The 144179-nt window shown below is 41.1% G+C and overlaps 1 protein-coding gene across 4 annotated transcripts; it reads right to left on the bottom strand.

The window, feature by feature from the left end:
• Positions 1-5199: 5199 nt before the first annotated feature.
• MYH10 (myosin heavy chain 10) lies at positions 5200-83971 on the bottom strand. 4 transcript variants are annotated; one of them, XM_048491232.1, is made up of 44 exons: positions 83821-83971; positions 79565-79937; positions 69138-69294; positions 63779-63806; positions 59216-59318; positions 55316-55345; positions 52987-53004; positions 50350-50442; positions 47621-47684; positions 45288-45386; positions 44322-44465; positions 43617-43712; positions 40705-40823; positions 40363-40515; positions 39832-40005; positions 39036-39209; positions 37696-37810; positions 36084-36146; positions 32618-32811; positions 32253-32374; positions 31979-32048; positions 31730-31890; positions 31308-31416; positions 31090-31221; positions 30028-30234; positions 29755-29892; positions 27921-28044; positions 24308-24479; positions 22420-22632; positions 21717-21861; positions 21222-21428; positions 20193-20297; positions 15800-15952; positions 15223-15471; positions 14557-14769; positions 13378-13590; positions 10476-10637; positions 10110-10238; positions 9422-9510; positions 9175-9298; positions 8872-9080; positions 8300-8408; positions 7427-7599; positions 5200-6779 (listed from the first exon to the last, which is right to left on the bottom strand). In XM_048491232.1, the coding sequence occupies exons 2-44, from the start codon at positions 79910-79912 to the stop codon at positions 6635-6637; spliced, it is 6045 nt and encodes a 2014-aa protein (XP_048347189.1). In that variant the 5' UTR covers positions 79913-79937; positions 83821-83971; the 3' UTR covers positions 5200-6634. The 4 variants fall into 4 exon arrangements, with proteins under 4 accessions (XP_048347189.1, XP_048347185.1, XP_048347187.1 ...); XM_048491228.1 differs by lacking the exon at positions 36084-36146 and having other exon boundaries at positions 83821-83951; XM_048491230.1 differs by lacking the exons at positions 36084-36146; positions 52987-53004 and having other exon boundaries at positions 83821-83951.
• Between the last annotated feature and the right edge of the window lie 60208 nt (positions 83972-144179).

Below are 144179 nucleotides of genomic sequence, written 5' to 3' on the forward strand. Positions count from 1 at the left end.
GCCAGCTGGATCAGACCAAAAGTCCATCTTAGTCCAGCTCTCTCTGCTACTGCGCCAGTGGCCCACAGGTGCTCTTTGGGAGCCTCAAGCATGTAGGATGTGGAGCGCAGAATGGCCTTCTAGGCTAAGTTGCTCGATCACCCTGGTCTGTTAAAAGGCATTTGCAATCTCAGATCAAGGTTGGAGGATCAAGATTGGTAGCCATAGAATTGACTTCTCCCTCCATAAATCTGTCCAAGCCCCTTTTAAAAGCTACATATCCAGGTTAGTGGCCATCACCACCTCCTGTGGCAGCATATTCAAACACCATTCACACGTTTAGCATTGAAGAAGTGTTTCCTTTTGTTGAATCCTAATTCTTCCCCAGCATTTTCTGCAATGAATGCCCCTGGTTCTGTGGTGTTGGCCGAGAAAGAGAGAAAAATTTCTCTCTGTCAACATTTCTACCCCATGCATAATTTTGTAGACTTCAATCATATCCCCCCCTCAGCGCCTCCTCTCTGAACTAAAAGAGTCCCAAACGCTGCAGCCTCTCCTCATAGGGGAAGGTGCTCCAGTCCCTCAATCATCCTTTTGTTGCCCTTCTCTGCACTTTTTCTATCTCCCTCAATATCCTTTTGAGATGCGGCAACCAGAACTGGACACAGTACTCCAAGTGCGGTCGCACCACTGCTTTATATAAGGGCATGACAATCTTTGCAGTTTTATTCTCAATTCCTTTCCTAATTATCCCCAGCATAGAGTTTGCCTTTTTTACAGCTGCCATGCATTGAGTTGACATTCCCATGGAACTATCAACTAAGACGCCTAAATCCCTCTCCTGGTCTGTGACTGATAGCACTGACCCCTGTTTTAACAGTTAAGTCCAATGCGTCATTCTCCAACAGTGGGGCTCCGTCATCCAGGCCGGTTACATACCACAGCCTCCAGCTTAGGCTGGGTTACAGTTGAGGCCTCTAGCTCTGATTATGTGAACTAGAAAACACAAAATGGTTAGGTCCTACCTCATAAACCAGAATGCACAACCTACTGCCATAGTGTCCAAACTTTGCCTTTGCTGATTCATGCTGGTAGTGTCTGAAGAAAGCACAAAAGGCGGACCATGTAGCTGTTCTGTGTACCTCCCCTATGGGAGCCTTGGTGGAGAAAGCTGTAGAAGTGGCTGCTGATCTGGTCAAATGAGCCATGATGCCCAAAGCACTGTCCCCTGACCTTCCTCGTAAGCTGTCCATATACAGCATTTCAGCCAAATGGCTACAGTCATCTTAGAGGCCCTTCTTTCTATATGATTACATCCTTACTGCACAAACATTGAGTCTCTGTGTTGAAAGGCTTGTGTTGTGTCAACGTACACTCGTAAGGTTCTTCTGACATCTAACTTGTGCCAGTTCTTTTTCTCTTTTATGGGCAAAAGGTAGGTAATGTCCTTCCACATATAAAATTCAGACCTCACTTGAGTGCTTTGTGGTTTCCGGGCTGTATGGCCGTGTTCTAGCAGCATTCTCTCCTGACGTTTCGCCTGCATCTGTGGCTGGCATCTTCAGAGGATCCCTCTGAAATTATGATCCTCTGAAGATGCCAGCCACAGATGCAGGCGAAACGTCAGGAGAGAATGCTGCTAGAACACGGCCATATAGCCAGGAAACCACACAGCACTCAAGTGATTCCGGCCGTGAAAGCCTTCGACAATACATTCAGACCTCACGTTTGGTACAAATGATGGATCTAAGCGCAGAGTGACAAAATTTCCCTGATACAATGTTCCTTCCTAATAGCGAGTGCTCCCAATTCCAATACTCTCTTGGCTGAGGTAACGGCTACTAAAAAACCCACCTTCCATGTGAGGAACCTCATGTTGATCAACCCTAGAGGCTCAAAGGGTTTTTTGGTGAGTTGCTTTAAGAACTCTACCCAGGCTCCATGTATGGAATCTGACTGGTAGAGCTAATTGCATGATCCCTTTCAAGAAATGTTTAATATGACTATTTAAGGATAGATGTCCCAATTTAAGGATAGACCCCTATGTCCCAATGTGGTCGCTAATGCTGCTACTTGTTGTCACAAGCTGTTAGGACGCAGTCCCAATTTCCAACCCTCAAACAGGAAAAGGACTACATCCTTTGGTGAAGGCTTCAGTGGGTTTACATTATGTCTCACTGCCCAGTAGGTGAAGGTTTTCCAAGTATGAGCATAAATGCATCTAGTAGACCCTCTATGGCTTTGGATCATCACACCTATGACCTCGCAGAGGAATCCTAGCTTTTAAAAATCTGCATGTTCCAATGGCCAGAGCATCAGTTGCAGTGAACTGGGGTCTGAGTGGAATACTGGGCTCTGGCTGAGAAGATCTGGACACACTGGCAGCTGCCAATGCCTTCACCTGGTTAGCTTGATTAGGTCTAAAAACCATGGCCGCCTCAGTCAGTGGGGCGCTACCAGAAGAACCTTTGCCTTTTCTTCCCTGATCTTTCACACTACCTTCCCCAGAATGGCATTGGGGGGAAAGGCAAAGAGCAGGCCTTATCTGTCCTCTCTGCTTAGTGTCCTGAAAACAAGAGAGAAAACACTCAACCTTATGTTTGTGCTTGGTGGCAAAAAAAGGTCCAATTCAGAGGTCCCATATCTACTTATTACACTCTGGAACACAGCCGGGTGATGAGCCCACAGTGGTGGGATTCAAATAATTTAACAACTGGTTGTTTACAAGCACCATTTTAACAACTGGTTCTGCAAAAGTGATGTGAACCTGCAGAATCCCACCACTGCCACTACCCTTGATTTATAGCCATCTGGCTAAGCCAGTCTGCAATCGCATTTCGGACACCACTCAGATGTTGTGCCCTGATGGACAGGAGATTGTTCTCCACCCAGTTCAAAAGCCATTTACCTGTATGAAAGACACCCCCTTGTTAGATGAGAAGGACTAGCCCATCATCTCAACAATGCACAAAGGCAGGGTGACAGAGCCACAATCTGCTTTTTCTTTCATGCTATGTCCTTCTGAAAGGGAAGCAGAGCATTGCAGAGACCTGGCATGCAACCTGCCCAAGTCACCATGTCTACTGTTGACATTAGCAGTCCCAGCACTGCTGCCAGCTCCATCAGCTAATCAGAGTGTTTGTGGCACAACTTGGACGTCAGCCTCATGATCTGCCTGTTGGGGGAGGAGCAAATCCTGGCTCCCAGGTGAATTAGCTCCTGACAAACTAGGGAGCTCTGTTCCCAATTTACAAGAAAGCCATATTCACTCGGTATCTGAACTGTCTGCTGTGGGTAGCAAGCAAGAATTTCATGCAGCACTGTTCTGCTTAATAAATCATTCAGGTATGGAGAAACATGGTTTCCCCATAAACACAAATGAGCCACTGCCCCCACCAGTACCTTGGTGAAGACCAGGGGTACTGGTCTATACAGAACAGGAGGTATCTGCAGGAGGACGGATGGTTGGAGATATGAAGGTAAGTTTTCATCAGAGTTTGCCTCGTGTGCCTTTTTAAAGGCTGCTTCATTTTTGTGGTCTGATTGATCTTAGAACATTTTCTTTCGGTCTTTTGGAACCATCCTTTGACAGGATAGCTCCAGAATGTAGATCAACCACTGGGGCATCTCTACAAGAGGTATTTTCAAATCCTCAAGGACACTTTTGGTTACAGAATACAGCTTTTTAATGGGTAAGCCAGAAGAAGGGGTAGGTGGGTAACCAGGTGTAGCCCACTCAGGCATGATGATTTTTTCAAATTGATCTGGCATGGGGTATTCTGAGGCAGGACAGGAAGATGTTTTAAAGGCTTTAGTCTCCAAATTGCAAGTTGAATTAGAGTCCTCACTGCTTGGGCCAGGTTCCCTTTATATCTCAGAGTGCTATTTACCCTTTTCAGAAGACGTGAAAAATGCTTGGGATGGAACAAATGGATCAAGTCATCTCTGGAGTACTTATCCTCTCTGGCCCAATCAGTCTCTTTCTCAGAGACACCTGACTCAATGACTTCTGAGTCAGGGCCAGAACAGAGATCAAGCGCTGTCTGTTGCTCTCTACCTAAAGTGCACCTGGGCAGAGATGCCTGTGGAGAGCACATTTCCCCTTCCTCCTCTCCGCCAGTCAACAGGAACAGGGAGATTAGTCTTGGTGCACTTTTATCGGAGGTGGGCCAAACACAATGTCTCCTCATTGGAGTCATCACCATATTGAGGAGATTCTGCCGAGGCTTTCTGCCGAGGGACTTCCAAACCAGTTCCCAGATTGTGGCTGTTGTATGGGCTGAGCAAGTAGCCCCCAGGGAAAACCCCCATACTGGCTCTGGCCATTGGGTTGTGGGAGGCTGTGGTATCATGCCCAAATTAGGTGCGCTTACAGCTTGTTGCGAGGTTCCTGGCAATGGCCCAGTCCAAGGGGCGGTAGACATGACTGGAGTCTGCCTGCTAAGGATTGAGACTGTCCCACCTTGCTGGTCCCTCGTTCTAGTGACACCTGCCAAACCAGCACCTGGAGAATTATCTCGCTGATCCAGGTCATCTGGATGAGATTTCTCTGTGCCAGAGTTTTTGTTTCCAGATGTCCCAGGATTTGAGGACTTCTTTTCTGCTTTGTTGGATCCATGGTAAAGGTAAGTAGTCACTCTAGGCCTAAACTACAGCTAACTAGAGGAGTTAGGGAGCTAACTAACTGTCCTAACAGCATGGCTATTCAGACTGGAAGGGAAAGGCCCCCTACAGCTCAGAAGAGCTTGCAAGAATTTTGCATAGCCCTGCCTGAACAGTTGGGAGTCGTGACCCAACCAGTCTGGATGACTGTACCCCCCAACTGTTGGAGAACTCTTCTTTTTCTTCTTCTAAAAGTACAAATGTCACTGGTGAGGTGACTTCTGCTGCCCACTGGCAGATTCACGATGCACTGGCTGTCTGCTTCTGTGATTGTTTCCTAATTGTAGTCAGCACCTTAGCAACCACAAAGAGCACACACACTTTTCTTGAATGCCATTCAAGACACCTAATTCAGAAAGCAACAAAATGAAATAGTAAGCTAGGTTTTCATTGGAGAAATTCAGTCTCAAATCTTGCTGCAGCTTCTCAGCCTGATTTCAGAGAAAGTCTGAATTCTTCAAAATAACAAACAGGCATAATTCTGAAACTTTTGATTGTTGATTGCTAGCTGAGTTTAGGCAAGACACACAATTTTAAGAACAATGGCGCAAAAGTTAATGAGTCTCTAGAATGAATAAATTTATTGTCTTAAAAAATCATTGTCTAGAAATATGGGAATACAAAGAAACAAGGTATTTGCAGTCAGATGCCTGGTGGTCAACAGCCAGTAATGATTAAGAAATACCCAAATGCTCAAAACAAAAAGCTTAGCAACAGGTTAAAGCTTTTAACCAAAGAAAAATATTCTTTCAAGCATGTTGTAAGAGATCAAGATTTCTTAGTTAACACTGATTCCTTATCACTGAATATTAATAATACCACTTGGACTAGAAGATGTGTAACATGATATGAGGAGCAAAAAAATTAATACATTAAATCGTTATAGGCAAATTATATATGTAACATTGTCTTAGTACTGTAGTGTCTAAGGCACTTTCTGTAAATGTCAATCCTCAACTACAAAACAAAAAGAGGATACTAGCTAGGCGTAGTTAACACTGTCCAAATGAAAGCTGAAAAGGGAGAGGGTTGTTCCACTGGCATGTTCATTGACAGGCAGTGTCCAAATGCTAGCCTCTGGCAGATTCACTGGGTGGCACAAAAACAGCTTGAAAAGTCATCAACTTTAGTCCAGTGACACTCCTGTCCCCAGCAGGAAAGTCTGGCAGCTAAGCAGTTGCCGGAGGAGACAGGGCAATCTATTTTCCATGCTAAGGCATTCAATTTTGCATAAAGCACTCTGAATAAATAGGTAGCAGTTTACCTGGCCCCTCTCGGCTAGGATGCAGCACTGACCAAGATGGGGGGACAGAAAGACACAGTATTGCCCACAGGGGGCAAGTGTGCATTACATAGCATATTCTATGATTATGCTAATCTCAGCTCCATGTTTCCCATGAAGCCCCATCAGCCTTTTCACAGTTGATGTATTGGTTCTAAGTCTGTCAAATAAACGTGGAGTGATCAGCTCCTTCAGATGAACAGGACTGAGAAACCGAAAGAAAGAAAGAAAGAAAGAAAGAAAGAAAGAAAGAAAGAAAGAAAGAAAGAAAGAAAGAAAGAGAGAGAGAGAGAGAGAGAGAGAGAGAGAAGGGTGTTACTGTACAACAAATTGAGCATGGATACAAGGAGCCAGCTGCCAGAAACTCCTGCTCAGGAATGGCATACATGGATAGAGGAAACACCCTATCACCTGGTGCTTTAGAAAATGGCTTTACAATGGATACCTGGAAACAAGAGCACTGAACAGAGACATTTAAATACATATAAAAAGCAGTGGTACCTATATCCAAAGCAGGTTACATCATGGCAAAGCCAGGCAGCAATATGATATGGGTGACCTGCAATGTGTGACCTAGTAGTGTGACAGTTCTGCCTAAGGCAAGTCTGGGGCCACAAGGCAATTTGGTGGCCAATGAGGTCCTTCTCTCCCAGTCGCATGGAAGGAAAGTCACACTGGTAAGGGTGCTTGCTGTCCAACAGGTAGGGCTTTCTACTCTGTTGGGGCAGCCTGCGGCTCGTTGATATCACTGCCCTTGCTTTCCACATCATCATCTGAAAGCTCCAGGGAAGCTCCTTCAATGTGCAGTTGGCGCCGCCCAGATCGGCTGGAGGAAAAGGTGATCGGTCCACCCCTCCTGTAAGAGAATGCAAGCAGTGACTATTGAAGCACATAACCCTTTACTCAACAGAATTAAACTATCAAGGGAGGCTGATAACATCCAGCTAACCATAAGCCCCATACTGTCAGCACAAGTAAGTGCTCTCTGATAACTGAAGTGATGCCACAACATGGCTGAGCTATGATTGGGGCAGAGCCAGTTATTAATCATGAACATAAATCTACAACACTGCCTAGGCCCTAGCCCAGGGGTAGGGAACCTGCGGCTCTCCAGATGTTCAGGAATTACAATTCCCATCAGCCCCAACCAGCATGGCCAATTGGCCATGCTGACAGAGGCTGATGGGAATTGCAGTTCCTGAACATCTGGAGAGCCGCAGGTTCCCTACCCCTGCCCTAGCCTATACATGGAGATGGCTCAGGGCGCTTATGGGCATCTACATGGAATGAACTGACAGTCCACTTTCAGGAAGCAACCACAACACCACGAGCTTAGGAACATGTGGTTATGCTATTGTTTACTTAACAGTATAACTAAGAATAGAGGGGAAAGAGAGAAGAGAACTAGATATGATAGGCTGGGCACATTTTAGTAACTGGTGGGTCCTGAGGCACTAGGAATGCATGCTCACATTACACTCTCTTTCTTTGGATGATACTCACCTTAGTCTATTTTTCAGAGTGCTGACTTCCCTGCTAAGCCCCTCATTGGCTTCAGTGGCGTCATCTAGTTCACGCTGGAGCTTACGGCGTGAGGCATTTGCACGGGTAGCTTCCTCCTCTGCCTCTTCCAGTTGGCGTTTAAGCTGTTTCATCCTAGCATTGGCCTTCTCCATCTATGGAGATGCAGCAAAGAGACACCAGACGAGATTTCAGTTTTTTCCCCTCACTCTCACGGATTTAAACAGATAATGGACATAATTCTTCATGTGACCCAACAATGTTTTGGCCTGCATGACATGTCCATAGAACTATTTGTTGGTTTGTTCACTTTCTTGTCTACCCTGGATGCCTGAACAAGAATTCCTACTCATTCCTATCTGAGGGAAAGAGACCAGGTCTGGTGGGGCAAGATGGAGGGGAACAGCAGTTCTTGATTAAATGTCTCGTGTTATGCTTTCATCTTCATTTCATTAGACTGCAAATCAGTCTCAATAATCAGTGAGACACTAGATGGAAAACATTCATTTTGTCCAGAGCCTAGAAGTGGCCAGGATGAACTACACATAGCGTAGTTGACATTCTTCAGACAATATATTTAAACTGCATTCCTTGGACAGCCAAACAGCTCTATATTGTGCACTTTGTTGGAGCAGAGGAACTGCAGCTTAGGCAGGAGAGAGATGGTTGTCACAGGCTCCCATGGCTAAAAGAATGTGGTTCACAACAACACAACAGCTGCATGGCAAGAACAAGACTGACTGAGATAGAATTTTCTGGTAGATTAAGTTAGAACAAGTTATTAGGAGAGTTGGAGTGGAGATGCACCAAGTTGTCTGGACTAGCTACAACTGTGCCTGACTGCATAGCACTCACCTGTTCCTTGTACTGATCTGCATGCCGGCGCTCATCCTCAACCTGCATAAACACCTCTTTCAGTTTCTTCTCTGTACGACGTACTAGCTTGTTGGCAGCTGCCCTCTCTCTGTGGAAAGATGGAATATCTCATATACGAGGGCACCTGAGTCAAATATGTACCAATTCTAGCTAAGTAAGGATGCAGAGGTATAAGTTACGGAGACAAAATAGTTTACGCATTCTGCTGTGAGAAAAACAGTCTCATTATGAGACTGAAGTATGTGCTAACCCAAAAGGTAGCATTCAGGATAATTCAATGATTGGGAGCCCTTAGGTGTCTACAGGAAAAAATCATACACCAAACTCCAGTGCAGCACAGGAATATCAACGAAATAATGTCACAATCAGAAATCTCCAATGAATCACCACCATGCCTTGTATTCAAAGCTCCTTGTTGGAGGATCATCTAATCTTGTCAACAGCCATCAGAGGAAATGATTCTAGGTAATCTGTGCCAATCCCCAGTGGTTAGGAGGCTGCTTTTCCAACACAGCCTCTTGAATACAACTCTTTGTCTGAGTCTTGCTTACTTTGCCTCCTGCTCTAGCTGTTCCTCCAGCTGCCCAATCTTGGCTTCCAATGCTGAAATGGTTACTTTGAACTTGGACTTTACAGAACCCTCCAGCTCCTGAAGCTTGGCCTTCAAGTCTTTGTTGTGCCGTTCCAACTGTTGACGTGCATTCTCACTCTTCTGGGCAGAACTCCGTTCTCCAGCCAACTCAGAGTTTAGTGTATCAACCTTTGGGAAATATAATATATGTATTATATATGTCTCCTAGCCTGCAGGGGATGAGAAGAAAATGCCAATAATGCTTTTTCTGGCAGCGCGTTACCTGAAGTGTAGTTTTGCGGAAACGATCATTGAGAAGCTCCATGTTGCTCTGCTCCTCCTCTAGTTCTTCCTCCAGCTGTGCAATTCGGGCTTCCAGGCGGCGCTTCTCATCAAGCAGGGCAGATCTACAGAGAGTCACGCATTCAAGGTCAGCTAAACACTTAAACAAGAAACCTTTCAATAATCAGATCTTCCATAACGTGCAAATGTGTGCATTTACAGCACAGACACCTGAGCATGCAACTTACTTTCCAGAGGCACTGTTGGCAATTTCATCAGCCAGTTCATCCCTCTCCTGCTCTGCATGACGTCTAGCCCTCTCAGAAGCAGCAAGCTCCTAAAAAGACATTCATTTGCACAAGCAAGACCACTTTCAGATGCTTGACAGAGCAATGACATCATGCCAGACATTTGGTAAAAATATTGTTATCCTGCCTGCCCCCCTCCCAAAAAAGTCCAAGGCTGCTCACACAATAAAAATTCATTACATAATGCAAATTATATCAGATGCACAAATAACACCATACAAAAACATAAATAGAAGAAAATTAATCAGCCAAATTTCACAGCAGCAGGTTTTAAAAACAACGAGAATTAGAAAAAAAGGCAACTAAGACAAGGGATAAAAACAAGAATACCAGTAACTTAACTAAAAGCTAACAAAAATGTTTTTGCCTGGCATCTTAAAGTAAAGTCTATGAAGGCAAGCTTCTCAAGGGGTCATCCCAAAATCATGGAATCACCATTAAAAAGGCCCTTTTTCACAGCCACCTAAATTGAGGGCACCTGGAGCAAGACCTCAGAAAATGACCTCAAGCCACTATGTGGGTTTGAAAATCATCATAGTCTCTGGATTCTCTTCCTTGGTACAGATACAACACACATCTGCATAACCCTTAGCTTGAAACCACCACCACCCCAATCCTAAAACCAGACCTCTTGTAGTTGAAGAATTTCTGCTTCCAGACTCTTGAGTTTTTTCTCATTCTCTTTCGACTGAGCAAAGATTTCATCTCTGGATGCCCGCGCCTCTTCTAGTTCACGCTGATAGTCTTTCATCTGAGCCTAGAATTAGAAGTAATGTTTAGGCTGATTAATGGGATTTAAGAACTCTGCAAACTTATCACACAGAGTCTACTCTGTACATCCCAAACAGTTTCCATGAGAATCTATTTCCACATCACAAAACATTCACACCTTAGGTCTGTTTACTTTGCTTCCTCCCTTTTGCTTCAGATGGGCCAATATAAATGAAATGTCCATTCGAATAAGCATGTTGATTTGGACAGCAGTTCTACAAACCTGGAGTTTACGGAGCTGCTTGATCGCTTCATCACGAGCTTTATTTGCAGCCTCTATCTGAACTTCTAGGTCTTTCAGATCTGCCTCCATTTTCTTCTTGGATGCCATAGCCAGAGCCCGCTGCTTTCTCTCATCTTCAAGTTCTGCTTCAAGCTCCCGGACCTAAGGAGTTAAAAGCAGAAAACGTAGTCAGCAAAGGACCTAAAAATGAACACGATAGTTGAAGCTGCCTATTACATAGGACGCGTTCTGGGGGATATTTGGGTTATTATTAAACTGAATAGTAACAATTATATGTTCCATTTTCATCAGAAGAAAAACACTGTGGCAATAATCATTAGTTCTTTGGGGGATAAAATTCTCTTTGATGAGAAGCCAAACAGGAGACCAATGACTTCAAGGAAGGAGGAACTCACTTTTATGAGCTAAAATCAGCTATGCTTTCAATTGTTCAGTGATTTTATGTGCAGTTTTTCAACCTTCATCCATAGCTTCTATGAGTAAACGCACACTGCACCTTATTAAGCAGTTCATGGCCAAAAAAGCAATCATAATGGCTACCCTGAAACTGTTGCTCCTGATCTTCTGTTCCCAGAATTAAGACAATAAGGCCTTGTCTCATCTCCATTAATTCTTCAAAGCAAAATGAAAAGCAATTTATGATCAACTAGGCAAGAAACCAAGAAAAGAGTTGGTATTATTAACTTAATAATGTGTATTGCTACAGGACCAAATTAAAAGTGGATCCCAGGAATGTGGAACGTATCATCAGCACTTGTGCACTGAAGCAGAGATCCCGCATATTCACATGGGTGGTATTTTGCAGCTCTATTTTTTAATTTATGCTGTTTATAGTCTACCTTTCTTGCTAAGACTCAAGGTGGATTATGTAATTTAATTACTTTAATCAATTGGAAAAGGAGATATAAAAATAAAATAAATAAGCTAATAGTACTAGGATTGCAGTAATGTGAAACAAGGAATCAGTATTAAACATGACACGTTAAACAATGTAAAAAACAGTACTGTGTAAGTAGAAATACAATGCAGCCCTGTTTCCTTCCTAAATATGGCCTCCTGAACAGATTAGTTAAATGCAGTTTGCAGAAAGCCAAGAGTGTGGGAGCTCGGTTTCAGCTGGCCATTCAACAGGATCAGAGCTGCTACAGAGAATATGCATGTCTGAGCAGCTGTTGATCTTGCCCATTTTAGGATGGCACCTCTAGAAGGTCATGTTCATATGAACAAAGGTGTCTTGGTGGGCCATAAGAGAACAGGTGGTGCTGCAAATATGAAGGTACAAATATGTGAAGGGCTTTGTATATGCTGGCCAATACCTTGAACTGAATCTAGAAACTAATGATCGACCAATGGAGTGACTGTGGAATGAGTGAAACATGCATATACTGCCAAATTCCTTATAATAACTGAACTGAGGCATTCTGCACTAACCAAAGTTTGAGTTGATTTCAAGGAGAGACCTATATGGAGTATATTGCAGCAGTCTAGTCTTAGTCTTTCCTGTAGTATGGATAGAGATTGAATACTATGGGGGTTAACATTGTGCCCTATGGCACCTCACAGGAAAATCTCACAGTGATCTCCAATGGGAATTCTTTGAGTTTAGTCTGTAAGCAACAATTTAAACCAACCCAAGGCACATCCCCAGATATCTACCTTTGCCTCCAAATGATTCAACAAGATAGTGTGGCCTACTGTATCAAAGGCAGAAGATAAATCTAACGAGATGAAAAAAGAGGAATGGCTTTGTCGGCACTCAGATGCACATCATCGGTTAAAGCTACCAACGCCATCTCTGAAGTCAGACTGAAAGAAGGCCTGAAATTCTTCTGCCCAATGCTCTCTCAATAAGTTTGCCCAGAAAAGACAGATTAGGCAAAGAATAAAAACTGACGTCTGTGTCTACTGTTTCATTACCTTGGCGTGAGTACGTCTCTTCGCCTTGCACTGCTACATCTTGATTGGAAACACCTGCCCCTAACATCCGAGGCTACATGTATGGATTTGATGAAAGACCTTTGAGAAATTGACATTATATGACTTCTCTTATTTTGAACTCTTACCCATGTAGGTTGAAATACTGATTGGTAGTTTGCAGTGTATGTTTATTGTAAGAATTCTCTATTTGCTGTGGCACTTGAGCTACTTTAAAATAAGTTGCAGATAATTCTTTGTTCCTTGCCATTTGTGTTAGTGTCTTTCAGCCTTGGCTGGGCTTTCCTGCTGTTTGCAAAGAATGAAAACTGGCCACATCACTTTTCTGTAAGAGTCTTTTTCAAATAGCAGAAGCAGTTTACAAGACCACCTCATGGGGATGTGTCCTGGGTCAGTGATTAATTTATTACAGAAATCAATTACTCACAGCAAGGATGGACAAGGATCCAGAGACACAAGCAGTAGTCTTCACAGATCCTAGGATTCTGTCAACTTCTGTTAAGTCCACAATCCCTCCTTCACTGTTTCTAGCAGCTTGTAGATAGCTAGGCACTACTGTATAATTCCACTACTGGAAGGGAAACAGTCTCTCCAAATATCCATGTCCTACTTCTACTGTGTTCTCCAAGTTTTAAATATTTTAAAATTGTTCAGCATACACTCCATTTGCAAATAATTGCTCTACCCATGCCAAAAAAAATTTTGTGTGAAGAACAGGATATAAATGAACTACAATGAAATCTGGAGGCTGTCCCTTTGAAAGAATAGTCAAGCGGAATGTATTTATTGAAAGTTAAAATCCATTTAATGTCACTGCAGTTTTATTTTGGCTGCTGGGGGAAGAGGAATCTTGTGATTTCAGGCCAATATTACAGTTTTCGGTAACTTATAAATGTAGCTGCAAGACTTTCACCTTGAACAGCTAGAATAGTTGTTCACTCTTTACCTGTTTTACCAACAACCTCTTTTTCTCCTCATTCTGCTCATCTCTGGCCTGGAGGTCTCTCTCAAACTGTGCTTTCATAGCTTGCATATTCACTTCCAAACGTAGCTTTGCATCTTCAGTGGCCTGCAATTCATCCTCCAGTTCTTCCAGCTGTGTTCTCATCTCTTCTACTTGCTGTTCCAAAGTGCGCTTGGATTTTTCTAGCTCATGAACCTACAAGTAAAGGAGGCATACAACCCTTTCAACTCTTTCTAGCTCATGAACCTACAAGTAAAGGAGGCATACAACCATTTTCAGCTTTCCCTGACAATGGCAACAGAAAGGGTGCAAAACATAGTGCAACTAAATTAAAGTGCCCTGTCACATTTATAGAGTTATGCTATGTGCCAGTCCATTTCTAGGACAAATTTGCATTTTAGCAGCCTGTTCTCATCCTCTGTGAATAGGCCAGTACACACAGATATAATAAATGTTAACAGAGTATTATTTTAAAAGATTACACTTTTTTAAAAAAAACAGTAACCACGTTGTGTCTATGTCAGCTTTCAGAGTTCCTCTCTCCTGAAAAATGCAATAGCAAATGAGTGGTATTTATCTTTCTAGTTCAGGGATCTGCAACCTGCGGCTCTCCAGATGTTCATGGACTACAATTCCCATCATCCCCTGCCAGCATGGCCAATTGGCCATGCTGGAAGCAGCTGATGGGATTTGTAGTCCATGAACATCTGGAGAGTCACAGGTTGCAGACCCCTGATCTAGTTCAATTTTTATCTTGGCCTTCCTCCAGTGAGAGAACTTGATCTCCCTTCCCTATTTTTTCTTCATAACCTCATTGGTCACCTAGTGAATAGCATGGCAGGTGTGGATTTGAACTCGGGTTACTTGGATCCGACTATGCTACATGGGCTCTAATGAAGCTGTATATAAATCTCCAGAATATGAAGGTACGCTTAAAACCACAGTGAACAACTTATGCAGATTATCTCTAGCACTACAAACATAAACTGCATTCCAAAGAGTTTAGAAAACATAACAGACTCACAGGAATCAGTTCCTGGCATTAGACGGCTGTTAACCATCCAAAGTTCAGTACTATATGTTTTTTAAAAATGATATGAACATTAAACCACTTGTCTAACTCTACTACATTAACAATTAATTGTCCAGTACTGAACTCACATTTTTGCCCACATCATCTTTGGAACTCATTAAGTCCTCCATGTCTGCTCGGAGTTGCTTGTTCTGCCTCTCAAACTCCTCCTTGGCTTCCAAAGCTTCTTCAAGGGCTCGTGCCAGAGACAGCGCCTTGGTCTCTTTTTCTCGTGCATCAGCCTCTGCACGGTCTCTTTCCTCTGCATAACGAGCAGATACGTTTTTCTCTTCCGCTAACATCTGAGAATTATAATATGTGGATAGTTGGAAAAACTTAAATACTGAAATTTTAAACATCTAAATTTTTAGCATCTAAACTCTTCATTTATGAATCAACCACACAGATTCTATGATGGGAGTCACATCTCAGGCATGAAGTACATCACACACACACACCCCCCCCCCCCCACACACACACACAATATCTTACTTTTGGTCCTTACTATCACAAAGAAGTATTAAGATCCACCTACCATACCCTCCACCCAAGACTTTGGTTGAACGGCTACAGAAGTTCTTGTTTCAAATTTTAGTCACCATATTTCAAAAGCTCAATAGCAGTACCAATACAGCAGGTTATGTGGCTTACACAAGTTTATTTTTTAAACTATCAGCCCATACAAAAGACAGTGTGACAAGATTAACCTACCATGGAGATATCTAACTGCATAAGTTCAGGGAAAAAAATAATACCTGATCAAATTTCTTCTGTTTTTTCTCCAAGTTGGAAACTATCTGGCGCTGATGATCAAGATCAACCATCAAGTCATCAAGTTCCTGCTGAAGACGGTTCTTGGTTTTCTCCAACTTATCATAAGCCATGGCTTTCTCTTCTAGACGCTGGCTCAGAATTTCCATATCCTTAAGCAGTTTTTTCTTACTTTCTTCCAATCCTTCAATGGTCCCTAAGTCATCATCCACCTTTTTCTTGGTATCAGTTAACTGATTGCAAGTACAGAAGATAAAACAGTTCAACATTTACCACCCCAATGAGAACTAGGCTCACGTTAACTTCAGACACTATCCTGGTGGGGAAATTCCCCAGAACAAGGGAGCTTCTTCAATGGCTAAGTAAATAAAAATGGTGTAGCCTAATATGATTCACCTTGAAACCCCCTAAGTTCATAGCTGCTTACCATGTTGTAGAATGAGGGGAGTAAGAGTAGGAGAAAAAACCACATTATTACTCGGGGGAAACCTAGCCAGGGATGAAGCACTTCTGGACAGAGGGCTCCCAGTGAATGTGCATGTGCAGTTCCTGGCTTCTCACCTGAGATTGGAGAACTATTACTTGCTTCTCCAAATTTTTCCGGGCTTCTTCCTCTTCTTCCTGCTGTTCCTGCAGATTGTTCTTCTCCTCTTCCAGCTGCCTAATTCTGCTGCTCAGGTTCAGTTTCTGCCGGGTCTCCTCTTGCAATAGCTCCTGTTGCAGGAACAAAACGTACTCATATTTATTGCTGTCCTGACAGTTTCAACTTAGCCTCATATGGCCGTTTTTGATCTAAAAAGCATTAATTCGTCACAGTGTAATTTGATGAGATGCAACATTCCAGATTGTAAAACAGTTCATCAAAAAGCTGGTACCAAAACTGGAAAGGTCACCTGCTAAATGATGAAATACCCAACCAATTTATTATGACCAAGCAGGATGAGATTCATGTTGTCCTTCTAATGGCAGCAATCACCCAAAAGATAAAAGGGCAGCTGAACATTTGCCAGAGCTCGCCATGCTTTGTTGGCACATGACAGGAGAAGCTAGGTACTGCTAGCCATCGCTATATCAGAAGGCACAATTTCTGTAAATTTTAAATGCCCCACAGAACAGCGTAGAGGTGCCAGCCACCAGAAGATGGGAAAGCTTTTTGCAAAGTCTGAGCAAACCACTGCCAAGGAAGATATGAATGCATCATTTAGGACGGAGGCACACAATTAAAAGCCTTATCCTCTCCATCGTCATACCAACTCTATGAGGTAAGTTACCTTTGTTCCTTTCTTGAGTAACAAAGATGGTGAAAAGCAGTTGCTGCATGGAGTCTTCTCAGGAACACTCGTAGCACTAGTTACACATGGTGGCTCAGAGCCAAACTACATGTTACAGCAACCATGGGTCCAACCCATGGCTGCTGATGCCACTTGTGCTGTCGCAGTTCCAGGTAATCTTTCACTCCCATGCCTTCTCAAGTGCCAAAACAGGCGGCGGAGGAGGATGCTGTTTCAGCACCTGAAAATACATGGGTAGGAGGGAAAAAGATTACCTGGTGCTACCACAGCTCAAACAGCTAATTTTTTCTCTAAAATGGTATCAGCAGCCTCTGTTTGGAAATATGAAAATTATAACATGTAGCTTGGTTGGCAGGCATGCCCTTGAATTGCTTGGTACTTTCAGACATTTAAAGCATCAAAAGTGTAACTGTGATTTGTTTGGCACTAAATGAGTCAAAATAGTTGGCTTGAACCTGATAAAGAATGTTCTTCAAAGAAAAGTGGAATCTGCATGTAAAGTAAGGGGGAACATTAATAGAACAAGTCTAGTAGGGATATGCAGTTTTACTGTACAGAACCTAGAAGCCATGCAGAGATTTGGAAGAGGCCTTAAAGGCCATCAAGGACCAACACGCTGCTCAGTGCAGGAAATTCAAAGCTGTAACAGTCAGTAAGAGACTAAGCAGCCTCGAAGACCTTTGGTGAGTCAGAAATCCCCTGCTCACTGATAGTTGGTTCCATTACTCCACTGCTCCTACCGTTAGAAAGTTTCTATTAATGTTCAACTTAAATCAACCCTTGTTAATCTAAGCCTATTAGATCCAGTCCTGCCTTCTAGAGTAGCAGAGAACATCTGTCTGAAAACAATAAATCCCCCGGAACAGATGGGTTCACAGCGGAATATTATAAAGAAATGGCGGAAATTTTAGTTCCAGAACTTCAACACTTGTTTAACATGATAATAGCAGGCCAGAAGGCCCCAGACACATGGAGGGAGACGGAGATAGTGACAATCCTGAAGCAAGGGAAAAATGCAACTCTAGTAGAATCTTATAGGCCAATAAGTTTATTAAATCAAGACTATAAGATATTTGCAAAAATATTATCAAATAGAATTAGAAATATACTTCCAAAAATAATAGAACAAGACCAATATGGATTTGTAAAAGGAAGAGATATACGTCATCCAATAAGAAACGTATTAAATGTGTTAGAGCATGGTAAGAAACATAAATATGCTATGATAAAATTAGACGTATATAAAGCATTTGATACAGTAAGTCATGAGTTTCTTTTCCAAACATTACATAATTATGGATTTGGAGAAAGATTCATAGAAGTATTAAAAGAAGTATATAGAAACGCTAAGGCTAAGATAAGAGTAAATGAAGGACTATCAGGAATAGTAAATATTAGAAGAGGAGTAAAACAGGGCTGCCCGCTGTCTCCGTCCCTGTTTGTAATGGCAATGGAGTTCCTAGCTAATAGAATTAGAAACAATGGTAGAATAAAAGAATATAAAATAAATAAGGAAGAAATCAGAATAAACATGTTTGCAGATGATGTATTATTGATAACAACTAATCCTGAGGATACAATGAAAGAATTAAAAATAATTTTGGTTTAAGAAATATTCAGGGTTAACAGTAAACATGGATAAAACAGAAATACTAGGAATGAACATAGAAAAGAAACAGTTTAATAAAGAGATATTAAAGAAGAAAATTAAATATCTAGGAATTATAATTTCTACTAGAAAAGACAGGATGTATAAATATAATTATGAAAATAGATGGAAAAAAATACAAAATCAGATAAAAAGTTGGGAAGTTAAAAACCTATCTATAACGGGGAAAGTAAAAGTAGTAAAGATGTGTTTGCTACCCAAAATCTCTTATTTATTTAGAACATTACCAATGGAAATTAACAAAAAACAATTTGAGGAGTGGGATAGAAAAATAAAAGCATGGATATTTAATAAAAAAAATGCTAGAGTGATGAATAAAATAGTGTATATGCCAAATGGCCTTCTAGGATGGGGAATACCGAAAACTCAGGAATATTTCGAGGCATTCCAGATAAAGAGTTTATTAGATATTAATGAAGATAATACCTCAAAATGGTTAAAGTTTGAAAACGAAGTAAATGAAGGAGTAGGCAATTATGGAATTTATACTAATGATTATAAAAACATGAAACATAGAATACTAGGCCCAAGGAAAGTGAATATGGATATATGGGAAAAATGGAGAAGTAAATGGATGCCTGGCATTCTGGATAGATCCCCAGTGGCAAGCGTGACTGGAATAGAAGGCTGGAAAATCATAAAGAATTTAAAAGAAAAAGGAATACATAAAGTATCGGATTTAGTTAGTGAAGGAGAAATTATACCATTACAAAACTTAATAGAACTGGGAGGGAGAGAAAATTGGCTGGCGATAAGAGGCTTATGGGAAAAATTAAGGAAATTTAGAATAAAAGATGATTGTATAATAACTCAATGGTTAAAACTCCACGAAATATCACAAGGGAAAATAATAGGAGCAGTATACAAGCATATGGTAGAGGATAAAGAATTTATGGTAAGAACTTTAAATCAAAAATGGGAGAAAGAAAATATCTTAGATGCTGAAAAAATAGAAAGAATCATGGAGAGTATGAAGAAGTTAAAGATAGAAAAATATGTGGAACTAGAAAGAAAGATTTTACTTAAATGGTACAGAACCCCAATACAACTAGCCTATATGATAAAAGGTTTAAGCCCAAATTGTTGGCATTGTGGAGAAAAAGGAGCATATTATACTCATATGTGGATAGAATGTAAAATGGTGAAAAAGTTTTGGGAAAATATAATGAAATATGTAGAACAGTTAGTAAAAGTAAAAATCGACATAAATAATGAATTATTAATTGTGGGGATAATGGAGGATAAAAGAGTGAATAGAAGTGTGGAACCAATGTATAAAATAATGATTAGAGCAGCACACGCAGTGTTGGTGTTGGGCTGGAAAGATAATAAAAAATGGACAGTGTCAAAATGGATGGAATACATATGGGAACAAATACAGTTAGAGATCTTTGAGAGACTGACAAAAAATAAACTATGGGAAGAAAAGATGGAAGACATTATGAAATTATGGACAGTGTATGAAACATGGATGGAAGAAGCCGGATTTAACAAAGAACTATGGAATAAGAGAATAAGAAGAATGAATCTCCTGCTGCTTGCATAAAAAAATCAATAGAAAAGGGGGGGAGGGGGGGAAATGAAAAAATGTATAGATGAAATGAAGATATTGAATGTAACAAATGTATAAATATTCTATACAATAAAAATCTATATTAAAAAAGAGAACATCTGTCTGCTTCCATGTGATAGTCCTTCAGAAAAGGTGACAGTGTAACAATGGTTACTTTTAATGGCTACTGTTATGATGTAAGCCACTCTGAGTTGGGAAAGATGGGGTAGACATTTAAATGAATGAATGCCTACCATGTTTTCTCTTTTCCAGTTAAAAATACCCAGTTCCTTCAAACTTTCCTCAAAGGAATTGTCTTCCAGACCCTATTGCCACTGCTCTCTACTGAACTGGTTCCAGTTTAGCCACAACAGCGGTTCTATACAGAAAAGAAACAAGCAGTACTAAAAACTCACATGCGTTCTAAAATTGCAGCCATACCTGAGTATCCTGCAGTTGAGACTCCAAACTAGCAGCATCTTTGGCAAACTTGATGCCTTTTTTTTCTGCTTCTTCCAGGAGACTTGTGACATTGTCCAGCTCATTCTGCAAAGCAAGGAGTATAGATGTAATACAGCAGCAGCTTACTTGCTGGGAAGTAAAAAGGCTATTTAGAGTCATGTACACAATAACATTCATTTAGTAAAACATTTGAGCGACTGTGCACCTTCAACACGGTGAAGTCTCATGGTAATGTCTGTAGTCAGCATTTATATGAGGGTTTCAGAATGACAGAGTTTGAGAAATCACACTGGAATGAAGGATCCTATCATTTTCTACTACAATTCTAGGTTAATTAGATAGGTTAGTGAATTAATTAATTACATGGGACCACTGCTTCCTTTTGATCTTCATCTGGGCCCACTGGCCAGTGTTTGTTTGAGCCACTACAAGGTGTCCCTCTTACAGTTCTTTTTTATTCCATTGGAACCACTCCTCTTAGGTACGCTTACTTCAAAAGTCCTTTAAAGGTACTTCTCTCGTTAACACCTGCAGTTTTTCTTGAATTATCTCCCTCTTCCTCTTGTCAGAATTTATCATCCAGATATAGATTTTATCCCAGAACATGTCACAGTCAGAACCCATGCTCTTCAGTGACATTTTACAATTAGAAGTGATGCAATGCCTTGCAACAATGCCTTGTGGCAACATGGTACTGTCTATATTGCCTGGCACTTTCTCCATACCTATCCTGAAAGGGACAGGACAAACAGAGAAAATGGGTATTATGGTGATGGACAGGAAAGGCCATACTGGGGATGCGTAGATAGCCACCTGGTCATAAGAAAAAAAAACTTTCAAGGAAGTTTGCCAGCTTGATACAAGTACTATGGGCATGCATCCGGGATCCTTACAAACAGATGTATATAACTGTTTCTGCATTAATCAAACAGGAGGCTGTATCATATTCCCTCAAGCTCTAGCCAGTTCATCAGATTATGCCATAGAATGGAAACTCCAAATCCTTACCTGCAGCTTGTTTCCTTTTTCAGCCAGCTCTGCCCTCAGCCTCTCCCCTTCTGTTACTTTGGTCTGCAGCTCCTGTACCAGGCCATCCAGCTTCTTCCTCTTGTGTTCAGACTCTGATCTAACCTGCTGCAACACCTTTACCTCACAGGCCAGCTCTTTGTTATCCGTCTCCAAACACTGCTTGTTCTTTTCAAGGTTTGCTTTAAACTACAAGAAACAGAAGAAAGCATGGCAATTCACAGTTCATCTTCAACCTGGTGTTAGATTCAAGAAGAAACCCACCAGTTTCCCATTAGTACATATTGGTTCATTTCCTGGTTTTAATTCATTAAAAAATGTATTCAAATTGAATTCATTTTTCCATATAGAGGCCAAACCTCAGGCTGTCTCTATATCATGTATTAATGGTATTTAATCTATATGAACTGCAGGACAATGATGAGATTAGGAAATCCCTCACAACGAAGCATGTTCAAAATGTGGGTTTCCACTCACCCTTTTGGCTTGTTCAAGCTGTTCTGAGAGTTCTTCCAAGGCAGTTGCATGCCTCTGTCTAATATCCTGAATTTGCACTTCATGATTCTTGGTTTCTTCCTCAAGCGCTTTCTTCAGTTCAGCAACTTCCTGTTCACGTTTCGTCCTGACAAACAATCAGCAAGCCAGAATATTTGAATAGGTTCAGCTTTCAATGTAGTACTTAATCGTATCTGCCATTATTTTTGCATGTACACATCTCCGATAATTTCTAAACCTGAAGTAGCAGAATCCAAATATATGTTGGTTTGTGTGCATCACTTGTTTCTCTTTATGTCCACATTCCCTTCTTGAGATTTCTAAAGTAACAGAAATGCCTACTGCTATCACACAAATGGCACATACACACACTTTTTCTAAACTGACTATTCATCTGTGATGGAAAAAAGTAACGTATGAAATACCCTACATTTACAACAGTACAGAAAATACTGCAATACATTTTGAAACATCTCTCACATACCAGAGTTTTGCCAGAGAAATGTGCAGTATTAATAATATATTTCATTAGGCAAGAATTTAAATACTGTTTGTTCTCACTGCATCTCCTAGGGAGTTACAGTCACAATTACAAGGTAGCCAAGCTATAGCTTTTACTTTTTTAAAAGGTAAATTATGGCATCGTAAACTGTTTTTCTTGTTATATGCTTAGGGCTCCACTAACCTTAACTCTTGCTGAGCTGCAGTGGTATCCAGGGTATCTTCCAATTCTGTTTTCAGTGCCTCCAGTTCCTCGCTGAGATCTCTCTTCTGCTTATCCGCTTTGTTTCGAGAAGCCTTCTCCGATTCAAGGTCCTCTTGTAGCTCTGCAATCTGAGCTTGCAATTCTCTTATTAACTTCAATGCATTGTTCTTTTGCACAGCTTCTTCATCCCCTCTGGAAACAGAACATATGAAAGAAGGATGTCTGAATCTGTGCTTTCCTGCAAAAATACATTCTTCATAGTCAGAAGACAAGACTTCCTTTAAAAAAGGTTTCTTGGCAACACAGCAAATGAAGAAGGGTTTGGATTTATACCCAACTTTTCTCAGCTGTTAGGAGTTTCAAAGTAGCTTACAAACTTCTTCCTTTCATCTCCCCACAACAGACACCTTGTGAGGTAAGTGGGGCTGAGAGAGTTCTGAAGAACTGTGAGTAGCCCAAGATCACCCAGCAGGCTTCACGATAGGAACAGGGAAACAAAGTCACTTCCCCAGGTAAGAGTTCATTGCTCAGATGGAGGAGTGGGGAATACAACCTGGTTCTCCGATAAGAGATCAGAATCTTAACCACTACACCACACTGCCTCAGTAGCAGGATACAAAAAGGAGAGGGAAGCCACCAGGACTCAGGTCAAAATCAATAGACTGGAAAAAGATCACAGCAAATACCTACCCATCAAGTCACGTATGGGGGCTCTATGTCAACTAGAAGTCAAGGGTTGTAAGGTAATAACAAGAGAGGATTTAAAAGACTTGGAGGGGAAATCTAATTCAGTTCCTGCTGGCTCATTTTGTTCTCATTCATCAGCCTCCTACCCCTTTTTGGCCCCGTCCTCTTTTCTCTACCTCCCCCAGTCTCTACTGACGCCTTTTCTCCCCTTTTTCTGATTCCACACCCACTTCTCCAGACCCCCCCCCCCCCCGGCTCTTTCCTTCCTTCTCTGAGCCAGAATACCAGCTGTGAGCTTGCAACGTTTCAAGAGGTCTTGATCAATATTCGGGGGGAGGGGGGGGGATTTTCCACTCCTATTGCTTTTTTTACTTTTTGAATTTTGCACAAACCTGGAACTTGCCCCGGGTTTGCAGAAAACTAACCAGCACATGGCTTTAAAACTGGATATAATGACAGTGACTAAACAATTTTTATCTTTTGAACCTCAGAAGGTAGTTTTTTCTAAAGCACAGAAACGCACAGAACCTGACAATCCTGAGGGCACTTGAGATTTCAAAATGAAAAGGCCATCTAAGACGTTATATGCACAATCCCTGTCATGACACTCAGCTGATTTCCATTCAATATTTGTAATAAACCATAATGATAATAATTCAATATTTATAATAATATTTGTAATAATCAAAGAGGGAGTCTTGGAAAAACTCACCGGGGAGGGGGGAATTCCATCCTCCCTGCTGGCCTTCCATTTCCTCCTCTGGCTCCATCTTTGCTCACCCCACCTGGCCTCCTCTCACTATTCTCCCCAGGTTTTCCTTCATTTATACCTAACCACTTTTTCTGTGATGTCCTGCTCCTTTCCTTGCACTTCCTCTAAACTGCAAACAGACAGAGTTGAAGCAGCAATGCGAGCAAACAAAAAGGCAGATGTTGGGCAATGGGGCCCCTTCTCACTCTTCTGCTGGCTAAGTTTCCACTGAAGTGAGACTGTTACAGGCAAGAGTGAAGAGAAATGATAATTCCAGACATCTTATGGCATAGCTGGGGGAATGGAGAGGTTGGCGAAATCCAAGACCTGTCATTCCACTCACAATTTATAGGATCCAAAGCCCAAAATCTGGTATCTCAACATCCCAAACAATCAACATTACTTATGAATTGGAGTTCAGTGTCCTACCTGGCAAGAGCAGCCTGCAATTCTTCTTCTTTCTTGGCAAGCTGGATCTTTAGCTCCTCAATCTGAGCTTGAAGCTCTGCAATTTGGTCCTGTAGATCAGTGGTTTCACCATCAAGTTTCCGTTTGGCTTTTTCCAATTCTTGACGAGTCTTTTCTTCTTTTTTCAATCGTTCTTTAGAGAAAGAGATGCAATCAGGGAGTGCCTTGTTTTACTGAATACTATTTCCATACCAGTTATGGAGTAGCCAACTTGCCAGTTCAGGGACCAAAAATTAAAAGGCTGCATCAAGTGAGAAAGTTGGCAGTTACCTCATATATCTGAAAAAGAAACTTTAGGTTGACTGACACTAGCTAGCCACTTAGCTTGTTTTCATGGAGTTCACAGTGAAAAAATTGGTGAACTTCTGACCTCCTCAGCTGCATAACAGTCTCTGCCAAAAAGGCAGCTAACAGACACAGCAAAGTTCTACCATTAAATATTGAGTTTATTACTTACACTATTTTATTTTTGAGTAGGTGTGCAATTATTTGGATTTTCAAGACCAAGATGTCTCTTGAGTCCTCTCTACTGGGATACTTTGGGAGAAGGACCCTTCCGCGGAAGATGTTAAATTTCCAAAACTACAAGCGTCACAACTTTGTGATGACGCAGAGATTTCAGATAAGCAAAATAATAAAGTCTCTTACAGCACCGTAATGACTGACAAATTGTGGCATCTGTGACTAACATATGCATGAGGTGCTGCGGTCAGTTGGTGAAGATATATATAAAGCTGCAAGCAACAGAAGAGCTGACAGGGAGAGTTATTGCAAAAACAGAGTTATTCAAAGGGAATGCCCAACCACCCTGTTTATGGGCACTGCTTCGTCCTTTGTTTATATCAGCCAAATGTGTGATCCACTTAATGCATCTGATGGAACAGTCTCAATCTAATGAAAGCACAAGACTCAGTAAATGTGTTAATCTTTAAGGTTCCACAAGACCTTCTGGAATTCCAGACTTCTTTTAAAAATTAGATTTTAAAATCTAAGTTAGATTTTACACCCCCAAGGGAACCTAGAGCATCATCTTTCTCCTCTTTGCCATTTTATCAATGCAGCAGCAAATCTGTGAGGTAGGTTAAGCTGAAAGCAAGTGGCTGACCCAAATCCTAGTCCAGCATTAGTGACAGTCTATTGCAGGTTAAGGATGAGCATGGATAAAACAACAAAAAGGATACAACAACTGCCCAGTCTACTACTTCTAACAAGAAGTAGATTCACCACATAAGAAACAGAACTTCCAGCACTCATTTATACAGGGTATTCTCCCTTTATAGTTTTTTTTAAAAAAATACTCCTTATACATACCATACCCCTCATCGATAGAGTTCAGGGATATGTGTGTGTGAGAGAAAATAATGCAGATCACAGGAAACTATTCACCACCTTTTTTGGCAGTAAATATTGCTGATAAAGACAGAAAACAAGGATAAACATGGAGTAATGCTGCTGCGGAAAAGGGGGCAAAATTACATCCTCTTCCAGCAGAGGAACTCAGTTCATGAGAGAAAGGAGGGAATGGTTTTGCCTTCTTTCTCCCCAGTCTGCATGGCTATCACTCCATACAGATCCCAGGTCCAAAGACTGGCAAATACCATTGTAGGGAGGGGAAAGCTGGGAGGACTGGTGGCCAGCTGTGCCTTCTGCTAACTGATCACAGGATTCAGCCCATCACCCTCTCATCCGTTAACTCGCCAGCTGCTTCTAAGGGGAAAAGTGACACTTAGAAAAGAATGGTATCAATTCATATGTTAAATTGCTAATGAAGTCTTCTGCCAGACAGGCATATGGTAACTTTTATGCTTTCCATGATCTAGTTACCAAATGTAAAGCTTGTTAAGTTGAACTGACGCTAAGTTCAACTTTCACCAGAAACTTTAATATGGCTCATACCAGTTGTTAACACTAATTATTCAATTTCAGTCCATCTGGCAGGAACTCAAATCCACAATTCTTCCATAAGAATGTCAGTTGGCCATGGTATTCTAAGCAAGAAACTATTTCCAAATTAGGATACAAAGATTGGTAAACGTGTAAAATTAGGAATCTAACAGCAAAGCCAGAATTCTACAATACATCATGTGTTTTACAGCCAAAAATGACTATATCTAAATCTAAGAAGGGGGTTACATATACAACTGATATGGCAAGTATAACACTGCAAACATTTCACGGTATTTATTCTCAAAACATAATCCATCAGTGGTCATGCCAAGACCAGACAGAAATTGCAAGAAACGTAACATGGGGAATAAGTCAGACAACTAAGTTCAGGAATGAGTTAGCACTTGTTGGCTATCCAAACGGAATATTCTTAGACTAATATGTACAGGGAAAGTCTGATCTCATCAGATCTCAGAAGCTAAACAGGGTCAGTCCTAGTTAGTACTTAGATGGGAGGCTACCAAGGAATACCAGGGTCACTATGCAGAAGAAGGCAATGGCAAACTATCTCTGAATGTCTCTTGCCTTGAAAACCCCACCAGGGGGCACCATAAGTCAGGTATGACTTACGGCAAAAAGAAAAGAAAAGAAAAGTACCATGCTCAGGGATGCAATTAAAAAAACAACAACTTAAAAGCCAGTGAAATTTTTTAGGTGCCAAAATGGAAAAAGAAAAAAAAATGAGACAGAGCCCTGGCTGACTTATGCTACAGACTAAAGTAACAGGATTCAGAGGTGACAAAAATGGACTGCATTTTTTTTCAGAAGCAGGTGGGAAGAGTCATATTTGTAATGTTTTCCCCATTTAAAAATCTCTGTGAACAAACAGCAAAAAAATCCTTACTGGGGAGAAAGGCTTTACTCCAGCCCTCTCCTTACAGCGATTATTAATGAGAGAGTACCCAAAAATGATATTAAAAACTCTCTGCTGCACTCTGAAGTGGTATAGCCCATACTGTCACCTTATTATGCTGAAGGTACAAACCAGGCCACAGACCATCGAGGTGGATAACATTCTGGTTTTCTGGTAAGAATAAGACAGTGGCAATCAAGTCTTACAAATAACAGTGCACAAGGAAGGAGGAATGACACGCTTTCTGCCTTCAATAGAAATCTTAGTGCTAGGCCCACTTACTCCCCAAGGCTGCTGGGCATCAGGATTTTTTAAACCCTATCACGTATAAAGTTCTAGTCTTCTACAAAAGTTGATAGTGAAAGTTTACCAACAGTAGTTGATGCAGTAAAATAAATTATCCCAGCTTCTCATTCACTGGGGCCAATACAAAAACTGTCCAAAGATTACAAAGGACAGAACAATCTAGACTTTAATATGAGGTTCCTTTCTGAGTAACCACTATTTTGTAAACAGAAACAGAATGAAACAGATGTACTCTTTAGAAAACAAAGTTTAAACACAGCATCTGTTCACAAAAGATAAACATTCAAACATTTATTTTGCCAAACCTGTATTTGCCCAAGTAGACTTACCACAACTAACTGTTCTTGTCGCCAGAAAATAGTATATAAGATGGTCAACGCATGCATATTCTGAACAACAGAACACAAGAGTACTTTGGACTTTTACTGACCATTCCTGCCATACTACAATTTTTTTGAAATGGCTAACCTTCTAGATCTGTGATCATCATTTCCTGCTTATTCTTGAGCTTAGCTAAGTTTTTGGCCTTTTCTTCTTCTTCAGCCAGCTGTGATGTACACTCTGCAATTCTATCCTCCATTAATTTCTTCTCCTAATAGAGGAAGAGAAATTAGTTGTAAATTATTATACAGCATTTTCCATTGTTTCACAGAGTCAGGCTACCCCATCCAAGGGGCTAGGAGCCCAGTTGCAGCTGTGCCAGGCCACCACTCCCATGGAGGCTTCATGGTGGCATGAGGAGACCTGCAATGGGGAAAAGCCTCCCTGCCGCTGGGAAGCCCCCACTGGGCTTAATGGACTTGCTCCACCATTTTTGCAGCAAAAATCCCAAGCTTTGACTGTTGACATAATGGCAGCAATTGTTGGAAGGAAGTTGACTAATGCTGGCTTCTCCCCTGGCCACGCCCCTGGACTGCCTTTGCTACGCCACTCTAACGCCACAGGAGCACAGGGACTCTGGCGTAGCATCCAGCTGTCAGGGAGGGCTACAGAGGACACATGCTACCCTGTTTCCCCGAATATAAGACATCCCCAAAAAATAAGACGTAGTAGAGGTTTTGCTGAAGTGCGAAATATAAGGCATCCCCCGAAAGTAAGACGTAGCAAAGTTTTTGTTTGGAAGCATGCCCGACGAACAGAACACAGAAAAATAAGACATCCCCTGAAAATAAGACATAGCGCATCTTTGGGAGCAAAAATTAATATAAGACACTGTCTTATTTTCGGGGAAACACAGTAGCGGGTTCGCCCTTTTGCCAGGGCAAGTGCTCTGGGGAGGGCAAACCTGCTGGTGCAGTTGCACGCTGCTCCCACTGGCGAATTCACACACACACCTCTTTGGATGGGGCTGTTAGTCATGGTTTCCACATTTTGTGGAGCAAGTTTAAGGGTAAGATGCCATACAGTTAGTAGGTGGCAAGTACTTACAGCTAGTTAAAATGTGTTCAGCTACAGCCAATACTTAAACCAAAGAGAACAGGAAAGGCCACGGTACATAAAATTACCCTACAGAATTTTACAAGACACTCTAACTTCCTACAGAAGTTTTATTTACTATATTACTGGAGCTACGAAACAATTTTAGCAGTACATTACAATATGAAGCTCTCCAAATCAAGCAACCAAGAACATACCTTGAGGCATTTCAAATAAGACCACATTTCTGAGAGCATAAACTCACTTAATGTTAAAACTGAATTATTTGAGGTACAGGTGAGTGAATCCTTTACTAGAGATAGGTCATATCTGTCATAAACCCTTGCTGCCATCACTGAGCTGCAAGAATACCCTCTCTGAACGATTTATGACATCTCTGTGTGACAGCATCATGGAACTTGAAAAGGGATTGGCATGACAGGTTTGAATCCGCAAACTAAGAGATAGCAGGTGCTGTTAACTCATTAAGGTCCAGACAAATACAGGAAAAGCAGGTGAGCTAAAGCGACTATGTAATACAATATATCATGCCTTCGCTTAAAATGAGTGTCTATTTAAATTTTAATATGTAAGCTGTGAAATGACTAGATGGACTGATATGTTATTTATTTTTAATAAAATCATATCATATGTACTGAAATGTACATATGCTTGTCTGCCCATGAACAAGTCATCACAACCCAAGCAAACATTATGGAATTTCATATAAGAGGGGCTGAAGCAGTAGGACACAACAGCACCATCATTCTCTGCCAGTCAAAAAATATCTTGGAAGCATGACCCCCATGGAAGTCAGAGTTCACACTTTGTACCACTTCATCCTACTAACCAGCATTAGAAAGGAATGCTCAGTTTGGGCTCTCACCTTAAGAAATTTAGAATTTTGGTCCTCTAAGAGTAGAATTTCTTCTTCCATCTTCTTTATCTTGGCTTCAGCTGTTACTTTTTCAAGCTGCAACTTCTGCCGAGCACCTTCTTCCTCATCAAGTTGCTCCTCTAGATCCTGAGAGAGGGGGAAAACCTCAGCTATATTGTCACTTACAGATTTTGTCTCTAAAAATCTGACTAAAAAGAGGACACCACTCCAATATTTAGGCATATTATCCAATTATCCTACTGTCAGTTATAAAAAAAATACCTGTATGTGAGCCTGCATTTTCTTCTTTTCATTCTGTAGCACTTGATTCCTTTCCTCCTCCTCCTCCACCCTGGATTCTAAATCATGCAAAATTTCTTCTAACTCTTGCTTCTTGGCAGCTAAGCGGGCTCTCATCTCCTCAGCCTCAGCAAACAGTTCTGTCTCTGCTTGTAACTGCTCCGCAAGAATATTTTTTTCTTCCAACAACTGAAAATATGACATAGAAGCCGGTCAAAATTTTACAGTAAGACTTCACAAGACAACAAGCTAATTTTGGGGAAATTAGTCTGACAGATACAGGAAAGTTTTATATAGCTTATCTCCACCTCAAAATGATGCTAAGGAATTGTGAATGTGAACAATCTTCATGCTCAAAGACCCTGACCAAGATTGCTGGACGAAAGTTTCTGTTACAGCTCTGTGTTTCATGTTTTTCTTCATGCTATCTCTGAGGTGAGAAAAAGAGGTAGCAATTTTGGAGAAGCGGGAACAGACACTGGGATTAACCCAACCATCATCTATTCCAGTTTTCTACTCCAGTCCACTTTCATTACCCCATCCTCCAACAGTTCCTGCAGTCAAAAGTTACATACAAAAGGGGAAGGTAATTGTACTCCTATGTACAAAGAAGACAAGTGCTTCTATATATATTTTAGAAAGAACAGAAGATGCATTTTTACAGCAATCTCTTAGTTTCCCATCACTAAAGTCCAGTTCCTTTGTTGTAACAAGGAAAATCACTCTTAGGCTGTTCCCAAAGCAAGGGACAGCAAAATAAGCTTCCCTCAACCCAGGTCTTTCTTGCATGCTGTCACACTCACTCTCCCTTCACAAAGTATAATCCCAGACCCTTCTATAGTAAGTTATGTGTCTACAATTATTTAGATATAACAGAATGCCACATAGTCAGGAGTGTTCAATTCTTTTTTTTTGCCAGAGCTAAAAAATCAATAAATCACCACCTTTGCACCACCTTACATTTATTGGGAGAGAGGAAAAGTAAAAGTTTAATAAATACAAAGGTCAGTAAATTGTCTGCATAATCAGACCCTATATACAAACCTGCTGATGTTTCCTTTCCATCTCTTCAAGCTCTGCTTCAACCTTTATCTGTTTCTCTTTCACCTTCACCAGCTCCTCATCCTTAGCCTGAAGTTCTTCTTCCTGGCGAGTAACTTGAAGCAGAGGCTTCACCTGCAAAGTATGGGACAGAAAAGTGAGGACAACCAGGAAAACACTTCTTTTGCTGTTCAGAACCACATTAGAAAAAAGCTACCTACCTTTGTGAACACCCTCCACCACTGCCAGTGCCTTAATTTCAGATAAGCAGCACAATTTCTCTGCAGGACTTTCAGTGCACTCAACTGCTGCTGTTTTTTAGCAAAGGCCCTGAAAACAAACAGCCAAACGTACTTTGTCAGGTAACAGAATATTTGAACACAAATTTTATAAAACTATTACATTTAAGTAACAAGGAACATTAACAATTTTTTACTTTTTATTATGGAAATAGAAACAATTAAAAATTACAAAAGTCACCAACGCTTCATATTAATTAAGGAGTCAACAAATCTGAGGGATCATATGCATCTCACCGCAAATGCAGTTCTTTCAATTAAGCTAAATTTTTAACAAGTTTCCAATGAATCTTGCTTTTAAGGATTACATGGAATTGTTTATTAACATTATCATATTTACTTACTTTCTGGCAATATATCCCCTGCATACTGCCTGGAAGAAGATAATGATGTCTGTGATCTTTAAGTCCCTTTCTTCCTCTAGATGTGCCAGGACACCAGCTCGGAAAAAAATCTTGCTCTGTCCAATTCTGTACAAGTTGGGGTCCAGCTCCAATGCTCTGATCTGTGAGAGTATCAAATCCATTTGGTTTACACATAGAATATGAAGAAAGCAGTTTTTAGGAACATTAGGAAGTTACTGAAGGGCCTACCATTCGCTCACATGCCTGCTTCCCATCCATAAAACCTTTTGGGATTGCATTAGGAGTCAGGATCTCATATCTACAAGTCAATCAGAAGGCCAACAGTTAAGTCATCAGCAAAGAAAAGAGACTCTAGTTTTAATTTTATATATTGCAAACAAATGAAGTTTGAGCTATCTGACCGAAGTATAAGCAAACTAAGATGAAAAGGAAAAGTGGGTACAAACCAAATGAAAAGGCAGTTTTCTCAATAGATACTTGCAAATAAACCCAGATCCAGTACCTCTGTCTAAATTCTTGGAACACTATTCTGTTTGGAAATCCCTGCCGACAAATCCTTATTCCTTCCAGGACCCCATTGCAGCGAAGCTGATCTAGAACTAAGTGGGGATCCAGTTTTCCAGCCTAAAAAGAGAGCAAAAGCTTTGTTAATGATAATTCTGGCAGTTAGTTTTATCAGCTTTTTGCTTTTACCCCTTACTTGATTTTAAAAAATAAGTTAACTTATCGCAAGGATCAAATTACTACTAAATTCTGTTATACCACCAAATACATGAATATCAGTTTTCTTTAGCTGAGTGAATAACAGAAATTAAATGCATCTTCTATCCTACAAATAAAAAATGCAATTCTTACAATAACACTTACCCTCTTCTCATGGTTTGGAATGATGCAACGAACAAAATTTGGGTTCGTATTTCTAAGTGTAGCCATAAGCTTAGTGAGGGACTCTTTGTATAGCTGGCCCACTGTACGGAACATGCCTTTCTTGGTCTTGTAAGCTGAGCCAAAGGCAGTCTCTGTCATTCCAGTGACTTGATCTAGACCCACAATACGGTCAACTATGGATGACGAGAACACAAAATTAATATTCTTTAAAAACAGGCCATTCAAAAGAGGTGCAAAAAAACATTTTGAGACAAATGGTGGAAGAGCCATCTGTGGGCAAAGCAGTTGGCATGTATGGAAGCAGCAGAATTAATGCAACGCATCGGGCAGAACATCATAGCTTTGACAATTATGTACCAGGAAGCAGAGAAGTCACCATTTCATTGTTTTACTGCACCAGAGCCATTCCATTTTCATTTTTTAAAATCTGACCAAGAAGCTACAAAGTTGAATGGGAACAACAATTGCAAAAAAAAAAAAAAAAGAATAGCCATGGGAGTATCTAACAAGAAGAATTCAAATTACTAGGGCTGCAATCCTATGAACACTTACAAGGGACTGTCTATTGAATATAGTAGAATTTACTTCCCAGAAAACGGGCACAGGAATGCACTGTAAATGTATTAAAGTCTACACTAAAAACAATCCACCACAATTAAAATTATCCTTCAACTGCTGTGTATGAAACTTTCATGCAAAACTAAAAGAGTACAAAGGATGAAATATTTAGATTTTTTACTTGACAGAACATTAAAATGAAATGCATTTTCTATATTACAAACAAGACACTGGACCCCTGATACAGCACCAAGTGCAAGTCGGTGATTTTGTCATAGATATTAAATGTAATGAAAACTTCTCAAATAAATGTGATATTTATTAAACCAACTTCTTTTTCACAAACCAGTTGGGGGGGGGGGGAAGGAGGGGAGCCTATCTTACCATCCTATGACATTCTCCGGGGGAGAAAACAGGCTGTAGCCCTCTTCAGCCATGAGAAAAGATTCTGCCAACACCTGCAGGTCACACTCTGGCCACTAAGTGGGACAGGAATGCCAACAAGCAAGCAAACCTGGGCAGAGAGTCAAGGCTGGCTATTCAAAAGAGCCAAAAACATTAGAAAGCAACAACGCTGAAGACTTCAATCTTAGCCACTAAACTAAAGGTTTTCCCCAAACAAAAGGCAGTGCCGGTATTTGAGAATCTTAAAAGTGGGCACTGTATGTTTACCTTGTCTGCTTCATTCTAGAGAGAAGTACCTTTGTCTTAATCAGTAAGTGATTTGAGACACTATAAAAAAAATGAGGCAAAAGACTGACTATAATCTTATAAATAGCAGATACAGTTGACCTGGTATTTTATTTGCTCCAGTTACAGCTAAAAACCGATGCTAAATTCATGATATAAAACCAAAAAACAATCTACCAATAAGAAAAATATTACATAAACTCCAGTAGGAAGTTTATATTTCAGGATTGAGGGTTCTTGTATTTCCATCATTTTATAAGTTCAAGTTTACCAGTTAAATCAAGAACTGGACTATTACGTCATTATCTAAAAGCATCACCAGCAAAAGGTGAACCAAGCTTTAAATACACCACCCCTCACAAAGTGAATATTTGGCATTCAGTGGAGGGTCAAACATTTAAAATTTATACAATCACATCATTACTATCTTCACAAAATACAGAAATACAAGCAAAAATTCTCTAGCAGTTTTCACATAAACTGTAGGTAGCAGTGTGGGTTCATGAACAAAAATTAGCAGTAGTGCAATGCTTTTTATTAGGACCAGCTGAAATGTCTCAAATTAGTGAGCAAGCCCCTATTTCCTCAAAATAGTTCTGGCCAAATATTACAGAAAACAACGGAGAACAAAACACATTCCTGAGAATGACAGAGAAGTCCCTCCATGTTCAGATGCAGCTCAAGCTCAATGCAGGTACATTTCAGATTGTATGAGACTTCTGGAACACAGATGACATAATCTCCCTTTTATAATATAAAAGCCAGAAACTCTAATGCAAATAATTTTCTCAGATCACTAAAGCTAGAGTTTAAGTTGTATCTTAAATAGAAAATAGAACTAGATTGGATAGTGACTGAAGGACATGCAACTTCCATAAACAAATATACATTCCTACTTAGCAAAAGACTTGCCTCAGTTGTAGGACCCTTCTCTTCAATAGTTAACTTGATATATTCCAGTACTGACAAAAATACAGTAGCCATAGCAGGCTGTTAGAAAAACTGAGACAGAAGTAACCACTGACATTTATGCTTATTTGGTCAAAGGGAGAACAGACAATAGTTCTTTATCTTGATCAACTTTGATTTTAACACCCAGCATGGCTTAACTTCCTGTGCTCTATCTAAAAACCGTTGCAGTCTCCAGACAAAAAGGCTTTCCTCATCATGCCCAATAGCATTCTCTACCCCCACCTTTGTTTAGTCTGATGAACAAATCTGTAGAACAGATCTGCAGAAGATCGCTCACTAATCTGTGATGTTTTAACTGGCCCCAATAGAAAGGATTATGCTATTGGATCAGGTTCATATAAAGCAGAGCAGACAAGCAGCTTTGGAGAAAGCAACAAGGGGATATTGCTTTATTTTGGATTGACACCAGCAAATTTAACTAAGATGAATCCAGTTCCATATATAAATTTTCTGTAAAATGTCAGCACCCAACCATAAAAAATACCAAGCGGTAAGAGTTTTGAAAAACTTGTACAATGCCAAAGCTTACACAGTGGAAAAATGAAATAAAGGATTAACTGTTGAACCAACCAGTCAGCGTCAGACAAGTTAAGATTTCTCTGCATGACAGAAACTTGAAGAATTCAGAATATTAACAGAATTAATTCAAGGTTAGAAGTACTCTATAGCAAAAATGGCATGAGTGTATAAGCTTGGCATGATTTATCTGTCAGAGCCAAGGATTGGAGTACTGTTCCCACAAGTCATCTTTCAACATATAGGCATTTAATAGCAATGAGACTAGTACTAAGCAGTTTCAGAATAAAAACATTCAGCATGCTATTTGACATCAATTCTAAAGATGCAAAAACAAAACTCTGTAATAGCCATTAACTTTGTCTGTATCTCTTTTTGAGTTGTATACAGACAACATAAACATGTGCAACTTATAACAGAGCTCTGAGAATTCCAACTTCAAACATCCAAAGCCAGAATATATTGGATAAGCCAGCCTCTTTTTTTCCCCCAAAATGCAGCTACTCATTTGTGAAGCTGCTAAAAGTGAGGCAAATAAGATGAGATGCTATATGTATGCGGTAGCAACTGAATAGGTATGCACTAAGAACACTTGACTTGTGAAGGCTAAGGTTAGGATGAAATGAAACAATCATGCTGGTCTACAAGCAAGAATGGTTTTCCTACAGGTTCAAACCCTGCTTTTAAACGACCTAGCTTTTTCATTCACCTGGTGCATCAGGAAGACCAGTAACATTGTCATAGAAAGAGGCTCTCTGAACAATGTGAATCTCTACAGCACAGAAACAGCAAGAACAAAGAGCAGATACACGTCCCATTAGTAAAAAGAATACCATTTAGAATTGCAAGCAAGCTTTAACCTTGTGTTACAGAAGTAGATAGGCCACTGTGGATCCCAGGCAGTTAATTCATCCCAAGACACAGAGGCTGACTAGAAGATTACAAGGAAACATTACATAAAATACAGATTCTGTACTGAAGATTTATATATATATATGCTCACATTATATATTTAGTATCTTCAGTGTAGAAACTCTACTCACAAATAACAATGTGGATATTAGAGATGCTGACAAAGTTTGTACTTTTGTGGGTTAGAATATGAATTTCAGCAGCTCTTGAATGCTCATCTTAAAAGAAGGATGAGTTTCCCATCTGCCAAATTTAGGTCTGGCTTGGATGGTAATATGAAACCAGAAGAATTTACTCCTCCACTCATCTGCCCACCTGATGGGGAATAAGTGGCATCAATAACAGGCCTGTGAGGGGAGAGAAAATTGTTGCAGCATCTCTCCATTATTTTTTTGTCCATGGCTGGGAAGGACAGCATCTGCAGTGCCTGGTGCATTCTGTGAATCTCATCCATTCAAGACATGGGTTGGTGGTGGGGGAGAGAAAAGGGTAGAGTATAGGAGAGATGACGATTTTCCCTTCTCTCCTGCCACATCACTCCCCATCAAGAGGTCACATTAAGTGGAAGGTGATTCCAAAAATCCAAGAATGACACACCCAGTGGGAACAGGCACACATGCCCTGTCCTTCAACACAATATGACATTTTTAGAATGATGATCATATGAACCATTGTATACTCTGGAATTTGGTCCCATAAATCCACTTGCATAATAAGCCAACTTTACCGTGGTTTACAAATCAGTGTTACAGTCAAGCACTAAAGTAAGAGTGAAAAGGATCCTAAATGACAATGCTGTCTTGCGAGCAAGCCAACCAATACAAGCTAGCTTAAATACAGCATTAATATTTCTGTGGTTAATGGTTTCTCACTGCTGGTAGATACTGTCATAGCTTATGCATAGTTATCAGCATTAGAAATTATTTTAAACATTTGTAGTATTATATATCTAGCTTCAGAAATGACTATTTTAAAGTTATACAAATGTCTAGATAATTGTTCACTGTTGTACCAAGGGAATTCAATTACACTGCTTCCATTATTGATTAGTGAAACAGCAACTTCAACACATCTGAATGCCAAACAAGGCTGAAACTGGTTTACTTTCAAATAGAGGCTTTCAGGAACATAGCTAAACAATTGTGACAAAGTAGCAAGGCTATTCAATACATACTTGTAATTAAGAAATTTGGTGAATGGACACCAAGTACAGCTGCTCTATGTCACAATGTGAGTTAATTCATATTGCTACAGCGGTTCAGGACTATACCACTGCAAATTCTGGCAGGAAATAATTGAGGAAATCAGCAATTCAGATGTTAAGCTATCTGGACAAGGCTTTAGAACGACTGAATAATTTGTCCACAGGGGACTCCCACTTGTCATTCAGTTTCAGAGCTGATTCTTACCATCCTTCCAAAGCTCTGCAACAAACTTGTCAGAAGACTGGTGCAGGAGGGTAGCCACATTGTCATTCAGCGGGTCCATGTTCTTCATAAGCCACTCATCTGCCTTGTAATCTACCTGGAATGAAGAAAATGGAAGTGCTAGATATTTCTTATTAAATGTTAGATAAATCAGCACTCAAAGCCGCAAAATACTATTGATAAACTAACGCAATTTTTGCCTGCAGAAATGTTGTGTGCAAGTGTCTTGGGCACCTCTGATAGCGCTTCACTGACAGGGAGTCAACTGCTCAACCCATGTGATCTGAACACCAACCTCTGGCCCACAAAGCATGGAAGCTGAGTTTGAATAGGTTACATGTTTTGCCAGCTTATTTGAAATAGTTACGATCTGCATTTTGTATGCTGTTGTCAATGAAGCTTTCAACAACAAATATTCAACAAATAAAAACTTAAAAAAATCAATATACAATGACCTACATTAATCTAGTAGTAAAACCAGCAGTAAGATCTAAAAAGTAATGCAGGGGAGGAAAAAGCAGCAGCACAGAAAATAGCTGACAGGAAAAGGGGTGGGCCCCGACACATATTAGTTACAAATAATCCCCAAATACTGGGGTGGGAGATTTCATCTGGTGTCAAAAGCTAAGAAAGCTTGGCATCAGACAGACCAATATGCAGAAGAAATGCCAGAGTCTCATAACAAAAGCAGCTCTAATCCCAGTGCCCACCCACTTGACTTCAGAGGACAAGGGCACATGTTCACAGAGCTTCTGTGGCTGCCTTCGCTGATGGGCAGGATCATATGGGAAAAGGCAGTCATTTAAATACTCTGGTCCCAGAGCCTTTAGGGCTTTATTGGTAATAACCAGCACTGTGCATTGTATACAGAAGTTAAACAGCAACCAGTGTGGATCTCAAAAGGCCAGCAAGATGCATTCTCTCTCAGTGATGGCAAGCAATGAGGGGAAATTCCCAAAGGCAGCTCCAAACAAAGCACACTGCATCTAAGGTTGGACTATTGCACCCAAAACATAGCTTAATAGAAGCCAAGTGATACCTCAAGAGAGACACAACTGGCACACCAATCAAGTTTGTTAAATAACCTGCTCATCTCAAGACTGTTGCCCACAAGAAGCCAATATCTGCCACCAGCTAAGAACAGTTCAAATTCTAAAGGTTCAAAAAGGAGAACATGTGATTACATTGAAAGTTGATAGCAACCTTCCTTCTAATAATCAAAGCTACAAATAAAATGTTTTAATTCATTATCTGACAATTATATACAGTCATTCCTACAGCATATTTTGCAAAAGACTAAAGGAATTGTACTGGGCTCTTACCTTTCCTGCATAATGAATAATACAGAAATCTGCCTTGTCTTTCAGCTGCCGAGGCTTTTGGAACTTGGAATGGGTACCTTGTTCTTGGACCAATTTTTCCACAAAAGTCTTGTCAGTTGCTTTAGGGAACCAACATTCTTCATCCAGCAAAGCCAACACACCAGGGGGGTTTGCCTAAGTAGAAAGAAGAATTTTAAAAAGGTAGAAGTTGCTATCAGTATCTGTTCTATTATAATACAGGGCCAATTTTTCCTTCAATATATCAGTGTACCTGAGGAACCACTACTGAGGGAGGGTAAAAGAGCAGGAATAAGCCATACCTTAACAGTAAACAATGCAAGAAAGAAAAATGGTTGGAGCCACTGATATTATTTTTAATCAAGTAGCATCTGTAATTGCAGCAAGCTACTGTAATATAAAACTATTTGCAACGTCATCAATGCATCATGACATAACTGGTTTATAAAGCTAGTTAAGACCTAACATAAGAAATGGAACACCATAACAACTATAGCTACCCATAGATCCATTTCAGTACGAGAACTGTTTTGCCCTGGGAACATTTGGACATGCTCCAAAGTACCAGCATTTGTTAATAATCAGTTTGCTCTAGAAAAAAATGCATATCAGAAAGGCAGACCTGTTGCATTTGTCACAAAGGAAAAGGCTGTCTCAGAATACAGTGATAGCTATGCTACTTGACCTGAAATTCGAGTCACCAAAGTTTACAGAATTATTTATAACATATTAACTGAGAAAGTGACCAGCTGCTAAAAGCTCAAAGATAAGTACTTACTGGTCTTTCAATCAAATCAATACAAGGTTGCAGATCCAGCCCAAAGTCAATAAAGTTCCATTCTATGCCCTCCCTTTGATATTCCTCCTGCTCCAAGATAAACATGGTGTGGTTGAATAACTGCTGCAGCTTCTCATTGGTGTAGTTGATACAAAGTTGCTCAAAGGAATTTAACTGGGGGGGGGGAAATATCAAGAAATAATACTTCACTTTTTAAGCTTTTACATTTGATACGATTGCAAATCATACAGGCAACTTGGCCAATATATATAAAAAGGCATGCTTAACAAACGAACCTGCTCTCTTGCAGGGTTTGCCAATTTTCTTTAAAAAGGCTAAAGGGGTGCCACTCCGGAATGCAGGAATCCATGGTTGAGAACTTAGAACACCAAACTTTTAATATTTCAGTTCACACAGCCTTGTAGGATTATAAACATTTTTCTCGAAAACCATAACCATATTGTGCATGATAAACCTAATAACACTGCTACATACAAAGGGTAAAACAAGTTAAATATGATTTTTAAGTACCTCGAAGATTTCAAATCCAGCAATATCCAGAATGCCGATGAAGGAAGCCCCCTGTCGCTTCGTCCTATCTAGGGCTTTGTTGATACGGTGAACAAGCCAGCGAAAAAGGCGTTCATATGTGGCTTTTGCCAAGGCTTCCACTGCAAAGTCTGTCTGGAAAAAATTAACCAAAAATTTAAGGACATGATTAGATGTATGAATGGATTTTGCAGCTGGTTAGTCAAAAAAATTCTGGACTTCCAAGTCCAGCAGCAACTGAAGGGTCACTGCAAAAGGTATCAACCACCACCCCGGGCAAAAGAAAACAGAGCAAAAGTTGGTTGGCTTGAAGTCAAAACTTACTTGTTCTTTGGTTTGTGCTTTCTGGACATAGTCCCTGCCCACTTTAATGCGTGGAGTGAGTATTGCTCGAGTGAACTCCATTACATTCATCCCTAAGAGGTGGCAGAGTTTCTGTGCAACTATAGTTGGAAACAAAAAAGTCAGTTATCAGATACTTCCATCAAGTTTAACATTAGAAGAGAGTGCTCTAGACTTTTCCCAACTGTCTATTTGTAGAACCTTTCCATTTCAACTTGCTTATCTGCCACAGAATCCCTGCACAATGAATAAGATTCTGAGAAATATTTGTATTAAGTTCCTACAAGCATACTGTTCCTCACCAGCATCTTGCACGAACATGCACAGCACTCTGTACTGAATTGGTGGGCAAGTATGTCCATCACTCTTAATCTTTTAATCTTTACTGTCTGTCCATCACTTACTGGGCTCAATTTAAGGTACTAGGTATCACACACAAAGCCCTTTACAGACTTGGTCCCTCATATTTGTGAGACTGCCCTTCTTTTTACACTCTGCCAAGACAGCCTTGCTTATCGAAACAAGGTCTTCTGCAGGTGCCAACCTGCAAATGGGCAAAACCAACAACTTCCTGTACATATACCTTCTTTGTAGAATGGCCTGCCCAAGGAGCTCAGAAAGTATCCCATCCTCCTGAGTTAAAACTATGCAAGAGGGCTTTTCGACACAGGCCACAGTTACACTGAACTAAATTACTCCTGAACTAAATTACTCTCACAATTACTTGGACAAGTTATTAGCTACTGTGGTCTATACTACTGTGTATAATTTGCTCAAATTGGGATCCTACAAAGTAATTTTTACATCATTTAATGTGTCATGTTAATATTTATGCTTCGTTTCAGTTCTGTTCTTAGACTTCTGGTTGGTTCTATAACCCTAATTAATGTAATACGAATGTTCCATTCTGAACTGACTCACTCTTTCTCAGTCCAAGAGAGAAAGGTGGACTATTTGTGTGGTTTTAAAGTCTTAATTGTTGTATAGTGTATTGTTTTTATTAATAACTGTAAACTGCCCTGGGCCTTCTAGGAAAGGGTACTGATAAAAATAATAAGGATAATAATAAATTAAAATAACCGAGGAACCTATACCATCAGGAATCCCAGGATTGCTCCACAATAGTTACTAAACAGTTACTAAAAATAAAATAGGAGAATCTTCATATCAACAAATGTAAAGTCATAATAAACTCTGTAGCACAGAAAGCAAACCAAACCTTACATTGCAATATACTGATTAGTAATAGTATTTATCTATTAACTGGCATATTTAAGTCAGGACATATCAAAACACTGTGTTACTGAATCCCTCCAATTTCATATACACTAAATATACACATGTTTGCTATTATGCTCTTGAGGAAAGAGTAGTGAACCCCTTCTCCGATAACAAAGTAAGTCACATCCTGCCCGTGTATTAGGAGGAACTTTCAGCATGTTGCTAATTACTTGCATTTTTTCCTTTGCCCTTAGAATTCATCTAAAGACATGAATGGACAGAAATTCAAATATGCAAGTGTTTTAAACTGTGATGAGTGCCTTTGCTAAAAGAGAATCAAATAGCAAATTACACGTGCAGGAGAAGACTTAATTTTGTTAAATAAGGTCACTAACAGATAATATTAAATGATAAAATCAATCCTATGAACATCACCCTGTCCTTTCATCAATCAGATTTTCTAAAAATAACGTTTACATTCTCCCTTTCTCCCGCAAGTTGTGCCTTGCTCTGGGATCACTCTCCCTGGCAGCATAACTGTTATACAGACCTAAGCAAAATAAACCAATTTAAATGCACATACCAGTTTTAAAGTCTTTGCTGATAAGCTCTTAATGAGGTCACAGTTCAAATACTTTTTCAAAGTTAGAGAGATCAGAAAATACCTTAACGCAGTCCAGTAAATTATACAAATAGTGGTTTTTTTAAAAGTTGTACAAAAAGTTTATGAAAGACTCTCAGTAGCAATGTTGGTTGTTACTGTTATAATTATGCCCACCAGTAACAGGTAATTTTATAGTGGAAGTTTAGAAAGCCCTTATTTTGACACTATCAGTTGCCTTTTGCTACAGTTGCCTTTTGCTACAACCCAGACTTGCCCACAGAGCAGATTCCATGATAATTTGGCTTGCTCTTTTCCGTAAATACCCTAGCTATTCAATGTCCGTTTTGGGATTCAGTAACAAGAACTGCACACAATACTCCAAAAGTGGCTGACACAGTACTTGCATAAGGGTATTATTAATCTGGGAGTTTCACCTTCAACTCCTTTCTTGATGACTCCTGGAACAGAATTTGCCTTTGTAAAAGTTTGCATCCTACTGCACTGACATTTTCAGCAGGCTACTGGCCAAACCCCCAAGGGAGTCTGATGTTATGCAAATTCAGGCTTCCAACAGCATACATGTGAAATTAGAATGTTTTGCCCTGATACACGACACTTTGTATGTACTCAAACTGAATTTGGTCTACCATTTTCTTACTCATTCATTCACTCTGGAGAAGTCCCTTTGGCGCTCCTCACAATCTCATGGTGTTTCACCATCCTGAACAAACTGGTGTCATCTTTAAACTTCACTACCTCATTGTTCACCTCCAGTTACAGGTAACTTATGAATACATTAAAGAACAAAAGTCCCAACACACATCACTAAGAGACCCCACTACTCACTTGCTGCCACTGTAAAAATTATTTATTTGCTTCTTTTAAAACCAGTGATATTTTGAAGAACGTGCTCTCCCTTCCCGTGACTTAAGTTTACCAAGAAGTCTTTGATAAGGTACGTTGTGGAACACTTGTGCCTACTGAGTCATCCTACTTTACAAAGCACTTAATCACTAGTGACCAAAAGCTGTTAAATTCAATATATCTCACTTGCACACCATTCACTTACCTGTATTTTCTGGCATTGATGCCTGGTCAGTGTTCCGCTCTTTCTTGAAGGAAATGTTACCAAACTGTAGTACTGAAGATACGACTTTCAACATGGCTGTGAAAGAAACATATAAAACAAATGGATAATAACTAGCCTTTAAAAAATTCATCCATCCATATTTTACCCACAACCAAGTTCTTAAAAAGAATGAACTGCTTTACTAAGAAACAGGAAACCAGGTGCTGCTTCAGCTTCAGATATGTTCAGATGTGCATTCAGCAACCATATTGTTGAAGAAATTAGAACATCTGCTAGAAGCTTCAAAAGTAACTGTTACTGGAAGCCTATACTAAGGCAATCCAGTTGTGTACCAAGATCAGCTAATAATGTGAGTGCTATAGGTTAAACAATTTTGCATTCTTTATTCAGCTAGTCACAGAAAAGGGCAATAAGGCATTTATGACACTGGTAATCCTGCTGAGAATTCCGAGATTTTACAAGGCATTCTCAATGCACTTTCATGCCTATATTCAGAGTTTAAAGCTGATAATTAATGAAAGCTGAAAGAAGACAGTGAATGATCACGTAAAGATGATGAATTCTGCATTTTTAGCATTTCACATGCATTTATTTTACTTCTCACTTTTTATTCATAAATGTGATGTATTTTACACCTGAATATACATAATTTTGTCTTATACCCATAGTATATTCCAGACATACCCAAGATTTCATCATGAGAAAAACCCATAATATGCATGGCTTCCATTGTCTCCTGGAAATTATCTTTGTCTTGCTGGCCAGGAATAGGGATGTAGCCATTGGAAAGGAATCTGTAGTTGTTAAATCCTTCAAGGAGTAAGTCAGCTGTGATGAGATGGAACAATGAGAAAAACAGACTTTCATCAAGTTATTTAAGTGCCAGTAATAACCCTCCTTTTATTAAACAAAATTCAGATTGTGTTTAACTGTGGCAGACCCACAGTTCAACCTTCAATAGTTATGAAGTTCAATAAAGACCAGCTTTTTTTAGCATTTATAACTGATTTTTATGGCAATCACAGGATGATCTTAAAACCCAAAGCAATTCTTCAAGCTGTCCAAAGAACCTATCTAAAATTAAAATAGTATTACAGAAGATGCACACATGAATATCTTAAACATGCCTAAAAGAGCATCATGTATGCAATGCTGACAACTCTGAGAGGAGGTGGAACTCTTCTCACAATAAATAATGTTTGCCTTAACTGCAAAAGCCATGGTCCTCTGGCCCAGCCAGTAGAAGCTTGGCTCACTTCCCAGTTTAACTGTTTTATATCCAATGCAGGTTTGGCAATTGCTGCCAACACTCATTCAACCATTTTGTTGAAGAAGTGTTTCTGTCCAGCAATTCCCAGTTAAGGATTAGAACATTACAAAGCTTTAAACTACAATTGTCAAAATGGGTCACATTCATTTTATCTCCAGTCCGGCATTCCAAATATAGCAGCTTAACTCTATGCTTTCAGAGTTATTTCTGGGATATCTGGGAATCACTTGCCCAAGTCAATTTGGATGGTCTCAATACAAATAGCAGTTGAACAGTCATTTCTGTTTTTATCAAATAAGAACAAAGCCAGGCAATAATTTTTGCTTCTGTTCAAATGCTGAAATTAATTAATTCAATATGGTAAGATGTATTAAATCTACCTTTCAAATGCTCGCCTGCACCAGCTAGAAGCTGATAGAAGATGTGGAATGTCCGTTCATCTCTGGCTTGACGAACTGCACGTGACTTTTCCAGCAAATCTGAGCCAAAGTAGTTAGGGATTTTAAAGGGCAACTAAGCAACTTACAAAAAGGAAAAATTGCTCCTCACCTCAAAAAAAGGAACAAATTGTTGTGCCAGACTTAATTTTTTCCCCTTCTCTTCCTGCACATTCTATTATTGTTGTGCCAAACAGCACAAAAAATCAGCATCAAATTAGCACTTCTAAAGTTGTTCAAGGTCTAATACAGTTTCCAAAAGCAGAACTGTAAGAGTAGCATTACCCCATGGACTGTGCAGTTCAAAAAGTTAGTCTTCCTGACCAAAATTATCTATGTTATTTATTGTTTGTCTTGTTCACTATGGGAAGGCATGGCATTTCTTTGCTGTTGAATGCTCTGTTATCTTGTCTCAAAACAGCGGGTTTGAAACTGGTTTATAACTGGCTAGTTCCTGCTATCCAGTTTTTGGTGTGTCCAAGAAGGTATTGGCAATTTTGTTCAATAATTCCCACAATCCTTGGATGCTGTATTTTCCAAGACAAGGTGGCAGATTATAATATGTGTAATGGCCAGCTACTTGGAGTTTAAACTTTATGGACACTTTAACCAAAATTGTGCAGATTATTTTTGCTTGCTAACCACTTTCTCATCAAAGCTTGGTGCAGTGTTCTGCCTCAAGCATCTTTTCTTGCTGAAATGCTTTTTGTAGGATTAGCTAATTTTCTTTCTGTACAAGCTCTATGACTCAACTCACAAGTCACTGAAGGTCTCAGTGGATAATGAAGGAAGTGAGATTGAATCTCAAGCACCTCATCTGTGACAAATAGCTTATTTAGTGGTTTCTATTCAAAAATTTGGGCCAAATCCACAGTTCATCTGCAAATGCCAGGTGCAAAGTAGAAAAAGATAAAATGTCTTTTAAGTCCTAAATCTTAATTTGCAGTTTAATCCATTAAAAAAGAATTACATATAGGATGACAAAGCAATCACTTCTGAACCTGCTACAATTACTGCAGGAAACTTACTATGACCACAACTATGAAAATGTGGTCAAGTTGAACTACAGCAGGTTGCTAGTGTATCTGGGAACTTTAATCGGGGATCAACAAATCCCAGGTACCAGGTTACCATGACATTAAGAAATTTTACTGTGGTGCCTAGTATTTTCAGCAAATTATTTTATTGTAGCATCTGTCAACAGTTGTCAATCGAAGACCCAACTCCTGGTGACAAAAGGAGAAAATGAACTACGAAAATGAACTACGAAAAAGTTATATTTCGAATCCTAGGTCCTGAATGGTCAAAAATTTTATCAAATAGAGACTGCAATGAGGAGAGGAACTCATTCAGCCAAAAACTGTCTAGGATATACAGACACAACAGCTCTTTAGCAATGATTGAGTAAAATGTCCTTTAACAATCCATTAAACATATGCTTTGGGCATGCCCAGTCATTCAGTTTTTCTGGGAAGAAGTTACTACTTAGATCTATCTTGTAATAGAATGTTCTTCTGCTCAACTTTTGGAGACCAACCAGTGGTCAATGAAAATGGATCCTCCATGCCCTGACTGCAACTAAAAGACTCATATTAGAGCATTGGAAAGTTAAAAGCCCACCTCCAGTAAATCAATGGTTGAAGAACCTTCCAATTCTATCAATATTTGAATGCATGGCGTACAGAAAAGTGCACATGGCCTTATTTTTGAATATGGACTGTGTACAGCTGCACCAATTTAGTTATATTTTTTGTCTTTTCTTTTTCTTTGTCTTTATTTAGTTCTGGATTTTGACTTTTCCCTTAGGGTGTTTTTTTTTGGGGGGGGATTATACATAAAATTAAAAACTTGAGCTTCTTAAAGCAATAATGGAATTATGAGACACTTGGGGAAAGATGGGATGGGATTAGAAGTCACCTTTTTGTTGTGATGGATAACTAGGGTTAGCTTTATATATGACAGCACATCATAGCTTTCATAAAATTATGCAAAACTGAACAAGTTAGGATTATGTTTAGCAGTAGCAATAATGAAAATATTTGATAATTAAAATACAAAATCTTGGTCTGGTTTACAATTCGGGAATTCTGGGAGCAAGACATTCTGGGAGACTGTCACACTCAGAACATTGTTAATGGAAGGGGAGTCAATGTAACCTGAGTTCTCTCACCCAAGTAGGATGAGCCCCTCATTTCCCAACAACTTTTAACCAAAGCATTTCAGTACAGACTGAAAAGACAGATCAGCTCACAAAATGGACTTGAAAAGCAGGATACACGTTTCAATGTTTGCTCCAACAATATAACCAGTAACATCGAAATTTATTCGGATGAATTTTCCCTGAAAAAATTAAGTATAAGAAATTATTACCCATATTTACAGTACAACTGGAAATTTTAATGACTGATATAACTTAACTGAAATCTATTAAGAGCAACAGTAATTGCAGCAACATCAACAAAATCCATCATTACTGATTTCGTATTTTGTCTGCTCACTTCAATCAGGTGAAAACTGATAACATACTCTCCACTTAGATGGAAGCTCTTTCAACAAAATGTTAAAATCCTCAGTGTTGGAGATGGCTTTTTAAAACCTTTCTTAAAAGCCATCTGGTGTGCATTAAACTACTCATTATAAAAATAGTGCCAAAGCTACTGGAGTGATTATGTTCACAACATCAATGCAGATTTAAAGAAAAAATGTAATAGAAAGCAGATGCTGAGAACTTTCACAGCAAAAACAGTTCACCACCTTCAAGTAATCTTAAAGGCTTCTACAAAAACTAAACACAGCATATTATTGAACAATGAAACCTAAGTAGTTGCTAAAATTCTCATCAGTGGAATTACCATCATTTCGGAAACAGAATGACTGAAAACAGCCAGACTAATACATTCCAGAGTACCTCTATATCTTCAAAATTGATATGATTGAAAATGATGCAACTTAGTTGTGGGGAAAAATTGGGTGTTAGAGCACATTCTTTGCATGCAAAAGATCTCAGATTTATCTGAGACCCCATACAGCTTCTGCCAGTCAAAGTAAAGAATACAAAGTTTGACAAATCAGTGATCTTACTTGAATGAGACTTTGTATTCACATTTCTCCCTTAGTAATTCTTGTTCAATATATTCCAATTTATGTTCTTTACAAGTTTTCAAAAAAACATGCTTGACTATTTTCATTCCATCCTTATTCTTTTTACACTAGAAGTGTGAACGAAAATAATTTCTACACAGGTCCCTTTTCGCTTCATTTGTAAGAGATGCATAACATTATACAATGGTAGACCCAGTTCTTAAATCTTAGGCCGCGACGCCGATGATCGCCGCGAAATTGCGACGCATCCCAAAGCCGCAGCCCCGCGCAGAAATGTGGACGGTTCGCGACGTGAAGCTGCCGCTGATAAGTTGCTTCTGCTATCTGCGAAGTCGTAGGCCCGACGCCATTTTTGACGACAGCGCGTCGAGCGTCACATGGGGAAAAGAGTGGTTTTAAGCTGAATACACCGCTCACAGCCGGTTATTGCCAAGCGACGGCGTAATTGCGCCATTCGCCAAGCGCGCTGCGTAACGCCTTCGCTTCGACGCTTTTTTTTTCCGCGACGATCGCCATATTTCTGTCCGTGAACGGCCCCTGTTGCATGGTTCTATCCAAATTGAACCACACACACTTGTTTAAGACCACACAATTGCTACCCTCATCCCCACTCTAGGCTCAGATACTCATGACAAACTCTACCTTATCATTTCTTACACACTGCAAACTATGGTTTATTCTCTCGACTAGAAATCCAAAGTATGACTTTATTCCTGATTTGGAGGAAAGGGAGTGTATCATAGTTTGCAATTCAGGCAAAACAAGAGGGAGACCCATTGATGACACTCAAGTTTGAGGAAATACCATTCCTCTGTCAGCCTCCACTTCTCCTCCTCCACTGAGGCTTTAGTCCCCATACCCCACCTCTGCCTTCTTTGTGTTTGTCTCCATGCCAGTTCCTCAATTCTCCTCTGGGCCCTCATATAGCCCCATCTTACTATCTAGCCTCTCTACTCTTGCTGGTGTTTAGTTGGAGGGGGGGAGAGGAGTATGATGGTGGGTAGAGGCAAGTTAGAGCTGGTTCTAGTTTCAATATGGCATGATGGCCATCACCACGTTTTCACATGTAGCTTGGGGAAACCTGCTCAAATTTGATTTTTTTTGCAATGCCTGCACATGCCCAGACCTTGCAGATATGGTCTCTGGGGGATCTCTGCAGATATAACAAAATATACTGGGTATAGGAGAAAAAGTGCTAAACTAGTTATATCCATACAATTTACAATGTGTCAAGACAACACTGAAACCAAGAATGGAATGCTAGCCATAACTTGAGAGGCTTATGTGTTTTTATTCTTGTTGTTATATTCATAATCTTTATTGTGTTTTTATCATTGTTTTGTTTATATTGTAAGTCTCCTGGATTTCAACAAGAAAGGTGACTAATAAATGTTTTTAATACAAACGTTCTTGGTTACACATCTTTTATAGAGAACAGAAGAGAAAGTTCTCTTTATGTCAACGGTAGAATTTTAACATAACTACCTGCAGAAAAACTATTTACTTCTTAAAACACTTAGAAATTTGAGCACACTCCTGCCTAACCACAAACTCATGTACACTGACAACACAAAAGGAAGAGGATCAATTTATATTTGTGATGGCCAGAGATTTCATATGCATCAGTAAGTAATCTTGTGGATGCCAAGAGTTTTCCAGCCTTGCAATATAAGTTTACTTGGTTCCACAGCACATTTAAAGCAGAATGGCCTGTTTTAAGATAGACACAATTTCATTACCTTTCAAGCAATGCAATGCTAAGAACACCTTCCTGGGAACAAGCCCCACTGAACAGACATGAAGTAGATTCTGAATAGACCTGCTTAGGATTGCTCAGTAAAAGACTAAAAGTTTAAATAGAAAGTATTAAATGTTTAAATTAAATTAAAGTTTAAAGCCTTACAAAACGAGAAGAATTGTCATTTTTCACGGTCTTTGCATTCCCAAAAGATTCCAGAATAGGATTGGCCTGTAAAAGTTGACGTTCCAGTTCACCCTGAAAATATATACACAAAAAAATAAAGTTACAGAATCCCAATACAAGAGCTATGCAGTTTCCCAGGAATGGCTTACTTTGTCAGTGGTCTGATGCCATCTGTCTTCTCTATACAGAATCTTTAAAATATTTACTGCTAGTTTTTTTAACACATCTTGCAAAAATAAGTGTAGCTGAAATGTATGGTACGCACTAAACAAAAAAAGGACCAAATTAAATATAGGACTAATGAATAAAGCACAGGATTAACAATAAATTTAATCTGCCATCTTTCAGAACAAGGTCTTAAGATAAAGTATGAACTGTGATGTGTCCAAAAACCAAAACAATTTATCCACGTGGTACGATTTGTACCAGAGAACAGTGCAGATTTTGTCACTGATATGACATTTAGCAACCTTTTTGCTTTCACGTGTGAAAGAGATACATTTATGGTCGCTGCAGTATTGTTTCAGGTTGGAGTGAATATTGTTAGCACTATAAAAAGCTTAATACTGTTCTCAAACCTGTTGAAAAACATCATACATAAATATGGACACGAAGTCAGTTTGCCAGACTCTTATAAGTTGACAAACCAGACATTTCAGGGGATAATTACACTATTGTTATCCATGTTAATGTCTGTGCATATCCATTAGTTCCAGAGGAGAAACATCAGTGAAAGATGTAATATTGTTGTCTTGTTTTGGCTGATAGTACAGGAGGAAAGAGTGAAATTTTATCTGGAATATAACTACAAAATTAAAATGAGTACTGCTTTTTCCAGTCAATCGTTACTCATCAGAAGACATTTATGAGCCTTCAGCAGAAATGCTGCTTGACATCTGCTACTCATGAGTATCATGCCAACTGCTTATAAAATACCAGCCGGTATTTCGCAATGAAAAAAATTTTATCTGATGTCTTAAAAGATTTTTACCTAACATACTTGAATTGAGTTGGATCCAACCAACTTTTCTACAGGTGGAAAAGAGAGCCAAAAAAATATGCTGGGGTCATGGGACCTGCAGGAGCAAAAGCCATGTGGGATGGGTGCTGCGTGAAGAAGAGGAAGTGGCAGAGTGTGAGCAAAAAAAGTTGGCTGGATCCAACCCCAGTATCTGTGCAGAATGAACTTTCAAACTGTATTTTTCGGAATACAGTCGTCTCTTCCTGACTTTGGGCATTCTCCACTCAAATCTACTTTTATTCGTAAGCAAATCACTAGTCAACACTATGGGTTTGATCCAGTCAGAGTTAAGCGATTTTAAGTCTAACTGATTTCAAATTAGAGAGTTTTAAGCAAATGCTTTAACAATGAACTCAATAGGGTTTTAAAAATCTGTAACTGACTGGTTCTCTCTCTGAAAATCCAGTTTTATGGATAAAAAGAAAGAAATACACCTAGCACACAATATTTCAGTAGAACTAGAAGTATTACACAATCAGATAATTTCATTAAAAATAATGAAAGGTTTTATTAGTTTTGTGATAACTTATAATCCGAAGACTTCCACACAGAAAAGCATTCACTGTGTCTTAATTCGTCTGGCATGATCTTGATAACTCTGTCTTTTAAAAGATTACTTATCTAATCTCAACAAAAAGTTGATAGATCGGGCGAACAAGACAGAGGCCACATGATAGAGGCCCAAATGGATAGTTCAAAGTCCAATCAAATTAAAACAAAATGTAAAAATATTACCTCCTATAGAAAGGTCTGATACGATAGTATCCAAATAAAAACAACATGAACTCTTAATAACATAGTATGGCTCAACTTGGCACACAATTGGGCAGGGACAGTATTGATCTCAGCTTAGAAAATTATAAAAATCTTAAGTAAATATGCCAGGAAAAAAAAAAGTTTCTGTAGTGTTGGATGCTATCCCTAGTTCGTACTGCCTGGTTGTCATAAACAAGCAAATTTAGATCTTTGAATACATTAATTTTAAAAATGTAAAAGTTTTAATAAATACACAAAATAAAACTTTTTATGATGATAAAATTATTTTCTATGAAGCATTCAAGACACATTTCCCATTTATGTATGGGTCTTATAATGCCTGGCATACCACTTGACAGTGTTGTAATACTATTCTAAACTGAATGCATCCTTCTAAGGTCAATGTCTACTGACTTAGAAAGGTGTAACTCTACTTAGGCCTGAATTAATGTTGGCATGCACTACATGGTTCCACACCAGGGATTTTGGGGGGGGGGGGGGGAGAGAGTTGTAATACGACTTAAGTGCCAGTGAGAAACGAGGGCTACAAATGAAACAAACATATATGTGAAAATTGGCAGATATATCTAGAGAGCATCATTCCATTCCATATTGTTCCACAGAAGCGTTAAACCTAGATAAGATTATTTGTGCTGCATTCCTAATAAAATCAGGGACATCTTGGAAAAAGCATAAAAGAATGAAAATGTGATTACATGCAATATCATGCAAATCAACAGTGCAATGATAGTTAAGTGAGGGACATTGCTCTCAGAATCCCTGCGATTTGACTCATCATGAGATCTAGGCAAGAAGCTAGGGAGCTACATGCTACTCACATACAACAGGGATCCACTCTGTATTTTAAAATGACAATGAAACAGAATGTCAATGATAACGAATGAATGAAAACCACAGAAACACACTGAGATTAAAGATTCACAACACTCTGATTCCTACAATGACCACTAGCTAAACAGATTTGAATAAGCTTCCATCAATGCTCCCTCTGCCTATCTCATTCCCAAATAAACCTGTTCTAGGTCCAAAGAAAGCTGTAGGTTAAATGACCTCAGGGAACACAACGTTCCAACTGATACTATGCTCCAGATGCTAATCCAATGACACTAACTTGTGGATTAAAAACCAGCTAGTTACCACAATGATCAATCAAACCTGTAGATGAAAAAAATAAGTTGCCATTCCTTGGTTTTCTTAAGAATCAGGCATTATTAGTACTTTCCTGCCAACAGAACCAGCTTCATGTGAACGGCAACTAAGCAGCTCAAGCTTAGAGATGTGAAAGTCTAGAGCCCTGCCCCCACCCCCGCCATGGAGAAACTGGAAATTTAGAGAATTACTTAAAAAAACAAAAACACCTTCCCATGATTTTTTTTCTTCTGACATGAGTACAAAAAAATTTAAAACAAGGCTTTTACTCACTAAAAATGTGTACTGTTAAATTTATATGCAAGATCTGCAGAATTGGAAAATAATTATGTATCCTCTAGACCAGGAGTTCCCAATTGTTTTGAGCCTGTGGACATCTTGGTAATTCCGATATGGTGTGGTGGGCACTGACAAAGTGGCAACCAAAAATGGCTGCTGAAGAAGGTGGAGCCTGCCATAAAATGGCTGCCACAGCTTACCTTCAGTTATAAACCAACAATACATGTGCTGTAGTGGCAGCTGCTGCCAAAAAATGTGCACAGCTTATCAGATCTCTAAAAGTCAACCAGAAGCCTTGCTGGGCAAAAGCTCTGCCCTATTCCTAAAAACACCTGGTCAGGGACAAACAGAAAAATCAGGGACAAACAGAAAAATGTTGGTGGGCATTTTGGAACCCATGGGCACCATGTTGGAGGCCTCTACTCAAAATATACATAACATTTTCAAGTATGTTTTGTTTAAATGTGACTAGTTTCAACAATTAATATGCTATAATAATATGTATAAGAAGCTATTTAATAGTTCAATAGTTCAAAAAGTTTAACTAAGTATCCCAATATGCTGCTAATGGTATTGTGACTGAGTGAGACTATTTCTGTCTAAACAGAATTATTTGTTGTTCACTATGAAATTTGTGTTTTCAGTTCTCAGCTATTATTTTTCATATTTCTCAGACAATTATACATGTGCTACAGTATCAGTTTACAGCTCACTCTTTTCAGTATTGTATGGATTTGTAATTTTGCTTGCAAGCAACTAATGTATTTACATTTTATGGATCATAAATATGCCAAACAGGAACATTTTATATGCCAAATTATAAATAATATATTTGTTGTCAAGCCAGAGAAATACATTTAGTGCTGAGAAGTACTGTAAATATTTCTATTTCCCCCTCAAATTTTTGTTTTTTTCTGGGAAGGGGGGACGAGAAAAAAAAACTTCCTTCCATGGCTTCAAAATATCTGAAAATTTTACATCTCTACTCAAGCTTGCTCTAAAGATCCACCCACCATACTGATCATTTTGTCACCTGGCAAATCATGGACTGTTTCATATTTACCTGGCAAATCAGGGACAAACTTTATCTGCAACCCATACTTCAATAGCGTAACCCTGAGCAGCATTCTATGTTTCTAAGTACACTTACATTAATGGCCTTAGAACTCTATGTAGGAATGCCCTGCAAAACACTGGCAAAACTCCTGTTAAGTTTAATATATTTTATTTCAGTTTTAACAAGAGAAGAAAAATAAGCAAGAACAATTTGCCCTGAGATTTAGGTATCAATCATCTTATCACTAAATTCTAAGAGTCTCCATTCCCTAACTAGTGTCTACATGAAAACCAACGTTGTTATTCCCATATTGTCCTTGGTCCCTAGGACTATAAAGCTTTGCTTTGTCCTGGACTACAAGAAATCTATAGCATATCAGAACTAATACTGCCACTTTCTCCACCACACTGAAGGAGTGCCCAATAAACTTAGAGAATTCATTCACTGCTTTACATCACAGAATACATACATTAAAGGACTGCTAATGTATTGTTGTGTTTCTGTATAAATGCAGTAGTGAAGTTTCCTGGTAGCAACATGCCTGCCTCAGAAATCACTTTTATATTTCAACTGAATATTAACAGGTAGTCTTTGGAAAAAATGTAAAATGCAACTGCAAGATTAAGCCTACATGAAGTTTAGAAGCATAAAAAACCACTTGCCTGATGCTTCATTGGCTTAGGTGACTCGGGCTGTTTGTTGCAAACAAACAAATTCACATGTTAGCAAATCTAACCTTCTTCCCACTATTCAGATTTCACACACACACACTACTCCTAAGCACACAAGCCACAACAACGGCAATTTTTTTCAGAAAGGATTCAATTTTATTTATTTATTTGTTTGTTTGTTTGTTTATTTATGGGATTTTTATACCGCCCAACCCCCGAAGGGCTCTGTGCAGTGCACAACACAAATTTCACATATCACATATACAGGTAAACCCCATTAAATAAGTAATTTAAATATAAATTTAAAATTGTTTAAAAATACAGCAGTAAATTTAGTAAAATAAAATGGTGTCTGCAACCCCAGTTAAACCCTCCCAAGGAGGGGAGGTAGAATAGAAGTGGGTCCCCTAGATGACAGGGGGACTCCGAATCCGGAGGAATGGGAGGGGCACCTCATCAGCGGCTGGACACTCCAAAAGCCCGGTGGAACAGCTCAGTCTTACAGGCCCTGCGGATTTCACCAAGATCCCGCAGGGCCTGGACAGCTGGAGGAAGAGTGTTCCACCAGGCAGGGGCCAAGGCAGAAAAAGCCCTGGCCCGAGTGGAGGCCAACCACATCATTGATGGGCCAGGAACCACCAGTAAATGCGCCTCTGCTCAACGCAGAGGCCGAGTAGGGACATACTTTAATCTTCTTGTTCAAAGATACCTATATAAAAAGTACTCTCTGCTCTTAGGATTTGGGGTCCCCTGTATTAAGAAATCTAACAGTGGCTTCATTTATAAAAGTTCTGAAGTGCAATCTGAAGCAGAATTAAACGCTTCTGAACTCGCTGACTTCAATGGGCTTAGATGGCAGAAAGTTTTTTTTTTTTTGGATTGCTACTATGGAGTGAAATATGCACTCTGAAACTGTAATTAAATGCAATGTTTCCAACAGACTCTGTCCAGAGCTATTACAAAAGCACATTTGTCCCTGAGCTACATTAACATTTCAGTGTTTTATATACACATATCAATGCTAGATTTCAACAACTGGAATGTACATCCAGGGCCTCTAAATAAGCACACAAGATGGGCAAGAGCTGCTCTTTTTATTTTTTGTAGGAGCTGTTCTGTTCTCTTTTGTTAAATGGGTTTGCATACACAGGAATCGCCAGTTTACTAGAGAAAACGTGACATATACCAATATGAAGATCCACACGCATTAGATCCCTGCAGAGTTTACCTCTCAATCTGTCAAAAAGCATAAATGGCTGGTGGCAGTGGAGAGTGCCATCAAGTCATAGCCAGCTTATAGCCACCTCACAGGGTTTTCAAGGCAAGGAAAGTTCAGAGGGGGTTTGCAATTGCGTGCCTCTGCATAGTGACCCTGGACACTGGTCTCCTACCCAAGTACTACCCAGAGTCAACCATGCTTAGCCTCCAAGACCTGATGAGATAGGGCTGGCCTGGGCCAGTAAATGGCTACTGTATCACAAAAACTGGCCAAACAGTCTGAGGACCAGCATTTATTTCTTCGAGGAGGTCCTTGCAGTGGGCTGGAGAGCAAGACCCGAACACAGTGTCTTTGGAAGCTGGATTGGGCTCATGTGCCAGCAGAGGCATATTTAGGAATAAAAGGCTGTGGAAGGAAAGTGAGGAGAGGTGGAAGTGAGGGGGCTGTGGCTGAGATTCAGGGTAGGGGGAGAAAGAGGAAGGTTGGGGCTATTGGTGGAGAAATTTGGGGAGTGAGGAAGATGGAGCAGATGCAGAAAGGAGGAAAGAAGTGCGGGTCTGAGGGTGAGACATTTTGTGGGGGAGAGTGTATTGGGCAAGTGATGGAGAGATGCTAAATAAAGGGCTGAGAGAGATGGTATGGGGGGTGTCTCCCTCCTGCTAGGAGAATAAGAAAGGAGACACATGTGTGTAGACATATTTCAGGGAACACAGCTCAGGGAACTGCTTTGATGCAGTTATTTAGAAATGGGTACCTGATTGTTGCAGGTGCGTGTGTGTGTATGCAATTTTAGTTCTTGCCCTGGGCACCATTTTCTGTAGCTGTCCCCCAGTGTGAGGTAGTTCAAGCTAGCCAAAACCACCAGTAAGCTTTATGGCAGGAGGAAACAACACATATAGGGAGGGATTCTGCATTTTGCAGGGACCAAAACTCAGAGAGTGGGCATAGTATGTGTACTTTCCACACAGATAAACTGTACACAGATGAAATGGAACCTTGCCAGAGAAGACCAAGCTATTCACCGTTAGAACGGTTGTGTGTTTTGCCCCACTACACATAATTCCCCAATGCAGTATTTTATTTTTTCCTCTCATATGAGTTTATGTTAGCTAATTTAAATTAAATATGACAAAACTGGGGCATGGGCTACATTTTAGTGACTGGGGGAAAGGATACATTTTATGCCACATATAACCAACACTGGAGATAGCCTCCCCACACAAACACTTATCATAAGAATAACATTTTGTTGTTCTGAAAGGTGCTACTGGACTCAATCTTTTTCCTCAAGAACCTTTATACTAACAATTTAAGAAAAAAGACCTATTTTAACATCCAAGAATTAGTACAAAGTTAGGGTAGGGAACATGTAAGGAAAGTGTGGGTATATTCAGGAATTACATTAAACTATTGCTTGTTTAAACCAGTTTGTTACACAAGCCCTTGTTAGCCTAGCAGATACATATAAAAGGTCAGAGCTTCTTCATAAATCCCAATTAGTTAGCTAGCTGCCTGTCTCCTTTTCCTGTCTTCATGGAGAATCCTGAGCAATCTTGCATTGCAAGGCTACTGCCAATGTCTCACTATGCAGCCCACTTACTGTTGGTCAGCTGCAAAACACAGGAAGAGCAGGAGAAACAGCACAAAAGAATTAGCCTTGGTCTGGGCAAACCCCCAACATTTTGACTTTGGGTAAAGATAGTCAGTTTCACCCCTCCTTTCCGTCTAGCAACTTTGCTGAATTCCTGATGTTTTAAATTCTTAAACAAAACAGATATTTTGAGACTTTTTCCTCTCCTCTTGTTTTCATTTTGCTACTTAAAGAAAAGGCGAGATGGAGGTCTGATACACATAGCTGCTTGGTCAGTGATCAATAATGGAGAGCAAAGGCAAAAAAAAAGGAAGTGTCCTCAGAAAGCACCATCAGTAACAGAATAAAGCTGGAGTGGCAAGGTGTTTGATAATCTGTGCTTTTCTTTCTCTGTGTGGAAGGTTACAAGGGGGCTACTAGACAAACAGGGACTTTAAGCACTGAGATGTCACAACAGATTACACAGTACAAACCTCAGTTAAGCCAGGTACAAGCCCTGATTCATAATTCAAGTTTAGGACTCGCCAACACATGACAGCCTGCAATCCTACTTCCCATTAAACCAGCATTTAATAAAGCCATGGTTTAAAAAATGTAGTTTATTGTGAAATCTGAATGCAGCCTCAGTTTTGCGTTTGCTAAACAGGGCTATTGAATTAGAGAACTGATACAATTGAGCATATAAGTATAGTAAATACAAAAACCCAACTATCAATAGGGTACATTTTAGATTAAGAATTTAGCATACTATAGCATACAAATAGAATTTCACAGGATTGTTACTGAAAGTATTTTGAACAGCAGTAACATTACTGATAAATGCACATATGAAAATCTGAAATGTCCATCTTCTGGGTATCCAGTCCTTTTATGTTTTGCTGCTTTTAATGGAGCACAACCAGAGCACAACTAAAACCCTGCTATATTTTCCAAAATATTGGCCTCAAATACTTGCAGACCTGGATTCCAACTACTAATCACCTCTATTTCAATTTACAATTCTCATTAAGGAGGGCTTCAATAGAAAGCAATTCATGGAATAATTATACAGGACAATCAGGAAATTCTAGATAAAACTTACAGGAATGTTGTGGTCCTTTCTTCCTTTATGAGAGGAAGCAACATGTGCAAGATACTGAATAACTTTCTTGGTGTTCTCTGTTTTCCCAGCACCTGATTCACCTCTGCAAGAATACACAATGACAGCTAAATTTACAAGGAAACAGTAGTGATATCTTCACTGCAACTTAGTTATTAAGACATTAAGGTATTTTCATGTCCTGACATACTTTAAAACAATTTTACAGCTTACTTAAATTACTGTTGTGCAACTCATGATGTTGTGATTGTAAGCACTTTTCACCCAAGTGTTTTTTTTTAATTCTTGAATTCCAGAAGTGAAAGCACAGCAAAACAGAGAAAGACAAAACAGCAACAGTTTGTATGATTAATTAGTTTGTAAAATATTATTCACAGTGTATGTGCAAAGTATTTTGCTGGTTTTATCCTACTTTTCTTCACAAGTGCCTTTAAGGCAACCTGCTATAACTTTCATTTCACAAATACTGATAGGCTGCTGTAAGGATTTTAGTTTATGACTGCCAGAGTAGCAAAAAAAATCCGATTTAAGAAGGCAAATTTCTTGTTAATAAGATAGTATCGAGCCTAACAGAAGAAGTCAGAGGTAAGCAATGGCAGAATACCTCTAAACACCTCTTGCCTAGACAACAATATGGGTCACCATAAGTCAGCTGTGACTTGAAAGCAGTAAATAAAATAAATAGAAGGTCATGGTAATTACTTTTCTATCTCCTTTGTGACGCGCATATTGTGTGCTGTGAAATTTCTGACTTACAGCAACCCTATGAGCTAATTACCTTCAACTTGTCCTATCATTCTACAGTCTTGCTTAGGTCTAGCAAATTGAAGGCAGTGGCTTCCTTTGTTGAGTTAATCCATCTCAAGTCGGCTCTTCCATTGGGATGCTCAATGATAATTCATTAACTCACTACAGACAAAAATAATAGGCTTCTAACCTACTTAATTATAATTTTAGCATCAAAGACAAGCCTGACAAGATCAGTGTTAACAGACACACTCTCCAGATCGCTACATCTAGTAGTTCTTGAGTATGTCAGATGACCACAAGATGCTCTAGTTCTAAATATCCCACAGCACGTTTTTGCCAACCATTTAAGATTCCAAAATCACTGCTTTGGAGTTGCAAAGAAGGAGGAGCACTGAGCAGGACCACAGACTCCAGAGAGCCAGAAGAGCCTTCCAACTAAGGTGCAAAGTTACCAAGATGGCAAAATGTTCTCAGGAGGGTAATGGAAGGATAGTTCATAAGGTTAGAGATCCCAAGCCTAATGAACTTTTTCAAATTAGTTTGCTTTGGCGGCACAAAAGATAATGATATTGGAAGTACAGAATACTTCCCCGGGATATTATTAGAATAAAAACAGAAATTAGCATAGATAATGAGCCTACTGGGTGGATGTACAGGTTGGAGAAACGACTTGAAGAATGGGGGCAAGTCATTTAAGTCATTCACAGACAACTCTATTTTATCCTACTGACAGTAACAGCACTTTAGAACTGGTGACGCTGGGTCACTAAGTTAGAACAGACCAGTATTCCCTCAGAAGATCCACTGAAGAAGAGCCATGTCACGCCAGCTTTTTTGCATGGCCAATTCCCTCCTTTATCAGTAGAAAGATACCTGCAAACACTCAAACCTCTGTGATCAGAACTATCAGAAAAGTGGTATTACCAACAAAAGAATCCATCTAGCAAAAGTGAGTTGTGCTGAATAAAGGGCGACTTTTGCTGTCTCCCCCTTCCTATAGCAGCCTGCCATGACCAGCAAAACCATGCTTATGGAAACTAATAGACCAGCAGGAACAGAACAGGGGCAAAATGAGATCTTCAGTGGAAGAAGAAAATCAATAAAAATCAAACACAAACATACTGGTAGAAAAAATGTGCTTCCACAAGTGGAAAAAGAGGTTAAATTGAAGTCATTAGTTGAAAGTACACCAAAACATTTCTACAAGTAGAGTCTATCAGAACCATTGGCCTGTTATAAGGAACACGCATTTGGGCCTGGGTTACCAGGGTTTAGGTATCAGCTTAACCATCGCATTTCAAAGCAAGTCTCACAATTTTTTAATGATCAATCAATATGTTTATTCGATCTTTGAATAGTTATTTATTGTTTTACTCTTTTTTACTCTATTTATTTGAATAGTTATTTATTGTTTTACTCTTTTTTGTACTGATCACAGACCAAATAAACATATTGATTGACTGAATTTAGGATTACAGACATTATGGATTATGGTACATAAGCAGCTGGTGCTGAACATAGAAAAATATGTTTAATTCCCATTCAGTCCCAAGGTGGCTAGCATGTTATTACATCACAATGTTCACGTACACTATGTGACAACTGTGAGGAACCCAGGATACTGTCACATCACAGCAAAAAGCAAAGATATTATAGAAGAGGTGGGACCAGTGCTGAGCCTGGTAGTGGTGGAAAGTGGTGTCAAATCTCAGCTGACTTATGGTGACCCCAGCAAGAGAAGCTCAGAAGTGGGTTGCTATCACCTGCCTCTATGTAGCAACTCTGGATTCGCTTGGTGGTTTCCTACCTATCCAAATACTAACCAGGGTCGACCCTGCTTGCTTCTGATATGTGACAACATCGAGCTAATACGGGTCACAACAATGCAAATTTGGCTTTCATGTTCAATCTGCCAGTATAAATAGGAGGAATAACAGTGCAATTCTAAGAACACTTTTCTGAGAATGAGGCTCACTAAATATACTTAAGGAGGATTCTGAGAATACTGGTCGAGGATTGGACAGCATGTCTGTGAACTCCACGTGCACATGCCTAAAGCAACATGCTGTTTTTCCATTTACATACATACACAAGCCTTTATTGGCATAGTCAGAAAGAGTTACACAAATCGGGAACAACTGCATGAATACATGACAGATAAAAGGCCCCACGGGAAGCACAACAAATACGTTCTACTGGGAACTCTCAACTATCTCCGCAATGAAATTGGTGATCTCTTCACAAAGACCGGGGTCCGAGTTGTTTAACAATAGAGATAACCTAGTCAGATCAGGCAGCCCAGATTGGAAGAAAAAATGTAAGTTGGTATATTTAGATCTGATGTTATCAAATCTGGCGCAGTGCAAGAGTTGGTGAGTCAGGGTTTCAACCACATTAAGTTTGCAACTGCATAACCTTGCGGATTTATCTAAATTGATGAACCTACCCTTTAATAGGGCAGAGGGCATAACGTTAAAACACGCAGAGGTAAGGGCTCTCCTTGCGCGTGGGTTCGTTAAGGTATGGAGGTAATAGGCCCATACGTCTCTGTTCAAAATGGAATTAGGAGTTGTGTTGGAGAGCAGGTTCGTTTGGCTGCTAGATGTAAATTTGCACATTCTAGATCTAAAAGCCGATCTCTGAGGCTATTGCACACTTCTGAATAGGACATTAGGTACAGTGATTCAAAAGGCAGGCCGATGGAAATAATCTTTCTCTCGGTTAGGGAAAACCAGGGATTAGCCTGAATGTCCTGTAGTGTCAATGAGACAAGGGAGCGTTCGGATGGCAGGTAGTGAAGGTGGAGCCAAAATCTGAAGGCTCTAAGCCAAGCTTTATGTTCCAGGGTGTTTTGCCCCAGTTCTAAACACAGGGCTGTGTAAGGGACGCAGTTTGGAACTCTCATTATTTGGTGGAAAAACTTGGATTGGGGGACATTCAGAGCTTGGTTCACTGCTTGGATCCCATAGAGTAGTTGGGATTCAACCTTTGCATTGAAGATCCTTAATGCAGCCGGAACAAATGAGTGCCCTCTGCTATAAAAGAATCGAAGAATTCCAGAGATACTAGGGGAGGACAGAGTGAACGCTGCCTTTTGGTGCAAGGACCAGGAAAGATTGTGTGAAAAGGTGATGCCAAGGTATTTAAAACAATAAACTTGCTCAAGAAGAACATTGTTTAGTTTCCAGAAATATTTTTCCATTTGAAGATTTACATAATGTATATCATACTTATAAGAAAATGTAAGACATATATAGTATCAAAACAGATGTCCAGCAATTGATGAAGGACTACACAAAGGCTTGGATCCCACAGAGAATTTCTGAAGACAGAAAGCTTTTTGCCAATTCTCCCCTCTTGCTGCAGACTTCCAGCTTCCCACTCATATTGTTCTTGGGAATCCCCAGTCACATAAGGAGCAGCATTTTGAGGAGCATTATGGGTTTCAGAGAGGAGAATGCAAGGATATTCCATTCCATAGACAGAAATCCCTTCTGCCTATAGAAACTACCAGTGGATACAAGCCCCGGAATCATACAAGTACTCAATGGATTTCTAGTACATTCTGTCCTGTTTCAACATCTTCAAGAGTACCATCGGCTGAAAGTACAGTCCAGAATGTTCCACTGCTATTACACGTAAAATGATCTAACATTAAACAATGTCTTGTTTTAGCGATTTATACTTCAGTGCACTGCTTTTTAAAAAATACAAAGCCCATGATTGAAAATCACAGCAGTCACTTCCTCTTATTATAAATCAAGAGTTGCATACTCAAGCATGATGTACACTTACGTGCAAAGAATTGATTGGTCCTCACGATCTGTACAGGAAAAGCAACAGAGTAAGTTATGACTGAAGTTTCTGCCATTCAGCAACAAGCAAATATGTAACAGTCGTATCTAGATTTAATAAATATTAAAGTCCTCTAAATAGTATGTGCTAGGAGTACAGACTTTACTTCCATCCATTTCTTTAAATATCTTTTTAAAATGCTGTTACTGAGATGAAAATATAAACAGTGAAAAGGCAAAATACATAATACTGTTTTTCAAATGCCTTGAGAATACAAATGATAAAAATGACTATTTGAACAGAGAAGCAAGCCAAAGTAGCCACATAATTTGTTATTAACCAACTGGAGAGAGAACATGCACAGTAGGACCAGAAGCCATTAAAAAAGGCCAGGGCCCGTTTTAGTGACCAAAATGTAGAATACTTGACTACCCTCCAACTTCAAGTTCTTTGCCCTTGTTTTCTGATTTTCTGCCTCATGAGTATAGCAGTCTATTTAAGATCCTGTTGTTTTCACAATGAACAACCTTCCATTTGTAATTATTCTTAAGATTTGTCTTTTATCACTCTTAAAAATGACAAAGAATTAGTAAAACATCTTTTTAAAAAAAGAATGTTGTAGTTACTCTAATAGAAATATGATAAAGTTGAACCTGATTTGTTCAACATTTTAAACTCAAACAAGGTTGCCCCTTGTTAGCATTATTATTTAATATCTCATTGGAGCCACTAGTAATATTAGAGAATCACCTAATATAAAATGTTATTAAAGTTGGAGTCCATTACTATAAGATATTTGCTAATGACACAGTTATATTTTTAAATGATCCAGAAAACTCCTCAGACACTTTAGGAACTCTAATAAACTAACACAGAAAGACAGCAGATTATAAATTAAAGATCAAAAAGACAGAGGCACTTTTTTCAATGTAAATTTGGGAAGCCTGTCTCTGCAAATATGCCTAGGGGAATGATAGCTATCAAAATTTTTGTATCTTATTTGGGAATCAAACACAGCATGAACAATGAAAAACTATTTCATAACAACTGTAAACTTCTTTTATCAGATACAAAAAGTCAACTTGTTTTTCGGAAAACCTTTACCATATCCACTATGAGTCAAATTAACACTGTGGAAATTATACTGATACCCAAAATCCAATATGCATTACCTAATTTACCAATAATTATAGCTGATTAATTTACCAATAATTATAGCTCTCCATCCTAAAGAACTGACAATCTATGATTAATGATCTTATATAGAACAGCAAAAAACAAAAATTACATTATTAGTAGCACAGAATAAAATTATTAAAAATTAATTAAAATTAATCAAAAATTAAAAATTACCAGTAATAAAAAATTAAGTAATCCTAATATAAAATTAATCCATGATGTTTAGGTGGTAGTGGAAGTAGAACCTTACTGTAGAGGTTGACTGGGGAAGTCTAAGGTGAAGTTGGAGAGCTTATTCTGTCTCTCCACTGAAGCCATATTTTTAATAAACTGACTCTTAAAGTATGCTTCCCATCTTGTTTTTTAATCATCCTCAGTGATTTCTTTTACCCATAGGTAATTATGAATTTCTTCTTTGATACCCATGGTTTCTAATTTAACACTTCTTTGCAGATCAATGATGCAATCTGATATTCAGACTAATGCTGCCACTTGCTGGTTCAATTTACTATTTGGCACTGCATGACCTCCTCCTTTCCCGTTGCAGTAGCTTAAGCCTTACTCTTGAATTCTTTCAATTCCATGTAAACTTAAAAGTCCTCTGCCAAGTTCTTAAAATTGTTTCCTCTATGTGAATCAGTAATATTTGAAATAAAAAGATCAGTCTTGGAAAAACATTCATTTTCTTAATTGATATTCTTCCCAGCCACTTTTTTCCTGCTTTTCTCATCCCTGTATTAACTTTAGCACATAACCAGACCTTTTGATAATTCTCTTTACAATGATTACCACTTTCTATAGCTATATTTGTTCCCAACTATATGATTGTCTTTTAGTGATAATACCCCGTTACCTTCTCTAATTCTTCCTTGTCTTTTTCGTATTCAATTACATTATCTTAGTCTTATCTTTATTCAGTTTGCAGACAGAATAAATGCTACATCTATTAAATTGATCAATTACATATTTCAAAGAACTATTAGCAACTGAAATTATCACATCATTTGCATAGCTTTTCATTCTATATTCTTCTTTATCCTTATTTATTCCAATGATATTTGTGTCTTGCCTTATTCTTGTAGTTAATATATCCAATGCTAATATAAACAACAGTGGTGAAACTGGACACGATTGTTTTTTCTATTTCAATTGTGTATGTTAGGGACTCATTTATTAAAATTCTTGCTTGCTGTTTTGTGTATATGCTTTCCATGAAATAAAAAATTCTTCACAGTTCAGATGTTTCAAAATTTTCATCAGGATTTTCCAAGACACTTTGTCAAATGCTTTTTCCAGCTTCTAAAAACACAAACAGTTTTTTCTCCATTCTTAGAATATTCAATTGAACTTAACAAATATCTAATATTGACTTTTGTGGGACTAATACTGACCTTTGTGGGACAAATCCTGTCTGATCTTCATTAATTAATTCTGGAAAGATGAATTGGAACCTACTGTGAAGGTGTCTTCTCCTTCAGTGGGGTTTCATCATTCACAAACGGTTATATGCCAAAACTAAGACCTAGGGAGGGAAACCCCAGTGCTATGATCCCATCTGAATATCTGTATAATCCTACCGCAGGAATCTGTAGACCACCTACTGTAGGAGTCTCTGGCCTAAGGCTGCCTCTACTGTCACTTGCCCATCAGGACTGTAGTGCCACACGAAAGTCAAAAAAGATGACCAGGTGGCAGCCCGGCTTATCTCTTCAATCAGAGCTCTGGTGGCAAAAGCTGCAGATGCTGCTGCCGCTCGAGAGGAATGAGCAATGATGTTTCCAGGTGCATGCAGACCTTGTGCCTCATATGCCAGCTTTATACAGAGAGTCACCCACCGAGCTAAGGACGATTGAGGCCTTTCTCTCCTTATTTTATCTCCCATACAGAATAAACAGAGTGTTTGTTTTCCTAAACTTCAGTTCTAGTCAAATAAAACTTTAATGTTCGATGCGCATCTAGGGTGTGCCACTCCTTTTCATGGTTAGGATTGGGGCAGAAAAAAGGAAGCATAACTGGTTGAGCCAAATGAAAACCAGAACTTACTTTTGGTATAAAGGAAGGATCCAACCTCAGGATCACTGAGTCCTTGGTAAAAGTACGCAACTCCTTCCTTTGAGAAGAGCCCCTAGCTCAGAAACCCGTCTTGCCAGGGTGATAGCAACTAAAAATACCACCATTTGTGAATGACGAAGCCCCACTGAAGGAGAATGCACCTTCTTTCTCTTTCAGCCATAGCTATTGTACAAGTTTTAAAGATTACAATCCTATTCACCTTTTTGAACCATTCCCCTATACTTCAGCCCTATTCCTGTTTTACTGCCTTCCTGTGCAAAGAATTTTAGCCAAGGGAGAGAATAGCAAATGACAATTTTCAACTTAACATTGAAAGTTCAGGTTTTACACCCCCCATGGAGACTAATGTACCAGAAAAATTTAAATCAAAATGGGGGTTCCCCAGGTTGCCAACATTTGGGAACTACACACCAACCAATTTCAGGGCTTGCAGCGGATGTTCTTTTGTCATTCAAAAGTAGCACTTCCAAGAAACATTTGACCCCAATACTGCATTTGAGATGTGCAATTTTCCACCACAGATACAGTTTGCCACAGATTTAACAGTATGGGATGCAAGAATACCTACTGCAATCACTGTAGCCTTCTATGCCAAGCAAAGTCAGAACTAACTGCTCACTGGAAGAATAGGTATGGGTTATTTTCCATTCTTATGCATTCCCAATAATTGTTCAGTATTTAGCGATGTTCAGCGATATTAATTAGGATAAAATTATTGCACTCTGGCAGTTTGTATTAGGCCATAAGAAATAGTTTAGGTATGGCCAAGCCAGATCATCACTCTCATGCTTTCAATCTGAGCACATGAGCACAGTCTCAGCCTCATACATAGACAGACCACAGGTCTACTATGGTCAGTACTGACTACTATGACTGTCTATGGCTCTCTACAGTGCTATATAGAAATCTTTTTCTCATCACTGACAGATCCTTTAAACTGGAGATGCAGGGGATTGAAAAATCCTGCAAAAGCAACTTTCTATTGAGAAGATGACAAAGCAGCAACAGCTCCAGCACTGGTCAAGTCAAATGGAACTTTCAAATCACACACCACTCCCTACCCATACTCTCACCTGGCCAAGCAACAGATTACCCCACTGAGGAAAGGGAAATTACTCCAATCTCAGTCCTTGAACATACCTAATACCTGCCCATTGAGAGAGAAGCAGCACCTCAACTAATTCTTTAGGACCAGACTGCAAGACTGTTCTGTACCACTATTATAGGATGTACTACCATTCTATATGTTAGCCAATACTCAATTGAAACACACCTCACACACCAGGAAACAAGAGGCACACTTATTTAACGTAAAGCTCTATCCTCATGACTAGTTATTTATTTATTTATTTATTTTTCGATTTATTATACCGCCCCATCCCATTGGGAGCCTCTGGGGCGGTGATTATTACAATACTGTCCCCAATGCACATATACAGATAAAATGCGATTATACAAGTAAAATAACGCTAAAACCATTAAAGAAGCAGCAGTTAAAATAAAACTAGGTAGAAGAGATTAAAACTAACACGCCAATGGCGTCCAAGAACAGATCCATTGCCAAACCCTCTTTCAGGGGGAAGATCAGCAAACCCCAGATGGCAAAGGCACTGATGTAAAGGCCATGGGGGGGGGCACCATCAGCAGCTGGATCCTCCAAAGGCCTGGCGGAACAACTCCGTCTTACAGGCCCTGCAGAATTCAGTAAGGTCCCGCAGGGCCCGGACAGCTGGTGGGAGAGTGTTCCACCAGGCTGGGGCCAGAGCTGTAAAAGCCCTGGCCCGTGTGGAGGCCAGCCGTATCATCGAGGGGCCAGGGACCACCAGTAGATTGGCCTCCATGAAGCGAAGAGGCGATATTAATAGGAGGACATGTGGGAAGCGTCTGCGGTCCCGAAGATACGAAGGTCCCAGGCGACAAGGGTCTATCTTATTTGGCACTTGCTTCCCAGACAGGAGCTGAATCCCCTAAGGATGGGAGCACAATGTGTTAACAGAAGCCAATTTGACTGTAGTCCTATAGGTTTTCATCCAGTCTCAGCAGATTTACTACAAATGCTGAAATATAGCCCATAGTGAATAGAAAAAAAATTCAATAAGATACTTACCTTGCAACATGCATCTATATGCTGATTCCGAAATAGCATAAATGTGTGGAGGCATCTCATGCCGTTTCTTTCCCCTGTACATCTCAATGATATTCTCAGAGTAAATGGGGAGGTTCTTGTAGGGATTTATGACTACACAGAAGAGTCCAGAGTATGTCTACAAGGACAGAGGAAAAAAAGACGTTAACTATGACTAATTCTGGATATTGATGGAGATTGTTTGAAATATGTATATCAATTTTTGAGTGGAGTACATTTCTTGCAAACTTTGTGACCACCCAGACACCATATTGGTGCCACACAGTTTAGGCGGCCACTGGTAGGTGGAGCTCCTGCAGGTGACTCATTTCCATGCAGAGGTAGAGAATTTCCACTCAGTTTCGTACCAGCATTAGAGGAACTGTTGGTGGTGTATCCTCTGATTTGCCATTATTCTATGTAGTCAAGAAATATTTAAGATGTCCTGCTGAGTTCTCTCTCCTCTGATCATGTCCATCAGGTTCAAGAGATTATTTTTAAAGAAGGCCTGTTTCTTTCAAGTACTAATATATGGTGTCACCCATTTGTACAGAAAGCCTTTGGTAGACATTATCTGCTAGGATTACTTAAATTGGTGGATTTTATTTCAAATTTGACTCAAGAGAGAATTTTTAAAAATTCCTCATGAATAAGAGAAATTGAGGTTTCTAAGCAAGTGACAAAGAATATGACGTCACCAGACAGAAGGTTAACTTTACAGCATCCTTTTTTATATGATTATTACAATTGCATCTAACTACTTAATCTAGATGTTCTAGAAGCATAGTGAAGAGAAGGGGAGACAGTTGGGAACATTATTAAGCTCCCCCATTGAACCAGCAAGTCTGCTAATCAAAAGGTTATTAACTGTCATGAATGCCTTCAGGCTGCTATAAGATGGGTTGATCACTTGAATCACTGTAGTTCATAATTCATACTTCTCACAGTATTGGCACTGAGTGAAAGTGTTGTGGATGGAATGAATTTTTTGTTTGCAAAAGTAGATGATCTGAAATTTGCTGTGACGATAGCCTCAGTTTAGCCATTTTAGCTTCTAGCAACATTTCAAGCTTGATTTGACCTAGAATTCACTGGTTTGTCATTTTGGCAGTCCATGGTATCTATAAAGCTCTCCTTCAACAAATTTCTAAGGAATCTACTTTCTTCCTGTCAGCTTTCTTTATTGTCTAACTTTTCACACTCATCCTCAGTATTATGGAACACTACAGAATGAATTTACTTGATTCTGGTTGCTGGTGACACATGCCTATATGAACTTGGCAATTTTGTCTTGTCTGGATTTTCAGGTGTTGCCACTTGTTCATTTGTCAGTTGTTTCAAGGTGCTTTTTCTTTTTTGATGTGGTGATATTTGTAGTTGTGTTGATGTAATCTGAATGACTAGGAATGATCCTCTGAGAGGGAACAGGCAGTTCTAGGTACTTTAAGAGAACTCTTCCCTAAGTAGACGCTTGTAGGGGAAGCCACATTTGCACTGTATTACTGCATTTCTGATCTCTTCTGTAACTGACCTTATTTACTATCTGCATCTCAGAGTGTCAGGGAAAACATTCTGAAAGATCTATATTCCCAACTTTTACCTGTATTGCAGTGAATTACAAAGCACATACCTCTTCTTGTAATGTAAACTCAAAATGCATATTTGTGGTAGTTGAGGTCACCTCCATAAGTATGATTTCAATTTCCTGTTACTTACTAGGTTCAATGAGCAACTACATTTTAGGAATCAAGCTGTTTTGCTTTGTGAACTTTTTAAACAGCCAGTGTTTCCTTCCCAGTATCTCCACTGGCAATGTTATTTGATTCCTGGTCCTGACCTCCTTCCATTTCATAAGGCATGCTTCTAGTTTCTCTGAATATCTTTGAGAATCTTCTCTAGTGGAAAACACTTGAACTTTTCCCATTAACACCCCCCCCCACACACACACACACACACACACACACACCATGATTTCAGGTGCAATTTGAACTTTTTGAAACTGGACAAGGAAGAGAGTTCTACTCTCAGGCTTCTGTTTTCATTAATCCATAACTATCCTACCACCACAAACTTAAAGCTTTAAAAGTAGCTATACAAGTTCAAGAGGGGTATATTCACTGATATTCTTTTTTATGGCTTAACTATACATGTCCCCAAGTTCTACAACTATTCCTTCCAACAGATTTTTTGAAACTCAAAACAGTCTTAGAGACAGCAATTGAGAACAGGAGATGTTTCTGCTTTTTGCTTCTTACTAATTACCCACTCCGAAGTTTGGCTGCCTTCCCTTCCCAAAAATATTGTTTTCCTTTGCCGTGTGGGAGAAAAGAATGTAGGGGGCCACTGTTTTAAGTACTGCAAAATATTTCCCACACCATCAAGTTCTAACCTAGCCTAACAGATAAGCATTTTCTGCAAATGTCTGAAGTGCACTCACTTAAAGCCACACTCTTACAACTATAATTAAGAAACCTTAAAACAATGTGGTTTCTCAGCTCTAAGAATGGGGCACAAAATAGAGCACATATGCAGCAAATATAAATAAAGCCTTAAACCACAGCAAACCAGCTTGCTGCTTCTGAATAGTTTTAGGTGTTTAGCACCTAGATAATGATGAACAAGCATGACTTAATTAATTTATAAGTGTGGCATATAAACCTTTTAAAAACAGTTAACTATCACATAAGAATACACTAAATACACTTACTTTAAAAACTTAAGATAGCAAAAGATTTAAACCCATAAAGACAACACTCAGCAGAAGATTTTATCACTTAAGGATCTGCATCTTGTGACCCACTGTGGTGTAGTAGCTAAACTGCAGGACTAGGATCTGGGAAACCAAGGTTCGAATCCCCACTGTGCCATGGAAATTTGCTGGGTGACCTTGGGTTAGCCACACACTCTCAGCCTCAACCCTGGCTGTATCCTGATTAGGACAAAGATGAAAGGAGATTTGTGAATTCATCCAACATTTCCTGGACTGTCCTTGTTCTAGAAATTTCCTAGCAGCAAGGAACATCATTTATGATGATGTTTCTCTTTTTTTAAAAAAAAATTAATAGTCAATCAGATGAACTGATAATTATCCACTGGGGAAATTTTTACCCTGGCACCTGCCAGGGCCCCTCTCAATTCAAGGCAAGGCAAAGATGACCTCCTTACCTCTAATTAGAAGAAGCATTCAAGATACAACCAATGGTCCATTCTTACTAATGAGAGGAATGTGCCATTAATAGATGAGATATTCCAATGGCACAGATTGGACATCACAAAAAAGTCATCATAGCATCAGCTGAAGAATGCCGATTTAAACAAACATCAGCCAAAGAAGGTATCAATGTTGTAATGTCTATTGACAGTTGATTCCAATTCCCATGTTTCAGGCACGCATCTGTGGATGCAGTAGTATTACATGCTATAGTAGTTGTGCCAGTAATAGAACAGGCAGTATTACCCACTGGAGTAATCTTTTCCCTTGAGTTCTTCCTGCTATTTGGATGCATTTTCTTAGCCACCCAAGCAAAGAAATAAGGATACCTTCTTCCTCCTGAAAGATATTAATATTTCCTGGAAGTTGTGGTTCCCCTAATGGAAATCTTCAGAGCTTCCAAAATGCCCAATTCCAACCATGTATTTTTCTTGATTGCTAAATATTACAGAAGAACGTATGCTGGATCTCAACATAAGTTTTTTTCTACTTGAAGCTAAGATGGCATCCTGTTGACTAGGCACCTTTCTTTTTCATCCCACTGCAGCAGGAAATAGACTATAATTTTTGTCCTTAGCCCGAGGTGGTTCCTTCCTCCTTTAGTTAAGGCACTCGCATAGCTGTAGAATCTACTGCACAAAAATGTGTGTAGGGGCCTTCCCTTTGCTCTTAGTGAGCCTAGATGTCTCTGCCCATGAAACAGAAACTTCACTCCTCTTTAGAGTACCCTGGATTTGATGCCTCCTTGGCAATTTATTTGATTTTTCTCCACTGTATTGTCTGCCTTGACACACACTTTCAGATTGTGATCTTCCTTCTGGAAATGATTTAAGGCTAGTGTGATTGTTGTTCTCTCCAGGAAATTTATGACATGAGAACCATTTGAGTTGGTCTAGATTCTTTGTAATGATCAAACTGCGTTCTTCCACCATAAAGACTCAGATACATCATGATTCTCACGTTTTCCAAGATCTGGAAAAGTTTTCTCTTTGACAGATGTTTTTCTACTGACCACCATTTCATGTTTGTTCAAGTTATGTGATCACCATGATTCTGATTTACAGTTTCACAAACCTTTTCTTCAGGAGGGAAGCAATGTCTATTAAAGAACTCTCCAACGTGCTCTTGTCCTGGGTACTACATCTATGGTTGCAATCATGGAGACTTAAAATTTAGCCAGAAACTAAGGCTCATTCCGCACATGCAGAATAATGCACTTTCAAACTGCTTTCAGTGCTCTTTGAAGCTGTGCGGAATGGCAAAATCCACTTGCAAACAGTTGTGAAAGTGGTTTGAAAGCGCATTATTTTGCATGTGGGGAGGGGCCTAGGTCTGCATATAAGGTTTACCACAGCTGCCCAGCTGCTGTTCTTAATTTCTGTATACTGTCTTGTGGAAGAAATACACCAACAGACAGATTCTGTGATGGTAGAGTAGTGACTGAGTGGGTATGAGGTAACTTTGTTAGGAATTATTAGAAAGCATTAATGTTCTGGATGTCTCAGTAATCTTGACACTGATATGATCAGAAGATAGTCCAAATAGGTACCAAATGTTGGCCACTGGTACCACTCATTCAGCAGGTACTTTGCAGGGGGTGGGGGTTGACTAAATAGTAACATGAAGCAAGTTTCTGTCAAACTGATGAAAGGCAGAAAAACCCTGACCCTTACAAGGTGCACCAGGGTCACCATAAGTCATCTATGACTTGTCAGCAAAAAATCTTCTAGCTGGGTGCCTTTATGGCTTCCACTTTGTACCTGCCAAATCCATTCAGTTTTCTTTGGGACTTAACAACATTAGAACCAACAACAGTTGTCCTGTCCTGATTTATCATCAGGTCAAGTCTTAGACCATGCCTGTCTATGGACATTTGGTCTAAATCAAGGCAGTGATTACTGTGCAGTGGTGATGCTATCACTTGCTACATATGGGCTTTTGGGGGAGGGGGGAGAGAGAGACTCTATCACCTAGACAATTTCCAAAGAACCATCTAGAGCTACCAACTTTCAGATAGGGCCTAGAGAAATGTTTAGAATTAGAAATGTTCTCCAGAATAGAAATCAGTTCCCCAGGAGAAAATGGCAGCTTTGAAGGATGGACTCTATGCCATTATACCCTCACTACAGCCCCTCCTCTCCCCACACCTCATGCTCCAATTCCACATCTCCAGAAAATTTTCAACTTAAAGAGTTGGCAACCCTGACCTTCAAAATGGAACCTGCCATGAAGATTGAGGCTTGGATCATCTATGTGGTTCCTACCCTCATCCACTTGGTTTTCATTGGGATAACACAGTGCACACCTGAGTTGCTGCAGCTGATCTCAACAAAGGCAATTCAAGGTATCACTGAAACTCTAATGGCTTGAGCTGGTTGGAAAGGCAGAGATCTTTAAGGATACTGTGCCTTCAATCTTTGAGGGTGATCAGCAACCCTCTCTAGCTCTGCCAAAATGTTGATCAACAATATTGGATCAACAATATTGGTGGAGAAGCAAGTTAATGCAGCTGAAAAAAGCACTTCTTATCTGGGCATACCTTAGGGACTGTCTCTCCCCATATGTCCCTACTTGGCCTCTGCTATCTGCAGAGGCAAATTTGCTGGTGCTCCTCAGTCCCTCTATGATGCAGCTGGCCTCTACGCAGACCGGACTTTTACTGCTCTGGCCCCGCTCTCCCTCCAGCCATCAGGACTCTGTGGGACCTTAGACAGTTCTGCAGGGCCTGTAAAACAGCTGTTCCACCAGGCTTTTGGGGGGGCGATTGCTGATTGCCTCCCACGCCGCCACCCCCCATATACTATCATTACTGACTGCTATGTGCTGTGCCTGGTCCCCTCCCAGGGGGGTTAGAGGTTTCTTTTTTCGGGTTGCCATCTAATATTGGGTTTTGTTTGTGATGATATTGTATTTAGATTTTATTAGATTGTGGTTGTTTTAATCATTTTATTTTCTATTTACAACCCAGAGCCCTTTGGGGTGGGTGGTATAACAAGTGGAACTAATAAATTAATAAATAATAAAGGAAAATAACTTGAAGATACACTTTTGCTAATGCTGAATGTTGATCACTTTGGGCAAAACCTGTGGACAATCAGTCAAAAGTTGGAAATGCAATAATAATTTGTTGCATTTATGCTGGAATTGTACTCTGGTTTGGGGGGGGGGGCTTAGTTCATGAGAAAAGTGCAAGTATACTAGGAAATATCTTAGAACTTGTTAAATATCTTAGAACTCATTATCTCAACTTTACTCCCTTAGTTTGATTTTGAGAGACATAAATCAGAAAATAAAGCCCTGGTAAAACAATTATTGCAGCTAGAGTGGTGTTAGCACCAGTATGGACACAAAAATCAATGGCTAATTAAGGTTTGGTATGGGATGATTATGAATAAGATTACAATATATAAATATCTTGTAAATTTTGGTCAGGAAAAAAAATGCAGATGCCTGGTTACCATTTATTAATGATCGGAATCATCAATATTCTAACACTAATGGGGGAGGGGGCATGATAAAATGCAGCTAAAGGTTAGTTTCAAAGCCACATATAAGAATTGTAGATATAGCTGCAGCTAATGTAAGATTAAATAGAAGCTGGTTCATATCTTATTTATATGCTAGCTATCTCACTGAACTTTGCAGTTTTATAGGCATTTACATTGCTCTTATCTCACTGGTATAATAAGAACCTGCTCTTTAGTTACCATTTCTAGAGATTGTATATCTAAGAAGCCTTGCCTTATTTATAATTGCTTGTAAATTTGAAAACTTAAAATAAATAACTCAATTTGTTTTATTGCTTTGTCTCCCTTCCTTGTTAAATAAGGCTTAGATTATATTTAAATAAGTATATGTTTAGCAAATGTAATTAAGAGTGTCATACTAGTATCTGGAAGGCCCCAGATTCGAATGAAGCAGAGCAGAATAATACAAACTGCCTTCAGTACCCACTGAGGAGAAAGGTGGATTATAAACTAATTAAATAAAATATTTATATTCAAAATAAAACAGAATATACACACATGTTTTCTACAAAATCTGTTTAATCTGAAATATGATCTCCTACCTTAACTTGGCCTAGATTTATGCCATGGCAACACCGAGACTAGAGTACATAGGTCTTGCCTCAAAGTTAACTTGGAGAACACAACTGTTACAGAATGCTGGAGCTCACTTAATATCAGGAGTTAGATGGACCATGCATATTATCCCCACTCTGTATTCACTCCACTGACTGCAGAATCCCATTTAGAATATTCAATTCAAAATATAGGTCTATAACATACACAGACTTTCATGGCTTTGGACCCTCACGTTTACAAAACCACCTCTCTTCTCCCTATGCTTCACCACAACAGCTTTGCTCATCTGAGCAGAGCCTTCAGGAGACACCACTATGCAGACAGACAAGTTCAGCAATTGCCCATATGTGAAGAAATGGCTCCCCCCACCCTTGCCTTGAGGTTTGAAGGAAATGTTTAAGCCTTTTTTTCCTCTGGGCAGGAAGCCTCACCCAACTACCTTTTTTAAGAAATGCTAATACAGGTAGCAAGAGATAATGGGATGGGTGAAGTTCCCCTCCCTTCTCTAAGCAGGTGACACCAATTTGCAGGTCTTAAAAAGGACAGAAGGGCCTCAGGAAGAAGATACCTCCAGTCAGCAAGAAAAGCTTCCTTGACGCAGACTGACCAGGTCGTGGGGACCGGGAACTGATGAAACTCTTGGGAACTTTCTCATCTGGCCAAACCACTGAAAGAAACAGAGCTCAAGCCTGAGTTCTGGAGGTTGGATCAGAGCAATGACCCATCTAGCCCTGCTTGTGTAATGATCAGAATTCCCTCAACACACATTTGTATAAGGGAAATATGATAGTATTTTTATACTCCATTTCTAAGCTAATGATGGCCAGCATGGAATTTGCCTTTTTTCACAGGAGATGCACATTGGGCTGACATTTTCATCAACCTACCCACTACTGTAAGCACCTGGACCCTACTCCCTCTATAGGGAGGACCTTTGGCATCTCCAGATAAGAGGATATATGATCAGCTCTCCCGCCAGCATGGCCAATTGGCCGTGCTGGCAGGGGCTGATGGGAATTGTAGTCCATAGCATCTGGAGTGCCAAAGGTTCGCCACCACGGCTCTATAGGGTCAAGTTCCTCTAGAACAGATCCTAGCCATAAGTGGTATAAAAACTGACATGAGAACAAGATAACTGCTCTACACAACATGGAATTCTCCCAGAGACTTTGAGTCTCCATCTTGTGTATCAAATGATTGGGTGGTGGAGGTGGGGAGCTGTGCTTTTCCCATGGCCCAAAGTGTGCTTGGCTGAACAATGGGGCAAGCTGAGCTCTACTGTCTCACCCTATGGCAGTGGTGGCAAACCTATGGCACTCCAGATGTTCATGGACTACAATTCCCATCAGCCCCTGCCAGCATGGCCAATTGTCCATGAACATCTGGAGTGCCATAGGTTTGCCACCATGGCCCTATGGTAATTTAATCAGAACTCCTAGCCAACCATTATGCATTCTATCGCAACAATTACTCAGTATAGAAACGAAAAACATGCACACATCCCAGCATTTATTTGTACCCATCACAAACCATTAATCAATAATCAGGAGAACAGTCCAGGCATTCTCTTGGACCTTGACGGTTCATCAAGCCTCTCTTGTCTTACTTTTGGAACACCAGAAAAGAAATCAATTCTTTGTCTCTGGTCTTCCTACCTCATACTATCTCAGGAATAATTTCTGACTATAAATAATACTCCTGACTATATAATGCTGACTATATAATGCTGACTAAATAATACTGACTATAAATAATACACATTCATAGTACATGTGTGTGTTGAGGATACCTGCACGCATCCCCATTTTCGAGAGGGCTTTTTCCTTTTCAACTGCTGCTTTCATTGAACCTCTCCTCTACCGGACTGGTAAATATCACCCATCCCTGAAACTCTATCCAGCTTCCTCCCTTTCTCTCTTAGCTAGTTCTTGTATGCCTTGTGTATGTTCATTGCTTGAAATTTATCCCTCACTTTTCTATATTTTATTAATAAAATTCAATTGTTAATTTTACAAACAGCCTGCTAATTTAAGAGTTTTCACCTTCGATTATCCCTGTAAACATAGGTTATAGATATCAAGTCACATTATCACTAAGCTTTGTTTCCAAAAGCTAATTCTCCCAATTAAAAGTGAAGACAGCCTATTTGGGTGTTCTTTTCTTGGTCTATTAATGGCAGCTCAGATCCCGTCAGTATATATATGAAGCTGGGAATATTTGCTCCAATACTCATGTTTGCAGAAGCCTTGCTTGTTTTTATTCAGCAGGACTTGTCCTTCTCATAATATTGTGGTAGCACTGGCAAGCCTCTGATGTTATGGACTGAGTTCCACACTTCGCCAGGATCATGCTGGCAGGGGATGATGGGAACTGTAGTCCATAACATCTGGAGGGCCGCAAGTTTGACACCTGTGTTCTATATGATTGACAATTTTGTCTTTCATAAAGTCTCCATCAGTTCCTCTAGAACAGATCCTAGGCTAACTGACCAGTAATTTCCTGGAACCTTTTTAAAAAATGCAAGTTACCTTGGCCATTCTCCAGAGGCTGATTTGGGGATTTGTTGCAAATCTTGAGGGGAGTTCTTTGGAGCATTGACCTCTGTATAAATTGGTAGAGGTCCCCTACCTCCCGGTCATATAGCAGGTCTGTTCCTAGCTAATTTCCTCAACCATAAAAGGAAACAATCCAGACCAATTCATAGTGGCCTCAGAGTGAATGAGAATGTGCAAATATGTGTAAAGAACGAGCAGATCAGAACTATAGGACAGAACAGAACTCATTCTTATTGGAACTGAAGAGAAAAGGTCTAAGACAATGGTACAACTGCTCATCTCCCTTGCTGAGACCTCCTTGCCTGGAACTAGATAAATTACTCAAAAGTTTATGCACAAAAATACACATGGTCCTTAAATCATATTACCAACACTTCATGTTAACCAGAAATCAAGAGCCAAAAAAGACTTAGCATAAATAGATTGGATCAGAACAATCAAATGTTACATTGTTTGCCAGAATAAGTTTGAGGCACTTCTTTTCATTTTAACCAGTAAGAGGGCTTTCTGTGGACTACACAAAGTCTTATAAATGGTAGCCAAAGAGTTATTACTTACATAAATGAGCCCAGAATAATATCGATCCTTCAAATTATGCAGAACAGAGGCTTCATTTAAGCAAGTTAATTCAGCCATATCTTCCACTTTAGAAAATTTGGGAGGGTTCATTTTTTGAATATCATCTTTGTTAACTACTGCTTTCTTTCCATTCTCAGCCAGTTCAACCAGCACTTCATCCTCTCTCTCTTCTTTGATGCTGGCAGCTTCAAATCCATGACGCTCAGAAGGAATCCACACCAGTTTCTTAGCTGTCCAATCAGCCTGCGTAGCAGGATTGTAGATTACTGCTCTATCCACAAAGAGATATCTCTCAGGGTCTTCCTGTCCTGTCCTCTGCGCCATCATGAAGGGAGCACTTACTAACCATAACCTAGTAAAAAGAAATGTAAAAATGGTCAGTACGGACAATAAATGATAACAAACTTCTGGGCATTTTGACATGCTTTTATGCTTAAAGTAGATAATTTTGTATTAGGTAAGCAATCATTGCATTTCTCTTAATTGGGGATTTAAGAGGGATGTCTGAATTTTGTTAGATAAGTTTTCTATCTCTCACTCTGCTGAAGCTTATTCTACACATTAAGATGCCAATCAGTAACCCACTTATGTATTTGAAGAGCAAAATGCCTCACTTTCAGTCCCTGACATCTCCTACTAAAAGATCTCATGGAGCAGGTGTGGCAAAAGAGGGCAGAGTTCTAAGGTAGACCTTAAAAAGCCACTGCTGATCACATTCAGCAAAATAGAACTAGAAAGACCTTTGGTCTGATTCCTATTATGTTTTGCCCCACTGTCCAAGTGTTATGCTTTGTGTAAAATTAACAGGTAATGCATCTCCTTTAACTGATACATGCACTGACTAGCTTCCCCTAAAATTAACTTGTGTTGTTTCCTTCTCCCAGCTCCAGCAATACTGAATATTTCTTTCAAAAACTGTGTGAACCAGGGGAGGAAGGGTAATGGTAAAAAAAATATATCCTGGAGTCATATCAAGCAATCCGTAGCAAACATAAGAAAATCTCAGATAGAGGGATTCTGACCAGTTAGAACCCAGGTTCCCTTGCCTCAATTCCTTCCTGAGAGAGCAGAGGACTCTCCAATGGCCTGGAGACCACTGTCTAAATACAGAAATATTCCAACCCACACTCATTACTTTAACAGGAGAAGCTTTGCACAAGCTGCTGACTGCAGTTTGAGTTCTCTCACAAATCTCAAAACAGTCAAAACTGAACAGCGCGAGTTGTGCATGGCACCTAGATAATGATGACACAATGCATATTATTAGATACGAAGACAAAATGAACCTCAAGACCTCATTCAGATTTGAATGCATGAACATGGACAGATTTATCTAAAGCAGAATGAGTGACATTTTGAAAAAGGAAATATGTAAAGAACTATTCATTTCATGCTTATTATGTAACTATCAGAACATAATCTATATTTTCCCAATAATAAGACTACTTTGAGTCAGGGACCATCATGGCTGCAAGAAGAGTAAACTGAAATAATCAAGCACATACTTAACTAAAACAGCGTTAATCAAACCATGTGCTTTCTGCCACTGCCAAGACATATACCCATTCAGAAATATATTCTTATCCACTGAACTCACAATACTCTTGCAAGAATAAATCAAACTGAATTTCCTTTAATTGCTAGCTACTTAAAACTACTTATAAAAATAAAGAACAAAACACAGATTTTTTTCCATTCCTTTGATGGACTCTGGAGCAGATCCCAAATCTGGAATCTAATGCAGTCATGCCCTCTACATCAAAGGGTAAGTGGTCAAACTTGAGTGTCTTGAGGTAGATGAAGCAGATAGTATCTTCCATACTAATAGATCTGCTATTTTTCTATAATCAGCTAAGCTTCTCATATTTATTGCATAGTATTTTACTAAACTTCTTGCCAAAATTATGGTAGTAGAAACTGCTGTCGAGTTGCAGTTAATTTATGGCAACACAGTACAGGTTTCAAGGCAGACGACTTCAGAGCTGATTTGTCATTGCCTGCTTTTGCACAGCAACCCTGGACTTCCCAAACACTGAGACCAGGGCCACTTGGCCCATCCAGGTGAGGGCTATTCAAAACTTGTTAAAACAAGAAAACCCACATTGTTAAAAGTAGTGTTAGCCATGTATTATGTAGATACATTCTGCAAGGGCTACTTCAGAATGTAACAAATTGCAAAGCTACATTCTTATATTAAATTCACTCAATTATACTAAGCACACATTTGTAAAACTTAATGCTGTATAGTGAAATAGTACCTTCGACATTTTACATGTTCCAAATCAGGGATATTTGCAATGTCCAATGTGTTGTCCTCCAAACTTTCTGCAATGTCTATACTATTTGAAGCAGAAATTGCTCTGCTGGGTAGTTACCTAGTACCAAAATGTTTGTTTTAATTCACAGACAGGAATAGCGATAGTGCTGATACAGGTTAGCCCTTCATCCAGTGGTAGGATTCAGCAGGTTCGCACCACTTTGGCAGAACCACTTGTTAAATTATTTGAATCCCAGCACTGCCTTCATCCCCTAGGGGACATAACTCAATCTCAACAACCCATTCAAGAGGAATGAAAATAGTATCTTCAATATGAGAAATTTCAAAGAATAATAAATTCATACAGAATTCATTAAACCCATCCTTCTTAAAGTGAAGACCCAGTAAAGCATGTTACTAGTAGTTAGTTTATACACCGATGGCATGTCAGCTTGATAAATCACGAAAGTTTAACTGCAAAGCAAACATGAAATCATTTAATCCACCAGAGGGCCATGAAGCAGCCAACCACACTAGCTACAGACCAGCTAAATTCACATCATTAGAGTCCACGCTATAGTAAGCGTTGTAGGACACAATAAGAGAGGGAACATTAATTTATCTTTGAAATGGTACAACACAGCCTATCTTTGAAATGGTACAACACAGCCTATTATTATACTATTATAGAATCATCTACAACAGCATACTTCCCCCCAAAGTGATCTCATAATTTCAGTCACATAACACATGCTTGGAGAATATACAATTGGTAGACATATCTAGTCCTTCCATGTAAACACCAGACCCTAGAACACTACAGGTAACATTCTAATCCAAACAATTGCACTCCAGATGACCAACTCTGCAGTGTGAAGCCAACCTATTCACAATCCATCATTTACTAGGGAGTGCACAGCAAATAATGACCAGCTACTAAGACACTGCTGCATATAAATTAGTCACATTCCCATTACTGGTTCCCACAATCTGGGACAGAGCCTCTCATGTTCTGTCGTATAAAGAGCCTAAGTAGACGTTCTCTGACAGAAACATACACACTACTATCAGGCTGACAACCCTTGAGGGCATCTCATCATATAGACGCCCAAGTCCTACAAGCTACCATGCCAAAAACACCTTACTTCTCATTTCAGACCGCCAGATAAGTCATATTTGAATATGGATGGAACTGAGGCGGCAACAGAAAGCTGCTTGATTGCATGCAGCCTTTTCAAGGACTTCAATGCACTAAGCACTCCATATGCAAGAAAGAAGCAATGCTAGATCAATTAATCTATACAGAGTAAGCAGATTCGTTGTTTTTGACATGACCTGTGAATAATTTAGTGTAAGTCCAAGTCTAGAACCGGTTCTAGCCAGCTGAAGGACAAAAGAGGTGTGCTGCAAGCTCTAATCCTTATTTTAAAGGGAGAAATGTACAGACATATAGCAAGCTTTTTATACAACAGAGGGATACAAAAAAGAACGGCCTGCAGAAATAGAGTTCCCCGGTAGCCTCACAAAGGGAAAGGGGATGGGGGGGGGGGAGAGAGGGAGAATGGGAGGGGGGTATTAAGCGCATTGGCGTTCAAAGCAAAGGGGCGAATATCCTCTCACGACCCCCGCCCCAGCATCAAGCAATCCTACCCCCCACCCATTAAACAAAGGGACACGTGTTCCTTCAGTAACCGGCCTTAGCACCATCAATGCGCTTCCAAAGGGAATAGGTGATATTTGCACGTCTCACAAAAGTACGACCCTTGAAAGGGACCACGGTGAAGGCAAAGGGGCGGGAAATTGGGGGGAGGGTAGAGAACAGCGGCCAGGATGATGCCAAGCTGAGGCCCCACAGGACTTGTTCTTGCTCCCCGCTCCCACTCGCTGGGCGGGAACCGGTGAGGGGGGGGGAGGCAATCGGTGGTCGTTTGTGGCGGCTTCCCGCACCACCCTCCCGGCTTTCCACCTCACGCCTCACCTGTCTCCAGCGTGCGCGCGCGCGTCCTTGTGAACAACTCGAGTCCGTTCACTTAGTGCGGAGCCGCCACTCAGAAGCAGCAGCAGCAGCAACAGCAAAGCGCGCTCCAACCGATTCCGCGCTAGCCGCCCCGCCCCCGCTCCCGGCGCCTTTAGCGCCACTCCGAGAACTCTCCGCCTCCCTTCTTCGCCCGCCCCCAAAACACCACCGAGCTTCCCACTGGTCCTTTTACTCGTCCATCAATGTCCCCGTCACGGGCTATTGGCCCTTCTACTGCTCCGCCCCCCTCCCCCAGCTTGGATCATAGCAACCTTCTCAAGCTTCACCGTCCAAATCCTGTCTCCTCCCCCCTCTTGCCCGATTGGGAGTTTGGCGCTGGGTAGCGAGAAGAAGCTCCCTTTCCAATGGCTGACTGGGAATGTCCGTCAGAAAAGTGCGTGGAAAGAGGCGGGACATGGAGGGTAGGGTGCACGGTCGAGGTCTTCTTCTCCCCCACCCTCCGCTTGGGTTTCGAGGTCAAAGCTGCTCTGGACTGGAGAGGTGGCACGTGAGGGAATGTGAGACGCCCAGAAGCTGGAATAATCGAGGCAGCCGACAAAGAATCAGGGGTATCCATTCCTCCAAAACGGCACAGAGTCGTATGCAGCTAACCCCCCGCCCCCTGCACCACATGCGTCTGCGGGCAGCTCCGTCTGTTTGGAACCGCAGTCGCGCTGCCCCCTCCGTACCTGCTGCGAGGTGGCACACTTAAAATACCTCGGTGTCAAATGCTTCCCGTTATATGAAACTGCATGTAGCGCTGCACTCGCATCCAGGGTTCTGGGTTCGGCTACATATAGTCGAAACCCTACATTGGCCACCCCCGTGCGTGCGCCTCTCCCGCACAGTTTTGACCCCTCTTAACAACCACCCACAGCCTCATCATGAGTCCTACACAAAACACTTGCTTCTTGGGTGTAGGTTTCTTAAATATCCTTTTATCCTCCGGGGATCGCATGGGAAACTATACTCTTTGCATGTTACATCTAGTACAAACAAATTAATATAAACAGCTTTTCTCCACCCATTCGCTAGGCAATTTATTTTTCCAGTCCTAAGGCTTGCACAATCTCCTATAAGGGCTTGCAAGTGAAACTGTAGATGGAGAATTCTGAACGTGAAAGTCTTAATTTCATCTTCAGCCAGACAGCCATCCTTCCACAACCATATGCATTCTGTCAGGTCACATGCTACCACACAAAGGGCAACTCACTGGTGTGGGGGCGGGTCATTTGCATCAGCAACAAGATACCATGCAGTTATGTGACACCCAAACTCCCTATGCAAGCACTCCTCCACCTCAGGAGCCCATGCCAGTGGAGGGGAGCAGTCTGGGGGCATTCCCAGGGGTGGAGCTAAATTTAGTTAGCTTCCAGAGGGTTTTTCCCTTGGGAACGCCCCCTATGCTGCCCAGCGACTTCTGCCACGTTTTAATGTGGCATACCAACAATAGGTGTTTTCAGGTTGGTCAAGGAGTCCTTTAGGTTTTTTTTAATCCTCCCTCCACCACCTGAAACCCTTTAGGAGGTAGCTTGGCTGTGCTACAGCAGCACCATCCCTGGCCACCACAGAACTGCCCCCCCCCCCATGGATTGCATGTTTCAGCCAGAAAAAACAAAGCTGATCTGTCCTTCACCCAAGCAACCATCAGCCTTTTCCCCCATGTGGTCAAGAGCCAAGTAAGAGCTCTCCAGGGGCCTGTTGAGACCTGTGGGTGCTGTATTTGATGCTTCTGCTCTACCAATTATACAAATGTTGCTATTGCTGCTTCCCTTTCTTGAGCCCTAATCTATCAAGCACATCAATGTATCTAATTCTCAACATAGCCAAATCCATGGATATTTAAATCCAAAGACTATGGCTCTGAACAAAATGCAGATCATTCTTCAAACCTGAAAAATAACCAAACCCTGCAGAAAACTCTGAAATCTTAAAAAAATGTTAAAGATTAAATTAAAATTGGGAGTTAAAATCTCCCAAAATAATAGAATCAATACCTATAGCCATGGTGGCGAACCTTTGGCACTCCAGATGTTATGAACTACAATTCCCAGCAGCCCCTGCCAGCATGGCCAATTGGTCTTTAAGAATGGAATGCCCTCAGAGGTTGTTGCTAGGCAACCCCAACCATATGTCCAGTCTTTTAGTTTTTGTCTGTAAAAAAGTATGATGCAAGACCCTTTCCAGGTTTGTTTTGGCCTTTTAGGGTGGACTCAAATGGGGAAAGCAATGACAAATCAACACAGTCTGCCCAGTAAATGTTGTGGTGTGATGTCACCCCATGATCAGTAATGACCTGGTGCTTGCACAGGTTTTACCTTTTACTAACAAAAGCCAGTGTGGTATAGCAGTTTCAGACAAACATCTTGGAAACCCAGGTTCAAATCCCTATTCTGCTGCGGCAGCTCACTGGGCCAGCTGCACATTCTCCTCCTAATTTACCTTACATGGTTGTTGTCAGGATAAAATGAAGGAGAGGAGAATGATGTAAACTGCCTTGGATTCCCATTGTGGAGAAGGGTGAGACATAAATAAAATAAGTACAGTTGAAGATGTGGGAAAGAAAATGTAGGTTGGTGGGTGGGTGGTAGAGCTGCCTTGCAGGGAAGGGGGAGGGAAAACTGAAGATGGAGGCAAAGAAAGGTTGGCTGTTGGTTAAGAAAGTAAAAAAGGAAAGAGGCAATAGGAGCTTTCAGGGCAGGGAAAGGGGAAACTGTGAATGAGTGTGTGGAGAATTAGATGTTGCTTGCAGGTCCTTGCTTGCATCCATATATTTCCATTGTATATTGCAGTGGTGACAAATAACATTAACAATGGCTTTGACCTGACACTGTGGGATGAAAACTAACAGAAATATTGGAAAGAAAGAATGGGTTTTAAAAAATTAAACATTCTTTAATGGAAAGAGACAAATGAGACAAAGAGACAAATGAGACGAAGAGCTTTCATTTTCCATTTTATATACTATTAAATTATTTCTTTTTGCTCTTGACTTTTAATAAAAGTTTTATTTCCAATTGAAATGGGAGTCTTCTGGATTTATAAGATAGACAAATACTGAGAAGGCAGTGGTGAATACATGTTATTACTCCCATGTAAAAACAGGTTTTGTTGGATATTGTAGGATAAAATGTTGAGGTGAAGAAATTTGTGTAGAAACTAAGAGATTATTTCATACACATTACCTTCTCCTCATACTGCAGAGTTCATCCCATCATGCAAACCCTGGAGGCCAGCAGCAAAATCCCTTTGGATTATAGTTAAATTTGAAGCTAACTGGCAATGACTGTATTAGAGATAAAAGGCTTAGAAAAGCTTTATTAAAAGCCTTGTCCTGAATTATGGCTATGACTTTTGTGAGCGTTTTCTTCGTGGGGCCCTCTGTCTGTGGACTCAGAAGATATACCGTGTTTCTCTGAAAATAAGACAGTGTCTTATATTAATTTTTGCTCCCAAAGATGCGCTATGTCTTATTTTCAGGGGATGTCTTATTTTTCCGCTCCACAGCTGCATGCTTGGTGTTCTGTTCGACGGGCATGCTTCCAAACAAAAACTTTGCTACGTCTTACTTTCGGGGGATGTTTTATATTTAGCACTTCAGCAAAACCTCTACTACGTCTTATTCTCAGGGGAAGTCTTTTTTTTTTTGGAGAAACAGGGTAGTTCCATTTGCAAAGCCTGAAGATAACAGCTCTCCTGTGCTTCCTTTGTGCACTTTAGTGACCATTTTTTGCAAGTGAATTTTGCCAGTTTGGACAATACAATCCAGCTGCAAAGTGCATTAAAAGTGTATTGAAAGTGCATTATTCAGCATGTGTGAAAGCGCCATCTAATTGGTTGCACTAATCAGTATGTTTCCATGAATGAAATGATTTCTGAGTGTACTACAGAGTACACCTTTCTCACTTCTCCCCTCCCATTGCATTCTAAAATTCTCCTGCATGCTGTTATAGGGGATCACCCGTCTCCCTCACAGTAATCCCCAACAGTAGAGTTCTGGGAGATATTTTAGGTTGCAGGCAGAAAGGGAAGGTGGAAAAATCATGCTTTGTGAGCAGGAATAATTTTGTTCACAGAAATGCTCGGGTGGATTTAAGCCCATGAAAGTATGAGATCCCTAACCAAGTCCTCCTGATCATTGGATCTTTGAAGGGAGAACAGATGAGTCTGTGTCTATATTTCATACCACAAATCTTTCTTATATGACTAGTTCTGACATTTGTTTTGAAAAAGATAAAGATCCTCATTAATGCAGAGCCAACATAACAGTATTGGGAGACTATAAAGTGGTAAATATTTAATAACTATTTAAAAATTTGATTTTATTTGTGCTCTATCTATTTGTTTGTTCGCCGCCCTGAGCCCTTCGGGGGAGGGCGGTTTATAAATATAATAAATAATAATAATAATAATAATAATAATAATAATAATAATAATAATAATAATAATAATAATAATAATAATAATAATAATAATAATAATAATAAATGTTACACTGACTTTGGGGTCCATAGAGGATCCAGGAAATTACAGGCTTAAGGGTCTGCTCCAGCTAAAGTATCAAAAACTGTCATTAAGCATACAGTTATTAGACACATATAAGAACTCCATGGTGCACAGTGGTAAACTGCAGTAAAAAGCCCTGCTAACAACTTCAGTTCAATCTGGACAGAAGTCATGTTAGATAGTCAGCTCAAGTTTAACTCAGCCTTCCATTTTTCCAAGGTCAGTAAAATACTGGTAAGTGCTGGGGATAAAGTATAGATGACTTGGGGAGGCAATGGCAAACTATCCCGTAAACATAATTACTTATTAATCTTATGATGTGATGTCACCCCATGGGTCAGTAACGATCCAGTGCTTCCACTGGAGACTAACTTTACCTACTAAGCGCATGGAGGAACAAAGCCTGTTGAGAGGAAATGAGCATGGCTTTTGCAAAAAGAAGTCCTGCCTTCTGAAGTCCTCTGGGATGATTAACAAGGACATAGATAAAGAAGACAGACTTGGACTTATAAAAGCTTATGAAGACTCCTGAGTTATGAGTAATTATGAGAAAAGAGGACAGGTTCTTCTGAGGATTAAAAACTGGTTAAACAACTGGAAACAGAGAGCAAAAATAGTTGGACAGTTCTCACAATGGGATGAGAGATCAATATTGGGACAAGTGCAAATTAATTTGTTTATAACTGATCTAGAATTGCCAGGTTTGCAGATGCTGCCAGATTATTCATGATTGTGGAACTAAAATGGATTGTGAAGTGCTCCACAAAGTTCTTTCCAAATTCTGTGAGTGAGCAACAACATGGCAAATAGTTCAGTTCAAATAAGTGCAATGTGATACACACTCCGTCTATATCATATCCTCCCCTTACTCATCTTTTTTTCTAAATTGAAATGTCACAGATTCTTCATAGTCTCCTTGTAGGTGAGTGCTCAAACCCTTTTATTATCTTGGTTGCCTTCTTCTGCACTTTCTTTAGCCCTGCAATATCATTTGGAGATAGGATAACCATAAATAAGCATCATTTCCAAATGGAGGGGCATTGCAGCTTTGGATGGTTTAGTTCCAATCCTTTCCCTAATAGTTCCAAGCATGGCATTTGCCGTTTTCACCATTGTTGCATAATGAGGCCAAGCTAGATTCTGTGTTTAGGTCACAGATTGGGATGGGGTTCTCCACCCTGGCATGTCTTCCTTGCATCCAGAAATAGTTCTTTCTCCAAGCCTGCCGGGACCTGATTTGCAACAGCACCATGGCATGGAAGGGTCTCCAGCCTCCTCAGCCGGCACCACCACCCAATTTTCCTGAGTTAAAATAGACCTAGGAAGTGTTGTATCCTTCCTATGGAGGTGTACATGAAAAGTACAGCCTCATAACACAGCAAATACTTCTTCCTCACCCCATGAGGCTGATTCCTTTCAGGAAACCAGTACAGCATGGAGGCTGGAGCCCTTTCCCCTCCTGCATCACAATTCTGATCTGAATTGGACCCTGACACACTTGAGGAAATAATTTCCCAGCAGCTGCCTTGCAGCTGCAGAAAAGGTGAGTCTTGTGGCCCAACATCTCCTTTAGTTCAGGCCTGATTTGATATTTTCATCAATCTATTCATCATGGCCCCAAGATCTCTTTCCACTTTAGGGTCAGTCACTTCAGACCCCGTCAACATACATTTAAAATTACGATTATTTGTTCCAGTGTGTATCACCTTACATTCAACTACACTGAACTTATTTTGCTTCACTGTTGCCATCTCACCAAATTTAGAGAGGTCTTCCTGGAGTTCTTCACAGTCTGATTGATTTTCACCATCTTAGATTAGTTTGATTAGCATAGACAGAATCTTCTGCCTCTCCTATATGCTAGAATTTGGTTGCACAAAGTAGTTGATTCAGGGCAGTCATGAGGATTTGGTTTTTTCCCACTCCATTAGTAATTAAGTGTAGAATTTATTGCAACTACATTTAGTGATGGGCACTAAGCTAGGTAGCTTTAATAACTGGACAGATTCACAGAGAATCTATCAGTGACTATTAGCCAAGACTAAAGGGGATGTCTACTGAGGAAGCAAATCTCTGAATGCCAGTGGTAGGAGGCCACATTAGGGGAAGATAATTGACCCTGGGTCCTGTTCCTTGGCCCTCCAAGGCAACTGGTTGGTCACTCAATGAAGAAAAAGATTGATGAATCACTGGCTTGACCTGGCAGGGCATCTTTTACTGTTATGTTGCATTATGAAATTTTAGTTACATGTAGCACTTTATTATTAATGTATTATTTCCAACTCTCTTGCTGAGATTTGACTTACCATGAATGGGCAGTGGCATTTTTTTAGTGCTACTTAGAAAAATGTCTAGCATGCATCACTTTTTGTCTTCATTCTCTATATTGATGTGAAAATTGCCTCCTACCCACCCAATCCCCCTTTCCTGTAAAGAAGGAACTAGTTGCTCAGAGTTGTTCTGTATCCAGAGTGAGGAAATAACATTTTAAGCCAGTCTTGCCATTTTACTTTTTTAATGTGTGGGAATGTTTCTCACAGCCTCATAAGTACTGCAGTGTAGAGTCACACTCTTCAAACATTGTCCTAGAAGTTATAATAACTTGGTTGGAATCACTCTGGAACTAAACAGACGTCACTCTGTTGTGAAGGATTCTGCAGAGGTTACAATGGGACATATGGAGCCAGGATTCTTAGTTGTCGCATTACTGATTCGCAATATGAGTCCGTGCGAGTCATCTTTGTGCTGCTGCTACTCTTTTTCTGGGACACTGAATCATGAGTGTTAATTCAAGATTATGTGCAAAGAACTGGAATGCTTGATGGTTATACTATTTTTGTTTTGCAAGTTTCTGAATGGAATGTCCTATGAAAGGTTTGGAAGGCCATTTTTTTGTTTCAGTAAAAGGTACTCAGCTAAAGGGCCAAGTATTTGGTTATGTTGTAGTGGGGGAAATGAGATGTTACAGTGAAGAAATCTGGTGACCAGGATTTAAAATCAGACGTTGGGAAGGACCAGAAATGTAAAGATCCACCCATTGATTGTTAAAACAAAGTTATTCAAACCTGTAATGTAGCTGAATACTTAGATTAATTGCTCTTTTAAGATGGAACAAACTGCAATCATGTGGCATTAACCATATTTCATGAATGAGGCCTCTTCATTAATCTTTATTGTGTGCATTGAGATGAGAAGAATCTTTCTAGATGTTACATAGAGATAATACTACACAAATATCTAACAGATATTTCCCTTGCAAGGTGGCCTCATCACCCCAAAGATATCACAGCAGCTAAAACAGGAGTGGAAAAATAGTTTCTTGTTATACCCAACAATTGCACAATAGCAACTGAGGTCTACAAAACTGAGGTCAGGTCAGCAAAAATAGCACACAGTAAGGGAGGGAATGAGTCAGGGTAGAAGCCGCAAGGGCCAGAGCATGGAATTTCACTGAAACTATTTATCAGAAGCAGAGCAGTTGCCCATGGTTGGATATCAGCCACTCAGATTTAAACATAAATGTCCTGACACTAGGGCATTTCCTGGTCATGTCATATAATTACAGTTTGCACATAGTATACAGATGGAGTAAGGGCTCTGTGATGGATCCAGATTTCAGCTGGGCATCCTGTTTTAGAATACGTGCAGTGGTATCTAACGAAGCCATTGGATAACTTGTTGACCAATAGTGGAAAAGTACATTTTAAACAAAAATAAAGTAACAACCAAACCTGGGTTAGTCAGATGAATGGGCAGTTTGTCTGGATCATCTTCCGTAAATCTTCAACCTTTTAATTGTAGATGCTGGGAATTGAACCTGGGACCTTCTGCCTCCCAAGCAGAAAATATTGCATTCATTTAAGACAAAATTTGATTAATTTATGGCAGATTGCTCAGGCATTTGTATATATGCTAATAGGGTATCTTCTCTCATCCTGGGCATGTTGATAATTTGTCTGTGATACCACTTCCTGCTAATCTTGATTCCTGGAACCTCTGTAGATGAATTTCTTGGAAATGATCTGTTACATTTTTATGGGTGCTGTGGAGGTATGTTTGGAACAGAACGTGACTTTAATATGTTCCTCTGCAACATTTAAGACAACAGTCTAGATAATGTTATGTTGCTACAATATTGATTCAATTGCAGACCCTGTTGTCTAAGGCTTGGTGAAAAAATCAAGTCAATATTGTGCAAAGTGCTCTTTTGTGATTTGCATTTTTCTGACTGAGAAGAGTCCATGGGGTATTATGAGAGTGGAGCACACAGTTCTGTCTGCAGTGGGCTGCTTGGAAAAACAGCACAGAAACAGTTCATATTCCTTAACAAACTGTACTAAAATAATAATCTGCTTGACAGAAAGTCACAATATTATGAAATTAGGTTTCTGCCCCAGGTTGGCTGTGAAAATGCCATATATCTTCTAGTTGGAAAACACTGAAGCAAAAGCTTTTGACCTTTAAAATAAAAAAAATTGAAAAGACTTGACTCACATAAATGATTCTTTCTGTTGGATTCAAAGATCAACTATGAAGATACTTTCATTTATTCCCAATTCATTGTAATTTGAAATATGAATATTTTTGCCTTGGGCTTCCAAGTAGAAAAAACCTTCTTCATTCCTGCCAGAACTGAGGGGTTGGGGGGAGGTATCATTATGTTGAAAGCACAATCTCAGGCAGACAGGATAATTCTTCTGGACAATACTTCAAGCAGCCCTGTGTTATTTCTGTCTGTGCCCCAGCAAACTGAATAAGATTTCTTTCATGGTGCTTTGCAATCAGAATACTTCTGAAAATAAAACTAAAGGAAGTCACAGTTGTGCTTGCTATAATGTGTTCAATAATAAAAGTGATTTTATTCCAAAGGAAATATCTGAAAGAGTTTTAGATCCACAGGTGTGCTCACAGATACTATTCCCAATCAGTTATGCTAGATTCTAGGCAGTTGAGGTGAAATGGCCATGTAAGTGCTCCAGTGTAACAATAAACCAGTATTCAGTGCATTTAATAGTTACCAGACTTTAAAAAACCACATTATCATACATGTAAGCAGGACACAGGAGATATACCAATGATTCAGGATCATCAATAGTGTTTTTATAGTTTTTGACACTACTAAATCTCAATGAGTTTGTCATCTAGTTTATGAAGAGCAAGCCTGTAAGGATTCCATGATCTATCCACTTGTCATGTGAGCTGACAGCAACAATTTAATTCAGTTTAACTTCTGATTGGATTGCACAAGCTTCATTAGCAAGCCAATATTTAGTTATCAACAGTGTGTTGGCTTTGTACTGGGTTAGCTTCTACAACAGCCAGTGGTCAGGGCATGGATCAGCCACCCCCAGGTCAAACTTCACTAGCTAAGAATGATCAGACTCTGGGGCTTAACTTCAAGAATTTGGGTTGGAACCTTTTTTTCCACACTGAACTGTTCGAGGTTTAGCTATAAAATAGTGGTGAGGTAGCTTCTGGATAAAAATATGTGAATCATGTAAATACTCTTGCCTCAGAGGAGGTGGTTGAACTTAATGTTGTTTTTCATGCTAACTTCCAGCTTAATGTTTTAGAATTCCTCCTGTAAGAAACCGGGAGTTTGGATCTTTTGAAATATTTTGGTGGATTCCACACAGGGCAAATATAAGGGGCGCAGAGCGCAATACAAACCATTTTGAGATGGGGGACTTTGCACAGGTTCCTTCCCTCCCCAAAATGAGTTTGACCAGCGATCCTTTTGCAAAATCCTGGGTTGGAGCCTCTCCTGCACGAAAAGCTAGGCAGGAAGCACTTTATTTCCCTCCTTTCCACTGCGCCGTCCACAGTCAGGGAGAATCCAGCTGCCATTGCAGAGAGGCCCCTTTTTCTTTTATTTTGCGTATTGCACATCTACAGCTATAGAGGTGCAGCTGATAGTATTGTGGAGTTCATTTCTGCATGCCTGCATAGCTACGCATGTGTTGCAGGAAATTTTTTTTAAAAGAAGGTAGGTATCTCCATGCAAAGGCACAAAAGCAACCCAGATTTTCATGGGCTCCAGTCACTGTTTGCACATCACACATGTGAATGGGGAAAAGGAAAATGAGTTATTTTATAATGACTGCAACCCATTATACATTTGCTGTGCAGAATCGATCGGTGACATTTCCACTGAGCAAGCCCGTATATGGGCCTGAAGCCAGTGACTTCTGAGCTTCTTTTCAGTGCTTCTCAGGTGTCCCTAACCCTTCTTAGTGTGCAAATCGTCGGCTGGCCAAAGCACATGGCCAGCACAAAGGAGGGCTTGGTCAGTTAAGGACTCGGATCTGCCCTCCTCCAGTGATGTCTGCCCTGCCGATTATAGGCCAGGGCTCAGCCTCCACCCTGGCCTGGCCTGGCCTGGTCTGGGCAATTGCAGCCAGTTCTGCTCCACTAACCCATCCTGAGCGGCAATCGCAGCCCGTGGTGATTCACAGCTGTCTTTAGCTTAATTCCCTCAGAAATCCCAGAAAACAGGACACAAACATCGAAATGCAAACTCAGTGCCACAGAGATCATAGTGATTGTGAACTGGTTATATGAGTCCTGTGTCAAGCCCTGTGATACACTGACTACAAAGCTATGATATCTTTTCCACTGTCTGTTAGTGTGATCTACAAGCACATTTGAAGTCAGAGGAACAGAGGAATTTTCTCCTTGGATGTATGCAACTTATCCACTGAACCATGTTTAACATGTGAGGCAACTATCAGAACAAGTAAAATGTCGCCACAATAGAACCTACAATTGCTCAACACTTCTTAGCCTTATGGTCTGCAGAATAACGAACATGGCTATTGATCTTTATGGAAATTAGTGGCATTTTTAATATCCGCATCCATGTTGATAAAATTGTCTTTACATTTTTAACTTAATTTAAATTCTCTGTCAGGGTCTCAAAGAGGCTGCCTGTCATTTCCAGCTGAATGTATACAGGATCTGCAATGAATTACTGCTGAATCCCTGCCAACTTTTTTCTGGTAACATTTAAGATGATACTGGCTACAGCCCAAACCCTGACTGCTAAAAATGCAAAGCTAAACTTTGACAGGGGTTGAAATACAGCAGGATATGTCTAAGATTGAAGCTTGTTAGAGATACTGCAGCAGCAACTTCTCTGCCCAGTAATCAGGTAATCCTGTAAGAGAAGAGACTTGTGAACAAATACCTAGCCATATGTATCATTTGAGGCAATCAAAGTTATTCCCTTCTGGTTCTTGAAGTTGTAATCTATCAACTCTACTCACTTCCAAGGCCTTGTGGAGCTTTTCTCAGACAAACCTTTCTCCTTAGGGTCTGAAAGGACAAAAAATTAAAAAAGACTCACATTTGTTTCTCTGAAAATCAGTAGTACCAATGAAGATCGTGGAAAATCATTTCTGCTCAATGAAATAATGATAGTTAAAAGGTAAAGATAGTTTCCTGTGCAAGCACCCGGTCATTACTGATCCATGGAGTGACATATACTAGGCAGACTATGTTTATGGGGTGGTTTGCCATTGCTTTCCTCAGTCATCTACACTGTACCCCCAGAAAGCTGGGTACTCCCCACTCCACAAAGTTTCTGTTTACTGGTAACAATTATAAAAAAATGTGCTGGTGATCTGTTAATCTCTTCCCTTGAGCAAAGTCAAATGAATATTGTCTTACAATTGTTGCAGAGTGTTACAGTGGACAGGACCACTTTAGGCTTCTGATAGAAAATACCCTATCAGCATGCTCACCTTCATTAAAAGTAGCAGTGCCATCCTAAACAGGTCTACTGGGAAGTCTACTCAGTGGGGTTTAACACCCAGAAAAGAGTTCTTAGGATTTTATTGTAAATTCATAATGATTAGAAACCCAGTGGAAAACTGAGCACTAGACACAAATTTAGTAGGCTGTCCTGCAACAGAGCTTCTAGTGTGATTTTTATGGGCAACCCGATCCTAAAGATCCCAATGCTGGTAACTCTGACATGATGCCAGAACAACTGGTTGCTGTGACTTGGAGATATACCAGCATATGAGCTAGTGTTCAAAGTCAGCATTCAAAGGTCTTTTGAGCTGGGGCTCAAGATGGGGCTATACATTTCATTGGAGTCCTCTATTTTGAGCCATGGTAAAACTGTCAAGCTGTGTTTTGTTGCGGTATTCAAGATTAAGATTTGCCCAAAGCTAGTGGTCTGGTCATATAGCAAAAGTCCATGTATGCCTGCAGGAATGAGGAGCACCTGTGCTCTGCTGGTTGTACATTAGAGCAACTTGACATTAGTAATGGGCATGGAAGGGATGCCTTCCTTCTGGAAGCAGAATCATCACTTATTTGGGTGGGGAGGGCTTTCTTATTGTATTTAAGCACAGGCTCTGGTTCCTTGAGGGTCTAACCAGACTATATGCTAGAAGTTCCTGTGTCAGGCGTTTGCAGCATTTTTAAAGTCACTTACCAGGTATGCAAGTGCCCCTGTTTGGATTGGGGCAGCATGAGGAGAGAAGGAATTTAAGCCTTCCCCCTGTGCCATTTTTCTCATCTAAAGCAGCCCCGAGAGCCTCTTGTGAAAACGTATGGGTACTGGCAGTCTACTGGTTCTTTGTATGCATGTGAAAATGAAGTATATCAAGTGTATCAGAGAATGTGGCAGTACCTCCACGAGAAGGAAGTAAGCAGCTTCTGTCATTGGGGTGGGAGCAGAATGGGTGAGAGGGTGGATTCCTTTTAAAATTTTGTTTCTCTTTGACCTCTCATCTCCCATTTATTTTTGTCTGTGAAGGCTGGGGCATCAGGTTGTTTGTAATCCTATGCATGCACTTACTTTAGGTAGAATGAGTGCAGGCGTCCTCATCACCCAAAGACCAGCAGCCAACTTGCCTTGCAGACAGACTAGAGCAGGGGTAGGGAACCTGCGGCTCTCCAGATGTTCAGGAACTACAATTCCCATCAGCCTCTGTCAATTGGGAATTGTAGCCAATTGGCCATGCTGGTAGGGGCTGATGGGAATTGTAGTTCCTGAACATCTGGAGAGCCACAGGTTCCCTACCCCTGGACTAGAGGAAGGGATATTTATTTATTTAACATACCTGTAGACCATACAGAGGAAAATCTCTCTGAGCAGTAAAAAAAAAGTGTATACACCAAAGGAGATGAAGTGCAAGATAGACATGATGTCAAAAAATCAGATCACAGAGAGAACTGCTGTTTCAGAATAGTTCAGCCTGTGTAATTTCATGTAGAAACTCCAAATGCCTGCACCTTTTCCCTGATAGAAAATTCCTCTTCTCCAGCTTCTGTTAGCTCTAGCAGGGAGGATATACAGACATCCCTCACTGCCCATGCTAAGAAAGTGGAATGTGTGTGTTATTGTTATGCAAGGCTAACGTATGGGTCAAAGGTTATAAACACGACTGATTGATTCCCTAAAATGACCAGCTTCACTTATAATATTGAAGGATCCCACTCAGGTTTTTATGACACTTTCAAAACCCAGTTCTTGGCACACTGATACAACTTTGTGTTGTTTTGCTTGAAACCACTTTACTAAGAGTTCAGTACTGAGGATCTAGTTCAGTGGTTCTCAACCTTCCTAATGCTGCGACCCTTTTAATACAGTTCCTCATGTTGTGGCGACCCCCAACCCTAACATTTATCCATTTTACAGAAAGAGAACACTAATGCAGAGAGTCTTAGGTGACCCCTGTGAAAAGGTCGTTCGACACCCAAAGGGGTCACGACCCTCAGGTTGAGAACCACTGATCTAGTTAGAGCACTTTTAGAAATGCATTTTATAAATATATATAAAACCTGTTCCTTCCAGCCATAGTTAACATCCTGACATATTGCTCTTGAAGTCCAGAGCCCTCTGCAAAGAAACCCCTGACATCCCAGAGTTCCTCTTCCCTGGCTTGCTTATCTTGGCTTCCAAGCTCTTTGTCACATCTTGGTTGAGCACCAGTCAATCTGTGCTTCCATCTGCCACTGCTGGTTAGAACTGTGCTGAAGAAACAGTGGCCTCTGCTCTGGCCTTTCTGGGACCTGGCTGGAAAGGGCCAGATCTGTTGCCATGTAGATAAATATTTGCCATTTCACATCCCTGTTCAAGGTCAGCAGCCATCAAGCACTCCTTTCAACATGCAATTATACGAAATTCGAGTCTGATTAACTGCTGTGCTCCTCTATCTGAAAAAGCCAGCCACTTAACCCTTTAGGTGTCAGCTGAGCTGAAATTCAGATCACGGTCTGAAGCATGACAGGGGGAATAAGAACATACAAGGAGTTAATACTCTGGGTGAGGCATGAAGTCAACTTGTCACTGAGAATAAATTGCAAACTACCCTTTCATTATAGGCAGTCATTTCATAGCCAGTTACAGCACAGACAAGTACAGGGTAGGCAGCATAATGCATTGAGGAGAAGCCTATCAGACACTGCCAAGGATAGGTGAGTTTAATTGGCTCTCAGGGACTACCCGCCTCCAAGGCACAGAAACTGAGTGTGAACCAGGTACATTGACAATCTTGTGATACCTCACATTTAAAAAGAGGCCTCTAAGCAGACTAGTCTCTATTGTGTGAGGGAGTATAATTTATTTACATCCTATAAACTGTGCATGGACTGACTTCAATCTTGCATGATCTCCTTTAAAAAACAGAATCTTTCATATACAAATCAAATGTGCATATCCAAGTAGCCCATGTGAAAGTGCACAGCTTGTTTTGTTTGTTCAAAAATGTTCAGTATTTTATGGCATATGTGGGTAGGGAACCTGCGGCTCTCCAGATGTTCAGGAACTACAATTCCCATCAGCCTCTGTCAGCATGGCCAATTGGCCATGCTGGTAGGGGCTGATGGGAATTGTAGTTCCTGAACATCTGGAGAGCCGCAGGTTCCCTACCCCTGATCTAGATGTATTCCCATTAGTTTCAGTGTGAAATATTTTTCACTCGTACCTTTTTTGTCTGCCAGCCAATAAGAATGAAATTCTCAGAAATAAAGACCGCTTATGCATTCAGTGCTTACCTTGCAGCTGTTTGCTTCACTGTAGAATTTTTCCATGTTTTTTGTTTAAACTGGATTCTTCTGCTGTGAAATGTCTCCATCTGATCTTCCATTCTGCCTGCCACCTACTTCCTTGTTCTATCCATGCAGCCTCAAGCTGGAGAGGTTGCTTGCTGTCAGGATGCCCTCTTTGGTCTAGAGTTTGTTAGATTCTATACATTCGTGGCCAATTTCTTGGGACTATTGCTCAAGCAATAGATTCTTAGTGTGAACATTTTTTAAAAAAAAAGCCCTTTTAACCCTTCTGAAGTAGTGCCCTGAAGAGCGCAAGGAACTTCTGCTGTGTGGGCAGGAAAAGCTAAGATGAGTGAGAAAACCTAAAGAAAGCAAAACACATGTTGATTCCCTTTGCTGTCCCAGTGAAGGATGAGGAAAAGTGTTTTCACAGGTTTCAAAAACCACTGAGATTCTCTGATCTGAGGCACAGTGAATTTGGGTGAGGGGAAAACATGTGCCTATCCAAGAATCAAAGAGAATGAACATGTGAAGATGACCACAAGTGTGAAAATGACCTAAATGTTTTATCAAAGGCTGCCATATTTCAGCCATCAAAGGGAAATTTTCAACACTCTAGGGGCAAGAAACATTTTCCCTTGCAGATTGAACTAGAAAAGGAGAAAGAAGTTCAGACAGACAAATATTCAACACTGTGAAGTAATAAGGCAGGAGGTAAAGGGCTTGTCTCCTTGATCTTGGATACTCTACATCTGCAATACAATAGGTCCTTGACTTTACCTGTGTATATTGGGCTCATTTTTAAACTCGGTAAGAAGACATCTGGGAAATCTCAGAACCTGAATCGGTAGTTCTCTCACATTCTTACAGAGGAACCCTGATTTTTCATCACATCTCTCCTACATATCTCTCTGTGTTTAATCATCGTCCAGCCTGTATCCATCCCATCTGAAGATCTGGTAATCTGCTGAAAGGGGGCGGGGGGGTGGGGAATACAGTCAGCTCCCTTATTTGCTGCAGAACTGGGGGCCAATCAATCTGTAGGATGACAGTTGTAGCAACAGTGGGGAAAGACAAGTCCAACTGAACACAACCTATAGCTTATTAGGGAGCTTACTCTGTGACACTGATGTCAGCAGTGGAAGGTTGCTTTTCTGCCACAATTGCAACTGCTAAGAGCGATGCTGTTTCACATAGTAAGGGGTCTATGTTAAACCTTGGTCCCCAGCAAACACATGAGCAGCACATGGCGACCAATTTGCTGATGAAATAGCTCACAACTAGTCCAGCTTAACTTTAAATACAGATATTGTAAATTAACAAGGTTTCTGTTTGTCACGATTGTATGGGCTTTTGTGGAAGCAGAAAAGATGCTTGAAAAGATGAATCCTACCTTGTTGGTGAAATTAACTTGTTGGTGAAATTAACAAGAGGAGGGTTACTCTCCTGGTAGGTACAAGTTATTAATGTCATTCCTGTTGGAAGAATCTGGACTTCTAAGATCATTCAAAGGCAGTGAATAATAATGCCCCTGGGTGATTAGAAATTAACACTTACTATCTCTTATGCCTATTTTGCCTTTTTTTAAAAAAACAAATGATTTGGGTGGGAAAATGGTGGCCATTCAATTACAGGTATTTTTTGGATGAAATTGATTATCTAGAACTTTTAAAATCTGGTTTCCCATTTGAATGTGGCAGAGAAATCACCGTGGTTGCTCTGATTGGTAAGCTGTGATGGTCAACCGTTGTAAGTTTATCCTTGTTGATTGTCTGGACCTCTTGGCAGCTTTTGAGAACAGTAACAATTATATCCTTCTAGATGGCCTGTGGATGATGCACTTGGGAGGGGGTGCATTATGTCCTTGGAGGGAAGATCACTGAAGATAGTGCCTGGGAACTTTTGCTTTGCCCAAGGCCTTATGACATATGGAGTATCTCAGGTTCTGTTTTGTTCCCCTCTTGCTATTTAAAAGATATTTGAAACCAGTGAAGGAGATCATTTAGTGATTTGAAGATGAATCATCAATATGCTGTTGATACCCAGTTCTACCTCTCTGTTCCATCTTATCTCAAGGAGGCAAGGGAAGTGTTGTAAATCACTGTTTGGAGGCCATAAAGGACTAACTGAAACAAACAAATGGTAACTTTATTCAGAGTACTGCGAATGAATAGTGGAACTGTTTAATTGTGATCCCCATGAAGGATAAAGTTTGTCAAATGGGAGTACTGGTGGTCTCTTTGGGCTTTCCCCACTTACCATTTGCGGCGCGCTACTCCCAGCACGCTCCCGGCACGAGTGATTTATGCCGCGGGGCTGCGTTTCCCACTGCCCCGCGCAGAGTCAGAAGGTGCCGTTCCTTCAGCGCCAAAAATGACGCGTGCTGAAGGGGTGGGAGAGTGGCAGCGTCGAGGCGGCTGCATGGTTGCCGCCCTTGCAAGTGGGGAGCGCTGCTGGACCCTGCGCTACTTTCCCGGAGTAGCGCGCAGCAAATGGTAAGTGGGTAAAGCCCCTTTGTCTCTTTATAAATAAGTGGCAGCGATGGCTAGAAAAGTCTTTGCCAGCTTAAGTTGGTTCACCAGATGATTCACCATAAAGATGACCTGACCAGTGTGACATATGTCCTTGTAACATCCAGACTGAATTCCTGTAATGTGACTTTGAAACAGATTCCAGAATTTCCATTGGTACAAAATGTGGTGCCCAGAGTATTTACAGGGAGTCACTGCAGTGACTCCAGCTATTATACCAGCTATATTTGCTGTCTTTTTTTGTCTGGCTGCAGTTCTAAATGCTTGTTTTAACTTTTAGAACCCTAAAGGGCTTCACACCAAAGGACTGTCTCCAGTTGTATGAACCAAGCCAGGTTCTGACATAACCAGGGAGGCTTACTGTGGACCTCTGCTCTTTCAGAGGGTACATTAGAGAGGACCCATGAGAAGGGGGGCGGGGATTGGCTGCTGTCCTAGATTGTGAAATTATTTTGTCTAGTTCAGGGGTGTCAAACTCTGGCGCCCCAGATGTTCATGAACTATGATTCCCATCAGCCCCTACCAATTTGGCCATGCTGGCAGGGGCTGATGGGAATTGTAGTCCATGAACATCTGTGGCACCAGAATTGGACACCCCTGGTTTAGCTGGTATGATTATCCCAACTCCTGCCAGCCTTTCATTCCAGAAGACCCTTAACCACTGTTGATGGTGTGATTGCTGTATCTGGAGATTTAAATCTGACTCTAGATGTTATTGATTTTGTTGATGTTTTGATGTGTTTTATTGTAAGCTCACGCACATTTTACTTAACAAATCAGGCCATGTGTTTTCTAAAGATAACAGATCTGTGATGATAAAACTATGATAAAACTGAAAACATGTACATAATTTTTAATTTCATAGATACACACAAAACATTAAATGTACACTTATCAAAAGTGTGCATGATTTTTCAAAAAAAGTATGCTAATGTCTCTGTTACATCAGCTCAGATCCATGCACATAAAGTCTGTTATTCCTGAACAGTTGTCCTTCTGTTCATATAATATTCTTGTGTTTGTAGCTAGGAAACATGCAGCATTTGTCTTCTCAGATTCTGGGACTTTCTGAAGGCAGTATTTATAGAGCCACCTACAAGGATTTTCGCTCTGATTCAGATTCTAATATCTTTTCTCATACAGCCAACAGTTTTGAGTGTGGTCTAATCAACAAGAAGTCTATAATTGAACAGACATTTTTGCGTTTGACTTAAGCCTATTATGCACTTGTGGACTGCCCTGTGGTAAGTGTACATTCCCTTCAAGGCAGGTTTTCTGTTGCACAGAGGTTCCCCCTCTCCCCTCTGAACTCACCACACTGCAGATCCAACAATACCTGTAGTTTCCAAAAGCGAGAAAAGTTCAATTTTTCCCCCTGCCTGCACAGGGAAAGCAAAGCAGAGCAGCATCCGTTTGCTGTGCTTTGGGTTTTCCACATTTCTCCACCTCCCCCCACTCGTGGAGGAGCAATTCCACTCACTCCTTGGCAGGAATTTCCGGGTGAACAACCGGCCTTTAAAAAAATTTACTCTGACGTTCTATTGCAGGAGTGATAAAACATTAAAACAGCTCCCGCCCTATTTAAAGGGCGGGGGGAAGCCAGCATTCAACCAGCCAACCTGGGAATGACTTGGAAGCAGAGGAGAGACGAATGAGGCTCAGCTTGGAACAATGAATGGGTCTTCTTGTGTGTAAACAGAGAAATGCAAGCAGACCCCACTGTGGGGCAAACTGCCTCAGGGTAAGCATGGCATGCATAAAGGGCCTTAGTTACTGATCCTTCGCCTTTCCTTGTTCTGGTTCCTATTTTGGATTGCTCTGCTTCTTGTTTATGAAGTGTACAGATCCTGGATATCTTTTGCCCTGGGCAGGATCCCAGGGAAAGTTCAACTTTCCCCTGTGTAGCCAGCCAACAGATTGTTTTCTTGCTGTTCTTGCAGAGCATTTCATGAAGAATTACGTATGTTTAACTCTAGAGGAGAATTAATCTTCTGCAGCCAAAACAATAAAGAGTCTTGTAGCCTTTGAAGACTAATGTTTTTGTTGTGGCATAAGTGCTTAGGGTCTACTGAGCAGATTCCTGCATGCCATGCTTCACTGGGTCTCCCCTGCCCTGGAATGGCATAGAAGTCATCCATAGCATAGGAATTTTTAATGTTTCCACATTCCTTCTCTGGATCTAGTAAAAGGGGCTCAACCGGCGGGTGGAGGGAAGGCAGAAAGGAATAGAGGAATATCTGCAACGGCATTGGAAGAGGTTTTCAAAAAGAGATGGGAATAGCTGAAATTTCAGAGGCAATAACTACAACCCTTTTTATAAAAAGCCCTCCTGAACGTTTTGCACATTCTGCAGAATAGAAGGGTGCTTTCCTGATCTCCTTAGGCAGACCATATTACCAGGTAGGAATTACAGCAGAGAATGTTCAGAAACAGCCATCGATCTTTGCAGAATGGCACATTCAAAAAGTTCTGGTCTCATGGAGTATATCTAGAGAAGTCATCTAGTAAATAAGTGCATTTTAGGCCATGGAGGGCTTTATAGGTAATAGCATCTTGGATTGAACCTGGAACTAATGGAAATAATGATCAATAGTGCACTTGCAGAATAGGTGTAATGTGCATGCTTTGTCTAGCCCTGAATAGTAATCAAGCTATGAGATTCGCCATCACCTGGAGTTTCCATAATGCCTACAGGAGTACAAGAGTAAGTGGACCTCCAGTGCACATGTTCACTGCATGTGGTCACAGTGCCTAGATCCCTATGCAGTAGGCGTACATGTACACAGACTCCATCCCCATAAATCAAGAAAATTAGTTTCCAGTCCTTCCCATTCACAGGGAAGTCTACCTATGTACAAGATGTATGTGCATAGGTGCTATGCCTGTATTTGGTGCATGTGGATTGCCAGGGGGTGCTCACTTGCGAGCAGAAGCAATGTCAGAATGCTTTCTCCTATGTCACCCTCTCTTTTGGCCCTGTACATTGCCATGTCAGGTTTACAAGAAGTCTCATTGTATTCCTCAGCCTAAAAGGACAATTTCTCTCTTCATTTTTGTCAGGATCTGTCCTACACCTAAAGACCCGAATGTTGCCTATTTTTTATTCAGTATTTATATTGGGGGGCTTTTCCAGCACATGCTGGGAGGCTTATACTCTGTCATTCCTCGTAGTCTGACAATTACCCCATGTCTTAGCATTTGGTCATTCTAATATGAACACTTTTTCTCTATATCTTTGCATTCACTGAAATAAACCAAAACTGGGGGAAATATGTCTGCCATTTAGTGATTCATTTATGCATTTGTGCTAGAATGGGCCATAGCCCAGTTTCTACTGCAGAGAACACACAGTGATGGGGAAATATTATTCCCTTTGTTCTCGCCAGGTCAGCCAGATGCTTTACTTCTGATTGTGTCCAGATGTGCATTCTTTTTCGCAGAATGTTGTGGCAGGTCAAAGCAGCATTTTAAGAGGCACCTATAATAAATGGAATAATGCAAAGTTGATAGAGCGTTTGTCAAGGGAGTTTCCTGTTATTCGGGAACACTTACTATCAACTTAGCCAGAAAAAAAATGGGAATAGAAAGGACCCTAGTCCACGAGCCAGCATCACACTGTCGTCTCTAAGACCCACCACCCTAGCTTCAGAAAGGACTCCAGAAATTAACAGATGCTCCCCACCTCCCCACAATATTTCCGGCTACCCTTTCTCTTCCTCAGATTTCAATCATAAAATATTGAGGCAGGGATTAAAGTTTGAGAAAGACTGCAGCTGATTAAAAAAGCTGAATTAACTGAGTGTAACCCTCCAGCTCAGCAATATATTAAAGCCACTGAAGCTCCAACACAGCCATATCTACCTGTGCTGGACCGGGAGCAGGGCTGGATGAATCTATTCACAGGGGACTGGAGATCTGTTTTTAGGAGCTCTCCCCCGGCAAGTCTGTTCTGGCACTAGCCTCCCCAGGATATGGTCTTAGAAAGTAACTAGCTGGTGAGACCAAGACTAGAAGGTTAGGACTACTAGAGAAAGCACCAAGTCCCTTAACTGGCAATAGCTATTGGGGGGGGGGGGGATAGCACCTCTGTATCTAAAGTGAGTCAGCATTTCCAGCTTAATTAACCAGATAAATTAGTTGTCAGCTCTGTTTATCTACATTCTGTATAGCATGCACTTAATATTTATGGGGGGGGGGAATCCTTGTTATAATTGACTTTGCCACTTTTTGCTCCCTCAAACTAGGTTTGTTTGTTTTAAAAGAATTGTCCCTGACTAGCAGCTGTGTCAGCACCAAGCTTTCCTGGGCATAGATATGGGCTGCAAAATGTCCTGCATTGTACATGTCCCTTGTAGCACAGCACATAATGCACAGAGGACAGTCTGCCTAATTTCCCTATGTTGGAAAACCATAGGGAAATTAAAAGAAAATTGGAAGAAATTGGAAGAAAAAGAGAGCAGCATAGTGGTTCCCATACATAAAAAAGCTTCCAGTCTCTATGGGAAAAATTTCCTCCTAAAGTTAGCGGAATGGGTTATTGAAAATCAAGTTATATATCCTCACCAAGCAGGCTTCACAGGTAATCAGTCTACATCTGATCACTGTCAAGTTCTTTATCAGCTAGCTAATACTACTATGAGGGGCCTCACTAAAGCTTTGCACTTCATGTTTGTTGATTTAGCAGCAGTATTTGATTCCATCGTTAGAGAGTGACTCTGGGGAAAATTAGCGAGAACAAATATTGACAAATGTCTGTGGTCTCTTATATGGGAACTAATACGTATGCAAGGGTCAGAATGGGCACTTCAAGCTCCCTAATTCCAGCAAGGAAGGGAATAAAACAGGGGTATGTGCTTGCCCCTTTGCCATTTAATTTATATATAAACAACATTGTACCAAGACTCTCTGGCCCTGAATTTATTGCTCCCACTCTCAGTGACCAAAAATTCAATTCTGTTCTACACTGATGACATGGCCTTAATTTCCCTTACAAGAATCAGATTAAAAGGCTCCTCTACAGATTGAGAGAGTACTGTAGAGGGGAGACACTCTATAAATAATGCAAAAACCAAAGCAATGGTCTTTAGGAAAAGGCCAAAAAGAAAAGCAAAGAAAACTCCTTTGGGATATTCACAACATCCCCATTGAGTAAAGCAACTCCTTTAAATATTTGGGAGTCACGTTCAGTGAAACCCTAAACTAAAATAGCCACATAGCAGCAGTAAAGTCCTCAGCTTTAAAAACTATTGGTAATAAGAAGTAAAAACTGTTGGCAATAAAGAGATTCTTCTAAACCAGGGGAGGACTGTATTGTCAAAGGCTTTCATGGACGGATTCAACTGGTTGTTGTGGGTTTTCTGGGCCTCAGCCACACAGCCCAGAAAACCCACAACAACCAGGGGAAGATTCCTTGTTGACCCAGTGTTAATTTTTTTTGTTAGCAAAGTAATTCCCATGGTCTTATATGCTGTCAAGGTGGATATTTCACAATATAACAATTTCCAAACAATGCTGACAGAGTATTTAGCGAGATGCTATTCTCAAAAACCATTGGAACAATGCCTTTGTGTCTGTGAAATAGCGGTGGAAGGCCTTCCACAATATGTCTTAAAATATCCTCTGTGTGTAGAACTGAGAACTAAATTTCTTTCCAGGATCTTAATTATGGTACAGCTTTATTCTGATTTTGATTAACTAAACTTTCTGCTTTCAGACACCGACTCTTTTGTATCTTATAGGATGGCTTTGGTTGCACTGGCAGCCAGAAAGGTCAGAGCCAAGGGGGTATCAAAGAAAGAAGTCACTTCAGAATAACAGGATCTTGCACCCTTAATAAGATTTTTAACATTGTCTGTTTAATTATTGGGAATAATTTTTAGGTGTGAGTCTTATGAGTCCTGATTTTACAATTCTTGTAATTTATATTGTGTTTTTAGCTGTTTATCTTTTTTTGCTTTTTATATCCTACATTGTGAAGGCCCATGGCTGTACAATAAAATCCTTGACTATCTTGTAGAAGTTGAAGCCCTATCACTGCACCTCCATCCTATGGCCAGCTAAGGTTTTCCGATTAATAAGTAGACATCTAGCTCCTATAGACAACATCTTTTCTGTTTATTACCAGGTGCTCTGGAATGGAATAGGGTATGCTTGTGATATAACTATGTAAGATCCAAGGATATTAGATTTTAGTATCACCATTTAATGAACCAGTTCTCACTACAGCGTTATTTTAATGGATGAATCTATTCAGGTACATTGGACTGCAGAAGGCTGTGTATCAAGGAGTGTTACTGTGCTTTGCTCTACGTAATATTCCTGTCCAATGAATTAGACTACATATGCTCCAGGGTCATCTTTCTCCAAAGAGCCAACTGTAGTTGCAGTGTGTTGACTGTCTTGGCTTGCCACAATAGGAAGTGCTGGAATTGATTATCTTAGCAAGAGCTGTTTCACTTTCAGTTCCAGTTCAGATGGACTCTTGATAGCGACCAATTCAATTCAAGGTTCCTTCTTGATGTATCTTTGATGTTAGAGGTACCTGTTAATTAAGCATATTCCGTGTCGCCTCCTATTCATGATACTTTGCAACAGTCATTCATCTTCTGGAGTTATATTGCACTGTGGCAGGTCTCGGAACCTTAAGCCAATAAACGGACTCTCACAGTCCCCTTTATCCCCCATAGAGAACCCCCCTCCCATTTTCCCAAGAGTTTACAAAAAAAGTATTTTGAGCTGGTGCACCCCAAGGTCAGCAGCAGATAGCAAGAGAAAGCCACCTGGCTTCCTGTCCTACGAGATAACATATGTAACGCAGTTCCCGTGGGACAGGAGTACCGGGGAAGCCTAGTCATCTACAAGTGTGTGAAGTTATAAAGTAAAGATCAAGGAAAGAATGCGGCTATGGCAGTGGATACATACAGCAGGCTGGTTACATATATATTTCTAGCAGCAGCAATTTGTTATTTTAAGCAGTTGCATGATTCCAGGAACATATCTCAATCATCTAGATAGCATCTGCCTGACACACTGGAAGATTACATCCTCCCCTTAGGTGCTGTCTATAAACACTACCATCAGAAACATCAGATCCCTTCTCCATTCTTCACTTCAAACTGGCCAAGTTTGACTATACAGAAAGTTAAACAATTGAGTATTCAGTGGTGGTGACATATGTGTATGTACACTTGTGTGTGAATTTGGGACTCACATTTTCACTTCGCATAGAAACTGTTGAATTCCTGAAATTCTGTAGGAATTGAACAGCAGCTTGATCTAATGTTACATAACTAGGTATCCTTTGGAAAGTTCTTGTTATCTAAGCATTCCACTAAGCATCATTTGCAAGTCACGTTTGAATGGGAGCTACATCATTCTTAGACAGACTTCTGCCTGTGCAACTGGGCACACTGGGCAACAAGTGTTCTCCAATGATTTTGGTTGGCTGTGATGAGTTCAACTTCGTCCCATGAGATGCAAGCCATGTTTAGGTCTCATTATGACACCCACCTAAAACACTGTAAGTTGGTAAATATCATTATCTAGATATTGTCAAAGACTTTCATGGCCAGATTCAACTAGTTGTGGTGGGTTTTCTGGGCTATGTGGCCATGGTCTGGTAGATCTTGTTTCTAACATTTCGCCTGCATCTTTGGCTGGCATCTTCAGAGGTGTATCAGAGAGAAAAGTCTGTTATACAATGTGTCCAGTCACTGCCCGGAAAACCCACAACAGCTAGTTATCTAGACAGTTTCAGAGGATAGCCATGTCTGGCTGCAGTAAAACAGTTAGATTTGAGTCCAGTAGCACCTTGGAGACCAACAGGATTTTCAGGGTGTAAGCTTTTGAGAGTCAAAGCTGTGAGCCCAGCCCTTTAAATCTTCAAACTTTGTTTGGGTATCTGCTTCTCCTGCAAGTTCAAGAATGCTACACTTTTTCTGGATGTGATTTTGCATTAAGTTTATTTTTTGGGTGTGTGTGTGTGTCAATTTTCACTTGGTTGATTTTTAGTGTAGAGTTCTTGAATTCACAGTTACTTTGTTCTGTCCATTTCTGAAGATCACTGCTATGTCACACTGATGTTGCACTTGCCTGCCTTACCACAAATGCCTGTCTTAGTTTTTTGACGAGACTCCCAACTGCCCATTGATGATCATACTGAAAATTCCTGGCTTAATTAAAAGCACACACACATTATAATAGCAATATTTTGCGGTTTTTTCCTGTTGACATCAAACCTCTCATAGTTAAAGAGTACATCTGCACTTTCCATCCGAAAAGCAGGTTTTGGTCTCCTTCAAAAAGTTGGGTAAATGTTTTGAAATTGCCCCAGACTTTGTTTTTGGAGAGGGGCGTTTGGCTGACTCTCCCTCATATCTCTGCTGAAAGGTTACTTTTTTCCTATCTGCAGATCTGCTGTTGGTTTTTGAAAGTGTATTTGCAAGCATCAGTCTTTCCCTTGCCGATCAGATTTTGATTGCCATTTTTTTAACGAGTGCACAATAAAATACAATACAATACAATAAAATAAAGGTGGTAATATCTCCCAAAGAAAAGTCTGTGAGTTTGGAGAGGTGGTGGATGAATCGAAAAATCAATTTGGAGCCAAGGCTGTAAAGTTTTGTGGGGAAACTGTTTAGTGGGCAATGACAGCAACCAACTTGAAGCAATGTCTTATACAATTTCACTGTGGGGCCAACTAGCCAAAAGACTTAAGCATGGAATGCAAACCTTTTCTTGCCCACAGACATCCTCCTAACCTCAAACAACTTCTCAACCACAGCAATACCTTGCCTAACATGGACACAGATTTTGGGACTAGGGTCTGAAATGAACCCAAATGCCAACTCTGTCCCCATGCCCACCCTGGCAACACAATAAATGAACTTAACAACACCAGCCATATCATCTCAGGTTCATTCACTTGCTTACCTTTCAGTGTTATATATGTCACCAAATGTCAGCAATGCCCTTCTACCCTCCACCTCAGACAAATAGATCAGGCTCTACAAAAAAGAATGAAAGGATATAAAAACTGCAACGCTAAAAATACAGTGGGAGAACATTTTAATATTCTAGGTTTGGCTTTGCAGCTATCAACATAGATTATTTATGCTACATCAGAGAAATCCATGCCATGAGGAGAGCATTATTATACCTGTTGTACAATTTCTATGTCCATTCAACAGCTATAATACTTTAAAAGAAATAAGGTTGCAAAGAAGCTGGAGGGGAAAATGTCTTCTTTTTTAATAAAGCCTCAACAGAATATTATTTACCAGGTGACATTATCTACCTCAAGGCCATAAAAAAATTGAATTGCCTGTTTCTACACTGCAGCAGTGTAGACATCTCCTATCTAACCTATAGCACTACATTCTGTAGGCAGCTGGATAACAGTCTAGAGTCCATTGGTCTTGTTCTCCATTGCCACCAAGCACACACCAGAGTTTTTAGTCAGTTCCATCAATCAGTTGTTTAGGCCTTCTTATATACAGTGCAAGGAAATCATTAATAGCACCCTTCCTGCCTCACATGGCTCACAAGTTTTCCTGACTACTCCACCAGCCAAGAAACATCTGCCTCTTCTTTCAAGCCTTGCCTTTAAGAGCACCTACTCCCAGCTACTGTTAACTGCTGCTCACCAACAATGTCTCCAGATTGGCTAGGCCTCACCATCTCCACCTGGGGCGTGTCTTGCCTTCCCTGAACTGCTTTCTCAGAGCTGTTTGTGACTTTTGACCGGAGATGTAATTTTTGGCCTCAGGTAAGTGAATTCCCTCTCTGGCCTGTCCTTGACACACAGATGTCAAAATGGCAGGATATTTTTCTCCATGCTTCTGAACTTCAGTGTCTTTACAGGTGACAATCAGGGCTTTTCCACATTTCCCCCCGATTGGTTCAGGTCCCATGTGGCTTTGGGTTATCCCCCAGTTTTTGCTCACATTTTTGTGTATGGTTGTTTTGATTTGTGTTGTGTTTCTCCTGGTTTTTTTCCAATTCTTTCAAAACTTTTCTGTTGAGCCAAATTTGAGTCAGCTTTTCCCACGTGTAATATTTCTATTTGTTTTCTTTGCCCCACCCATCTCCGACACTCTTTGGAATTTCTAACGGAAAAGCAGACCCAATTAGTAACCCCCCTCTCGGCACACACAAATAATTAGTAACCCACTCTCGGGAACTGGTGAGAACCTGCTGGATCCCACCTCTGACTTGTAATTCTGGGAGAACTGCAGGCCCCACATTGAGACTGATAACTCTGTTTAGCAATAGCTGGAAGCAAAATCTTGTCTCCTAGCAGCCTAGAAATGTTCACTTACAACATCCAGAACCCACAGATATTCAGTGAGCATATCTGAATATCTCACTATATTCAGATAGGTTTAGCATTAGTGTCACAATTTATCATGGAATTTTTTTTAAAAGACAAAGTTAGGGTTATGGTTAAGTTTAGGGCAGAAGATTGGATTCAGGTTTGGGTTACATTGCGTTCTAGGGCACAGACCAAGACTAGAGCTATGGTCCCTGTCAGGTTTTGGGTCAGAGTTAGAGTTCGGGTGACAATTTATGACTGAATAAATTCTTTTTAAAAACCAAATTAGGGTTAAGTCTAGGGAAGGGGATCGGATCTGGGTTAGGGTTACATTGCATTCTTGGGCACGGACTAGGAGTAGGCCTATCGTCTGTGTCAGGTTTTGAGTCAGAGTTAGGGTTAGTGTCACAATTTATTATGGAATTGTGATAGTGGTAACAGTATTAATTAGAGACCTAAATAGTAACAGTAGCAGACTTCTCTTTGAATCCCCAATACTCCCCATGAAGCCTTCTGCCCTTGGGCTAGTCACAGTTCTCAGAATTCTCTCAGCGTCACCTATCTTACAAGTTACCTATTGTGAGGAGAGGAAGGGATTGTAATTGTAAGTCGCGTTGAGACTCCTTGAAGTAGAGAAAAGTGAAGTATGAAATCAATTCTTCTTTTTGTTGTTTGACTTTGCATTTTTTGAATTCAGGGACTAGCAGGTTGCCCAGACATTGTGATTCAAGAATAATATATGAGGCTCTAAAATTGAGTTCATAAGCTGTATGCTTAACTCTAGCCCTAGCCAAAGACTCCCTGCCCCAAAGGAAAATGGGCTGCATTTGCTTATCTTGTGTTTGTGGGTGTGCATGCATTAATGAGGAAATAGCTATGTGATCATCCAACAATAATGTATGTTTCCAAGACACCAGGTGTCAATTGCTAAAGGCACAGGATGCTTAGAATTCCACAAATAAGGTACAACATTTTCTTAAGTCTGTGATACTGACTTAGATTTGGAGGAGGTTCATTTTCTTCTTTCTATAAAGGTAAATTGAGAAAAAACACCTGGACCGCTAGTACTTTGGAGGATGATGATGATGATGATGATGATGATGATCTTCTTCTTCTTCTCCTCCTCCTCCTCCTTCTCCTTCGTTTGTAGTCTGCCCTACTTCTTATAAGATACAAAAAAACCCTCCCGTAGGTGAGTTACAAAATAGGATAAAGACAATTTAAACAATAAAGATTTCTAATAAACAAAACAATATAGGCAAAGAACTAACAGAACCAAATATTCTAATGTCTGGCATATCACACTGAAGAGATGGTTAAAATGGTGGCAGGTAATGAAACACAGTAAAGGGTTGTTGAGTACAATAAATTTTGCCATGTATTATAATACTGTCCTTTAAAGAAGCAACCTCCTGAGCTGATCCATTATACTGTAGTACTAATTGCCCTCTTGAACGCTTTCATTTTGCACGTTCTGTGAAAGTACTGGCGGCTGCCTGATAGCTTCCCACATACTGTTCAGCACAGAGAATACACGTGAATGGCTGGTGGCAATACATCTCATGAGACATTACAAAGGAATGAGAGCACTGACATGCTTTCAGCACAACTACACTGTACGGTTACATGTGACTTTGTTCTAGTCTTGTGTATTCTGTAGAAGGATGGAATAAAAATGTACTAAATCGTTAAAGAGCTTTATCACCAGAAAATTGCTTATTCTCCTCTTTCCTCCTCCCCACCCCCCAAGAAGTGTATGTAGCATTTTGTATTTTTAGAAAGAGGAGAATTTAACCAAGGCTATTTGACACCTGCAAGAAAAAGAAAACTGAACACACACACCCCCAACCTCCAGAGTTTCAGAACAGGGTTTTTGAAAAACATTCCTCCCTTCATATTACCCTCCCCCTCTTATTTTGTTGTGTCTCGCTCATCTTGCAGCCAGATGAGCATGTCTGAAGGATGTCTGAAGGAAGGTTTCCCTCCTTTATTATGTGTGAAAAGTTGTCACACTTTTGTTTCAGGTCTGCATTTGCTTTACTGCTAGTGTTATGAAGGAAATGGGCTGCTGATAACATTGAACATCAGCACAAGACTCAACACATCTTGCTCTCATCCTGTTGAGACCAAAAGGCATTGAAAGGCCCCGGGGTTGATTATTCCAAGTAGAGACAGGAGCTTTCCACAGCCTGAGAAACATGATTTGTTGCGGCCAGCATCTCTGGGTGGTGAAGTGAAGTAGTAAACCCAGGAATGTGAGCAATCTCAGCCAGTGAATACTCGAGGCTCAGTGGGGGGAACAGACTGGTCAGGAGACAGAAAGCAGGGAAATGGTAGATCTGCTTCAGAGGACTGTAGCCATAGGGCCCAGTGGCGGCTACATAAGGCTTGTGTAAATATTGTGACTGGCTTCTTGGAGTCAGATAAAGGAAGATTTTTATCACATTTCACAGGGAAAGCAGCTTTCCTGACCTTGTGGCAGATTCTTGGAGTGATTTAGTATAAGACGAAAGGATGTAGAGTGTAGTTTCAAACAAAGCTGAGCAGCAATATAGCCCCAGGTCTCTTTTTTTTGTGGGCTATGCATATATTACCCCAGACATTATTCACACTTTGTTCTTCCTTTCTACATGCAAAGATGGAGGATCCCTTGCTTTTCATCAGTACTACCTTAAATCACAAAGAAGAACCAGACACATTTCCTCTGTTCTTCTCATCACTCAGGTGTAGCCCAAACATCATACAACAATCCTTTATGGTTCGGTTGAGAAATATTGGCTGTCCCACTGAAATACTTCCTCCTCAGCAACAGGGCTACTGAAGTTACAGCTGCACATCAACAGCACCTTGCCTGGCTCCCTGGGCTGACCATAGCTCCTGGAATTTTACCTCTCTCTGATCCGTCCCCTTACCGGTCTTGGCTTTTATTGGAGCAAAAAAAAAAAAAAAGCAGTGAAGACCTGTAGGGAATTTGTTAGAAATCTTTTCAACCATTTCATGAAATGACAGCAATGCTGCGCCAAGAAGAAGTAGGACTAGTCCAAGCTAGAATTTTAATTTTAAAAATTCTGCCACCTGGGCTGACAGTTTCTGAGTTTCTGTACAAAGTTTTTTCTGGCGCAAACAGAACTGGCTCTGATTTTCATAAATAGATACACAGAATAATGCTCTCGGTATGTTTAGAGAAGACAGTTTTTTTTAAAAAAAAGATAGAACCTAAGGACTTTCTCTCTTTGAAATCACTGTTCTGTAGAAGAAGATCTAGTAATCATGCATGATACAGTACTTCCTCCCCTGCTCGGATTGCTTGGCCACAGATTGACAGAAATTCAATATCCTTCTCAATTGGAAGTAGGGCAGGTAGCTATGGCTTTTCCTGCCCACTGCCTCTTGGTCCTTTGGTCAACCTTGCTATGGCACACCTATATAACAGAGAGGCCATGGCTCAGTGCTAGAGCACCTGCTTGACATGCAAAAATGTCAGGTTCAGTCCCCAACATCAACAGCTCAAAAAGCACCGAGCAGTAAATTAAACCCGGCTCTAGCATACTGCTGCCAGTCACAGAAACAATACTGGCGACAGACCAATAGTTTATCTTAGTATAAGGCAGCCCCATGCATGTTCTATTTTGCTATAGCTCCAAGGCAAAAAAATAGCAGAATTTAAACAGATGAGAACACATGAACTGCCTCTGCCAAACCCTTTTCTTTCAGCTTGCAACAGAGTTTGTCTAAAAACTCCCTTATTCCTGTTGTTGCCAGTTGTTTTAACTGGTCCTGTGCCTTTTTTAGCAGTCTGGTATGCAGAATCCATCCTTACCTTATCTTTTCATTTTAGGCTACTGTTCAACATATAGGAGCCTGCTGGTAAAGAACATCAGTACTCCTATCTATTTATCATACTGATTTATCATTCTGTGATATTACATGGATGGATTCTGCGCAGCATAAATATAACGTCTTTAGGACATTATTAAAAAAAAATCAGTTTTGGGATTTTGTGTTCCCACAGCATGGGAGAACACAAGCATTGCCAGCCAAAGTGGATCTTTTTTCCTGCCTGCTGCATGGAGCTCTTGTCTGTTTCACAGTGACATCCGCCTCTTTGTGTGCCATAGCAGATTCTCCGTGAAGATTCCCTACAGAGGTTTCCTCTGCTTGCAGCTCGTCTGTTTGTTATTTCACTGTAAAAAGTAAATGAATAAAGTTTGTTTTGGCCTAGCAATCCCACGTTCGTGTCTTTTTCCGTTTCTTTTTTTGAGGGGCAAGTCTGCAAAGCTGCGGCTACATGCTTAGAGAAGCTGCGATATGTGCATATTTGCGTTGTTGCAGCTTTGCAGACATCCTCCTCAAAACAACAGCAGAGTCCATTTTCTTCTATTCATTTCTTGGGAGGAAGTTTGTTGTCTCCCATCGTTATTCTGCAGATATTAGAATGTGATGAGTGATTGTCTTCATGCTTTGAAAATTTGATTTGAATCATCAACCTGTTTTTAAAAGCACGATAACAGCTCTGTTTTTTTTTTCTAATCAGTTGGCCACTCCAGCACAAAAATGCTACTATTTGTATTAGGACTCTGTAATATTTGTTGCAGCAGGAACATGTTCAGCTCCCAATACAAAACACTGAAGTGCTCTGGTTCCAGATTTGAGGGAGCCTTAGAACACTGGCAATCCAGCTATATGGGTGCAGAATACCACCAGTGCTACCAGTTATTTCTAAAGCAGGAAAGGAAGAGTTGGATAGAAGAGTGGAAGTTATGCACGCTGCCTTTGTCAGTGCATGTTTCTGGCTAAGTAGATATTGCAGTTGGGGAGTGTTTGTAGACCTGGCGTACAGTTTAGCATAGAACCACCCTCCTTTATTCAAAATCTTTTGCTCGTAATTATTTTTATCCTTTTAAAATAAAGATACCAGTGCTTTGAATTCTTATAGCACTTTAGAGTGTTCAGAATGCTTTATATACATTACAAGCCGCCATCTGCACGGACTTGTGGGGAGCATCTCAGTTCTCCTTCTGTCACTGTTTCCTCTTTACTTTCATTTAAAGTCCCCATAACTCTCCTTTTTTTCCTGCTGCCTTCTTTGTAAATGTGTTTTCTTCCCCGCCCCCCAAACCATCCTACCTTGTCTGCCCCCCTTGTCTACAGCTTTCCTTCCTTCCCTCTCCCCAGCTGCCTTTCCCTTTGAAAACTTTGGCCTACTTAAATTTTGCTTGCTGCCAGGACTATGCCCAGTTGGATGATGGGAAATCAGGAAGGACTTGTGGGGGGAAGTCACTTCACTTTGCCCTCTCCATGCTATTTCCCTTTTCCTTCCTCCTGGCAGCCCCCATAGCATGACTTTCCCCTGCTTCCTTTTCTCCTTCCCCCTCACCAACCAACCTTTTATCTGGCCTTCATGTTCAGGTATATGTATTTGCCACATTTATATCCTGCCTTTCTCCACAGTGAGGACCTAAACAGGCATTCTATTCTGGTTGGGCTAAGAGGGTGTTACTTACTGAAGGTCACCCAGACCACTACATTAGCTATTGTGGAGCTGTTGTTGTTGAACAGTTGAAAGCAGCAGGGCTTAGTTTAGTCTTGCAAGTCACATAGCAACAAGCCAACCAGTGGTTGCCTGCCTTACTGAAGCCCCCCTCAAAGGTCAGAATAGTCTTGGAGAGTACTCTGCCACATGTCCTGCCTTTGACTTACAGGAACAAAGTTTGAACTGGCAATGGTGTTGTAGGCCCTTTCCCCACTCACCTTTGCCCAAGGGTTGCTGCGGGCAATTCCTGGCGCGCGCCCTGGCTTCCCCATGACCCCACGCTCTGCGCGGGATCGTCAAAAGGCGCCATTTCAAAAGGCGCCAGGAATTACGCGCGTCGAGGGGGCGCAAGAGAGCCAGCATCAGGGCGGCTGCGTTCTCGCCGCCCCTGAAGTGGGGAGGGCAGCTGGACCCTGCGCTACTTGAGGAGAGTAGCGCGGGGCTTAAGGTAAGTGGGGAAAAGGCTGTAGTTGCCCAGGAATGGCCACTTAAAGCTATAGGTGCTGCATCTATTATTCTGGGAGTTTTTAAACTCCCCCCGCCCCCCCTTTTAAAAAAGATTTCAGACTTTCTACAAACCTCTGTATCTACATCTTTAGCCACAAATTGGATCCACTGATGATTTCATTAATCCTTACAACAATCCTGTAAACTGGGTCAGTGTTATCCCAATATTGCAAATAGACAAGGCCTCTTCTTTTATGTCTCATGTGAGATTTTAAAAACCAGAATCATTCCAGCAGCAGGCTGCCAATTGGCTTCTTACTTCCGATTGTGCAAGCATCCTGTCTTTTCTTTGGACACTTCTCATGTTCCCAGTTTTGTTTTACGGGGCCAACTGGAAACTGGGCATCAGTCTAGAGATAGTCCAGATATCTTCTCAGTCAAGGATCTTTGTTGATGATCTTCCCAATTTTCTTATCACATACCTTTGGGCAGCCGAAAGTGTGACACAGGAGAGCTTTGCCTAGTCCTGTTGGGTAAACATGGACCAAATCCTACCAGCATTTTGCTGTTAACAAAAAACAATTGCTTTCCTTTACAAACCCAGTTTTCTGCTGCATGGCTGTCCCACTCCCAACCCCCAGTCTCATGGAGCAATCTTGTCAACATCTGTCTTGTGGCTTCCTAGTTCCTTTCCCTCTGAGAAAGGAATGCAGCTTTGCCAAAGAAAGGCAAGAGCTCAGAATGAAATCCCCCTTTGTAAATGTGTTTTCTACTCTGGCCATTTTGAATTAATTAAGGAATGTGATAGAGACTATAAATACCTCCTTCCTGTATGATTGATAGTCTATTTGTGCTGCATCGGAATGCGCCTAATCTCTAATTGGGAGCCCACCATCTGGTTGCATTGATTTGCTTGCCAGAAGTCCAATTGTTCTCTCTGCCCATATAAGGGAAAATTAGGTACAGGGAAGGCCAGCCAAAGCTCTGCCTGCTGTGACATCATTATATGGTCTAGCCAAGGGCTCGTCTGCAGCCTCATGGTGGAATTCTGTTTACTGATAGTGTGAAACTTTAACTTCTGCTTCCAGCGCAGACCCTCCCTCCCCCTCATTTGCTGGAGCCTCTCTCATATGTCAGTCATTCATAAACCCACTCTAGGGAAGCTGTTCCAGCACTTGTAAAGCAAAGTCTGCTTGGCCTGCTGACTTTGCTGTCATAAATCAGTGGATTATAAAGGGTTCTAATGGAAGGAACATCTTCCCATTCAACAAAACCTTCCCTGATTTAGGAGCCAGCACAGACCACAAGTAGCGCTAGAGAATTCCTGATCAGGGGCTCCACCTGGAGCTATACAGATTCAGTTCTGAACCTTCAGTACAGAATTGTTCAAGAGTTAAAACAGTACCTTAATGCCAGAAATGCAAAACTAAACAAAAACAAAACCCAGCACTGCTAGACAATTCAATTTTTAAAATATGGAAAGAATGATCAAAACTAACCTCAGAGTCCAGATGTCAGTCTTGCAACCCCCTTTGACTCCAGTAGAATGGTAAGAGATGGGTTTTACAACTCCTGAACAATGGGGAAGCATAAGAAGAAAACTGCTAGTCACGTTCAGCACGCTGCTAATTACAAGTGTGATACCTACAATAGTCCTACAGGTCCAGGATCACCTCATTAGTCACTAGTTACAAAGTAGTTCAAATGTCTCCATGTTTTCCAATGGGATGTGGCAAACCTCTTGTGTTGGAAAGATGGAAAGTTGTCAGATAATACCCTTTGGTAGCTTCCCTATCTCCACAGATGATGAATATAAGCCAGTGGTACAGCAGAGAGCACTTGGCCTTTGACTTTTTAAGAAAAACAGTTTAACTGAACTTCTACAAGGTTCAGAAAATGGCAAAGACACAGTAGAGGGGAGGGAATGGGGAGTTGTGTTGTTTAATGCCAATGAGAATACAATGAGAATACAATAATGTTCTATTATCATCCAATAGAACACCCAGGAGGTCTAGTAGGAGATCTAATAGCTCTTATCGCTACATTGCACAGAGCAATTACAATGGCAGTTGACATAGTTGCCTGGAGGGAGGGAGAATCCCAATGACAATATCAATTGTGATATATGGTATATAGGCACACAACAGAGGCACTACCTGTAAAGAAAGAAACAAACAAATGAGCATAATTTATTTTCCTGTTTTCTTTCTCTTGTATTTCCAAATTGTTAACTTATTATTTCTATCCTGCTATCATCATCATCATCATCATCATCATCATCATCATCATCTAACAACGACAACGATGACAATAATTGTTGTTGTTATATAATAATAATAATAATAATAATAATAATAATAAAAACATCTGGAAAGCCTAAACTTGGACAGAACATCAGTCCACATGCTGCAGAAAGCAGCACTTCTAGGAACTGCACACATGCTACGCAAATACCTCTAATATCCTAGGTCCTTGGGAAGGACTCGATATTCAGAGATGAATTCCAGGCACTTGTGCTGTGTTGTTATGTGTATAATAATAATAATAATAATAATAATAATAATAATAATAATAATAATAATAATAATAATGAATACTATGCCGATATATTACAACTTCCTAGGCCTCTGGGTGAGGCTCGAATTGTAATGAAGGCCAACAACCAGCTAAAGGTCTGGCAGCTGTGAAATCTACAATAATAATAAATTTAATTTATTAGACCGCCCACCCCCGAAGGGCTCTGGGTGGTGTACAACACGAAACAACAAAAACAATGCATAATAAATATCAGAATCCTAAACAACATTGAAATCCTTAAAACACAGCACAGCAGCAACATCATAAAACCCATACTAATTGTTATCGATGGCGACCGAACCTAAAGCTTGCAAAGCATAGTACAAGCATCAGGCAGGGGCAGGCAATCCATGGCTGGCCTCCCCAAAAGCCTGGCAGAATAACACAGTTTTACAGGCCCTGTGGAACTCACCAAAGGCCCGCAGGGCCCTAACTGCAGCTGGAAGAGTGTTTCACCAGGCAGGGGCCAGGCCCGTAAAAGCCCTGTCCTGGGTAGAGGCCAGCCGCCTCATTGAAGGGCAGGGGACCATCAGTAGATTAGCATCTGCAGATCGCAGAGGCCTGCTTGGGACATATGGGGTAAGATGGTCTCGAAGATATGAGGCCCCCAGGCCGTGAAGGGCCTTAAAGAATCCAGAAAGATTTTAAACTTGATATTATATAGATTGTTACATATCTTTGGAACATTAGGTAAAGGTGCAAGCACATTACGGGACATTACGGACCTATGGGGTGACATCACATCACAGCATTTACTAGGCAGTTTGTGGGATGGTTTGCCATTGCCTTCCCCTGTCATCAGCACTTTACCCCCAGCAAACTGGGTACTCATTTTACCAACCTCAGAAGGATGTAAGGCCGAGTCAGTCTTGAGCCAGCTAACTGAAACTGACTTCTGTGCAACTTACCACTCTCTGCCATGGGCTCTTTCCTTTTAATAATTTACTCAGAGGTAAATGTTGATTTGTTACAGTGTGCCCTCAATAGAGTGTTGCAGTCATATCTCTCTGATACCCAGAGCAGGTTTGCTGCATTCACATTTTTTGATACTTAAGTGTACACTTAGAGCATGTTGATCAAGCTTCCTTGACTGATCCCTTGTGAATTTTTATTCTGCTTGTTTTCTAGCTTTCTGTAGCCAAATAGAGACTCAGTGGTGACAAGTATCTTTCCCAGGTGATGAGCCATGTGCCTGGGAGCTGAAGCATGGAATCTTTGTAATTATTGCCAGAGGCTGTCAAGCACCATCCAGCATATAGCCAAGGTCACCCAATCCCCATGGGACCAGCTATTCTTTCCATTTTGTTCCCGTATTGGCCAGCAAACATAGATCAGATGTGACAGCAGCTTTGTTGCTTGGAAATCTGCAGTCTTACAACAAGGAAGGAGGTCCCCCGAGTTGTATTGAGCAAGTGCAGATAAAATGTGAAGTCTAAAGGGAAGGGCTTTCTGGCCACAGTCCAAGTTTCATTGTCTGAGCAGGCAGTGATAGCAGGTGCTGGCTGGGAGACACCTTCCTCCTGCCATGCTGAGTTCAGTCTTTTGCTGGGAACAGGGAAGATTCCTACCTTAACCACAATGATTGCAGAAAGCCTCCCAAGATACGGTAGTTATATAAGTAACATAAAAAAAGATAATCCTAGATAATTGATTAAACAATCCAGAGGAAGATGCTACTGGACTTGAATATTGCTAGCTACTATTTATTTATTTTATTGAATGTATATCCCACCCTAACTCTGCAGATTTTTCAGATTTTTCAGTGGTGACCTCGAGACCGCGGAATGATCTCCTTTATATGCATTTAGAAAACCAGTAAATATGCACCTATTTTCACAGGTCTTTGGCTGAAGAGAAGGTTTTCCCCTTCTGGTAATAGGAACTGTTAAATAGATTTTATGAATTTTTAAATGGGTTTTTATGAATTTTTAAATGGGTTTTAATGAATTTTAATTCATTTTATGAATTTTGATAGGTTTTAATAAGTTATATATAATATTAAAATTATATATGTATATATGTATGTGTATGTGTACATATAAATGTATATACACACACAAACATATATATGTAAATATAAATAAATAACTGGGTAGTATGTGATGTGTAAATATTAGCAAGTCTCCAGAATTTTTGTTTTCATAATGGTAGATCTGTTCTATTGTACTGATTTCCCCTTACCTCTGTGGTATTTGTGTTATTCCTCTTCCTTAATGCTTAGCTGGGACTTCCTGGACATTGAGCTTCCTTCTCCTACTTCCAGGGGCCGGAAGGAAACCCACTCTGCTGGGATGGTATCTTGTTTATCTGAAGAAGTCTTCTTGGATATGAGTCTCCAGGTGTTTCCTGTCCTGCTACATCTGTTTTCTGATTGCACAAAAATAATCTCTTATACTTTCTTCTTAGAAGATGCAAGGTAGCTGAGATGTTAAAAGAAATGAAGCTGTCTTTCTGAGTCAGACCATTGTTCCATCTAGCTCAGTACTGGCAATTCTGACTGGGAACTGGATCTTCTAAACTTTAGGCAGGGGTCTTCCCCAACACCTCTTCAATGTTCTTTTAACTGGAGATGCCATGGATGGAATCTGGGACCTCCTACAGGCAAAATGTGTGCATTGCCTCTGAGCCAGAGCCCCTCCTCCAAATACTTTCTGGATTGGGACCAGTACACCAGAAGTAAGTCATATATGTGTCCACCCTAGTAACAGTTACTTTACAGATTGAGACTGAACACACTCATTAGAGAGACAATGACAGTCTGCCATCCAATGCTCAGACAGTGTTGAAGAACAGGAAAGCAATCTGAAAGAAAATGGGCCAATAAGTGACACATGGCCAAAGTGGGTGTGGGATGCACAGGCAAGCATAAACAGATTTAGGTAAGAAGAGGCATCCAAGTAGGCAGGCTGGCAGGTAAAGAAGTGCAAACACTGATGGATAGTTCAGATGTTATACAGAAAAGGGAAACAGAATAATATCTGCTTTCCCCCCACTTCTGCTGTAATATCTGAATAGGGATGAACATTCACAGTGAGATCTGTGCAGTCCATATCATCCAGAGCTCATGCCTGGATCCCCTTATACTGAAGTCTGGATCCCCTTATCCAGTGTGGCAACTTAGAGAGGGCACCTACAGAAACCCCCAGTATCAGACTCAAGGTACCTGCACTGACAGTGGAGGTCCATGCATCCCCTTAGAAGCATGGAAAGGTAGATAGAAGTCTCATCTTCCATCATGGTTCCTTCTGGGAAGCAGAATGATACAATCACTTGAATGACTGAAGGCATCTTCGAAGATATCTGACATTTAACCCTGTTTTCAGTTACCATGAGTTGGCAGATGAATTCTTACTGCAGCTTTGGCCTCTTGCCCATTGATAATTGGGGCATTAAAGTGAGGATCTGAAGAATTTGGAACTATTTTTAGGTTTTTGGACAGTTTGGCAGCAAGCTCTTGGCAGTTGGTGAAGGTGATACTGTTCTTTTCACTGCAGAACGTTAAAGCAAATTTGCAGTACCTGTGTTGCAATTGATGCAACATTCTGTTCTTAATAGAAGGGGGAAGAGGCATTAGCAGTCCTACCAGAGTTGCCAACTCTGTGTTGGAAACTTCCTAGACATTTGAGAACATGGAGAGCAGGGCTAGAGCGAGGGGAAATTGTGCCCAGGGCATGCGTGCGCCCTGAGCCCCTGCCATGCCCCAGCTGGCCCCGCCACACCCCTGCCATGTCCCCACCATGGCACGTGCCCAGTGCATCATGCACCCCCTGTCCCCTTGGCGCTATGCCACTGCTGGAGAGGGCAACGTTTGGAAAAGGTGGGGTATAATGCCATTGAGTCTGCCCTCCAAAGCAGCCATTTTATCCAGGGGAACTGATCTCTGTAGTCTGGATAACAGTTGTAATTCCAGGAGATCTCCAGGACCCACCTGAAGATTATAAACTCTGAATGCTATCTCCTACCTATCCCTCCAGAATTGGAGTGGGACTTCTTCTTTCTCCTAGTGTCTCCACTTAGGAGGGATTGATAGGAGTAGGAATACAACTGACACATTCTTAAACTACAGTCCTGTGCATGCTTACTTGGGAAGGTGAGTATGTGTTAAGTACCATCAAGTTGCTTTCAACTCAGGGCAACCCAAATGAATCAACAGCTCCAGTGTCCCCAATTCTAATTGGTTGTTGTTTTGAGGCAGGAGCAGGGGAAAATGAATCTCACCCCTTTTTCAGATCTGGATAGGGTCCAGTGCAGGCCTCAACAGGGCAAGCTGCAGCAAAACAACAATGGGGCACAGCATCACATCACATTCCCACTCACATTCTCACATTTTTGTGGAAAATGAGAGAGACCCCCCCCCCCTCCTCCGTCATATGCCCACTAACTTTTGGCCCAAAGTGCACATCTCCCTGGCTATGCTCTCTGAGCAACCAGTACATGTACAGAAAAGAAAATGGGACTCCACTTCTGATTAACTCAGGTGAAATGGCACCCTGTCGATACCATGAGCAGAAAACGTGCTTGGGGGAACATTTCAGGAAGGGCAGGCTGCAACAGTTGGCAGCTCACCAGAGTTGAAAACTGGCATGACGTCAGATGGGGAGATCAGGGGGACAGGCAGTGGGGCTGGGAGATCAGGTGGTTGGATGAGGAAAATAGACTGTTTCTGCTCCCATGGTATTTGCACGGTAGTGGGTTCACCACAGGATTTTTTAAAATCACCAAATCGGTGATTTTTGAAAAATTCCGGGATGAGGAAAATATCGCAGGACAAACCCGCTTAAGGACCAGGAACAGAATGAGCTTCTTGGCTAAACTGGGATATTTCCCTTGCTCAACCCGGGATGTTTGGACCATACAGAAACAACCATTGTGCTTCATTTCCTGTAATGGCTTGTCAGAATATATCATTTCTCCTCAACATGAGGGTGCTTATTGAAGGAAATCCTGTGAACATCCACTTCAGGGTCTCAGGAAAAGGATCTAGTTCCATCACATATAGACAACACTTATTTCTATTTACCTTTCACAGATCACTTTTGAGCTGTTGGGGACGAAAAAGATTCGTCTTTTTTATGCTGACAACAGTGTTTCATCATGCTTATACACTGCATCTATCTGAAATGGTAACATGTATGCTATGGCAAAGCACTTTATTGTAACAACGCCCAAGAGGAAAACAATGGGAAGGTTTTCTTGCATTATACTTCCCTAAACAGTTTGGACCAGAGGGTAGGAGTGAGTGTGGGAATCAGAAGGGTTTAGTATTAAGAGCAGAACCCAAGCTAGATGTTTGGCTGTAAAATGCTCCCTAAAGATGCTAGAGCCTGGTAAGTTTTCTCTGTTTTAGGATGTATTTGGGTTAGTTTTATGGAAGTTTTAGGGAAGCTGATTCAGTTTTAGGAAGTGTTTGATTCATTCTTAGAGCTGATTCAAATAATCTCCAATCTGAAAATACTGTATGTGTTGTGAGGCAGTGGACTTGCACATGTGCCTCTATCATGCTCATTATATATTGTGAGATGCAAAACAACTTACACACTGGGAAATTTCAGAAATGGGGAGGAAGAACTAGATATGTTTAATACATTGCCAAGCATTTATTCTGCTTACTGTTGATGGTACACATGGTGGTATGCCCCTTAATGCCAGTTTAGGGAAATATTACTGCTTGGTCTTCTTATAAATGACAGACTTGCCTTTGGTCTTCCTCACATGAAAAACCCGCTACAACAGATGCATATTCTAAATTGTCCCACTAACTAGAAGAACTCCACCTGGATGGAGGGAGGACTAATATTACTTTATTTACAGGTTATATTTACTCAGAGGTTGTAGGAGTTAGGGAACAGTTACAGTCAGGAAAGATCGGTGCTCCCCAGTGTCTTGTTTGGGGCAGAACTGAAAGACAATTCTACCTATTTCCCCAGTTACTTTCCAGATACCCAATGCCTTGAGAACCTCCTGCCTCTGATCTTGCCTGTGGAAAACAGAGCAGAATCTAGTTTTTCTCCTCCCAAACTAGACTGTAGAAATAATGTGACCAAACCTACTAGACTGTGTGTAAAAGGCAGCTTCTTGGATAAATTAGCCATTGCCTGAAGCGAAGAATAAACAAACAAGTGAAGTATGATCAGCAGAGTGCTGTGTCTGTGAGGTGGGGATGGGGTGCTGGGGAGGGATTGGGCAATGTTTACTTGCAGTGATTATATAGTATGTGTACCTCGAAGAAACAGCTGGGGAAAGAGATTGGATGTTGTACTCTCATAGTAACCGTTGGTTGCTTTTTAAAAAATGTGCATGCATATGTGACATTAGTTCTGTGGTGCTTTTTGTCCTGTAGTTTGTACTTCACATGTCTGTCCATACCATCTCCACATGATGTCTGTTTCAAGCCAAACAGCCCTGGCCCTCTCCAGAGAGGTTTCCAATATTTCAGAGACTCCTGACCTTTGCCCTTCTTCCTTAATGCATCATACTTATTGGGAACATCAGAGGTATGGCAGGGAGAAGATCTTGATAATGGGGATTATGTGGCTTAACTATGGCCTCAGACAGCATTAGGACAGGGCTGTGCTTACCACTAGGGCAAGCCAAGGTACTGCCCTAATTAGTATTTTGTAAAGGATTGATGACTTTATAAATGCAGCAGCAATTGCCTTAGGTCATGTGCTTCTTCATGCTCTGTAAGAACAGGGCAAAATAGAAAGAAGGAAGGCCAGATGCTCTCTGCCCTTAGTCATGAAAAGGCCAGGAAATAGACGAACAGCATAGTGGGAGAGGAGCAGCCAGTAAGGAATCCAGAGATAGTGGGCCAGGAATCTGGTGTGAACAAGAGCTAAGCGAGGGACAGACAGGATCAGGTCTCCTTGTGGGAAAGAAAGAGTTTATTAGGAATCCCATTTATGGCAATGCAATGGTGATTAGGTCTATTGAAGGCTGAACAAGCTACAAAACGAGTGTGAAAATGTACCGTATTACATTTCACAGAAAAAATGCAAAGGTATCTATCGTGCCTATTTTTACAATAAGGTTCATTTCACAAACCTCACCCTTCCCCTATCTATACTGCTGAAGGTTCTTCATAGCCTGCCTGGATGCTATGCCAGTTTATTTTGCAATATCTTGGGCTCTGCTGATTTACAGTCCAGGAGGATGGTGGGTCTTTCATTTACATGCATGCAAGAAAAGCAGAACTGTCCGACCATTGGTGATCACAAGTTCAAAACATACTTTTGCAGCTCCAGTTTGTGAAATAGCAGGTTGTATACTGAATTAGGTGCAGTGGTAGGATTCAGCAGGTTCGCACCACTTCAGCAGAATTGGTTGTTAAAATGGTGCTTGTAAACAATCAGTTGTTAAATTTTTTAAATTCCCACCACTGGAACTGGTTGTTAAATTATTTGAATCCTACCACTGATTAGGTGCTTGTGGACCTAGTGTGTGCTAGAGACCACATTTAATTTTTCTTGAGTAGAGAACTGAAACATGATGACTGAAAATGACATTAATGACTGAACAAAGCATCTTCCCCAAGGCAGAAGCAGTGCAAAACAGGAACAGTAATTTTTCAGTGACTGGGTACCAGAAAATAGGGATGATCCCTAATAAATATGGATATTTAAAACATCCTTGATGATGACTTTCTAGAGTTTTAAGACCTGATGCAGGGAAAATATATAATAGTTCAACTCAGACTGAAATACTGTAAAGGATTCAATGGTGTTGATGTTCAGGACAGCCGCCTGGCCTTGACTGAATTCCATAACCCGGGCGATGGGCCAGCATCTGCGGCGGAGACTCTGGCGGAGACCTTATCTCTGCGAGAGAGATGAGAACTCCGTTCCCATGGGAATCCGGGAGGGGGGATGGGATGGACAGAGTTATAACCTGTGCTTCTGGCGGGAGACTCTATTCCTGCCACGTCGTGTACGTGAGCTTTCTAGGATGTCTGAATAAACGGTCTTTTACACCAAAAAAGCCTTTTATTTCTGCTTCTATGGAATTCCTTACATTGTGGCAGGAATCCTAGTTCATCTATCTTCCCAGTGCAGGCGGACCTCTGGTGTCTCGGCATGGAGAGAGTTGAATATTCCTGCATCTGTGGAAGGTGCTGTAGCCCCAAAGAGGGCTCGAGCTTTCCCTTATGGATTTGGAGGAACCCGGCGGAGAAGCGGGTCTCGCTGGTAACTCTTCCCGTCCCTACAGTATCAACACAGGTCTTCCCCTTACTCCGTTGGGGCGAGGGGCGAGGAGACGATCATGTAATGGACTTGCATGAGTGGATTTTAGCGCTGTCTATGGATCGAAGCCTGTGGATCCGGATATCTGCCCGTTTCCGTGTGGATTACAAACCTCAGATGCAACCTGTCACGGAGGAGGCGGGCCTGACCACCTTTCATGCGCGGCAACACAGGAGTCCATTGAGCGATTCCTGGACTTCATTATTTTGGTGATGCTCCCAAGAGAATCCACCGTGGCATAGCACTGGGGCCCGTCCTAAGACCACCCGGTGAAACCGGGGACTATATCGAGAGTTGGGAGGGTATCGTGCCAGCTTCGATCGGACCCCCAGATCCCGGATCCAGCAGCTGCACCATAGAAGCCCGATGGAGCAGCCGGTGGACATGAGGTGCTGCATTCTGATGAAGAGGAATCCGAAGAAAGCCTGCCTTCCCATCGGATCTATTCCCCTCCCGTCAAAGAGAGCTGGGATGAGGAAGTGGGCGCCTGCGAGATGCCCAGGAAGCATGGGCCTGTGAGCGCCAGCTATGGGAAGAGGAGCAGGGAGCAGCTGCAGCAGAGGCGTGAAAACCTGCAAAAGACCGGGAACAGCAGAAGCAAAGGAAATCCAACCGGGTGGACCGTGCCAAAGGCAGCTGCAGGCGGCAATATATGCAGAATCTATCAGTCCATGATAAGGTCCTGGAACACTCCAAACTGGACTTAGGCGTCCTTGAAAGCGTTAAAGGCCATCGCGTCGCATAAAGTGAACTAACTGCAGCTATTCAGCGAGGCAGAACTGGCCAAACTGGAGCGGGAGAAAGCAGCTTTGCATGCGCACCAGGATGCCTTGGCTCGCAAGGGAGAGAACTGCTTACGCCTTGGAAAGGAGCTGAAGAAGCAGCAGGACAAGATGCCCCAAGTTGGAGTCTACGCTGTCACTGGTACAGGGCTGTTAAGCGCCAGAGGCGGCGCTGCTGGTCCTGCTACTGCGCATCTGCCACCTTCCAAAGACCTGCTCCCACCAGAACACCAGCTGGCGCCGGCGTTGGTGCCCCCACACCTCCACCCGATTCCGGCCACTCCCTGCGCCGCTGCCTCAGCCTCGCGCCAACGCGCCGCCCCAGCGGGCCAAGGGGCGATGGAGAGAGGATATTACAGACCTCCAATACCTGCCGTTTTGATGGGACCGCTTCCAAACTTCCCTACTTCCCATCACAACTTCGATGCCCACGCGGGACTATGGCGATTTGTACCCGGTCTGAGCGCGAAAAAATCACGGGACATCGGTTCCGTCTTGGATGGAAGCGGCAGCCGACTGGTTTGTGACTCTTTTTGATCTGCAAGGGAGGATACTTTCGCCGCGGTGCCTCGCGTTCCTCAAGCCTTAAGGCTCGCTTCCAAGATCCGGGTGCTGAAAATGAAGCCATCCGCACCATCAAATCTATTCCAGCAAGGCAACGGCTCCTTTGCCGAATTTGCCCGTGAATTTCCGATGCGGCGGCTGCTCGACTCCCTCCTGAGTGGCCTGGCGCATGAAATGTGAATACTTCACCGGATGCCGTCGGCGGCAAAGCTTCGTGAAAGCGGTGTTCCCTTGTCGGATCCCCGCATTATTGCTGATTGGATCAAATTAGGATCTCAAAGTGGCGCCTCGTTTGGATTACGCTTCGTGCGGGGCCATGCGCCCAAAACCTCGCGCTTCACGACCACCACTGCGACTTCGCCAAAGCCAAGCCCAGCAGCCTCTACGAAACCACACTCCGAGCCGTCGCCGTCTGGGATTGTGTCTTTACTGCGGAGGACCGGGTCATCTAGCTGCCAACTGCCGAAAAACAGAAGCCAACCGCTCCGGCCGCGCGCTTATCTGCCAAGCCACCACGCCAAATCCGGGCGCTAGCGGGCTCGTCTAAAGGCGGTTACCGAAGCGACCAGAAGAGGGGAAGCAGCTGTTTGCCTCTCTTCAGCCCCATGGATATGGGTTGACTCCAGATCGCGGTGAGTGAAGGCGGCTCCCATTACGATTCAAGCGATTCTGGCCAGCCCGCGCTTAAGCATAATTTCATTATTATAGCCTCAGCCCTTGTAGATTCTGGGTGCTCCCATTTGTTTAATCGCGACTGGGTGGCGGAGGAACTTGGACTAGACCGAGTCCCCTGGCTAAAGCCCATACCGTTCACCCAAATGGGTGACGGCAGCCCTCTCGGGGCCAAAGGACCGGCCCAGTTCAAAGCGCCAACCGGTCCTCCTCATGCGCTGACCATTGGGAGAAAATTAGTTTTATTCTGGCCCGGTGCCAAACACTCCATAGTCCTGGGCATGCCATGGTTGTTGTTGAATGAACCAAAATTCATTTGGAAAGAAAGAATCTTAGAATTCACTGACCCTCCCTGAGGAGAACACATGAATTGGGGGGGAAACTCACCTCCTAATGACATACCCTGGCCGTCAGCGGTTGCAGCTCTAATTGCTCGAATCTACGGCATTCCACCGGCTTACCAAGATTTAGCCAGAGTATTTCAGGAGCAAGAATGCGATCAATTGCCACCCATATAGAGACACTGACTGCAAAATCATTATTACAGCCAGGGCTCAACTGCTTAAGGGTAGAATCTACGCATGGCGAGTCCCAATGAGGAGAAGGAACTTACGTGCCTTCTTAGACAAGAACCTTGCTCGCGAGGTTCATACAGCGAGCTACCAAACACACACATGCTGCTCCTGTATTATTTGTTAAAAAAAAAAAAAGGGCGGGTCTTTAAGGCTCTGTACCGGATTACCGAGGGACTCAATGCGGTTTCCTGTCCAATAAATACCCTTTGCCATTAATCAAGGACCTTTTAGATGCATTGGGCAAGGGACGGATTTTTACTAGGTTGGGCTTTAGAGAAGCTTACTAGAGAGTCATGATTGAGGAAGGCTATGAACATTTGACTGCATTTAACCACGAAATTTGGACAGTATGAATACTTAATAATGCCATTGGGTTAAGTGGGGCCCCTGGAACTTTTATGGCCCCTTATCAGCGAAGTTCTACATGATTTATTATACAAGGGAGTAGTGGTGTACTTAGATGATGTTTTAATTTATTCACAAACCATGGAGGAGCATAGAGCAACCTTGGTTGGGGAAGTATTAAGCAGCTTGCTCAACAACTCCCTCTTTGCCAAACTTTCTAAATGTTGTTTCCACCAAACCTCTATCGACTATTTGGGTTACGGATCTCTTCGAGGGGGCTAAAATGGATCCTGCTAAGATTGAAGCAGTCCTCCAATGGCCTGCCCTACCAATCGGAAGGAACTCCAATCTTTCCTAGGGTTTGCTAATTTCTATTGTGACTTTATACTGAATTAAGCTCAACTAACTCCCCCACTCACAGACCTCTTACGCACTAAGGGTAAAGACCCACAGGCTGCCAAGCCGGGGCCCCCTTTCTGGTCTAAAGAGATGTCAGACAGCCTTTCAACATTTAAAATCAGCTTTACTACCGAACCTATCCTAAAACACCCTGACCCAGATCTTCCTTTTGTGGTTCCGCGTGGATGCCTCGGACAAAGCCGCTTGGTGCAGCCACTGTTGCAGAGAAATAAAGAGATGATAGGCTGGTTCCGTGTGCTTATTTATCAAAGAAATTCTCCGGTGCTGAGCTCAACTGGACTGTAGGGGATAAAGAGACTGCGGCCATCAAAGTAGCACTTTCCAGCAAGCCACTGGCTGGGAGGGCTAAACACCTTTTCAAGTTTGGTGGGATCACAAGAACTTGGCGTACTCCACCCCCCCTCAAGATGTCCATAGAAACAACTCCGTTGGGCCGATTTCTTTTCTGGGTTTCTCTTTCACTGTCCATTTTTTCCCGGAAAAAACCAATAGAAACTAGCTGATGCGCTCTAAGCGCCTGCCGAGGAGGGTGGAGCTGCCTTCACGGGATATCAGCACTGTTCTCTCCCTCCCAATTGGGGCTGGCTGTCACTTTCGATCTCAGGCGTCCACTTCTCCTTCTCCACCCATTCCCAGCCTGGTCTCTCCTTTCCCTCGAGAACTTCGAGGGGAGGCTCTGCTTGCGAGCCACCAGCGGAGGAAGGTGACTCCAATTACGCCCACCTGGAGAATGGTGTTTGGCAGCGAAGGGGATTGTTGGTGCGTTACCTCCCCTCCGTAAAGCAGGACCACCGAGGCCTGTCATGATGCCAGCTTCGGCTGGACATTTTGGCTTCCTTAAGACTCTGCATTTGGCCGCCGTCAATTTTGGTGGCCTTAGCGATGTATAAAGACATTGAGACATATATCAAAGGTTGCTCTGTTTGTGCGGAAGCCAAATCCGTTCGGGGAAAACCCATGGTCTGTTGAAGCCTCTCCCGGTGGCCTCCGCCCTGGAAGTCATCTCCATGGATTTTATTACGGATTTGCCAGAAAGTCAAAGGCAACCGCGGTCTTGTGGGTGGTGGTGGACTTATTTTCTAAACAAGCCCATTTCATCCCATGTGCTTCCATCCCCTCCGGCTCCTAAGTTAGTAGCGTCTGTTCATTCAGCATATTTATCGTCTACACTCCGCCCCGTTAAGGTGGTCTCCGACCTTGGGCCCCAATTCACATTTCAAAGTTCTGGAAAGCTTTCCTGGGCTTGTTGGGGGGCGCCCGGCAATTGCCGCCCTACCACGCGTTCAAAGTGGCGGTGAGTGGAGAGAGAGCGAACAGAACCCTGAGCAGTATTTACGTTGTTACACCAACTATCACCAAGACAACTGGTGCGGAAGTTAATTCCGTTTGCAGAATACGCCTATAATAATGCGGTTCATAGCAGGTACAAAACCCCGCCGAAATTGTGTCTGGTCGATCCTTCCCTCCGTTGCCGCCAACTACCTGCGGAGCGTTGAATCCTCGGAGTTCCAACAGTGGATTTCATCTCTGGCGAGGGTGGAAAAGCGGTCCAGACTTACAGCAGGCTAAAGACTCCCAAAACTTCAAAGCGGATAAGCACTTCGGTTCCCTTTACGTTGGTAGAGCCTGGGTGTATTTGTCTACCAAAATCTCAGAAGGCGCATACATAATTTTTCAAATCTGGGCACAAGATTCGTGGGACCTTTTAAGATTACTAAAGTGATTAATGATGTCACTGCCCGATTGGACCTGCCTAATTCTCTACGTAATATCCATCCTGTCTGTCATTCTAGTTTGCTCAAGGAGGCTCCCATTTCCGATGCCTGTACGACCGCCCGGAGAGACCCCCCGCCGACTATAATTGATGGCCACAAGCATTACGAAATTGGCGCCATCCTGGACTCGTTTTAATCATAAGCGCTTGCAATATTTAGTCTCTTGGGTGGGATATTCCTCTGGGTATAATCAATGGGTCTATTCGAAAATATTAGCCCTGCCCTCATTTCTGCTTTTCACGCACCTTTCACAAACCTGGGAGAAGTTTTTCTTAAAGGGAGGCAGAGTGTAAAGGATTCAATGGTGTTGATGTTCAGGACAGCCGCTTGGCCTTGACTGAATTCCATAACCCGGGCGATGGGCCAGCATCTGCGGCGGAGACTCTGGCGGAGACCTTATCTCTGAGAGAGATGAGAACTCCGTTCCCATGGGAATCCGGGAGGGGGGATGGGATGGACAGAGTTATAACCTGTGCTTCTGGCGGGAGACTCTATTCCTGCCACGTCGTGTACGTGAGCTTTCTAGGATGTCTGAATAAACGGTCTTTTACACCAAAAAGCCTTTTATTTCTGCTTCTATGGAATTCCTTACAAATACTTCAGACTGAGTGCAGTTATGGGGCTGGCCTGAAGCCCTGAGGGAAGATAGCAATGCACTCTTTTTTATTTTGAGTGGCACACAAAGTATTTAAACATTCTACATGAATGATGCTCCACGTCTGATCTAAAAGCCTGTCAGGGAGTGAAGGGGAGGCCCTGTGGAACCAGGGAGATTATTAGCATTAAACCTAAGACCAAGTTTTGAGGAAGCAGCGTAGGTAACCCTGTTAAGCACTGTTAAACCCTGAACGAAAGCGTGATCCTTTACCTGGGAGTAAGCTTGGTTGCTGGCAATGGGGTTTGCTTCTGAGTAAACCCTGCTAGGGTCATGATTCACCTGTTCAAAGCGTTGCCCAGTTGCTTCAAAGCAAAGCCACCAACTACTACCAAGCTTACTCCTGAGTAATACGCGCCTTGGAGCCAACCGTTTTTTCTATACTAAAACCTCAGTATTCAGGTTAAATTGCCATGTTGGCACTTCACGATAAATAAGCGGGTTTGGGGTTGCAGTTTGGGCACTCGGTTTCGAAAAGGTTCACCATCACTGCCTTAGGGGAACATTCCGGATAAAACAATGTGGCACCAATGAAGCACCTTTTTGAACAACACAAATACAATGTTTTCAGGCAGGAAATGAAATGTTTCCTCAGTGGAGTTCCGCATGGTTTTTAGCCCAAAAGATTTTATTTCTTGCCTGAAAACATTTTATTTGCATGCTGTTCCCTAGTGGTTCTTTTTGGAAAACATTTTGAAAATGTTTTCACTTGCTATGTGATCTCTTTGAAATATTTCCCATGCCTCTTTGCAATCCTCAGACTTCCTCGTTGGTGCCATTTTTTTGTGCTGGCCTTTGCATGCTATATTTCCATCATTAAAAATAAATCCAGGGGTTGTGTCTATGAAGTTGGAGAATTGCAACTTGAGGCTTTGAAGTTTTATAGCTATGAATCTCAGAATTTTTTTAAAAAAATCCAGAAAATGGAAGCCAGGAAGCATTTTCAAGAGGGTGAGTGTGGACGAACGGGTTTAAAAAAAATGTTTTGAAATTGTTTGCAAAACATTTTCAGGGGCTTGTGTGGAAAGGTCCAATATTTCTAAATCCAGGGCATGGACTATAAATGCAGGAGCTGATTGGGCCTCCAGTGTAGTCTGTGAGAAATACATGAGGCTTGAATATGAACCTGTGAAGATACTCAAGAGACTAAACACCCTATGCACATCATGGGGGGTACATTGTGACAAAGAAGTATGGGTCAATTGTTGCAACTTCATGTAGACCAGAAGCAGAAAAAGCCCAGGAATCAGTGCCTAAGGCAGCAGAAGTCATTCCAAATATACCAATATGTTTCATATAGGTAATGGAGACTATTTCCATTCAGTGGGTTCTTTTGCCCCAATATCTTTTGAGGGAGACAGCCAAAACCACAAAAAATTGTTATTTGTCTTTAAAGCAGATGTGTAATGGATGTTTTGTCTAATGAGCTCAGAGACACTCTCAACATGAAAAGCAAGAACCTACTGAAGGACTGATTGGCAAGAAGTTTGAGTCAATAAGGTTTAAGAGAATATTGTTATTGTTCAGGCTCCACAGGTATGAAAATTTTTAAAAGAATCCATAGATGAGATCTTAAAACAAGCTGATACATTCAATAGTAACAAATACTAACATTAGAAGCTCTTCTAGAGGAATTGAAACATGAAATTGCTGAATGTCTGGTTCTGCAGTTCCCTTTATATATATAAAACCTGGAAAATGGCAAATGTAATGTTAAAAAGGCCTACATTTATCCTGATGATTGTGGTCCAGAAAGGTGATTCAGTTTCCAGACAGTGATGGAAAGTGTAAGTTAAAGAAACTAGTTACAAACATGGATATTTGTGACAGATTAAAGACGTTCAGCACTCATGCCTTCAAATCATTCCTCTCCCCCAAAACCATTAAAGACCACAAGTTCAACCAGAGTCTTGTGAATAGATTTGTGTTTAATCATTTTTAACCTCCCAAATACACACAGAGGAATTTCACCTAGGAATGTACTTTTCCTGTGTAATGATTAAGCAAAAACTAATGTAATAACTGGAGTTCGCCATCTAGTGGCATGCAAGGAAATCCCTCTAGCATGTAGCAGCCACAAAGAATAATTTACATTCACTCCCTGACTTTTGGGTGGGGTCTTATACCAAGCTCTTGTTACTGCCCCAGCTATTGTCAGAAGATTTATATTAACACTCATTTTCAGGATTAGCATGAATCTTCTTCAGTGGCTTGAAACAAGTGACATGCTATAGCTTCCATAAAGAAGCACCCTGCTTAGAAGTCGTCTCTGATGTACCACACCTAGATGTTTACAAATCACATCAGGTGTGCCAAAGCTCTAATGATTTCAGGGGATTTTTAATAATTGGTTGCTTTTTACCTGATGTTGGGGTTCTATTATGTGCCAGTGTTATACTGGAAGCATGTTTTATTGCCAATTGCTATGTCTTTTATTATATGTGAAGAGATTTACACATTTTCCAATTACATTATGCCCTACCCAAGACCCAGATTTTCAGGGCTACACATTTGTGTATACAGAAGCTGCAAAATTCACACATTGCCCTTTTCACATGTAATGAAATTACATGTCCTGAGAGGATTGTGTGGAGTATGCCTTCCTAATATGTAAGATAGGAATGCCAGAAATGTAACATCAAAAGAGATCTAAAGTGGGCTTCATAGTGGGCAGTGTCCTGTAGCCAGTGAGTTTCCATGGAGGTGGGGAAAGTGTTAGATTTCGTTTAGAGTCATGGATATGCCCAGTAGTGTGTGTGACTGCAGTTTATAGAAACTTCTCCAGAGACATAAATGTAAAAGGTAAAACTTACATTTATTCAATCATCTTCAGTTCACAACTTTGTTCCAAGAAAAAGGTAGATAGAAAGAACCCTAGTCTAAAGAGATTACTTTCCCTACAACAAGTGGGCACAACTAACGCGCCATCACGTGTGTGGAAGTGAGTGGATGCTGCAGTGGCAAAGGCCCCACTGAGCAGGCTGCCATTGACCATGCGCTCGGGTCAAAGGCTAGAGCAGAAGTGAGACTAGCATGGGGAAGAAAGGAAGTTAGTGGGTGGTCTCCTGGCCCAGACAAGGAGGGCAAACAAGAGAGGCAACTGTCATGCCCCCACAGAGCCTTTGTTTATTTCCCCTTTAGTTTCCCCACAGTTAGTATGGGTTTAGCTATGTTTTGTACAGTATTCAGTGGGAGGGAACCGAATTTAGTTCTGTCCCTTTAAGAAGCCCTAGGGCTGGTGTTCTATGGCAGTTATTACCCAGCAACCCGTCTGTTTTTGACAGTTAGGGGCCAACGAAAGCTGGGTGACTGCAACAGTTAGGTGCCAACGGAAGCTGGGTGACAGCAACAAGTTAGACAGTCAAAGATGTTAGAGACTCTCAGTATTTAAGTTAAACAGTCCAAGATGTTTTAGACTCTCAGTATTTAACAGTCAAAGATGTTATAGATTCACAGTATTTAAGTTAAACAGTTATAGATGTTGTAGTCTCACAGTATTTACAATAAATTCCAGACTCCAGAAAGTTTCTGCAACAAAGTAACCTTTATTTAGTTAGACCCGGGAGGAGTCAGGGTCTGTCAACATTGTTACAATTAAAGCTTTAAGTATTGAACTGTTAACTGAGTCAGTGAGTCTTACATTCTGCTTTGGCCGGGTGCAGGCACCTAAATAACCACCTAAGGGAACAGAAAAGTCTAACTTGAATGTTTCCAGTTTCCAAAAGGCCGAATTGAAAGTTTCAGTCGGTGAGAAGCAAGGCAGGGGAGCCTTTGCAGTAAAAAGAGAGGAACAAAGTCTACTTACCACTTAATAGTAAGAGATTGGTTCCTATAAGCCCCTAAAAGCTGGGCATAGGAAAGTTGAAGTCTTCTTTGCTAGGAGCACTGGCAGAAAGAGATTGGTTCCTATGAGCACTAAAGACGGTGGGCAGAGGAAAGTTGAAGTCTTCTTTACTGGGAGCACTGGCAGAAGAGAGATTGGTTCCTATAAGCCCTAAAGAAGCTGGAGCATAGGAAAGTTAGAGTCTTCTTTGCTAGGAGCACTGGCAGAAGAAAAGTTGGACACAGGCTGGGGCTGGAAGTTGAAGTCTTTGGCAGGAGCACCGGCAATGCAAGAGCCAGCAAGAAACTCACTGGCTACCAAAGCAATGCTAGAAATAAAAAAGCCCACTACCAAAATGTTAGCATCTTTGCAAGATCAGGTGAATGTGTGCAGCTCAAATGCTCTAAAATTGTAGAGACCTCCTAGCAATTTATCAATCTGGAAAATGCCTTGTACCAAGAAGAAGAAATAATTGGTGGGAGACCTTACATGGCAATTTTCTTATGGAAAGGTCAGCTAGGAATCTGATTTCCCTCCTAGAAGAATACATCCAGAAGCCTTGAATATCCAAGAGACAAAGATGGAGAAGGATCAGAGAGAAAAGGCAAACTTCTTTAACAACATTATGTGTGGTTTACCCAGCAAGTTTAAGGAGGATTGCAAGCAAGTCCAACAATCAGAGATCCACTGCAGCAAGAAGAACAATCCTGGAAACCAACTGTAGACCGCTGCATCCCCATGAGAGAAATAGGAAGAGGAATGTCACCTCACATTCCAAGAGAAAGGTTACACCCTGAAGTGCCAAGCAAGTGTGGCAGTAAATCTGCAACTAAAACCTACGTCTTCCCACACATCCCACAGAACAAGAAGCACTAAGTCAGGCTCAAATTATGCTTGGTTACTCTTGTGGACCCCAAAAAAAATTGGCTATGGAAATAGAGATCCTGGAAATAGAAGCTGATGTGGCTGCAAAGCAGTAATTTCTTAAAACAGAAAGAGAAATCATTGAAGAACAAGCTCACTTGAGAGCCCAGAGCTGACTCGTCAGGCACGGTTAAAGCCCAGGAAGCAAAAGTAGAAGCAGCCTTGTCAACACTAAGGCAAGGCAGAAGCTGATAGGCTCAAGTTTTGGAGCAAGGCCTTAAAGAGGTTTATTTACCTTCCGCTCTGAGGGGAAATAGAGGGAAGAAGACCCTATGATGAAGGAGCCATCTTCCTATTTAATCCAACAGTCATCCAACTTTGGAGAGTGACTGCTGATTCCAGGAAAAGAATTCAGAGTGACAGAACATCTAGCAGCTGCAGAGATCAAGCAAGAACTAATGTCCCAGATGTCCAGAGTGCAGCAATCCATGGTCCAGTGCCAACCACAGCATAGCATGGATTTGCACCAGTGGTGGTGAGTCAGCAGACAGTTTACCACAAAGGAGCTGCCCAAGTAATCAACAAAGCAAGAGTCGGTTAGCAAATGTAACAGAATGAGGGGAAAACCTTTGAAAACCCAGTTGGGATGCCCAATTTCGACTCTACAGTTTTTAGACAGGAGCAGAAGTCTCCTGAAGACACAGTTGTACCTGGAATTATCAACTTCACAGTTATACTCTACTCCATCATCAGGCAACAAATCCCATTATGCAACCTGAAGGCACTAATTTGTCAGATGTTTGAAAGCTACCCTTTCCAAGAAATCCTAGAAGAGATTTAGCAGACAGAGGCATTCAGGATTTTCTGATAAGCCAGAGACTACTGCACTTTGGAAAATTACATTCCAGAGAGCTCTCAAAGAGACCCTGAAACTAGATGCGAGGAAGAGCTGACCTTGCTTATAAGCTTGGTTGGGAACAACATCGTCAAGCATGGAAATAAGAAGAGTATATGCAGAACATGTAGGAAACCCTCACATGGCTTTAGAGCGAGGCATGGAGTAGATTAGGCGAAAGATATGGAGCATCTTCAGAGCAGAAGCTTCCACTTCTACAAAGGCTTAAAACCTTTCCCAAACTTGCAATGAAGATTGCAAAAGAAACTGTGGGATTTGACAGATCTACTTTCAGAGATGGAGTCTGCAAAGAAAACCCGAGCTGCCAGGACTTGCATGTTTTGGATCAGCATTTGACTCAAAGAGAGTTGCTCGACAAGTTTGCCCTTCCCCTGAAAGAGCAATGGGGTAAAAGAGTTTTTTAATTACAAAGAGAACCATCAGCAAAGGTATCCCACCATATTCATATCTTGTAAGATTTATATCAGAATGGCTAAAAGAAATGATCCTCAAGCAGGATTCCCTTCTTTGTACCAAGGTGTTGCAGAGAATTAAGTTTCCAAGAGTTTAAAGGTAAACCTCAAGTTATGGTTAGGAAGACAGAGACAAATACAAAACTCAGTTAAACAATTCTCAAGTAAGCCATTGGAAATTATGTGTCCAGTTCATAAAAATTGCACAACCTCAATGACTGCAAAGAGTTCAGAGAAATGCCTTATGAAGGCGCCTGTCCACCACATAAAAGCAACAGAAACTGTGTTTTAAATGTTGCTCTTTCAAGAACCATATGGCCAACGAATGCAAAAGAAAGGTAAAGTGCAAAGAATGCTCCAGTGAACAGCATTGTTCAGCATTACATCGCACAAAACCACTTAAGTTACCAAGGAAAGGGACCAAAGCGGCAGAAAATAGCCGGGAGAAACCATCACAACCAAGGGAGGGCAGAACGGCAACAGCGACATGCACTGCCATGTCGCGATGGAACAAAAAAAAAGGTCACGATACTTGCCATCCAGGTTTCCCATGACCTCAAAGCTTCACCGCACATCAATTTAGCAGTATGTATGTGGCATTAGGCACAAAAGCGATACTTCATTAGCCACTCCAGAGTTTTTTTGAGATGTTTAACATACACTCAGAAGAGATAGAATATGTCATGACCACATGGTGGAAATCAAAATCATGACAGGAAGAACAGCACCAGGATTTGTTCTGCAATCAACTGATGGGACAGAGCAATTTAAACTACCTACTCTCCTTGAATGTCAACATATTCCTAAAGGCGAAAGACAAATCCCAACAAAACATGCATCACAAGCACCTGGAGTCTATAGCAGACAAGATACAGAGCTTGACCCAAATGCTAAAATTCTGCTGCTTATCGGCACAGATTGTCCAGAGGTGTTAGTAGTCAAAGAACAAGTGAAAGGTCCCCAGGAATGCCATTTGCTCAGAGGTTAGGGCTGGGGTGGACCATTTCCCTAGGCCCAGTTTGTTTTGAACCACAAAAGAGAATACCTGAACATGCACACACCTTCTGCATGGGGTTTTATGCCAAATGGACTGACCCACGCCAGATGTTGGACTGCCAAATCACATCCAGATACAACATCATTAGCATAGAGGAGTTGGAGTCATCAGTGTTTTAAAATTACAGTCCACTTGATGACCAGCCAGCCTTGTCCATAGGGACAAACATTTCCTAACCATAATGGAAGAGAAATTGTCAGCTTGGGATGAGCAAAGGCAGTGTGGATGCGCTGCCCTTTACCCTTCAAAGGAGAACCCAGAGACAGAGTTGCTGCAAATAGTAGTGTCATGGCACTGCACAGCGTTTGAAAGCACTCCCAAAGGAAACATGGAAGAAACCACAGTTAAAGGGAGGATGTTGTGCCTTCATTAACACCATGAGTAGAGAGAGCCATGCAGAGAAAAGCTCCTGTGACCATCAGCAGGGCAAGAAAAAGCAAAGTCATGTACAGAAAAGCAAAAATCCAGCTCGCTGTAAAATCCCGAGGCAAGTGAGAAGAGATGGGTACAGAATCAGAACCTAGAGATAGATGATTTGATGCCTAAGTTGAGTTGTTACATCCTCACAGTACAGCAAGAGAGGAGAGATGTGCACCAGGAAAGGGAGATAGAAAACATCCACAGAATCCAGAAGATGATCTCATAATAAACAGTTGGCAGCACTCTGAGAAGTTTAGACATATCACAGGGCTCGAATCATTGTTCTGGACAAGTTCGAGAAAATAATAGGTGCTTACAAACAGAAAGTAGAAATGAAAATATCCTCTCTCAAACACAAAAGAATTTCCTAAAGCGGGGAGGCTGCAAATGGCTTTCCAATCCACCACATGTGTCCCATGGGAGGGAGCATGGGAGAGAGAGAGTGATGGGGATAGCCAAGACTCCCTGGATGCTATGCCTTTGAAGATGGTAGCAATCTTGCACTTGACAGTCTTGGATTACATTGATGGCAGAGGTAGTCTCTATAGTCAATAGTCAGCCTTTAAGCATCAATTTCATGGGACACAGAAAATCCAAGCATTTTAACACCAACAACCTTGTTAACTTTTTTAATGCTCAGAGTTGGACCCGATATAACTATAGCCTCAGATTTAAAGAGATACACTACAAGCAATGGCAACAGGTGCAGGATCTTTTGGCTAAATGCATTCTGGAAGAGATGGAGGAAGAGAATGTTACCCATTGTTACAAAAAAAAAGAAGCAAATGGGAAGAACCTAATAGATCTTCAAGTAGGAGACGTGGTCTTGATGAAGGAAAAAAAGAATCTCAGCGGAGGTTCTGGCCATTAGCCATTAATATTAGAAAGTAGTTCCAGGAGAGGACCACAGAGTGCTTAAGGTTAAAAAATAAAGACAACTAAAAAGCAACAGGTGAAGAAGACTTTTGCTGAGAATTGATAAACCACAGTTCAGCTTTCAGGAGACAGGATTGGAGATGGACTTGCCTTCCTTTACATGATCATGACAGCTCAACTCAACAAACATACTCTAGAAATAACCCTGAAAGCTTCAGACCCCACAGTGTTGCAACAAGACAAACATGAAAGAAGAGATTCCTCTCTTTGTGGCGGTGGATAAATGTCTTTAATGGGAAAATCTGCATTTCTTTTCTACTTAATGACTTTAACCCTGATTTTAAGAATGAAGATGGAGATTCTTCTTTATTCAGAGTTCCTGAGCGTTGAACTTCATTAGAGACCACAAACAGTTTGAATTCTGCAATCAAGATTGTTGGATTTATAGTTAGCATAGAAGTTTATAGTTATAGTTTAGCATAGAAGTTTACAGATTAGCATAGTTGATAGTAGTATTATGTATTGGAGGGATAGATAGTTATTAAGAGTGAGTACAGTAAGAATAATAAGTTAAGTATAGTTAATGGAAGTTGATAAAGGTAAAACTTCAGAGGAGAGTTACAAGCTGTTGGAAGTGTCATGCCCCACAGAGCCTAGCTGTTTATTTCCCCTTTAGTTTCCCCACAGGATTAGTATGGGTTTAGCTATGTTTTTTACAGTATTCAGTGGGAGGGAACCCAATTTAGTTCTGTCCCTTTAAGAAGCCCTAGGGCTGGTGTTCTATAGCAGTTGTTGCAACCCAACCCGTCTGTTTTTTGACAGTTAGGAATATGCCAACAGCTTGGGTGACTGCAACAATTAGGAATGCCAGCGGAGGCTGGGTGACAGCAGCAACAAGTTAGACAGTCCAAGATGTTAGGGCATCTCTCAGTAATTGGATTAAGTTAAACAGTCCAAGATGTTTTAGACTCTCA

This window comes from Sphaerodactylus townsendi, linkage group LG03 (assembly GCF_021028975.2).
Source record: "Sphaerodactylus townsendi isolate TG3544 linkage group LG03, MPM_Stown_v2.3, whole genome shotgun sequence".
NCBI lineage: Eukaryota > Metazoa > Chordata > Lepidosauria > Squamata > Sphaerodactylidae > Sphaerodactylus > Sphaerodactylus townsendi.

What these genes read in the sequence shown, in the direction of transcription:
- MYH10 (XM_048491232.1), bottom strand. Translation starts at nt 79,912, where the DNA reads ATGATGGCGCAGAGGACAGGACAGGAAGACCCTGAGAGATATCTCTTT. An exon ending in TTCCAAGAATTTAGACAGAG is followed by an intron (nt 32,049 to 32,252) that starts GTACTGGATCTG and finishes ATTGACTTGTAG; the next exon opens with ATATGAGATCCTGACTCCTA. An exon ending in AGCAGCTCCGTAAACTCCAG is followed by an intron (nt 10,239 to 10,475) that starts GTTTGTAGAACT and finishes TTCTAATTCTAG; the next exon opens with GCTCAGATGAAAGACTATCA.